Source organism: Streptopelia decaocto (genome assembly GCF_964273445.1).
Source record: "Streptopelia decaocto genome assembly, chromosome: 15".
NCBI classification, from domain to species: domain Eukaryota; kingdom Metazoa; phylum Chordata; class Aves; order Columbiformes; family Columbidae; genus Streptopelia; species Streptopelia decaocto.
The window spans coordinates 14,221,941-14,359,957 of record NC_138670.1 but is presented as its reverse complement, the minus strand read 5'-3'; the positions used below and the strand labels follow the sequence as shown (position 1 = coordinate 14,359,957).

General features: G+C 53.8%; 5 protein-coding genes and 1 long non-coding RNA gene across 17 annotated transcripts in view; 2 read left to right on the top strand and 4 right to left on the bottom strand.

Moving 5' to 3' along the window:
- Window positions 1-8,393, bottom strand: part of INPP5J (inositol polyphosphate-5-phosphatase J) — an 8,509-nt gene extending 116 nt beyond the window's left edge. Inside the window, exons 1-13 of one of the 5 annotated variants that reach the window (XM_082066454.1) lie at window positions 7,573-8,393; window positions 6,519-6,629; window positions 4,895-5,003; window positions 4,154-4,270; window positions 3,908-4,083; window positions 3,181-3,292; window positions 2,745-2,854; window positions 2,333-2,409; window positions 2,220-2,239; window positions 1,829-1,966; window positions 1,347-1,439; window positions 1,014-1,118; window positions 1-885 (exon numbers count right to left, since the gene is read on the bottom strand). The exon at window positions 1-885 is cut by the window's left edge and continues 116 nt beyond it. In XM_082066454.1, coding sequence (XP_081922580.1) covers window positions 265-885; window positions 1,014-1,118; window positions 1,347-1,439; window positions 1,829-1,966; window positions 2,220-2,239; window positions 2,333-2,409; window positions 2,745-2,854; window positions 3,181-3,292; window positions 3,908-4,083; window positions 4,154-4,270; window positions 4,895-5,003; window positions 6,519-6,629; window positions 7,573-8,324 — 2,541 coding nt within the window. In that variant the 5' untranslated portion in view covers window positions 8,325-8,393 and the 3' untranslated portion in view covers window positions 1-264. Of the gene's footprint in view, window positions 886-1,013; window positions 1,119-1,346; window positions 1,440-1,828; window positions 1,967-2,219; window positions 2,485-2,744; window positions 2,855-3,180; window positions 3,293-3,907; window positions 4,084-4,153; window positions 4,271-4,894; window positions 5,004-6,518; window positions 6,630-7,572 lie in introns of all 5 variants that reach the window. The other 4 variants (XM_082066451.1, XM_082066452.1, XM_082066453.1 and 1 more) reach the window with 4 other exon arrangements.
- A 3,864-nt stretch (window positions 8,394-12,257) lies between these two features.
- Window positions 12,258-14,065, top strand: SELENOM (selenoprotein M). The gene is made up of 5 exons (XM_082066023.1): window positions 12,258-12,398; window positions 12,472-12,507; window positions 12,595-12,629; window positions 13,194-13,272; window positions 13,365-14,065. Exons 1-5 carry the CDS (start codon window positions 12,297-12,299, stop codon window positions 13,575-13,577), a joined length of 465 nt encoding a protein of 154 aa, XP_081922149.1. The 5' UTR covers window positions 12,258-12,296; the 3' UTR covers window positions 13,578-14,065.
- A 680-nt stretch (window positions 14,066-14,745) lies between these two features.
- On the bottom strand, window positions 14,746-37,724 carry SMTN (smoothelin). Of its 5 annotated transcripts, XM_082066019.1 has the most exons (22): window positions 37,572-37,724; window positions 32,335-32,495; window positions 32,011-32,104; window positions 31,840-31,918; window positions 31,412-31,749; window positions 29,632-29,734; window positions 29,176-29,429; window positions 28,962-29,025; window positions 27,571-27,669; window positions 26,616-26,975; window positions 25,434-25,537; window positions 23,250-23,366; window positions 21,814-22,182; window positions 21,646-21,721; window positions 21,207-21,371; window positions 20,569-20,631; window positions 20,341-20,404; window positions 19,854-20,024; window positions 19,659-19,779; window positions 19,435-19,586; window positions 17,947-18,118; window positions 15,537-15,675 (listed from the first exon to the last, which is right to left on the bottom strand). In XM_082066019.1, the coding sequence occupies exons 1-21, from the start codon at window positions 37,620-37,622 to the stop codon at window positions 17,974-17,976; spliced, it is 3,150 nt and encodes a 1,049-aa protein (XP_081922145.1). In that variant the 5' UTR covers window positions 37,623-37,724; the 3' UTR covers window positions 15,537-15,675; window positions 17,947-17,973. The 5 variants fall into 5 exon arrangements, with proteins under 5 accessions (XP_081922144.1, XP_081922146.1, XP_081922147.1 ...); XM_082066018.1 differs by lacking the exon at window positions 17,947-18,118 and having other exon boundaries at window positions 14,746-15,675; XM_082066020.1 differs by lacking the exons at window positions 17,947-18,118; window positions 23,250-23,366 and having other exon boundaries at window positions 14,746-15,675.
- Window positions 37,725-55,549: 17,825 nt separating this feature from the next.
- LOC309446439 lies at window positions 55,550-56,822 on the bottom strand. The gene is made up of 2 exons (XR_014185457.1): window positions 56,743-56,822; window positions 55,550-56,299 (listed from the first exon to the last, which is right to left on the bottom strand). It is a non-coding gene; the product is annotated as an uncharacterized lncRNA (long non-coding RNA).
- Window positions 56,823-56,940: 118 nt separating this feature from the next.
- On the top strand, window positions 56,941-113,476 carry MORC2 (MORC family CW-type zinc finger 2). 4 transcript variants are annotated; one of them, XM_082065988.1, is made up of 26 exons: window positions 56,941-57,125; window positions 62,304-62,357; window positions 63,830-63,864; window positions 64,766-64,834; window positions 79,997-80,087; window positions 81,532-81,640; window positions 83,293-83,452; window positions 83,533-83,644; window positions 87,326-87,451; window positions 90,485-90,564; window positions 93,882-93,964; window positions 96,337-96,422; window positions 99,911-100,051; window positions 100,581-100,735; window positions 100,880-101,008; window positions 102,834-102,939; window positions 106,508-106,640; window positions 106,976-107,050; window positions 107,143-107,526; window positions 107,903-108,046; window positions 108,140-108,194; window positions 108,967-109,108; window positions 109,446-109,637; window positions 109,733-109,826; window positions 111,059-111,247; window positions 112,151-113,476. In XM_082065988.1, exons 1-26 carry the CDS (start codon window positions 57,058-57,060, stop codon window positions 112,217-112,219), a joined length of 3,081 nt encoding a protein of 1,026 aa, XP_081922114.1. In that variant the 5' UTR covers window positions 56,941-57,057; the 3' UTR covers window positions 112,220-113,476. The 4 variants fall into 4 exon arrangements, with proteins under 4 accessions (XP_081922114.1, XP_081922117.1, XP_081922115.1 ...); XM_082065991.1 differs by lacking the exons at window positions 109,733-109,826; window positions 112,151-113,476 and having other exon boundaries at window positions 111,059-111,239; XM_082065989.1 differs by lacking the exons at window positions 56,941-57,125; window positions 62,304-62,357; window positions 63,830-63,864; window positions 64,766-64,834 and having other exon boundaries at window positions 80,001-80,091; window positions 112,151-113,472.
- A 5,045-nt stretch (window positions 113,477-118,521) lies between these two features.
- On the bottom strand, window positions 118,522-119,574 carry LOC309446486 (apelin receptor A-like; the record flags this gene model as incomplete). Its single annotated transcript, XM_082066292.1, has 1 exon — window positions 118,522-119,574. One exon carries the CDS (start codon window positions 119,572-119,574, stop codon window positions 118,522-118,524), a length of 1,053 nt encoding a protein of 350 aa, XP_081922418.1.
- Window positions 119,575-138,017: the final 18,443 nt, after the last annotated feature.

Here is a 138,017-nt window from a genome sequence, read left to right as displayed (position 1 = left end):
CTCATCACCACTGCAGCCAGAGCCCTGGCCCCCTGTCCCACCTCAGGTGCAAGGCCAGCACTCCTCCCCGCCCTGTGCCACCTCCCGGCCCTACCAGGGCCAGTGCAGCAGCTCAGGCTAAAGGGAGCAGAGGAGGCCCCTTCCCACCAGGCACACAACAGGGTTGAGGAGTCACTGCAATAAATAAGAGTAGGGTGTCTCGGCAGGAGAGTGGCAGAAGCACAAACCAAGCGCACTAGGGGGAGGTGGGAGGGGGCCAGCGCATCAGCGGCCCATGGCACAGCTATGGCTGTCCAGCTCCTGGGGGCTGCTCCTCTCCTTTGGGGAGGTGCTACCACCCGGGGGGCTGGTGGGGCTCATCCTCTGGCGGGGGTAGCCCAGGTCCGTGCTCTCCCTCCGCTGGCCCATGGCCTGATCAACCATCTCCAGGCGGAGTGCGGGCAGCAGGCCCAGATTCCTGGGGTCAGCCCTGGCCAGGTGATTGTCAGCAGACGCGCGCCGGGGACCACCCTGCTCCCGCACAGTCTGGTAGAGGGAGCTGCCCTCTAGGCTGTTGGCTGCCCACCCTGACTCCTTGGCTTTGGCTCCACAGCGTCCCGATTCCTCCTGGGGCAGGTGGATGGTGGGGATGTCCCCAGGGAGGCCTCGGCGGCTCTGGGGTGAAGGGCTACGGCTCGTACCCCTGTCCCGACTCGATGGCCGCAGGATAAGGCCCTGGAACTTGGCCAGGCTGGGGCTTCGGCTCCGGTGCCGTTTCATCTTGCCTGGGCTGGGGCTACGGGATTTGGGGGCCAGCAGGACAAGTGTGCTGTCGTCCTCCTCTTCTGAGCTGCTGCCTGAGCTGTCCGTGGGGCTGCTGCCCTCCTCCAACCTGGGCAGGGAAATCTGCACCCCTGCATCAGCACTGCTGGCTGATCCTCACAGGGGGCTGGAGGCAACACAGCAGCTGGCCTCCTCCAGCCAACCACCCCTACGCCCATCCCCTCCCACCCTTGCCTCTCGGCCTTGCTGACCTGGAAGGGCTCAGTCACGCCAGCGATGCTGCTGGAGGTGTTGCTGTAGTACCCAAGGATGTACTCGCCCTTCCCCTTGGGCAGCGCCTCCTCTGAGAACATCACCTGCAGCCCAGAGACAGCTGATGGGCACCAGGGCTGGGCATGGGGGGCCCCCCCCTCCCACCTCCAGCCCAGAACAGCAGTCCCCAACACCAGCACAGCAGGCATGCTGAAGGCTCAGCACAGAGCAACGAGGTGCCCTCCTGCCCCATCAGGGGCACAAATGGGCCACTGTCCCCCCACAATGGGGCAGATGTACCCAGTGAGACAGCAGGGCTGGCCCCAGCTCACCTGTGCACACAGTTGCTTCTCCAGGAAGCGGTCTCCATCATCGCTCCTGGCCCAGACATAAGACATGTAGTCTTTAGGATGCCGAAAGCCCACCTGTGTGCATGTATATGGGAGAACACATGTGACACTTGCTCAACGCCTTCACCCACGCCTGGCCTTGGCTCTCCTCTCGCTCAGCCCCCTCTCCTTGCACAGAGGCACCAAGAGCTGCCTTGCACCCACCCAGCAGTGCCCTGGGCCCCCAGGCAGCACGGAGCTTTGGCTCCTGTGGGCCCCACAGAGCAGGAGGAAGAGGGAACCGCTAGATCTGAGCCTCCAGAAGAGGGGCCAAATCCTACCGCTGAGTGCCAGAGCCTCCCAGGGGAAGAGACAGCGCAGAGTTCAGGTCCATGCCATGCTGGTGGGGGTAGCTCGGAAGGAACCCCACAGTGCTGTGCAGTGCTCCCCACTCCCCACAGCCCCAGCAGCCCCCAAGCCCCTACCCGGTAGAGTCCTATCCAGTCCCAGGAGCTCCGGTGGAAGCCAGCAGCCATCTTGTACCTGACAACTGCTTGCTCAGGCCTGGTCCATTCGTCAGCCACATAAATCTCAACTGGGGGCTTGTCTGCCTTGGAAGCAAACTGTCAGAGACACATGAACATTGAGCAAGGTCATGCCAAAGAATGCTGCCCCTGCTGCCCAGGACAACAATCCAGGGCTGTTCCCTCACACATACACCAACAGCCGCCCCCACCCACAGTGGCAAGACAGCTGAGCTCGCCAAACAAAAATAAAACAAGCCCTGCACACCCCATCATTCACCACACACACTAGCTGGGCATCTCAATCCTGTAGCTCCTGCCTGTGTGCCCAGTGGCTTTGGACAGTGCTCACCTGCACTGCAAAGATGGCAGCTACTGGCTTGTGGTCACTGATGGTGTACTCCATGTGGCTGCAGTAGCAGAGCTGGCTCACCGACAGGACGCCCTGGCTGGGCCGGCACCCACCTGCACCAAGCCCGACACTGGGAGATTTAATCTTCCAGAGGATGCGGTCAGTCCAAGCAGGTTTTCGCTTCTTGGCACTGCAGGGCACAGAGGGGCATTCTCTTGCCTGGCAGGGTGCAGTGGGCTCCATCCCAAACTGCCTTCCCCTGGTACTACAGCAAGTGCAGGCAGGGGATGCGGCTCATCTCAGCACATAGCTCAGTGCGGCCGCAGGGACAGACCTGTGCTGGCACCAGCATGGCAGCTGTGTCCCAGCCTGCTGTCCCCAGCCCAGCCTGTGCCTGCCCCAGCATGGCTCCACCTGTCCATCCACACCAGCACCCGCCCTGGCTCTGAAGCCCACCACTCCTGCACGTCTCAGCTGTGCCACCTGATCCCCAGCCTAGCACACACTTGAGCTCCGCTCTCCTACCTGCTGTCGTATTTGTTGGTGCCCACATCAAACTTGAAGGTGGGTGGGAAGTTCAGGGGTCCCTCCTGAAAGCCGCTGAGGACAGGCCAGGTGCTCTTGGCAATGTTCAGCTGTGGAAAAGAGAACAGTCTGGGGAGCGCCCTCTGCAAGCCCCTAAGAGCCCTCCACCCCCAGCACACAGTCATCCCTGTCCCACACAGCTCTTGGGGTTTGTCCAATGCCATGCAAGCAGCAAGTCCATAGACCAAACACCCCCAGCTCTTCCTAGCACACTGATGTGCCCAGCTCCCACAAAGACCATCCTGGGACTGCGCTGCCCCTTCCCCACAGGGTCAGGAGAGCAAGAGCCTGCTGTGCCCCATGGGCAGCAAGGGGACATGCCCTGTCCTACAGCTGAATGCCACTGCAGGCCCTGCAGCATGCCCACCCCTCTCACCTGGTCTTTCTCCCAGAGCTGGCTCAGGATGTTGCTGTCAATGGCGTACTTCACAAAGCGGATATCAAGGCTCTCGATGCGGAAGTTGAGGTCCCCAAACCAGAACACGAGACTGTGGGTGGGAGGGAGGGTGGTGGGCTGGAAGGGCTGAGGCTACAGGACCCGGGCAGCACAGCAAGGGGAAAACATCCTCAGCCTGTGGGCAGCCTCAGCCTGCAGCACAGACACTTTTGGGAGCACCAGTGCAGGTCAGCTCTCAGCCAGCAGCTTGCCCAGTTGCCAGCCCAGACAGGATTTCTCAGTTAGGACCAAACATCGTTAACCAAATGGGCCTGACTTCCCTGGGCAGAAACTGAGGGTGGAAATTTCCACCAGGAAACATCTACCAGAGTGAGACCTCAGAGCCAAGACACTGGGACAGAGCCAGGCCTCCACCTCATCAGTTCCAAACTTCAACAGTGCCAGTGTGGCAAGGAGCTGCACTGAGCCTGGATGTGCCCCAGGGGAGACAAAGGACCTCTCTCAAAACCTACCCCACTGTGCTGGGTCCCCACTGGACCACAGGAAAATCCTGCAGCTCTGCAGACAGGCAAGATCTCATCTCCAAGCTGTGCTTGGAGGACAGATTCAAGGGACAGACACCAGACCCCATATGGAAGCATTCAAGGATGGGGGCTGGCACTAGAGCCCTGGCCCCGACTGGAGAGCAAAGTGGTAGGGTACGCACTCATGGTCCAGGATGCCGCTGGCCACACGCCCCTCAAACTGCTGCATGTGCAGTATGGTGGCAAAGTCCTCCTTGCGCTGCTCTGCCTTCTCCAGGTGTGCTGGCAGGTGGCAGTTCAGGAAGCAGACCATGTGGCCGAAGATGGAGAGACGAACGCTCACCCCACCCTTGTTGCCCTGCACCAAGAGGATCCCATGACTCCTCGGGAAGCCAGCCCCTCATCACCTCTCCCGGGGCCACACTCACCCAGTAGCCTCCCAGCCCTGTCCTCGTGCAGTCTGTCTCAATGTCCTGCAGGAAGGGGAGGTGGTAGTACTTGGCAAATACCAGTAGGATCACACCTTGCATCCGCACCGTGCTCACCTGGAATGGAAACGGGCTGAAGCAGGATGGTAGCCACAGCAGCACCCAGAGGGGCAGGGACAGCTTCGCCCACCTGCAGGTCACAGGGCAGCACCTCCATCCTCTGCATGCCCCTCACTTCGCAGATGACTAACAGCACATTTAGTTCAGAAATCTATGCACACCCTCCTGAACAGTGACAGCTGAGATAAGCCCAGCAATGTTCATATACACTGTGGGGCAAGTGCCCTGGGAAGCTGAACCTGTCCCGGGACCCATAGGCTGCTGCCAGAAGCACAGGCTTGTTCCTACATTCACCTCCTCGCCCTCATGCAATGCGACAGGCAACAAGAAGCATCCCTACAGCACAACAGGGGAAGCCTAAGGTGCAGGAAAGGGAGCAGGGTGGCACAAGCTACACAGCATGCTGGTGAGACACACCACTAGCCGCCAGGCTAGCCCCCAAAGCTGCTTGGATGGCAGCACGTTGTCCCTGCAGCAGCCTGTCCCTCCAGCTGGCTCCCCCACCAGACCTCCTCCCTCCCTCCATCCACCCCCGCAGTCCAACTCTCCTTCCCCGTGATCCACCTGCCTGGCAGGCACAGACGAGGGACCAGCTGCCCAGCTCCTGAGGGACATCCTTACCAGGATGAAGTGGAAGGGACTCAGCACATCCATGAAGAGCTCACTCCACTGATCCGTGAAGAGGGCATCCTTCAGGCGCTTGTTTATCTTAGAGTTCACCTCTTGCAGCCTGGAAGGAAAGGGACAGGTCCCTCAGGCACACCAGGATGGGGTCTGTGTCCCAGCTAGCGAGAGCTCCTTGGGAGAGGTGCCAAAGCACTGTGCTGAGGAGTGGGGCCAGGGTGGCAAGGGAAGTTCACGAGAGGAGCCTGGGTTTAGAGGACAAACCAGCCACATCCTTGCTCAGCAACACTGGGCCACGTGCTGGCAGAAGGCACAAGTGGCCCTGAACTCACGAGGCCTTGGCCCTTTTTAAAACAGGAGCAGTTCAGCTGTGCAGGGCTGGGCAGCAGCCTAAAGCCTCCCTCTGTGTGCAAGAAGGGCTTAGGGGACATTTCGGCTGCATTAATCTCTACAGAGAAGCCAAGTCTCACCAGTGCTTCAGCACAGGGTGTCCAGATGCATCCAAGCCACCAAGCTCAGAGCAGCAGCAAACAGAAGGTTAATAGTGCTCCTCCCAGCTCAGCAATTAGTGAAGAGAGGGGAGGGAAGGAGAACGTCTGCAGAGAACGGCAGAATCAGGAAATGCCTTGCCCAAAAATATCAAGTGCTTGGGGCACAAAGACACGGTCAGAGGAAGGACACAGCCAGGCAGAGATACCCTGGACATGGCAAGTAGCAGGACAACCTGCCCCAGCCAGGACACAGTCCCAGCAAGCTCCTTGCTGTCAGCTACCCACCCTTCCAGGCTCCAGCCTACCCCACGCAGCACCAGCCCACTGGTCTGCCACGCCAAGGGGACCAGGAGCCTGTCTCCAACACAGCATCACAGCTCCAGCAGCCTCAGCCTTACACCACTCCCTCCCTGGGGCCAGGAACACTGGGGAGTCCCTGGGAGCCACACCCAGCTCTTCCACCTCAACCCACAGGCAGAGGCTGCTTCTTGCTCCCTGTGCACAGGCAGCATGTCCCTTGTTCAAGCAGGAATCCACACACACCACAGCAAACCTCAAGGGACCAGTTTTCCCTTGGACTCCGGCAGAGCCTGCCTCACCAGCCACACCAATAAAGCCTTACCACACCAACAGGGAGCTGCCTTGCTAGCAGTTAAGTGCTGCCAGGGGCACAGAGCCAATCCAGCTGTGAGAGAACAGCAGATTTGTGCCCTTGAGGCCTGCATAGTATGGGCAAAAGCTGAGACGAGAAAAATGCTCCCAGAGGACTCTAAGAGGCGAGTTAAATGCCTCTACAGACCTGAGCCCAGGACCGCCAGAGCTCAGGGCAAGAAAAGCACGCGCCAAGGCCTGGTTTGAACAGCACAGCCAGCTACAGGCTCTGCGAGGGTCCAAGGCTACTCAGAATCCAAGGGTTTCAGTTCCTCTGAGCACTCCTGTTTTACTAGGAGCTGACTCTCCACCACCTTTTCTGATATTTTACCACTTCCGATGCACACCCCTCCCTGCTCACCATGCCCCAGGGAGGCTGAGGCTGCAGCTCTTCCATTCCCCACCCCCAGGGCTATGAGGATACCCCAAAAAGGGATGTGGTGGGGCAGGGGAGGGGGCTCTGCACCTCACCCTCTTACCCAATGGCAATCATGTCCGCATCATTTGTCTCGCCCGTGTTGAGGTGCAGCAGGGATGTCACATCATTTGGGGGCATGGCTGTGCCCACGTTCCAGGTGACCACTGTGATGCTTTGAAGGACAAAGGAAGAACAGGCTAACACAGACTCAGAGCTTTTCCCCATCACACCCCCTTCAGCCCGCAGCTCCCGCAAGGAAGCTCTGCCTGCAACAGAAACAGCCGCAGCTACAGCTTAGCCAGGGCACATATACCAGGTCCTTAGCTCCTGTTCAAGGGAGTCGGGTCCTTGCCTCTAAATTCCCCCGGGGTCTGCGCCTCAGCATGTTGCAAGCCCCACTGTAACCCAAACCCCAGTGAAGTTCTAGAAACCAGCACAAAGCCCTCGTTTTCATCACCGCTGACACAGGCAGGCTGGCACAGCAGGCAGCCTGAGAGACAGAGCGTCCCTGGAAAACTGCTTCCCCTCCCTTCCCCAGGAATCACAGATTCTTCAAGCTTCTAGGGAAAAGGACTCAGGTCTCAGAGCGCAGTCTGCCCCGGGCACAGCCAGCCCCAAAGGCCGGGCGCCGCATGTGACAGCAGAGCTGCCAGCCCCGCAGCAGTGTCCTTCACGAGTGCAGAGCCACCAGTCACAGCGCATTAATGCTGTTACGCAGCGTGCACCAGCACCCGCAGGCTCTTTTGGCAGCGCTAGCACAAGCCTCAGTCACAGGGGGCACGCTCCGACAGCAAGTCAGGGCAGCGCCACACCGTTTCCAGAGCTGAGACCGCAGGGGCAGGTGGCACCTGCTCCACAGCCAGTGTCTGACACGCCAGCCTGCACAGCACCCGCCGCCCTGAACGCCGCCTGTGCAGACAGCGGCACCGGGATCCTTCCCGCCAGCCCCCGTGAACCTGCTTCTCCAGAACCCCTCAGCCCATCTCCTTCAGCTGCACACCATCCACAATGGGAAGGAAGGGGCAACTCCAGACCCGAAGAGGCTTCGCCCAGAGCCTCCCGGGGCAGCCCCGGCCCGGCAGCGCTCCCCCCTCCCCGCCGCCGCCCCTGCTCACCGGAACGCGCCGTCCCGCGGGCCCCTGCCCGGCCAGCCGAGCGGCACGGCACAGGCGTCCCCGGTGCTCGGCAGGCCGAGGGACCTCCCGAAGAGGGGCAGCTCCTCCGGCTCCGGTTTGCTGGCCGCCGCGGGCTTGGACAGGCCGACCCGCCCGCCGGCCAGGAACTCGCTGGAGATGGCTCTGGGCAGCGCGGCGGCCCGCGGCGAGGAGCCCGCCCAGGCCGAGATGTGGTCGCTGGACTCGGCCTTGGGGAGCATCTCCCTCCGCTCGGCGGGAAGCGGCTTCCCGGGGGCGGCGGGCTCCAGGGGACCGAGCTCGGGGAACGCGGGCCGGCCCGAGGCCTGGGAGAGCCCGGCGGGGCTGGGGGGCAGCAGGGCCGGCAGCGGGAAGGCGTGGGGCCCGCCCGCGCCCTCAGGCTGTGCCCGGCCGACCTCCAGCGGCAGGGGCTGGGCAGCCCGGCCGGGTGTCCGCTCCTCGGGCCCGCCGCGCTGCGACCCCCCGGGCCGCGGGCAACCATAGGGGAAGGGGTCGCAGGCGGCGTCCGGCCGGGAGCTCCTGCGGGCGCCCGGGACGCCGCTGCCCGCAAGGAAAGGCGCCGTCGGGGCTCCGCCGTCGGGCTGAGGCCGGGCCGAGCCCCCGGAACCGAAGGGCACCAGCCGCGCAGGGGAGGCGGCGGGCGGGGGGCCGGCGCGGGGCCCCGAGGCGGCGGCCGAGCCCTGGTCCGCGCTGGCGCGCCGGGCCGGCTCCATGGGCGGCAGAGCCCCCGGCAGAGCCCCCGGCAGCGGCCCCGGCCCCGCCGCTCCCCGCACGGCCCCGCCCGCGCTCACCTTGCGGCGCCGCGCTCCCCGTGACGTCAGCGCCCCCGGCACCTGCGCGGAGCCTTAAAGGCGCAGGAGCGGCACGAGCGGCCGCCCCGGCCCGCGCGCACCTGCCGCCGCCCCGCCCCGCTCACGTGCCGGCGCGTGCCCCGCCTCCCCTTCCCCCCACTGCTCCCCCCGCCGGCGCGAAGAGCGGAGCGCGCGCCCGCCGCAGGTGGCAGCGCGCGGGGCCGCCTGCGCGCGCACGACTGTCCCCCGCGCGCGTGCGCGGCTGCTCGCGCCGTTTTACGGGCACGCGCGCACGCGGCGGCTGCATGAGGTGCCCACGTGCAGCAGGTTGTCTGCAGCTGCAGGCGTGGCTGCGCGCGGCCCTGCCGGTGTGCGCGTGTGCAGCTGCTGCTACACGCGGGCGCGACAGCACGCGGGGTGCGCTCCGGGTGTGCAGACACCCGCGTGTGCTGGAGGAGACGGGGGGAGGGCAGAGGTCCTGACGCCTCCTGCACCTCAGGCTGTGCAGCAAGACCGGCCGCCAGGAGCCCCAGAGCCCAGGGAAGGCTGGAGCGCAGCCTGGGAGAGGATCTTGGCAGGAGAGGGCTGGGTCCCTGAGCCTTCATGGGATGGACCTGCTCGTGCTGACCTGGCTCCCACCATCACGAGACCGCTCTCAGTAATCTCTGATCAGTCATGGCGTCCGGGAGAGGACTGGAGAAAAGCAAATGTCAGTCCTGTCTTCAGGAGGGACGTGAAGGAGAACCCAGGGACCTAGAAGCTGGTCAGCCTCCTCTCCATCCTTGGGAAGGTGATAGAGCAGCTGCTCCTCAGAACCATTGCCAGGCACAAGAAAGTCACTGGGAGGAGTCAGCATGGCTTCGCCAAGGGGACATTCTCCTTGCCCCACCTGAGCACCTTTGGTGATGAAGAGACTGACCTGGCAGATGAGAGAGAAGTGGACGTTGTCTGCCTGGACTTGGAGAAGGCCTTTGACACTATCTTCCATCAGATCCTCCTTGAGAAACTGTTGATGTATGGGGTGGATGAGCAAGTATTGAGGTGGATTGAAAACTGTCTGAATGGCTGGATCCAGAGGGTGGTGGTCAGTGGCACAAGGTCTAGCAGGATGCCAGTAACTAGCGATGTGCCCCAGGTGTCAATACTGGGTCCAGTCCTGTTTAACATCTTCAATACTCTCCTGTATGATGTGACAAAGTGTACCCCCAGCAAGTTTGCAGATGACACCAAACTAGGAGGAACAGCTGATAAAGCAGAGAGTCATGCAGAGGGACCCAGGCAGGCTGGATTAAAGGAGCTGGCAGGAACCTGGTGAAGTTCAACTGGGAGAAATGGAACAGCCCCAGGCATCAGGACAGGCTGGGGGCCACCAGATGAATGGTGTCCTGGGCTGCGTCATGAGTGTTGTCAGCAAGTCAAGGGATGTCAAGGAAGCACCTGTGAGGTCATGACGCGCGGAAACAACTTTACAACCTATAAAGTCATAAACCTTTACAACTCACAAAGTTATAAAGCAGGTATGTTTATTTTGACGTCGAGCGCAAGGGGGATCGTTCCACCATTCATGCGCAACTTCTAACAATAAGAAGTGTGTTTAAATACAGTAAGGTGTTACATATTCATAATGACCCCAGGAACGCCTATACATATTCATAACCTTTCCCGCTTCTTATTAAAATGAGTCCCAGGTAATCATTTCCATAGTCTCCTCCTTGACCCTCCCCTGTCACGCCTGCGCAGTGCCATCTGGTGGTCTTGAGGAGGGGTCTGTGGGGGTCTTTTGGATGAAGGCTCCTTCATCTTCGTCACACTGAACTTTTTACCTTTGGCTCATTATGTTGAATTGACTGGAACCCAAGCTGCCAAGCTGATTGAAACCAGACTGGTGCCCCCTTTTGCTGTAAATCTTTGTTATCTTGTCTCCTCAAGTTTACAGCCAGGTGCCTTAAGTTTACATCTAGGTGCTGTAAAACTTCTTATCTTGGCATTCGATGAAGTTCTGTTTTTTCTTAACAAAATTGGTTACATAAAGCTCTAAACTAGGCACCCTTAAAGTGTTAGTTAGTTCCCTCTATCAGTCACTGCTGGAGTGCTGTGTCCAGTGCTGGGCTTCCAAGAGCAAGGACATACTGGAGGGAGCCCAGTGAAGGGCCACAAAGGTGATGGACTGGAGCATCTTTCACAAGAGGAGAGGCTGGGAGAGCTGGGACTGTCCAGCCTGGAGCAGAGGTCAGGAGGATCTCATCAGTGTGTACAAGTATCTGAAGGGAAGTGCAGAGGACAGAGCCCGGCTCTTCCCAGAGGTGCCCAGTGGCAGGACCAGAGGCCACGGGCACAAACTGCACACAGGAGGGTCCCTCTGAACATCAGGAAACACTTTTTCCCTCTGAGGGTGACCGAGCCCTGGCACAGGTTGCCAGGGAGGTTATGGAATCTCTGTTCTTGGGGATACTCAGCACTCGACTGGACACAGTCACAGTCACAGGCTCTGAGAGGCCCTGCTTGAGCAGGGGGTTGGACCAGGTGGACCCCAAAGCTGCCTCCAGCCTCAACCAGACCAGGGGGACGTGTGTCTGTGCAGGTGTTTGTGTGCAGCCGCATGTGTGGCTGGTGTGTGTGTGGGAGTGCACGCTGTTTTGTGCATGCATAGCTGTGTGTGCATTCAGTTGCATGTGCATGTAGTTGGGGTGTGCAGCACGCATGTGTGTGTGCCTGCTGCTGGGTGTACGTGCAGTGTGTGCGTGCACTGTTACATGGGTGAGTATGTGCCGGTGTGAGTTTCTGCGCTGCTGTGTATGCTGATGTGTCTGGGTGTAGGCACGCTGTGAGCAGTCATGGAGGGGTTACTGTGCACCTCTGTTCGCTGCTGCTTGTGTCATCGCATCTGTGCACTGGTGTGTGGACTGCATATAGCTGCGTGTAGGTACAGCTCTGTGGAGGGGTTTTGATAGATAAAGATCTGTTGCTGAATTAGTCAGGCTCAAAGGAATCTCAAGGCCACTTCGAGAAGCTGAGAACAGAATCTGCTGTGAGAAAGAGGGGCGTTCCTCAATCAGCGGGGTCCTGGCGTGGTGTGAATCATCGGACGTATCATCAGTGAGACTCCAGCGCACGGACAGCCCACGATACTCATTTAGCAATTCCATGCTTGGAGCGTGGACGCGTGATTAGAATATAGTTACGTATATAAGGAGACTTGTTTCTGTAATAAATGGCTTAGCGTGATTCACATTGAATCGACTGGTTTTGCTAAGTCCTTGTTTCGCTCTAACACAGCTCTACATGCAGCTGTGCATGAGTGCCCGCAGCCGTATGTGCAGGAGGATGTGCGAGCGTGCACAGCTTGTGTGTGTGCAGCTGCGTGTGGTTGTGTGCACAGACACACCGTCTCCTGCATGTCACTGTCTGTGTGTGCAGTGTGTGTGTGTGTGTGTGTAGGGATGGTGTGTTTGCTGTATGGGGGTGGTTGCAGCCTGTGTGTGCACTCACAGTTTGTGATGGGCATGTGCAGTGTGCCCATGAGTGCGCGTTTGCAGTGTGCACATGCACGGTTGTGGTTTGGGTGTGTTTGTAGCGTGCGTATTTGTGGGGTGTGGGGGGGTGCACGTGTGTGTGCGGGGGGAGTGCGTGTGGTATGTGCGCTCGTAGTCTCTGTGTGTGTGGGGTGTCCATTGCGCAGGGTGTGCGCGGGGTGTTCACAGCGTGTTCACGGTGTGTCAGTGCCCGCTGTACACGCGGGCGGTGCGTGCGAGTGCACGCGCACTGTGCGCTCGCTCTGCGCGTGCACGGCGCGCTCGTGCTCGTGCTGCGGCGGCTCGTCGCGTGCGTGCGCGTGCCCGCGCCCGCCGGGGCGGGGCGCCCTGTGCGCGCGGGCCGTGACGTGGCAGCGGCGCGATGCTGCGGGCGCTGCTGCTGGCGGCGCTGGCGGCGGGCGGCCCGGGGCCCCCCCGGCCCCGCGGGGCCGAGCTGCGGGACCTGGCCCGGGGCAAGGTGGAGGTGAGCGCGGGGCGGGCGGGGGGTGCGGGACAGCGGGGGCGCCGCCGGGGTGACGAGGTGTGTTCTCCCGCAGACCTGCGGCGGGTGACGGCTGAACCGCTTGAGGGAGGTAAGTGCCGCCGGGCGGGGGCCGGGCGGGCAGGGGCCGGGGCTCCGCCGCCTCTGAGCAGCGCCGCGCCGCCCGCTCTGCCCGCAGGTGAAGGCCTTCGTCACCCAGGACATCCCCCTCTAGTACCCGCCGCCGCGGCAGCCCCGCTCGGTGTGTCCGCGCTCCGGGACAGAGCCCGCCGGAACGGGCGGGGGGAACGGGATGTGGCGTGGGAGCGAATGGGGTGGAGGATGGGATGGGATGGAGGATGGGATGGGAGCGGACAGGGTGGAGGCGGGATGGGGCAGGGATAGAGGATGGGATGGGAGAGAGCGGGACTGGGCAGGATGGGGTGGAGGACAGACAGGTTGCAATGGACAACAGGGTGAGACAGGTTGAGGGATAGGAGGGGATGGAGAATGGGCTGGAGGACATGATGGGATGGGCTGAGGGGTGGCATGGAGGGTGGTACAGGATGAGGGATGGGATGGGATGGAGGATGGGATTGGATGAGGGGTGGAGGACAGGATGGTTGAAGATGAGGTGGGATGGGACTGGGTGGGATGGAATGCAATGGAGAATGAGATGGGTTGAGATGGGGGACAGAATGGGATGGGAGGGGGGAAAGGGGATGTGACTGAGGACGGGGTAGGATGGGGGGTGCACGGGCCTGCCCAGTACTGTGTATTCCTTAACACACTGCCCAGCCATAACCTGGAGATGAAGCACCTGCCTGGTGCTGACCCCGAGCTTGTTCTCCTCAGCCACCGATACGGGGAGCTGGAGGTGAGCAGGCACTTGTGGCACCCGCCGCCACAGCAGGGACTCGGTGGTCGGTGCCCCACAGGCACCAGGCTGCAATTCCTATCTGTGTTCAGAGAATCCCCCTGAGTGACATGACCCGGGAGGAGATCAACCAGCTGGTGCAGGAACTGGGCTTCTACCGCAAGGAGACGCCTGATGCCCCTGTGCCTGAGGAGTTCCAGTTTGCCCCTGCCAGGCCTCTGCCCGCCCTGCTGCCCCGCCAAGCTCCCACTGCTGATGGCGAGACTCCCCCTGACCGTGATGAGGGAGAACACCCAGAGCTGTAGCGAGGGGCGTTGCGCTCGGGAGGAGGTCCTGCAGCCCCTCCCCAGCGCGTGGGGATGAGGGCATTACAGCAGCTGGGAACAGTGCTGCGGCGTGGTGAAGGTGCCCCTGCTGTTGCTCAGTGCTGTGTATTCTCTGCCCCAAGAATGCCCTGAGCAGCTCCAGCCTTGCGTAGGGGCCTTCTAGGCATTGTGGACATCCCAGGGGTCCTGTGTGCCTCTCGTTGCCTTCCCTCCCCTGCAGCCTGGCACCCCTGGCCAGTCAGGAGGAGCAGCGTTCTTCCTGCTCCCTCGCCGTGCCCCGAGGTTTCGCTGGCTCCCAGTGCTGTGCAGCAGTATCCTACCTGCGTGGGACAGGATGAAGCCCTCAGCAGAAAGCACCAGGTGCTGAGGGTAGATGTGCTAAGTCCTGAGGTGGGAGAGCTGTCCCTGGGCTTTACACCCCAGCAGGGTTCTCTCCTTTCAAGCCCCCAGTAAAGCTCTTGTATACAGTTGGCTGCAACGTGTTGTCTTTCCAGGGAGGGGTCAGTGGGGTGCATCCCGCACTGCTCTGTACTCGATGCCAGGAGGAGCTGGGTGCCCCAGAGCCACTTGCAGAGGTAGGAGGAGATGGCAGGGTCACAACCACTGCTAGCAAGCTGACAGACCATCCCACAGACAAACCATGCTGTTCCTGTGCCACCGCCTCTGCGGTGCAATGGACAGATGGATGAGGCACCACAGCTGCTCTCACGGGCTGCACAGGTATGGGTGTGACCCCGCAATGGGTCCTGCAGTGCTGAGCCAAAGCTCAATGGCTGCGCTGGCTCAAGGGGACATCTGGTCCTTGTCTGGGAAGGGAGCAGGGCACAGCTGCACTGCCTGCAGACCTGCCTGCACGCAGTCTTGGTGGCAGCGTGGGGTCTTCTCCCCATACCAGGCCTGGGGGTGTTGGGGGGCAGCAAACCAGCAGCCCGTGGTCAGGGTGGGATGCTGATGGTGCCCCTTGGCTCTGGGTGTTGTCCCTGAGCAAGAGGAGCAGCACGTGCCCCACATCTCCCCCCATGGCCAGGTGAGCAGTAGGCCTGCGGACAGGGCTGCCAGCGCTCTCCTGGGCACTGCAGCGTGTGCTGCACTGGTGGCACAAAGCAGCAATGTGGCTGGGGAGAAGGACCCAAGGCGAAGGCGTCACCCTATAGAATAAACCTTTATTGTCTGGCTGGTGTTGGTACATGTGTCAACGCGGGTGTAGAGATGGTGATGGAGGGGTGAGCGGCACCGAGCACATAGTGCCCTGAGCTGAGCTGGGGAGGAGAGCAGGGGCTGCCGTCCCAGCTCACTCCTGGGCCCCCTCGCTCCCCCGGGGCCCCTCGCCTCCCTGCCCACTCCCCAGCATGCGGGTGCTGCAGCCCCCTGGTGTGGAAGTGGCCCAGGGTGCACATACGCAGTGGGAAGCAGGGTGTCAGCACAGGGCCGTGGAGCCGGCCCCAGGGAGGCGGCACCAAGCAGGGCCTACAGTGGGCAGAGGGGCTTCCTCACAGGGGCCAAGGAGAGCCGCTGGCAGACACACTGCGACCTGGGCTGGGCTGCAAAACCCTGCTCGGCCCCTGACCCATGCCAGCCCTGGGCCTGAAGGCGCAGCTGTGCCCAGACCTCCCCAGGGACACAAAGGTGCTGCCCACAGGTCAAACAGCTCCTGGAGAACAAATAATTTAACACACTGGAGTGCGGGAGGCAGCCAAGCTGGGGAGCATCCCTGGCAGCACCTGCCTGGCCCTGCGTTGCCCTGCCCACAGGGTCAGCCCGCAGCCAGCCAGGGCAGAGGGAGCTCCAGCGAGGCAGAGGCGCGGGGTTGCCCTGGTGGCAGAGCCCCCAGCGCCAGTCCTGTGTCCCCCCCAGACCCTCCTGGGGCAAGCAGCCCACTGGCAGCCCTGAGGGCAGGGGGCAGCGGGGTGGTGGGCAGGGCAGGCTCTAGCACTGTTTCTGCTGCATGCGCAACTCGTGGCGACGCAGGTGGTTGTAGAGGGACTGCACGTAGGTGAAGACACACTTGGCATCTGGCTTCTTCCCCATGATCATCATGTCTTCCACCTCCACCAACGGCACGCAGTCCACCAGCGTCCTGCAGAGACGCAGACCTCAGCATGGCTCCGGGCCAGCTGCCCCACCCCAGGGGCTGGGATGGGGGACCCACGCTGCCCCAGGCCTGCTGGCACTGGGCACTGCTGCCCTCAGCTCCTGCCCACCCCTCAGTACCCACTGCAGTCCCCTTGGTGCTGGCAGCCACCCCCTGCAGAGGCTGTGCTGACCCTCCTCCTCCTCCAGCTGATGAGGGAGACCTGCCAGCCTGCCCACACGTCTGTGCTGTGGCCCTGCCCCAAACGCCAGCAACTGGACCAGCGAAAGGCAGAGGGGTCCTGGTCACTTGCTGCCCATCACTCCTGCTGCAAGCCCTGGCCCAGCTCTCCTGCCTCCCACCAGCTCTGCCAGCCCCGTTCCCACACTCATGGACTCGAGCTCAGGGCGCTGCCTGCCCCAGGCACAGCACCACGCGTGGGGTGGGCACTGCCCCCCTCCACCAGCCCAGTGCTGGCTGTGCCCACCACCTGCAGCCCCACTGCTCTGCTGGGGTCTGCGCAGGGCCCTGCTCGAGCAGCTGCCAACCTTGGGGGTCCTGGCAGGCCGCAGCTTCTGGGCTCTGCCGCTGCCCCTTTGGGAGGGCCCTACCCTCACCACCCACCCAGCTCTCTGGCCTGCAAGTGCCATCTCTCTCCCGCTCTGGGGCTCTCTAGGCAGCTGGGGAGGTTCCAGCACAGTTTGGGGAGTCACTGGAACGGCCAGGCAAGGCACAGAGGGGAGGCCACCTCTGTCCTTCTGCCTTTCTGTTGGAGGCTGGGGCTGCACAGAAGCAACCCTGCCATGGCTGCCCCGCCTCAGCCCTGCCCAGGTCCCTCCACCCCTGCCAGGCAGTGTGGTAGGTGCCAGGGCCCACCAGGGTACAGACAGGGCTGGAGCACCCTGGGCTGCTGCTGCTAACGGCTGATGTGGCCATGAGTGCCTGGGGGGACTGCGCCAGCACCTGGGGGCTGCTTGGCGTGAACTGGCAGCCCCTGCTGATGCCATGGCCAGCCTGGCTGCTCTAGTCCCAGGGCCACCCTCCAGCGGGGGCTGTCCCCCAATGACAGGGTGCACTGGGCAGCTCCGAGCACAGGGAGGATCTGAATCCCAAACTGCCACGCACCACTACAACACCCCCCACAAGCCATCACCCCCATCTTCCCAGACAGCAGTAACCCTGCTGCACACCTCAGCCCGCCAGCACAGCCCACTCCAGCCCCCGGGGCTGGCACCAACACAGCTGAGGACAGACCCCAGCTGGTGCCAGTGCCCTGGGACACAGCAGGGCCACCAAGAGCCACACAGCGCCTGGTCATGCACCCTGCCACCCCAGCTCTCCCACAGGGCTGCAGCTGTACTGGAGATGATGCAGCCATGGAGATGATGGGTTCCAAGCTGATGGCCTGGCCAGCACTGGCCCCATCCAGGGATGTGGTTGCCTGAGCTCAAGGCCCCCTGCTACTACCCGCCCGGGCTCAGGAGGTGATGGCAAAGGAACAGCAGCGCAAGGAGAGCGGTTCTGCCCTTATAAAGCCATTGTTTGGGTCCCGGTGTGCTGGTGCTATGCAGAGCCGGGGGGAGCGGGAGCTCCAGCGCCAGCTGGGATGCCCCTGAAGACAAGCACAAACACTGCAAGATGAGGCAGGACCCAAGCCTTGACTCACAGTTTCCAGGCTCCCTGCTCTTGCCCATATATGAGCAGGCAGCACCTCACGGGCCGGGCCGGGCACCATGGCCCCCGCCTGGCCCCGCAACAGCGGCTGCAGCCCCTCCCTGCCGGGGGCGGCAGCCACCACCAGCCCCAGGCCGGGGAGGAGGCAGCAAGTGTGAACAGTGATGCTGGGGCATCCCATGGGGGCTCACCCACACCCAGGCAGCACCGCTCGGGCTCACGCTGCTGTAGAGCACCCAGAGCAGCACCCCCAGCTGCTCACCCCTGGGTCAGGCTCAGCCAACAGGGGAGGAAAGAGCTGCGGCAGCTCCATTCCCTCTCGTGCCATCCCCGTGGCTGGAAAGCCAACAGCCCCCCAAGGGTGATAGAGTCCCCGCCTCCCCAGATCCCCATGGATGCTCTTCTGGAAGGCCAGAGGCCAGCTGGCCACCTCTACCCCTCTCCTGACCACAGTTTGGCCCCGCTGGCCAAAGCCACCAGCACTCGTCCCTCGCCCACCTGCTTCCCCCAGCCTCTTCCCCAGCCACGGCGGCCGCTCCCCGGCCCCTCAGCCAAGTGGCGGCAGTGGGGCACGGGAAGGTATTTGGAGGAGAAGGTTCTCACCATCGCTCCCAGGGGGGTGAAAATGGGCTACGACTTTTTGGTTTTTACCAGCCCCTTCTGGACCAGGCAGCGATAGAATTCCTGAATGTATGTGTACACACACTTCCAATCTGGCTCGCGCATCCGGACCATGTCCTCCACGTCCAGCAACTGCGGACAGTCCGCGTGCTTCCTGAGGGCAGGGAGAGAGAGGGGCAAGCCAGTGACCGCAGCCCAGTCGGGGAGGGGAGAAAGAGAGAAAACAAGAGACACGGATCAATGCAGTTCCCGTCCCACCCCCGGGCAGATGCTGCTCTGCTCTCGCATGCTCTGGGAGTGCGCGATGCAGGGACAGGAGGGCTCTGGGCACTGCCGCACCAAGGCCATTCAGTGAGATTTCAGGGGGCACAAGCAAGGGAGGGGGAGGACAGGTGAGCGGTGTGGAGAGGCGTGAGGTCCAGAGGGAAGGACAGACAGAGGCAGGGGAGGAGGAGTGAAGTGTTCTGGCACGCCGGGTGCTCAGGGAGCGGGTTCCAGAGCGGAGCGGCGCTCTATATAGCCTCTATATAGACCCGCCGGGAGGATGGGGGGGGCGAGCCCAGCCCTCCTGCCCAGCTCTGCTTGGAACTGCGCGGCACAGCCCTGGTGCAGGAAGCTCAGGAGGAGACGCTCACAAGAGCTGGAGGAGGAGGAAGGACGAGAGGCCACCTGGCTTCCAGGCTGGAGAGATTGATGGCTCTCTCAAGTCCACACACTGGTTCCCCAATTCAGGCAAAAAGTCCATTACCAGGAACGCCAAGAGCCAGGCACACGGCCCCCTTCTCACTCATCCGAACAGCACCACAGCACCCAGGAGCTCGGGGGAGCTCCCAGCTCACGCCACCGCCCCAGGCACCGGCTGGGATGGAACCTCCACCTGCCCGGCCCTGCCACTGGGCAGGGTGCTGGAGGGGAGGAGGAGCGGGTGGGAGAGAGACAGAAGGAAGGAGAGAGGGGCTGGCTGCCAGCCCTCCAGCTGGACACGCTCCCATCTCTCAGCACCCAGAAAAACCAGAAGCAAAAGGGGAAGGGAAGAGACTGGAGAAGCTGCGATGGTGTTTGAGCTCCAATGACCGTGAAAGGAGGCACTTGGCACGGGCAAGCCCTGCTTCCCAGGGGCTGTGGTCCCACACCTGGCACCCCAGAATGGTATGTACTGCCTGCAGCCAGGTGGGCTCGGGGGCTGCTGCCCTGCCTTTGGCTGCTCTGCCCCACACCCAGCAAGCCCAGACCTCTATGTCCACCCTCGCCACGCCAGACTGGGTCGTGCTGGCTTCTCGTGGCGCTGTCCACGCTGCCACTGCTTTCTCCCAGTGTCCAAACCTTGTTGCACAGCACAGGGGGAGCGACGCTGACGGGCGCTCACCCCCAGCGCCATCGCCCCTGCCTGTGTTCCCTCGCCCCAGGCAGCAAGCAGGAGAGCTGCCCTGAGCTACCCTAAGCCCATGGGATGTCAAGAGAACTACGTACTCTGCGGAGGAGAAGGCCACTTCAAAGTTGTGGCGGCGGTTCTGAGGTGTCAGTTGGCTGTAGTCAAATGCCTCGGGGAAGAAATTGTGGACCAAGGCACAGAAGGCCATACCATCACTCCAGCTGGACGAGAAGTTCTGGATGTCCACGTGCTGCAGGGGCAGGAGAGTTATCAAGGGGCAGAGAAACTGGCCCTGGGGACAGGGAGAGGAGGTGGCACCCACCTCGTAGCCTCGGGTCTTGGCTCTGCACCAGTCCAGCAACATCTGCTTGATGCTGTTGGCATTGGTCACACAGCTGGAGGAGCGCTGCACGGCGCTGCGTGCTGGCGCGGGGTTTGGCGAGCTGTGGCAGAAGACACGGGTGTTATCCAAGCGGTGCTCGCTGCGCCCGCGAGCCTGCCCCCGGCCCAGCCTCACCTCCCACCCTCCTTCTGCAGCTTCTCCATCATGGCCTTGCGAGCCTGCGAGGCCGATGTCTTGGGCAGGCTCTGAGCTTTCATCAGCTCCTTCTTTTTCTCAGCCTGACGCCGCTCCAGCGCAGCCAGGCTGCTCTGCCTGGAGGCACTCTCGTCTTCACGGTCAAAGATGCTGGGAGAGACAGAGACAGAGTTAAGGGGGCTGTGGGCAGCCAGGGAAGGGCACATGGTGGCCTCAGCCCGCTGTCAGCCCCGGAGCTCTGGAGACCTCTGTGTCCCTGCGGGGTGGCCTCAAGTGCAGGCATCTCCATGCCCATGGAGGGAGCGATGTGGACTGCTGGACAAAGTGAGTGTGCCCCAAGGACCGGGAGGAGGCTTTGGGGACATGCCTGCACAAGGACACTGCAAGCTGGGCAGAGAGAATTTGTGTAAGCAGGAGGCTGACAGGGACTGCTTGGGGCTGATCCCAGGAAGGCACCACCGCTTACCTGCCTGTCTTCTTGGAAGAGGAGCTGTAGGATGATTTTGTTTGAACAAATGTGCTATTGCCACCTGCAGAGAGAGAAAGAGAGAGGCCTTGGGCAGGAGCCAAGGGAAGCAGTGCCAGGCAGGTGGGGGGCTCTGCCCATGCCACAGGCAGGGCTGGCTCAGTGGCAGCAACGCCCTTGGGGATACACCAGAGGATGCTACGGGGAAAGCACAGTGAAAGCTCTTACTGTCTGATCTCTTCAGATAACTCGACTCCGTGGTTGTGGTACGGGAGGTCTTGGTGCCATCACCTGCAGGGGGCAAGGAAATGGGATCAGCTGGGGCCGGGGGCAGCAGCATCCACAGACACCTACTGCTGTCGAGCACCCTCGCATCCACATAGTGCGGCAAGAAGTCTCAGGTGGTAAAGGAGTGGCCAGGGCAAGCAGAGCGGGGACAGCACAGCAAAAATGCCAGTGCAAAGGAGCAAGGGAACCAGAGCATCCCTGACCCCTGCAGCAACTCTCAGCTTGAGCCACACAGGGACTAGAAGAGCAGAGGCACAGAGGACAGGAGACAGGCCCAAAGTGCAGACAAGGCCCCTGCCACCCCAATGGGATGGAGGATTGGGTAGGAAGTCACCAGAGCAGATTCCTTAAAGATCCCCAGGCAGGATCAGAGCAAGCCAGAGGAGATGCAGCAAAACAGCCCTGAACCACGGTCCTGCTCCCAGCGTGGTTAAGGCATACCCACAACAAGTGGTGAGAGTCGCAGAGAGAAGCTGCAGTGGCAGAGTGTCAGGAAAGCCATTCCACAGCCTCCTGAAGGGCCAGCACACCAGCTGTGCTGGCAAGCAAGCCCCACGACCCCCCAGCATAGCTCATACTAGACTGGATGAGACGCTCAGTCTTGGTGACGGTGCTGCGTGCCGAGCCATCGGCTGACTGGGTGCTCTGCGTGGTGGTGGTCTCGGTGGCATGGCCGGCCCTCCCTGCCATGGCCTGGCTCCTTGTCTCCTGCAGCCGCTGGTCCCGCTCCTTCTCCCGCTGGTCTGCAAAGACAGGTGGGAGCTGGTGTCAGCAGGGAGAGGCAGGAGCAGTGCACACAGTCCCTGCCACACCAGGTGTCCTGCCTGCTGCTGCCATCCACAACTGGCTCGTGGGGAGATCAATATCCTCAGCCTGGCACAGCCAGGGGTGCAGGAGACCCAGTGCGCCCTCCTGCTTCACCACAGCTGGATGGCCCCACTCTAGAGCCCTGTCTGCTCCACCTGCAACACCACAACCACAGCCCCAGCCACCACTGGGGCTGCCATCCCCAAGTACCTCGCTTGCGCTGGCGCAGCTCCCGCATGGCATTTCGGATCAGTCGCCGCTCCTCGAAGTCTGTTGTCCGATCCAGCTACAGGAGGAGGTGGAGGTGAGCATCACCCCCCTGCCACCAGCTTGGAGTCCCCTTGCCTTCCCCTGGTAGCCCAGCAGCAAAGGAGGTACCATCTTATCCAGAACATCCTCATCCTCAATCCTGTTCAGCTCCTCGATATTCAGCTTGCTCCTTCTCTCCAGCTCCCTCACTTGGACCTTTTCCATGCCGTTGGGCAGCTCCGGCTCTTGTCTCGGTGCCTGGGGCTGCTCCATCACCAGTCTCGGTGCCTGGGGCTGCTCCATCACCAGTCTCGGTGCCTGGGGCTGCTCCATCACCAGTCTCGGTGCCTGGGGCTGCTCCATCACCAGTCTCGGTGCCTGGGGCTGCTCCACCACCAGTCTCGACGTCTGGGGCTGCTCCACCACCAGTCTCGACGTCTGGGGCTGCTCCACCACCAGTCTCGACGTCTGGGGCTGCTCCACCACCTCTGGTTCCATCTACAAGGACACCACCACGTGACTGAACCCCTGCTGGCTCAGCCACCACCCCCATGCTGCTCGGGGTCCAAGCCCCACATCACCCTGACACTTGCCCAGTGTCATGGGCAGCAGGGACTCTGGAGAAGACATGCTACATGCGGTGTAAGAGCTCACAACCGGTGGGACGCCACAGGCATCCACAGTGACCAAGGCAGGAAGGGGAGAGCAACATCCCCCCTTGTGGCACCCACTGCCCCGAGAGGGCCCAGGAGTCTCTGACCTCCCCTCGGTCTGGCTGCTAAAACATTCCCCAATATTCCCCAGCCCCATCACATCGGGTGCCAGGGCCCTCCAGCGGGCAGGGGCTGCCTGGGTGCTCAGGCTGGGCAGTGCCCAGTGCCCAGCAGCAGGCAAAGTGCTGGCAAGGCCAGTGCACATGATTAGCAGCACACGGGATTTCCAGGGAATTAAGGGATTTAGCAGAGAGAAGAGCTTGTGCAGGAGATCAAGAGCGTCCCCCGCATCCCTGCTCAGGATCTAGGCCAGCTCAGTCCCCACCAGAGCAAAGCCAGGACGCCAAGTCCCTTTCAGCACGACCCTCCAGCAATGCGCGCAGGCAGCGGGCCAGGCCTGGAATAGGGCAGGGAGGCAGCAGAGGGGACGTGCTGGCGCAGGGCCAGAGCAGCCCCACTGCGCACCTGGCCCCAACCTGCGTCACGCTGCCCCGGCCCAGCACCGCACCCATGGCAAAGCCACCGGCGGGAGGTGACACGTGCGCCCTTGCCGCCACCTGTGCCTCCCCACTGCTGTGTGCGGGCGGGGGCAGGACAGCTGCCTGCAGCCTGCCGGCACGCCGGCAATGTGGAGCAGGCAGGCGCCATTTGTCCCCCGCAGCAGTGAGCCCAAATGGTAGCAGCTCCCGGTGACACTTTGTTGCCCACGCACCACAGCCATAGTCCCATATTGTGCCAGGGGCTTCACCTTGGCTCCAGACACCCCTGGGACTGCCGGGAGCCCCACGGGCTGGTGCCACCCTCCCGTCCCCCCGCCAGGCGCTGCCGTGGGGCAGGGCTGCCTGCACTCACACCACTGTTGCTCCTGGAGAGGTGCAAGGTCGATTGCTGCCGCATGCTGGAGAAAGCAGGCGGATGGGCCACAGGGCTGCTGGGCTCCTCGGTGCCCTCAAAGTGGGCGCAAGGGTCCTGTGCTTCCAGAAAGAGGGTGCTGATGTCCTCCCCAGGGGGCTCTGGCCCCAGCCACAGCGCCAGCAGGTCAAGGCGGCGGCCCAGGCGCGCCAGCTCTGCCCGCAGCTCCAGGTGCTCCTCCTCCAGTGCCCGCAGTGCCCGCGCCAGGGGCTGCACCTGCTGCAGCGCCTGCTCCAGCTGCCCCTCCACCACTCCCCGGAAAGCCCCCAGCTCCCGCCGCAGCTCCATCAGCTCGGCCGCCCCGGCCTGCGCCAGCCCCTCCAGGCTGACCCCCGGCATGGTGGCGGTGCCAGCGCGCGCTGCAGCGTCCGCGCTCAGCTGTCCTCTGCCCTTTATAGGGGCGTCGGGGACACCACCCCCGGCTGGAGGCCGGCCCGGCACAGCTCCGCGCCCACTGAGCTATTCTTGTCGCAGCGGCTGGGGGTCCCGCACGCGGGTGCCAAGGCAGGCGCTGGCACCTGGCAGCGTTTCCAGCCCCAAGACCAGGCGGCTCGGCGAGGGGCAGCCCCACCAAGCAGCCCCCATCGGGCTGCTGCCAGTGCCCTCGGTGCCTGTTTGGGGGTACTGTGGGGCAGTGTGGGTGGGGTAGAGCCTCCACGTGCGATCAGCCCCAGACCATCACCGTGCCAGCTGCCTCATGGCCGGGGACCACCCACGTGCCCTTTTGTCCGAATGCCATCCTGCCCCTGGCCAGCATCACCCACAACACAGCGACACCGCCAGCCCCAGGCTGGTGCTGGTCTGAGGGCCTCAGTCGCCATCCTCCCATACTGCCTGGTGAACGCACCGGGGGACCAGGTCCCGTGCAATGGGCACAGGCAGCACCCCATCAGTCAGAGGACACGCTGCAGTAGCCACTGTCCCCAGATCCCCACACCCCACCAGCCCCTCCGACTGAGCCCTACCTGGCAGGGCCGTCAGCACCGCTGCCACTGCCTCCTCCTCCCTGCCCGTGGGAGAACACCTGGAGGCAGCGTCTCCCGCCGGGCGGCTGATGGGTCCCAAGCCCCCCACCCCACCAGGCAGTGCCGCTAATACCTTAATGAGAGCTGACAGGCTGCTTGGGCCAAGCCTGCCCAAGCGCATTAGCACGGGGAAAGAACCCTCTGTGGGCAGCAGGACCTGCCAGCGAGTGCCCCAGCTGCTGAGGGCGGCCCTGCCAGGCTGCGGGCGCTGCCTGCTCCGTGCTGGCGAGGGCCAAGCAGAGAGCCTGAGCCAGCGGCGCCATGGCCACCAGCAGTGCCATGGCCACCAAAGGAGCAGTGCCTGCAGAGCTGGCTCAGCGAGCCCAGGGCCACGAGCAAGGCAGCGCTGCACTTGACATCCTGGCTCGTGTCAAGGCTGCGTGCGCCTTGCATTACCCTAGATGGCCAGGAGCAGATAAAAGCACTAAAGGGGCTGCACACATGGAGCTGCCTCCTGCACACACCAAGTCCCATTGCCTTCAGCACCCCGCTCACCCCCCAAAAAGAACAGGGGCAGGTTTTTTTCTTTTCCAGTCGAACCCAAGAATCCCTCCTGGGTCAGGCAGGCTGGGGCTGCCGCTCCACTGCTGGCTTGAGCCTGCAGAGCAGCAGGAAGCAGAACCCCAGCCCACAGCTCCAGGGTGGGTCACAGACCCTCAGGGCGCACCCCCGGGCAGGCTGCCCAGCGCCACAGCCAAGGGCTCTTTCCAGGACAGAAAACAGAGGAGTGGGTGGGGATGGATTTTTCCGTAAGCTGCTTCCACCATAAAAGTTAGTTAAAACAGAGAGAGAACCACAGAAGGTTCCCAGCCCACTTCCCTTCCACCTGCCCCAGATGTCTGCATACACAGCGGCACAGTCCAGAGGGTTCATGTGGTTGCGGGTTCATGTGCAGACACACAAAAAAACCCCAACAAAACACCACCAAAATAAACCCAAGAAAACCCCAAAACCAAAAACAAAAGCCAGAGCTTCTGGACTGTGCTGCCAGCACCAACCCACCCACCCTCGTCACTGCTCCCCACCCCAAACCCAGGAGCCCCAGACCATGCCCAAGCGGGGCACAGCCCCACAGCACCCAGCCTCTCTGGGCACTCACCTTGATGACATTGCTGCTGACGCTGCTGATGCTGCAGACGCCACTGCCGCTGCTGGGGATGGTGGTGATGCGGATGGGGGTGCTCCGCAGCCCCAGGGTCACCTCTGCAGGGGGAGCGGGAGGCATGCAGGATTTGTGCCAGCCCAGCAGGCTCAGCCCTGCACCTGGGGAGCGGCTCTGGCCTGACTGCTGCACGCATCCTGATCAGTGGTGGGCATCGAGCTCTGACACAGGGGAAGGGCTCTGGGGACAGCCAAGGGATGGGGAAGCCAGGCCCCCTTCAGCAGCCCGGCTCTACCCTCCTTCCCAAGGAAGGGCACTTTCCACAGCGCTCCAGCTGAGCCAAGACCTCCCAGTGTGAGGGACAGCCCCAGGAGCATCCTAAGTCAGGCATGTCTGCAGGCAGGGACAGATCAGACACCATGCAGCAACAGGAATGGGACAGAGCAAGACAGCACGGATTGCCCTGGACCAGGACGTCAGTGGGGTCAGAGCATGAATGTGGGGCAAAGAACTGTGCACGGTCATAGGGATGGGACAGGGGATGGACCCTGGGCAAGAATGTGGCAGGACACTGAGGATGGGCACAGGCTGTGGGGCCAGACAGTCTCCCAGTACTGAGATGCCCTGAGCAGGCTGAGTGTCCCTGCCGAAGGGTGATGGCTACCAGGCAAGCTCCTGCCCGCAGCTTCCGCTCTTCTGGCAGTGCTCACTCTCTGCTCTGGGCCGCCAGCACTCAAATGCCACTGCTGCTGCTAACACATCCCAGCAGCGTCTGCCTGGCTTATCGCTACCCACTTGGCCATCGCTGCCCACCTGCCTGCTGGTTTCCACCTGCTCCCTGGTGCCCACTGCCCTGTCAGTGCCCAGCTGCCCACCAACACCCACTTGCTCTGACTGCCCACATCACCTTGTCAGGAGCTCTGTCCCATGGTGTCCCTGCCAGCGCCCACCTGCCTCACGGTGCACACTGCCCCTGCAGCGCCCACTTTCCCAGCCCCACCTCCCTGAGCGATGCCCACTCACAACCATCACCCCTGCAGTGCCCAACTGTCACGCTGCCAATCTTCCCCACCCAGTCTCCTGACAGATGCCACCTGCCTGCACCACCCGTCTCCCTCATCCCATTCTCCCCATGGATGCCCCTGCCCACGTTGCCCACCTTACCCGCCTGGTGCCCACCTGCCCGCTGGCTGCCGGGGGCGGCCACGACGCGGGGCGTGAGGGGCTGCATGCGCCCATCCTTGATCTCGATGGTGAAGTAGGTCTTCATGCCGTCAAGGCCAGGGCTGGCAGCGGGGCGGGGGCCGGCGGGGACCGGGGCCGGGCGCTGCTCTGCGCCTCCGCCGCTGCCGCCCCGCGCGTTTTGAGCGGGCCCCGGCGGGGCCGCGTGGGGCCCCCGCTGCCATTGGCCGGGGCCGGCCCGCCCCCCCGCGCTGCCCGCCCCCGCCGCGCCGGGGGCCGGTCCCGGACCCGTCGGGGTGAAGCGCTGGGCGCGCTCCCGCACCGAGGATGCCCGCGGCGGCCCGGCGGGGCTCGGCTCTGCGGGGGACAGGCACGGTGTGGCCACCAGGGCTGCAGCGACCTACAGGTGTCCCCGCCATGCATGCTGCACCCCCCTGCCCGGCCCCGCACAATGCACGCAGCGCCCCGGGGTGCCCTCTACCGTGCCTCCTGTCCTCCCCACACCCCCCCCCCCCCCGCCCTGAGGTGCCACCACCATGCATGCTGTCCCCAGGGTGCCCACCACACATGCAACACCTCCGGCTGTGGTGGCACACGCGCTGCCCCAGTCCCCAGGCTGCCTGCAGCCCTTCAGAGTTTCTGCTCCCGCTTCTGCTGGGGCCTGGCTGCGCGTGCACGTGGGTGGGGAGGGATGGGTGCCGGGCAGGGATGGGCGCCGGCGAGGGATGGGCGCCGGCGAGGGATGGGCGCCGGCGAGGGATGGGCGCCGGCGAGGGATGGGCGCCGGCGAGGGATGGGCGCCGGCGAGGGATGGGCGCCGGGCAGGTGGGCAGCCAGCAGCCAGCCCCGCTCAGCCAGGGGCATCCTGCCACCACAGAGCTCAGCGCCTGCCCAGGCTCTGCCGGGGTCCGGGAAGCAGAGAGAGCGGAGGCAGCCACCGCTGGGACCTTACCCGTGCGGCCGGCTGGGCGCGGAGAGGAAGGTGCTTGCTCCCACCGGTGAGTGTTCAGGCGAGCCTGGGTCCCCGCTATATCCTGGGTGGGCACCGCCACTTGGGAAAGGACATGTCAGATATGCAAGGAACAGGACAAGGGGGGCAGAGGGTGAGTGTGGCATAGGGTGCTGTTGCCATCCCCACCCCCCTACAAGCACAGCACCCTGGGGTCCCCCTCCATGTCACCTCACACTCCCCAGAGCGTAGTGCCAAAATGCACCAGCACTCACAGACAGCTGGCTCTGCCCTGCAGTGCCAAAAGTACAGCGCAGAGGAGGGCAAAGCGGAGGTGGGGCACTAGTGCCACAGCAGGGGCAGCAAGTGGTACCTGGGGTCTGTGCCAAGAGATTGGGATCACCCCTGCACCTGCCAGGCCCTGGCATAGCAGAGCCAGCCCAGGATTGGCTCTGGAGAGGAGAGGGGGCTCAGTGGCTCAGCCCCCACCCATGGAGCAGACAGGCACCAAACAGGCAGCACTCTCGCCTGGGGCTGGAGTTGCTGGTGCCCAAATGGGGGGCTCAGCCTTTCTCCAGGACCCAGATTGGAGACCCCAGGTGAGGCAATGGGGTCAGGTCCCGCACACTTCCATCCACCCTGGGGCTGTGCCACGCTGCAGTCCACCACCCCCTAGCATCTCCCCAGGGCTTCTGCCTTCCCAGGAACCAGCAGCCCATGGGGCTTCTGGGAGGAAGGGGACCTCCACCTGCAAGAGCAGCCCCAAGTGGGAACCTTGACCCTGCGGGCAGTGAGCCTCTTTGTGTTTCCCCCCTCCTCCCTCCGTTTCCTCCCAGAGCAGCCGTGGGGACAGTTTTCTGGGAAGCAGGAAGAGGGCAGGTGCTGGCCCTGCCATCCCTCAAGGCTGCGGGGAGGACCCAGAGGGTGCTGGGCCCAGCCGGGCCAGCAGGCACAGCCCCGGGGGGTGGGCCGGGGCCAGCAGGCGGACGGCTCCCAGCCTTATTGGGACAAAGAATGCAAAAGGCCGGGGTTTGCTGCAGGCACCAATTCCCTTTCATGGCCCTGCTGCTGCCCAGCCTGGAGCTGGGGGATGGATAAACAGCCCGCAACACCTCATTCCCCCGGCACCCAGCTGGGGCAGACACTGCACGGCCAGGTGGCAAATGGCCACCAGCTGGAGATGGCCCCTGGCCTATCCACATCCTGCCCTCACATTTCTGCCCCAGCCTGTGTGGGCATAAGTCACATCCCCAAGACTGATGCCCTTCCCCGCACCACTGAGATGTGTGTGCCGCAGAGCAGGCGGGCAGTGGGGGACCCCTGGGACAGCTCTGCCCAGCTGGTGGGGGGGGGCCAACAGCCCCAGCACTCCCTCCCCACGGGGCTGCACTTACCCACGGGTGGCTCCCCATGCCTCCCAGCCGGCCCCAGCACCTGGCCACGCAACCCAACACCAAGCTGCAGGGAGGAAAGGGGGCAAATCAGTCAGCTGGGGGGGGCCACACCCTCCCCCCCCAAACCTTCACGCCAAAGTGCCTTCACCCATGGGATCACCAGCCGCTGTGAAGGAAGCAGCGATGGCCCCAGCCTGTGCCGCCAGTCCTGTACCTGACTGCTGGCACCGGGCTGGCACAGGTGGGGCTGCTCCACCCGGCGGCTTTGCCCCGCACCGGGCTCCTGGGTGCCGGCAGGGCTGCCCGGGCCCCCGTCCTTCCAGGCTGCCTGGTGCTGGCCTGTGGGCTGGGCAGCACCCAGGGAACACAGCTGGGCCCGCTCTGGCTCCTTGCCACCATCTTCAGGCTCCGGACTGGGCTCTGGGGGCAGCTGCAGCTCCGGGAGCACGAGGGTCCTGGAGACCACAGCTGTGGGAAAGAAGAGACGCTGTGCACGGGGGAAGCCTGCTCCCGTGGACCCACCAGGCGCCCAGCTCCCCTGTCCGCACCGCTGGGATATGCCGTGCTGCCCTCTCCATCCTCCCGCCCCTGCCCACAGCTGGCCCAGCACTGCTCCCGCTCCGGGCACACACCCGGACAGGGCTCTGCCACCAGCATGTGTGGGACTCACCCTGGGTGCTGGGTTTCTGGGGGTCTCCCGCCTCCTGGCTGCATAGCTCCTGCATTCCAGCCGAGACGTGTTCCTGCTTCACTGCATCATCTGGCTTGTGGGCCTGGGGAGAGCAGCGGGTGAGCACAGGGCCAGTGCCACTCCAGTCTCTGGCCAGGTCACCCTGCTCCATCACTGACACCTGGCCATGAACTTTCCGCAGGCCGTGGCCCCTTCCCATGCCACCTCGCCTACATGCTGCTGAGGATGGACAAGCTACCCCCTCCACAGAGGTCACTGCAGGAGTCTGGCAGGCGAACAAGGGTCCCCACACCTGCTGTCTCCAGCAGGCAGTGAGGGGGACGTCATGTCTGCTCCAGTGGGGGATCTAAACCTGGTGCTCCTGGCACTCCTCTGTGTGGGGCTGATACGCACCAGGGCATGGAGCAAGGAGCTGGCTGTTGGGACGCTCTGTGCCTCCTGCCACAAGTATACCAGCCTCGTCTAGCATGGATACCAGAAGGTGGGAAGAGAGGAGAACTCCTGCCCAGTGCCCTCTGTCCCCTTCTGCCCCCAGCCCCAGAGCTGCATGAGGCAGAGAGTACCCAGTTTGGCATCACTCCGTCCCTGCCCACAGCACTAGCAGTTTGGCAAAAGATGGGATGCTCTGGGACCGCAGGCAGGTGACAGGTGTGTCCCTGACACATGCCTGAGCAGGGCCAGGGTGTCTGGGTGTCACCAGCGATGGCACAGGGTGCAAGTCCTGGCTCTGCCAGTGCCTCCGGCAGCACTTGTGGGCTCCAGATGCGGAGGTGACTCCAGAGCAGGGGGAGGTGGAGGGGGTGCACAAGGGAAGCTGGACCCAAACGCAGGCACCACTGCAGCCATCTTTTAAGGGAAATGGTGTTGTGTTTGGAGTAATCAGCTGAACAGAGTGGGAGAGCCCTGCCAGCTGCTCGGGAGATGGCCCAGCATGGCCAGGGCTGGGAGCAGCGTGCCAGCACATCCAGATGGGGAAGACAGACAGTGCTGAAAGGTGGCACAGGGCCACAGCCCCAGGGCACACAGGCAGGAAAACTGGGCTGAACACAGGTGAACGTGGGTACTCGCACCTTCCTTCTCAGCTTCTCCCTTCCACATGCTCTGTCCCAAAGGGCAACCCCACATGTTGTCTGTACAGGGACTTCCTACTGTCACAAGAGCCGCAGTCCCCTGCAGGGTCACCGCCGCTGTGCAGGAAACCCAGGCTTGTCCTTGTTCCTTCCTGTCCTGCCCACTAGCTCATGCTTCCCTCAGCCATGGCTGGTGCGGACCAGCCTCGCTCCAAAGTGAGCCCCAGCTGCTCAGGGGCCAGCAGAAACAACCAGCAGGGGCCCAGGGGGTTCAGAGTTTCTGCCTGCGCAGGAGGACTGATGCACACAGCTGCCGCAGGCAGGATGAGCGGCTGTCGCCTCCAGAGAGCAGCATTCCTGCAGAACTGCTGCGGGGAGGGGGCACCAAGTGCACTGAGGGGCCTGCAGACCCCTCGCTCATAGCACTCGCACTCAGGCTGCATCCCCAGGGAGAAGCCCAGAAGCAGCCAGACCTGAGCCCCCAGCCCTTGCTCACCTCTGCTGGGGCCACACTGGCATAGCCCAGCTGCATCCCCCATGTCCCCAGCTCCACCTGCCCTGGTCCTCTTGGGTGGGCAAGCCCAGCATGCCTGGGGCTTTGCACATCAGGGAGGCAGGTACAGGAGCTAAAGGGAAGGGTGGGGAGGGCTTTAGTGGCCCTGTCCCCCAGCAGCGCCCTGCACACTCACCGCTGAGCCTCCGGGTTCCTCGGCAGGGGGTTGTTCTGCAGCTCCCCTGTAGCTGCTCTCCTCTGGCCCAGCCAGCGCTGACTGCTCCGCATCATCCTGCTGGCTGCTCTCCCCACTCCTGGCTGTGGCCAGGGGCTCAGCACTGCCCTCGCCACAGCTCTCCCTGCTCCCAGCTAGGGCTGTCAGCTCTGTATCGTCCCTCAGGCTGTTCTTCCTGCTCCTGGACAGGGCTGGCGTTTCAGCATCATCCCTCTGGCTGCTCTTCACATCCCCAGGCACAGCAGGGCGCTCACTGCCGTCCCTCTGGCTGCTCTGCACGTTCCCAGCCAGGGCTGCAGCTGGATGGGAGCAAAGGTGTTTAGGAAGGAGCTGCCCACATTCCAGACTCTCTGGGGTAGCTGTGCTGGGACGCAGGGACAGTGCCTCACCTTCAATCTCCTCAGCCCGCAGCTTGCGTATCGCAGCTCGGATCAGCTTGCGCTCCTCGTACTCACCCGCCGCCCGCAGCTGCAAGAGGGAAAGACCCAGGAGAGAAGAAGGGTCAACCTGGCACACAGTCAGTCCCAGACCACAGTCAGCTATGGCGCACGGTCACTCACCAGTTTTGTCAGCTCCTCCACGTCAGTGATGGCTTCGAGCTGCCGGGACAAGGCAGCCAGGGCCGCCTGCTGCTCCTCCTCCAGACGCCGGGACCTGTGTGGGGGTGAGAGTGGCCAGCCGGGAGCTGCCGTGGGTGCTCAGGACCAAAGTCCTCTCATGGGCAACAGCCCATTCAAGCAGCGGACCCCACCCGCATGCCAAGCCGCTTGGTGTGGGGCTGCTCCCACCCTCTGTGCAAGGTACAGTGGGGCCAGGCATCAAAGTTACCAACCCCTGGGGCAGAGGCGGGGGCGAGCAGGACCCCCACCGCACGCCAGACTCACCGCGGCCAGTTCTCCTTGTCGTCCTGCCGGTGGCTGCCGCGCTCGGGGCGGAAGCGCTTGGATGCCAGCGCCTCCTCGTCCCGCTCCAGCTCCTGCCGCTGCAGCTCCCTGATAGCCGAGCGGATGCGGCGCCGCTCAGCCAGGTCCAGCGTTGCCTCCAGCTGGGTGTGACAGGGTCGGACTCAGCACCAGCTCCGGCCGCTGTGGCCCCCAGCTCAGCCCTGGTGCCGCCCCGTGCTGGGCTGCCCACGCACCATACAATGGGGCCGTCTGTCCGGCGGGGCCCACGCACACAGTGCCTGCTGCCCGGCACCGCCTGGCCCCGCGGGGAGCGGGCATGGCCCCCCGAGGCAGGATTCCTGGACCAGCCATGGTGAGGTGGGGCAGCCACAGTGGCACTGAGATCTCCAGGCACGTGAGGAGCAAGGAGACAGGGGCAGCATGGCATGAATGCCCATCGATGGTCCATGCGGCCCCCAAAGGAGGGTTCCCTGCGGCCCTGCCCCATCACTCCATCAGCAGAGAGACGAGCCCGCCTGCCCGTGCCAGCCCTCCCGCAGCAGGGGGGGACAGCAGAGCCTGTTCTCCTGCCACCCCCACAGCAGGAGGTGCTGGTTGGAAGGGTCCCAGCACTCCCCCAGGGAGGGCCCCCCCGGCCCTCCCGCATGCCTCCCCCCTCTCACCCAGTGCTAGAGGATGGCTGGCAGCTCTCAGAGCCAAATCCATGAGCACGATCTGTCCTAAGTCAAAGTCCAACCCCCTGTGAGTGGGAAGCACAGCTATGTTCTTCCCACAGCCCCGCCACAAACATCTCATGGGTGCTCCTCAGCCCACCTGCCAGGGGCACCCAGCGTTGCTTCCCCTCTTCCAGACCAGGTCCACAGCCCTGCCACCAGCTCAAGTGCCTCAAGGGGGGGCAAGCATAGCATCCCCCACACTGAAGAGTGGCAGAAGGCAGCCGGATCTGCAGGGAGAGGCCAACCAGGGCAATGGTCCTCCCACTGTCCTGCTGTGGGACAGCGGGACTGACCCAGCGCTGGGAACCCAGGAGGCGATTTCCCATGGAGCTCGTTAAAAATAAACCCCGTGACCCACAGCAGCTGCTGTCAGCGTCAAGCACTGGCATGCTGGGAGCAGCTGCGGCTGCACCACGGGACAAGAGCATCAGTCCCCTCCCAGCCCCACAGGCCACCGCAGGGCCACCACCAGGCCACCCATCCAGGGTCTTCAGGTTCCACTGCAGCAGGAATCCAAGGTTGTTCCCTCAGCCATGCCCAGGCTGAGCAGTGCCAAGGGCTCTAAACCACCACCTGCAGAAACCCCTGTACAGAGCCTCCAGCAAAGCCATCACCCTTTGCTCTCCCTCCTTGGAGTTTGGGGACCAGAGCAGGATATTTCCATCCCAGTTGAGCTAGCAGGCACACGGCCACCACGTACCGCCCCAGTGGCAGCCAAAATCATGGTCCTCCAGCCCCTGCCAGCCTCAAGACCCCAACAGGAGCATTATCCTTCCCCAGCTGGGAAGACCCCAGTGTGATGCTTGGCAGCTGGGACCGCTGACCCCCAGGGAGGCTCCTCCGGGATAGCCCAGTGCTGGAGACACACGCAATATTTGGGGCAGCTGCTTGAAGCCAGGGTGCTCCCTCCTGTGCCGGCTGGCAGTGCCATCCCTCCCAACACATTGCAGCCACTTATTACATCCCGCAGCAGCACAGGAGCCTGCAGAGCCAGGGCCTGCCGCCGCCCCCCTTGGTGTCTTGTCTGGAGCTGCCACCTCCACTGGCACAAGGGCAGGGAAGGGGCCGGGAAGAACAGGGGGATGTCGGGGTGGAAATCAGCCCCTCCATCCACATGGGCCTCCCACTTCCCATCTGTGCTCGTCCTGCCTGCCCTGGGGCAGCCGCCGGGACGCTGCTGCGGGCACGGAGGGACGCTGGCTGCCCGGACAAAGGCACGGAGACAGGGCCTGTCCCTCTGCAGCTCCAGCAGAGACCGCGGCCACCCGAGCTGGCCAGGAAGCCCAGCTCCACCATGCACAGGGTGGGAGCGATGGAGCCTGGTCCAGCAGATGTCCTGTGGCAAGCACGGCTCTCCCCACAGCCACACAAAGGCCACGAGGACTGAAAAACACTCCTGTGCTGCACACTGGCAGGCCGAGGTCCCGGCCCTTCACTAAATAAGCTGCTGGTGGTGCAGCCCCGGCAGCTGGGTCAGAGCAAAGCAGGGGTGGCAGCAGCTGCAGAAGCTGGGAGTGCTGGGAAAGGGTGGACACGACAGGACACCAGCCCTGCGCACCCCAGAGTAGGGGTGGCACCCCCATGCTGCGTGAAACCCACCCGCCAGCTCCAGGGTCTGCTCTGCCCAGGAGGCTCCAGCTGGCACCTGACCTGCACCCGGGTCTTGGATGGCTTCTCCGTGTGGTACAAACAGCAGCAGGACAGGAGAAAGAGCTTTGTCCCAAGCCCACGTCAGCAGGGAGCCGGGATGAGGCAAGCGAGTGTCTTTAGAAGCTCCGTGGCCAGCGGCGACGGGGAGCGCGCCGGAAACCACAGCTGGAGCCAGCGGTGGGAAGGGGCCAAGGGGCCCGGCGCTGCCGGCACAGGCAGGCCCAGGGATCGGCACATGCCAGGGCCCCAACGGCCCTGCCCAGCCAGCAGCAAATTAATGGTTACGAGCAAACGCCCGCCTCGTACACACAAAGTGGCTTTGTGAAAAGGGTGCTGGCAAGGCACCCGTGGGCTGCTTTCCTGATGATGCCCAAGCACAGCAATGTTCAGAGCCCCAGCACGGCTGGCAGCTCCTCCAGGAGGGCTGTAATTAGCCCTGCATCCATCCGGCTCCCCAGAACAGCTGAGCACAGAGTCCTTGCGAGGCTGGAGCACGGCCACAGGGAAACTGCTCTGGGGACAGGAGTGAAGCACATCAAGCACCTCCTGTAGACACGAGCTTCACTGCCACCTTTGGAAGGAGCCACAGAGACAGCGGCTGCCTCCCAGGCAGAGGAAAGCAGGCAGGATGGCTGGGTGACAGGAAGGAGTATGGCTGGGACACAATGCTTCTCAGGGCCATTGAAGCCCTTCCCAAAGGCCACCAAGTGTAAGAAGGGGACCTCATGGCCATGACTTTCCTAGCTCAAGCCTGCTTGTTTCTGCCTGCAGGGAGATTTGCATCTTTCCTGTCTAATTAACCAAGGTGAGACCTGGAGGGGCCAGAAGAGGGGAGCATTGCCCAGCCCTGAGCCAGCTGACGACAGCCTGGAGCTCAGCATAGCTCCAAGCACTCAAATGACGGCCTGCTTCCAGACACCCAGCTAAGGGCCACCCTGCAGTGCCATCTACCCTGTTCCCTGCAGCTCCCTCCCTGAGCTTCTCCAAGCCCTTGTTCACCTTCATGCTGCACCACAGGTTCATCCCAACTGGCCTCCTGGGACTGCGGCAGGAACCGCATGGGTGCCTATGGGAAGGAGTTTGGCAGCAGAAGCTCCCGGGCAGCTCCCAGCCCAGCCAGCATAGCAGCGGTCCTGGCAAGGAGGCTGCAGGGACCTGCTCACATCCCCCAGACTCCTTCTTCCAGGACATCCAGGGACACCACAACACTGCTGTCACGGTCTCTCTGGGAGAAGGGAGGAGAAACAGCCCAGAGTTAAATGCTGGGGAGGGCAGAGGAGCAGGGAGGAAGCGGTGGGAGAGGCAGTTTTCCCTTATATGGGCTAATCCTCTTCCAGCTGAGCGGAGCCAAAACCTAACCAGAAAGAAAAATAATTCCTTCTCCGCGTCATGTCAGCTTGGAGCAGGCTTTCCCCGGCCTGCGCCACACAGGCACGGGGAGACTCAAGCCACAAGCAGGGTGCTGTGGGGATGCAAAGCCCCAGACGGTCAAAGATGAAGCCCCAGGGAGAAGCGGTGCTTGCCGCGCGGGTACGATCCACCTCTGCAGCCGGCTGGAGATCCAGCTGCACCACAAACTCGACACCCACCCCATCACCGCTCTATCTCAGCCCAGAGACCTCAGCTGGGACATGGCAGAGCCAGAGCACTGACAGGACAGGGGAAACCCAACCACTCATTCCCAGTCCTTCAGGGCTCCCCATTGGCCCTGATGTCACCCCACAGAGAGCGGTGGGCTCTCAGCCCACCAACAAAGGGCAAGTCTGCATGTTGTCACCCAGAGCAGGCTGAGGGTGCCACATCAGGAGGCTCTGGCAGGGTAACACAACCCCGATGTTGACCCCCTGCCCACAGCACGGCGCAGCTCCCGCTTCCCGCCGATGCCACAGCACCCCAACTCTTTCCTGTTCCCGCAGAAGCACCTTCCCGGCTGACTCAGCTTCCTGCCGTAACCATTCCCCAGCACCCGCCTGGGCCACCCCAGCAAACCCTCAGCCCTGAGCCTGCCGTGTCCCAGAGCTGGAGGGAAGGGCAGGGCTGCCCAAAGCTGTTCAGCACTTTGTAAGGCTTCCTGGCACAACAGCCCTGGCGGAGCAGGTCAGAGCCCAGCACACACAGTCCCACATTTGGGACACACAGGCACTTGTCCCCCACGAGCCCACCCAGCCCCGGCAGCTGTGAAGTCAGGGCTCAGCTCCAGCTCTGACTCCCGGGGGAAGAAACAGAGCAGGGAAGCAACTTGGATGTTGCTCCAGGAGCTGCCGCACAGGAGATGCCCAACCATGAGGGCACAGAGCCTGAGGAGCAGCCCCTGGCATCGCAAAAGCAGAGACCTGGGCCAGATAGCAGCCGGCACTGGGACAGCGGTGAGCCGGTAGCTGAGCCGGCAGCAGGAAAAGTCTCAGGCTGGAGCCACCAGCCAAGGAGATGGAGCAAATGGACAGACATTACAGGCTAAAAGAGGATGTGAGCAAAGGGCCAAGTGTAGCCAACGCGGGAGGGCCAGAGTCTGTGGAGCCACTGGGGCAGGAGAAGGGCTTGTACTAGAGCCCAGGCGTGCCCCGAGCTCCGGCCCAGGCCAGCTCGGGCCCCCCCCGGTGCTGCTGCCCGGGAGCCCCCAGGCACCGCAGCAGCTCCTCGCCAGCGTCCCCATTCGCCCCCAGCCTGATGTTCAGCGGCGGCTCCTCCACCCGCGGAGGCGCAGCCGGGCCCGTGCTCCTGGGACAGCCACCACCTCCCCTGCCCTGGCGGGGCGCAGGGAGCCGGGGCACCGCCAGCCATACACCGACCCGTGCCCCCGGGAGCCGCCACAACCGCCATGCCCCGGCCCTGCCCGCCGCGGGGACTCACCAGCTTCCGCAGCGCTCCCTCGTCCATGCCGACGAGGTTGTCCTGGGACATCCTGCCCGCCCGCCCCGCCGCTGCTGCCGGCCGAAGGCGCGGCGGCGGCCGAGACAACAAAGGACGGCCGAGGCGGCGCGACCCCGCACTCGGCTCCGGCCCGGCCCGCCCGCGCTCCCGCCCGCGCCGCCACCGCCCGCCGATTCCCGCCGCCCCGCCCCGCCGGCTCCGCCCACGCAGCGCCCGCCGCCGCCATTGGCTCTTCGCTCCGGACGGTCCGGCCCCGCCCCGCCTGGCCCCGCCCCGCTCGGCGCGGGGTCCCGGTCCCGGCCCGTGGGGCTGAGCGGAGCCGCCGCCGTGCCCCGGGCTCCCTCGGGCCTCACGCGGAGCGCAGGGGCGATGCCGCGGGTGTCCTGCCCGCGCGTTCCGTGCCGCGGCGGTCGGGCCTGGCCGGGCGGGGGATCGCACCCCCCGAGCGGTCCCGGCGCAGCCTTTCGCGACAGCTTTTAGCGACCCGCCAAATGCGAGCGCTGCCCGCAGAGCGGCCCCGCGACCCCCGCCCTGCCCGCGGGCGCGGAGGGTGGGGTGGCAGCGGGCGATCTCCTCCGGCGGTCAGCCCGCGGAGCCCGCTTGCTTCAGTACCTCCCGCACGGGGCCTGCGGGAGATCACACCGTGGGGGGCACCCTGCACACTCTGTGGGGCTCACGTTCGCCTCTTCCTGACACCTTCGCAAGATTCATTCCCAGGGCTCTGCCAGACGCCGCACCCCGCAAGGGCTTCCTGGGGACATGGCTGTGTTGCCTCACATATTCCCAAGCAGTTGCTCACACTCAGGAGCTGCTCATGGTGTCCTCAGCCCTTCCTGGCCCTACACCATCCCACAGCACTCTGGTTTGGCCCATACCTCTCTCAGTCGGTCTTCTGCTGCCCCAGGACAGGGTATAAATACTCCTCTACCACTCCCAGCAGGCCCCATCTCCCGGCCAGGGATGGGAGCAACAGGGGATACAGAGATTCAGAGGTATACATTCCTCCAGGCTCCCGTCTCATCCCAGAGGGCAGTGCCAGAAGGACATCCAAGCCCAGGTGTCAGGGTGGAAGGAGGATCCTGTGGAGACCCCAAGCTCCCCACCTGGGAGGCTGCAGCTCAGACTTGGTGGGGTTCAACCTTGTTTCTGGCAAAGGCCAGTAGACATGGCTGGAGAGCCTGGACAAGCCTGGCCAGCTCTGAGGTGCTGTGGGCTCTGCAGAGCAGGCAGCTGCCACCTGTTTCCAGCTCCTGTGAGAGGGGGAGAGGTGCTGCACCCCTGCCCTGTCCTACAGCTCAGAGACCAAAGGGCTTCCCCAGAGCAGGTCACTGAGATCCAGTTCACGGCTCGTCTGGGAGTTTCCAGCTCCCTGGGGATGGAGCAGGGCCGCAGCCTCCTCTGCCCCAGGGAAAGACCCACCACTGCAGCCAGAAATTGGGCTGTGCTGGAGGTGCCTAGAGAGTCCAGCAGGGTGGATCTCCAGCCGAGCTGCCATCCCAGAGCACTCAGCTCCCTGGCAGAGGGAGAACCCTGAGCATCATCCGGCGCTGCTGGAGCACAATGGCCCCTTCCCAAGCAGCCGTGCTAAAGACAACCCCTCTAGGCACTGTGTTGCCCAACAGGTTCTTCCAATCCCTCTGCCAGCCTCAGAAGCTGTGTGATCTTCACTTGCTGGATTAGCCCTGTGCTGTTAGGCTGCCACACATGCCACGCAGGGTTTTCCACTGCCCGCAGCTTTGCTCATTACACAGCCATTTGGGTGAGGTAGTACCTGGGGAGCAGGCACTGGGTGAACACCCCGCTGGGGAGCAGCTGTCCTCCCTTCAGGGTGTGTGGGGGCCCCCACTGGCAACCTTGAGCTGGTGGGGGTGCAACTGGTTTGTTCATGAGCCCCTCTGCCAGCAGCACTGGGGCAGTGGTGCTGAATACTGGTGCATGGCTGGCAGCACGGATGCTGGGCTTCCTGCACAGAGCACCCAGCCGCACACTGAGCTATGCTGGTAAAGCAGCCTTGGATGCACAGCTCTCAGCATGTGAAGCGGTAACTATCCTGACTCAGCTCCGCCAGGTCTGCACCTCTCCTGGTTTCATTCACCCAGGTAACGACCCAGCCACATCCTCACAGGCCCCCAGAAAGGGCCAGCACAGCGGGGACCGCAGCCCTGCTCTGCTCCACACAGCCTCCCGCAGGGGCTTCCCAGGGCTGCGGGGTGTGCGTGCATGCAGCTGAGCGCAGCCTCAGACAAGCAGGCCTCCTTTTTCCCGTGAGAGTGGAGTGAGGAGAGATTGATAAACCCCTTGGGGAGCATGGGGGCCCTGGCTCCAGGCCTGGCTGAGCAGAGTAGGGAGGGCAGTGTTGCCCAGCCTGTTGGCACTGGGCAGGTGAGGGTGTAATCTCACCTGCTTGCAGGAATGACAGGGCAGCTGTCATGAGCCAGCGCAGGCAGATTGCCCAGCAGATGCAACAAACCCATGCCAGGGAGCAGGGGCCTGAGCGGCACAGGGGGCTGGTCCCTGGGGGCTCCCTCAGCCAGGGGACACGTGCAGCAAGGGGGGGAGAGTCAGAAGTTCTTTGGGTTCCCTTTGTAGATGCAAAACATAATGTTAAATACCACTAATGGAATTTTATTGTGCCAGTATGTGTCTGGGACTGCCCTGGCCCAGGGGCCGGGGACACCTTCCTGACTCAAGTGTGGGATGCAGGTCAGGGTAGGAACACGGTTGTGGCGCCAGGAAAGGAGAATTCACGTCTCTTTTGGGCCTGTGGCCTTTTCCCAGGCTGTGACAGCAGAGAGGAGTACAGGGGCAGGCATTACCTTGCTGTCCTGCCAGTGTCACCCTGGCAGCACCGACACACGGGCAGCACAGGGCTGCACAGGCTGCCAGAACCCTGGCAGCAGGTAGAGGAAGGTCCCAGGACCCTTCTCTCCTCCTGCCTGCTTCAGCAAAACACAGGAGCTTTCCCGGCCTCGTCCCTCCTCCCCTGGGAACACCTGACACCCACAGACCTATGTCGCTCCCGTTCTCTCTACACCCAACACTTTGTGACCACTCCTGAGGTCAAAAATCAGCTGGACATGGCTGGCCCCATCTCCCAGAGCAAGCCAGGGAGGGGGGACCTGCCACCCCAGGGGGCTGCTTGGGCCAGGCACCCACCCCTGGCTGGCAGAAGTATCTGGCCATGCTCAGGGAGGAAGGGGAGGAGGAGGATAGCGCTTGGCTTCTCTGCACTGCACTGTTTGCCCATGGCAAGCACACGTGTAGCCTGACGCGGCCACTCCTCTGCATGCCAACACCAGGGCAGCTCCCATGGAGCACCGTGCTATTATAAACAGTGACATCACGCTGGCTGAGTTTCAGGGCTTCCAGACCCATTTCCCATGGCAGCCCATGGCAGGGGGCCCTGATGGTGCCCAGCTCCCAGGCAGGTGAGAAGCTCCTCCAAATGCCTGGGGCTGCAGGTGCAGCTGGATTATCTGCGCCTCCTCCTCTCCCTCCTGGGGATTGCACCCTTGGGTGTGAGGATGTGCCAGGATCTTCTCAGCCAGCAGGTCCCTGGCTACCACATCGCTGGGTTAGCACTGAGTCTGGCATGAAGACAGGCCAGAGCAGCCAGAGCGCTGTTCCCTCAGAGACACGGCAGGACAAGGGGTGGGTGAGGGACTGCCCCCAGCTCTCCCCCTGGGGCGCGGATGGGGGCTGGGCAGGGCAGGGTGAGTGGCCGGGGGAATGCACGGGAGGTGTCTGTGAAGTGATGAGACAAGCAGTGCAGCCGGAGGTGGGAGAGGGGAGAAGCACGGCAGCTCTGCTGCGGCCAGACCAGTCACAGGGACCATCTGGCTGCACAGAACTGGTGAACTGGCGCCATTTGCTTAGGACAGGTTGCTTGTGCCTCAGCACATGTCCCCATTTCTTAGCTGTGACTCATGTCCTGCTGGAAACCAGGGCAGGATCAGGTGTGACAGATTCCTCACATCCTGCTGCTGGGACAGGCACTGGGCAGACTGCTGCCTGCCCTGGGGATGCTGCACAACCCAGGAGGGGAAGGAGCTGTATGACAAAGTGGGTCCCACCTCTGGGCTGCCACACTGTCCGAGGAGGAGCAATGCTATTGTGGGCACTGAGGACTCCAGTTGTCACGCATATGGCTGGCACATATGGTAAGCAGCATGGAGAAAGCATGTACCGCTTCTCTATGAGCTAGAAGCAATTTGCCCCAAGTGTGGCTCTCCAGGCCTGGATCTCTGCTGTATCTCTCTATCTGCATACAAGGAACGGAACGGGCAGGTTTGTCCATCTGCATCCAGGATCTGGCCTGTCTGCTCACGCTGCCCATGGAGGTGCGAGCACCCTGGCCCAAGGCTGGACATGCATGGCAGGTGGCTGCAGCGTGCTGCAGCGTGAGGTCACGCTGACCATTGGTGCATGTCATATCTTGCTGTGCGAGGGGCCTGACTCCACACCGGTGCCACACTGCAAACAGGAGCAATTGCTGGCGAGTGCCCAGGGGGCTCAGCCTGCATGGGGCAGATGCTTGCACTCCTTGGCAGGAGCCTCCTGGAGAGGAAGGATCCTGTGCCACACACGCCTGCCCTGTGTCAGCCGGCACACGCTCTCTGCTTCCACCATGCCCACCACAATCCAGCTCATGTCCTGCTGCAGAGGCTGCAGCGCCAGGGCGCTGAGCTCCTGCCCTGCCATGGCCTTGGCTAGCAGGAGTTAAACCCCAGATGAGTGAGTCCATTGCCTGGATTTCTTTCCCTGCTCACCTTTGGCCCTTATCCTGTGCAGAGTCCCCCTGGGATCCCGTGAAGCAAGCACAGCCTGTTCTGCTCTCTGCCCTGCCAAAGGAGCCAGCAAAAGGCCTAGCTTTTTTAAGACTGTGTAGACCCCCCTGTCAGGGTGTCCTGCAGCAGCACGTCCACCATGGGAGCCTAGATCTGCTCCTGCTGCAGTGCCTCTGACACTGCCTGCTCCTCCCTGGGGACCTCTTGGCCATGAATTCACCTTCCTGTCCCCAGGAAGGAGAGAGAAACACCATCAGTCCCCAGTGCTGCAGGAGCCCAGCAGCCCAGGGATGGACCACGGCACCGCACAGCACCCTGCAGTGCAGGATGTGGCTGTAGGCTGGACACCATGTCTGCTGGGAGCAGAGGGAGCTCGGAGGCAGGGGCTGGAGCAGAGATGGCATCTGCTCTGGACATGGCCCCCAAAGCTGCAGCCTACTCCCTGGCAGTGGCCTGGGGGACTGGAGTGCTGGAGAATAGCCAGTAATTTGGGGTCAGCATCTCCAGTGCTGACAGGGCTGCCAGCCTGTGAGGAAGAGTGGGCACCTCCTCTCCCTGCTGTGAGTTGATCTTTCCAGATGGATCTGCCTATGGCAACATGTGCCCAGGCGGAGCATGTGGTCCCTGTCCTGGCCGCGGAGCTGCCACTGCTGGCTGCCCGCAGGGACTCTCTGTGGCCTTGTTCCCTGCAGCGCTGTCACCTGAGCTTGCTGTGGAGCTGCGACCCGGCACAGCCAGCGCCGCTGGGCTGCAAAGCTTCCCTCGCTAGCCTCCCCAGATCCCAAAGTGTCACTTGTCTGCCTTTCCTCCTTCCTCCAAGGGGTCGTAACCCTCCCAAAGTACAGGGGCACTGATCTCACCCACTGTGCTTTGCACCTAGAGTGGCTGTGAGAACCAGGGTCCACAGACACCGTAGCTCCTGCCCATCGCAAAAGCCCCAATGGCAGCTGGAAAGAAAGACCTCGGTGCTTTCAGACCAGAGGGAGGCTCCGGCTCAGCCTCAGCTCTGGGCGCTTGCATGAGGCCTTGGCTGTGTGTAACAGGGACGGAGGCTGCTTTGGTATTTCCATGGGCAGGACATTCCTAAGAGGTGACCCATCCCCCCAGCACCCACCCCCACTCCCGCCTTTCCAATTTCTTTGTCACACTGAATGAAGACAGTTATTTTTTCCCTTTTTGGGTCACCTCTAGAACCCATAAATCACAATGCTGAGATCTGCTGTGGCCAAGAAAGGAAGTGTTTGGAAAAAGGACAGGGGTTTAGGAAATATGCCACCCCTGGTAACTTACCCCTAAAACCCAGGCTCCAGGTGCCCCCAAACATGCCACTGCTTCCAGAGGCTTCCCAGAAGACCCCACAGCAGCCACCTGCACCTCTGAGGACCTTGTTAGGGTTTTTGGCCATGAGAATGCTGAGGGGGAGTCAAGGGATCAGTTTTTCAGACTGTCCTAAAAACTGGCTTTGTTCACAAGCTGTATGTTGAGAACAGGTTGACTCTTCTTGCAGGGATGGATTTGGGGAAGATCCTCAGGGTCACTGGGATGAGATGAGAGACACAAAAGCGGCACTACTGTGCCGCAAGCACAGCCAAACAGTCCTGGGCAGAGGCGGCCAAACCCCATGGACTCTCTGGGTCCTCTCCAGTCTCATGCCAAGGCAAACAGACTGCTGGTCCCAGAGCAGCTGAACTGCCTGTGTGGAAGAAGATGCAGCACCAAGACCAGTGCTACCCCGGTGGTCCTGCACAACCCACTCTGGCAGGCAGGCTGCAGGCAGCCCCAACCAGGGGCACAGCTTCTCCGGGACTGGGGAGCTGGGGACAAACCTGCTTCTGCGAACAGCCTGAGGGGCTGTGGGCAGGTGCGAAGCTCAGCAGGGCCCCTTATGCCTTGTCGCTCAGTGGCTGCTCCCTCGTGGGCACTTAGCAGCATGGGAACAGCATCACAGGCACCAGTGCTACATTGCTCCAAGAAATCTGGAAGCTGTAACTTAATGGAAAATCTGTAAGAGACCACTCCTCGTATTTGCTAATGAGCCAAATCGTGCTGACAAAAGGCAGTTGGGCGTGCTGCACCCAGTGCATCATATCCTGCCACTCAGTGCAAGGCTTGATTGGCTGTGTGTCACATCTCTGGGCTTCCCTCAGCCACACTCCAGGACTATCATGTCATAGAATCATTCCGATTGGAAGAGACCTTTGAGTCCAACCATTAACCCAACACTGTCACTAACCCATGTCCCTGAGAACCTCATCCACGTGTTTTTTAAACACCTCCAAGGATAGTGATTCCACCACTGCCCTGGGCAGCCTGTTCCAATGCCTGACAGCCCTTTCCAGGAAGAATTTTTTGCCTAATATCCAATCTGAACCTCCCCTGGCGCAACTTGAGGCCATTTCCTCTTGTCCTATCACTTGCTACTTGGGAGAAGAGACCAACACCCTCTATGCTCCAAGCTCCTTTCAGGCAGTTCAGAGATCAGAAGGTCTCCCCTCAGCTCCTGTTCTCCAGCTGAATCCCCCAGGTCCCTCAGCCGCTCCCATCACACTTGTGCTCCAGCCCCTCACCAGCTCCGTTCCCTTCTCTCAACTCACTCCAGCACCTCAAGGGCTTTCTGGGAGTGAGGGGCCCAAAACCGACCCCAGGATGTGAGGTGCAGCCTCTCAGTGCCCAGGATAGGGGACGGTCACTGCCCTGGGCCTGCTGGACACACTATTCCTGATACTAGCCAGGATGCTGTTGGCCTTTTGGCCACCTGGGCACACGCTGGCTCATGTTCAGCCACTGTCAATCAACATCCCCAGGTCCTTTTCCTCCAGGCACTTTCCACCCACTCTTCCCCAGCCTGGAGTGTTCATGGGGTTGTTGTGACCCAAGTGCAGGACCTGGCACTTGGCCTTGTTGAATCTCAGACAACTGGCCTCAGCCCATCGATCCAGTGGGTCCAGACCCCTCTGTAGAGCCCTCCTACCCTCCAACAGATCAACACTCCCACCCAACTTAGTGTTGTCTGCAAACATACTGAGCATGCACTCGATCCCCTCATACAGATTGTTGATAAAGAGATTAAACAGAACTGGCCTCAGTACTGAGCCCTGGGAACACCACTCGTGAGTCATCCTTACAAAGAGGATGAGCCTTGCTCTGCTGCTCTCTGGTGACAGGTCTGGTTGCTTCATAGCCTGTCTCAGTCAGGCTATTTTGTCTCATTCGCTATGTGAACTATTCCAAGACCAGGCTCTGAGTATGCATGTGCTCTTCTTCAGGGCTGCTCCTCCCCAGGACCATCCTTCCCCTCTCCTGCAGCTCAGTGCTGTGTCCTCTTGCACTACCCAGGACTTGTGGGCTCACTGTAAGGAGACATTTCTTGGCAATGCTGTACCTTCTCTGTGCAAAACATCAAATGTTTTCCTAGTTGTAATATATCTCACTAGTTACAGACTGTTCTTTTTCCTTTATTTTTACAGTTGTTCATAGACTTTTCTCTGATGCATGGCTGGCTTGACTACTAACATTGTTCTTCTGTTCCCCCCCTTGCTTTGCACAAGCTCTGATCTGAAAGCTGTAGGTTGGAGACCATCTGTGCAAGGAGCGCTAGTCTTATGCCAGGGTTGGCTTTGTTTCTTCTTGTCTGGTCTAGACAGCTTATATAAGGAAGAGTCGAACAGCTGCCTGGTCAGGAGTCCTCCCTGCCTAGCTGTGACTCTGCCAAGTATTGCACTGGACTCTTAATCCTTGTCGGTATGTCAAGTCTGCTGCAGGCAGATTGAGTTATGTTGCATTAAAATTCACTGTCCATACATAAAAAGATTGCTAGCACATAATTTGGCATTTCATATGTAGTCTCAAATTCACTTTGGAGACAGAAGATTAATTCATCCTCTGCAAAACCAGTAGGAACAGGCCCTCACGCTCCAGCAAACGCTCCCACCAGCATCCAGCGTTGCTCTGCTGGTTCCCTAGGATGTCCCTATGTCCTTTCCTCTTCTGGAGGTCATTCTTGTAAGTCCCAGCTTCAGTCACTAAACTGAGATTATCTGCAGCTCCAGCATGCATGGAGGTCACAAACCAGCACTGTGCTCCTTGTAACTCAAGTTACAGCTGACCACTGCATGCCAGTCCCACAGGAGATCCTGCGCTTCAGTAACAGCCAAGCTCCTTCTCCAGATACCCAGGCTGCAAACAACTCAGATACAGATGAGTACTTGAATTCTTCACTGTCACTGCACTGAGTGTGGCTGCACCCAGCTGCCCATACGCCGACAGCACCGCAGCCCCCTGCGCCAGTGCAGGGACAGGGGCTGCAGGGTGCATCATCCAGTGGCCCTCAGCCCGGCTGTGCTGCAGGGACAGGGGCTGCAGGGTGCATCATCCAGTGGCCCTCAGCCCGGCTGTGCTGCAGGGACTTGGACCCCATCCTGACTGGATGCCCTGGCCGTCCTGCTCTTGAGCTAAAATTTTCTGTGTCTCAGGGACTCTTCATGCTCTGCCCAGAAGGGTACTATTTCTCTGTCCTTTTCCACCATACCATGGGGACAGAAGAACAGCTGCCTCCTGTTCATGGTGCTCTACAGTTTCTTCGGCTTCCCACCTCTGCTGCCATCACCTTCCAAAATCCAGTACAGAGAGCCTTAGTGAGGGGAGAGACTGTTACCTGCAACAAAGACTACAATAGAACTCTTTCACAGAAGTTACTGCAGGTGACTTTGAAGTAATTTTAAAATTTATCTTCCATTCAAAGCAAAGGAGCGAGAAGGGTTTCTCTGGAGCTGGGCAGAGAAGCGATGAACCTCGTTGCAGGAACGCCAGCCTCCCCAGCATCAGATGCCTCACAGCACCCTCCAAGGCCACTGGACTTGTCCTAGGCATATTTCCAGTTCTACTTGTAAAAGCCTCTGGGAACTTTAAGTTCACAGTTTTGAACGCTGCAGTTTGCTCTCTCTTGAGGAGTTTTGATATCTTGACATCCCCCCAGACACCTCTCGAACACCAGCTATGTTTCACAACAAAACACACAGTATAACCCTGTTAGAAATATGTGACTGACAGCTATCGCCTGCCACTACACAATTTCTTCCCTCTGCTCACTAGTACAATTGTACATGCAGAAACCTTACAATAACCTTTCACAAAAAATCTGACATTTCTCACAAGTTATGCCCACCTTTGGAGGTCCCTTGTGCTGTGTCTGGTCCCTCAGAGAGGCTGCTCTGTCAGCCACCCAAAATGTGCCCCATTTCTGTCCCAGCTCCAGCAGCTGCGATGTAGAACACAAAAACCAGCTGTCACATTCTCCTGATCCACTCACAGTATTTACCTTTTGTTTTTACACACATACATGCTTTTGCCATCCTGCAAATCAGCGGGTTGTTACCAGCTTCTTTCTATTCTCCCAGTATCAGTTAATATGTTTCCTGTCTTCAGGTACATATGGCAAAATGAACCTAGCAGAATGATGAAGAACATCGGCAACATTCACTGAGGTGACACAATGGATAAAAGCCTCCAGCTGATGTCTTATGCTACCAAAGCACATCACAATTCTTATGATGCTCATGCTATGGACATTCCTACCTACCCCATGTAAATACAGTGGGTACTTCCACCCCAGTCACTTAGGAGGCACCACAGAACAAATACTGCCCCATACTTTGGGTCCTGCTGGAAGCAAAACAAGTAGGCAGCTAGTCCCACCAACTACCACATGCAATTCAGAACACCATCACTCCAGGTCCCCACAACAACCATGCACCATGCTTAGCCTGGTGGCCCTGTGATACACATGACCTCTCAGTGGCAACAGGGACCTCCAGCAGATCCAAAACTTGTTAGCTACAGCTTAACAACAGGCTAGGGTGGTGGAATCTCAGCTGAATGTACTTCACCTTGCTAGGCAGAGGTTGCACCAACATGCTGCATACTGTTGCTCCTATTCCTGAATCTTCTGGCTGCCAGTTCCTGCATCTTTCTCTTTGTTTGAGGAAAGTGCTTGCTCAAAAGATTTCCAGCTCCTATCAGTTATTTACACTCATGTAAGCAAGCTGTTCTTCACTTGTCTGCATGCCCGGGACCCGGTGCCTGCTTGTTCCAACAACCGCAGCCTGACAGCCTGACCTCAGCTCTGCCACAGGCTCGGGAGAGGGGAAAGCAGGGCCAGCCCCTCGTGCTCTGACGGAAGTTCTGCAAAGGTGGAGCCCTCTCTACCTGGTGGATCTCCGGACCACGACACCAGCACACAGCAGAGCCCTGGCTGTAAGGCAGGACACTTCTCCACAGCAGAAACTGTGCGGTGTGCCTGAAACTCTTCTAGCACTATAAACCTGTGACTTCTTTGCCAAACCAGAGAGCAGGCAAGCCCTTCCACAGGATGTTCTGCTTTGGAGAGCCTCAAGAAGGAGCTTGCAGGGACAAGCCCCAGGTGTGGCACACAGTCCATGCTGCCTGTTCCCATCAATCCGGGGGCTCCTCGTGTTTCATGAACTCTGCGCTCGCATGGCCTCTCTTGCAAGGGCACCTCATCTCGTTCCTGGCAAGTGTCCCTTTCCCTGCACAGCTGGTGTGAAGTGGGGTGCAGGTGGGACAAGGAGACTTGGCTTTTGTCCCCTAGTTTTCCCATACTCTTCTCATGTGCACTCTTCACATCTTCCTTGTTCTCAGTGCAAAAGTCTGTCAGATGAAAAGCTATTTTTCAGGATTAACCAAAGATAAACTGTCTTTTCTCCCCCTTGCTATGACAGTGGTTGGATTAAGACCTTAGTCACATGTAAACAGATGGCAGAATGGAGGGAAGCCCTCATCGTGCTCAGAGTTCGAACTGTGTAATCACCAAAGAATCAAACCTCTGCAAGCTGGGGAAGGAAGTACTGTCTTAGAGCAAAATATTTAGATTCTGCGGAATATTGGCCAATTACAATATTTTTCTTAAAATAAAACACTTATAAGAACACTGAAATAAATATTTGAGAACACAATATACCAAAGTCCTGAGTCATTTCTGATGCAAAAGTCTTCCCTCATTTTTCAGGCAGCTTCCCCATGTAGGGTTTGGAGTCTGGATGGCTTCTGGCAGCACTGAGGTGCACTGACAGCTCCGGTGGAACACGCCCTTGCTGCCTGGAAACGGGGCTCCTCCTGGCAGGGTCACCTCCCAGTTTGAACCAAAGGCCTGAGTTTGCCATGGAGTCTGTGGTGGGGTCTGTGAAGAGACGTTCTGCCTTGAATCCAACAAGGCACTGCCAGCAGCAGCTTGGGGAAGGGCCTGCGGGCAGCTCTCCCCAGCAGGTGGAAGGAGGGGACTCTTTGGGACGTTCCTCCTTCCTCCAGTCCTTTTGTTATGGAGGACTCTGCAGATGGATGTGGACACAAAAGCGATTCCTTAGGTCTCTTCCGACATTCAGATGAACTGAGATGCTAATTCGAGCCATGCTTACTGCAGACATCATCAGGGAACCTGTTCAGTGGTGATGGGGGCCGCATCCCATCCCTCTGGCTGCAGAAGCAAGACAAATCCACCCATACAGCCACAGCACATTTACTGTCCCTGCTCCTGACTGCATCTGATCCTACCTGAAGAGCCCTGACCACACGGAATCACAGAGTGGTTTGGGCTGGAATAGACCTTAAAGATCATCTAGTTCCAACCCCTCTGCCATGGGCAGGGACATCTTCCACTAGACCAGGTTGCTCAAAGCCCCATCCAGCCTGGCCTTGAACACTTCGAGGGACGGGGCATCCACAGCTACTCTGGGCAACCTGTCCCTGTGCCTTACCGCCCTCATGGGGAAGAATTTATTCCTTATATCTAATCTAAATCTCCCCTCTTTCAGTTTAAAGCCATTACCCCTTGTCGTATCACCATGTGAACATTTTAAAAGTCCCCCTCCAGCCTTTTTGTAGGTGCCCTTCAGGCACTGGAAGGCTGCTGTAAGGTCTCCCTGGAGCCTTGTCGTCTCCAGGTTGAACACCCCAACTCTCTCTCAGCCTGTCCTCACAGGAGAGCTTTTCCTCCATCTGATCATCTTCGTGGCCTCCTCTCTACTTGCTCCAACAGGTCTGTGTTCCTCTTATATTGAGGATCACAATGCTTGGAGGCAGCACTGTAGGTGCGGTCCCACCAGAGCAGAGGGGCAGAATCGCCTCCCTTGACCTGCTGGTCACGCTGCTTTTGATGAGGCCCAGGATGCAGTTGGCTTTCTGGGCTGCAAGCGCACATTGCTGGGTCATGTCAAGCTTTGCTTTGCCCTCTGTTTTGCCCCCATTTCCCCCTGCCATATGAAAAACCCACCACAGTTCTTTCCCCCTCCATCTCTGCTGCAGGCTCAAGTTTTGCCAATTTTGCACCCTTGTTCAGTAATGCTTGGTGAGTGATGCCAGTCAGGCAGCACTGCCCTTAAGCACCTACCATCCAGGGCAGGTGTGACGCTACTTCTCAGCCCTTTGGATGCTTCTTGCTGTTTCCTTAACCCTGGATGAGGGCTGGTTCCCCTTTAGCCTCTCCACTCTCTGCAATGCCTGGCAGTCACCCCTTCATTTAACTTCAGGCCAGGGCCGGCCATCTGACTCCAACTTCGCACTACTGTCATTAATGCTGCAGTTTTCCTATGTTTCAACTGCCACCACAGCTGCTGCAGCATCCAAGCTGACTTCCAGGGCAGGCTGGAGAGAGTGTCTTTTCACTGGCTTTCACACACCCACTGTCCCACATGCCTGTAGGAAACGTGCCACTACCACACTCTTGGGAGCTTACAGATACATTGCTCCTCCTTATCACATCAGGTTAGGTGCGGAGGGGAGAGAGAAACAGCTTAGGAGAGGCACACAGGCCAAGCCACCTTTACAGAGCAAACGTCTTCGTCTTTTTAAAATATTTTGGCTTATGTGAGAGAAGAACATGTACTATCCAGATCATTAACACAGGTTAAAGCCTGACCCCATAAAGAAGGGGAGCTCAGGATGTATTGAACAAGCGTGGTGACATCTCCACGCATCCTCCAAACTAGACACTGATGGGATTACAGAATTGCTGAGGACTGGTCAAACCATCACATGAGATGATCCAACTGTGCTGATAAAACCTTTCCTGAGTCGCTTTCTCTTAATGAAAATAACCATGTTTGGATGAAAGAACACAGCAACAACGGATAAGTTCACAGTGAAGTTTCTGAAAAAAATGTCATCGTCCCACAGCTTAGTTTTTTTGTTTGCCTCCTGAAGCCTCCAGGCTTCCTGACAGCCCCTGCACAGGCTCAGGACAGTCTCTGGAGCTGTGTACTGACACAGAGCTGACTGACAGCTTTTCACTATGGTCTGCTGCAACAGTACATTTGTTTCTCACACCACCTCTTGACTTCATGTTTGCAATTCTCAGACTAACCAACTTCCGGCAAACTGTCACAGGCCAGAAAAGATGCTCCATGTCTGTAAAGCTCCCCTCATTCTCTCCCACCAAGGCAGCGAAGCCTGTCTTTGATGTCACCTTCACACAAGCAGAAGGGCAGTCCAGGGTTCTGGTGTACCTTGTGCCTGTCTACATCTAAACTTAGGGGAGATGAATGCCTTTGGAGAAGATGTTTAACACATGGTAGCATTCACAGCACACAAAGAGCAGTTATTTATTATTGGTCATCACTGAGAGATGTTTTGATGGGAAGAACCTGTAGAGCCTTGCTCCCTCTCTAGCACTCTTCAAGTGTGTTCTGTACCAGATGTGGTCCTACGGCTGTTCATCTCTTCATTCATACCATAGCTCAAACTACTCGGTTGCTGCTTCTAAGAGGCACCCACACATGACATTTCCCTAAACTTTTCACTAGAAGATCATGTTTTTGTTTGCTTGCAAATTTGCCAACTGAAATTACTTGAGCTGCCCATGCTAGGCACATTCACCAGGCTGGCTTAAAAAGACTCTCTGAACTGAACAAGACCCCACAGGTAACATAGTTCACACATTTAAAATACTAAGACAGAGAAAACTATTTGCTCATGGAAAAAAAAAAAAAAAAAAAATCTCCTAGTTAGTCACCTTGTCAAGAAGTCTGCACACCTTCTCGTGTTGGCAGAGGTGACCAAAACCGTCATGCAATCACAGCTTTAAAAGAAGGAAGCCTTGAGGCTTGGGTCCTTTTCAGCATCCCTGTGGAAAACCATCCAGCCTAGACCAAACTGTAAATATCTGATAAATGTCATTTCATGCCATTTGTAACTTTTCCAAGTTTGTCAGCTAAATTCTTTTAAGATGACACCATCGCTCCTCTTCTACTGGCTTCTTGTGGGCTCTTCTGCACGTCATTCTCATAACGACACAGAGTATTCTCTGTCTTAGGCCCAAGGTGGTGAAGTAATGCCACACTGACATTTACATTTTTTTCATGTCTGTCAATTCCATGCTTTGCTTAAGTCATGAGCCAAAGCTGGACTCAGGACAGGGGGAGCCTGACTGGTAGTGGAGGATCCAAACCATCCACCACTCTGCTGACAAATTCCTGATTCTCACGTCAAGATGTCTCCCTGCTCTCATCTCTTCTTACCCTTTCCACTCTCCTGCAAACTCATTTACTAAGTAATTTCTGACAGCCAGTGTCTCATTGTGAATGGTACTAGCCAAAATAATGAATTTAAATCCATGGTGTGACATTCCCTGCAGACAAAGAAGCAAGAGGCTGACACTTGGCCCTACAGAAAAGGTCTCTGAACCTTCATGCCAATGCCTGCCATACACATTTAGGTACTTGTATCTGAACATCTTGGTCTGACTGTCTTTTTAGGATTGCCTCACTGACTGCTCATTAAACGACTGTTCCAGAGAAAGGCAGGATTTAGGTCTCCCAACAGAGGAGAAAAAAATACGTTCGTGAAGAGAGATCCCACTTCATGACTTCTTTGAGTTTAGTCAGCAAATTGCTCTGCTACTTGACATGGATGATGGAGACGCTGGACAGACGTGACTATGAACACAAGCTCAGGTCACACAAGACAGAACTCCTTACTAGGAAAAACTAGGCAGAAAACACTACATTCTTCTAAATTCTTGACTTCATGGCTTGTATTCTTGTACTGTATTGAGTCAACCCTGAGATTCAACTCATGCCCAAGAAAAGGCATAATGTTTTGATGAATAATGCAGCTCTTCTGTGCGTTAGAAAGGCACGCTCCATTCAAAGAAAAACTGTTTTGAGAGAGATCCCACTTAAGTTACTGGGACCTGTAACTGCACCCAAACTTCTTAAAAGAAGTATCTCAAAACTGAATGTTCATTAGAAAAAGAGCACAGACCTAGAACTTCAGCAACTTCTGTCACAACATACACAGAGGACCTCGTACCCAGAGGCAGTGTTGGATGTTATGTTTTCTTTTCCAGAATAAGGAAGGATAAAGAAAGGACTGCTAAGTCCCCAAGGATTACTGGTGACATTCACAGATTTATTTTCCACCTCCCATCATGATTATTTCGCTCTGACAGTAAAAACATTTTATACAACGCAAAGGTTTACATTTCTTCATGTGCATAAACACAGAATAAAACCACTAGCAGTTAACTCAGGAAACATCACAGGAGTGTGGAAAAGACACTTCCTACAGTCGTGGCACTTGCTCTAGTGCAGAACATAGTACTTACCACCATGGTGACTCACCCATTAAGTAGTGGCTTTGAAATCTAGTTTCTTAAAAATTAAGGGAAACAAAGAATAGCTGTTGATTCAAGGCCCACACAGGTGTTAGGAGCAGTTATCTCTGATTTTCAGAACAGAAGACACATATACACTGTTCAACCACCTCAGGCTATGGCCAGTGGAAAGAGGCTTAGTTAAATGTGATGCCAGAATAAGGAGCCAGCAAATGCTGGAGTGCATGGGAACTCTCACTCCACAACCTAGAAACACAAAATTTGACCAGTGTGGAATCAAATGACTAGTTTCACAAGGGGATTTGGGGATCATTTCAGAATAAGAAACTCAGCCACAGGATAAAGAAGAGCAGTACAGTTTGCCTCAAGCTCCACACGTACATGCTGGATAAACCAGCAATACACAATTAATCAGGAAAGTTACATGCACCAGGACAAACTGCTGCTTTCTGCTGCAACAACAGCCCTTAAGGGTGAGCGGGTGGTGCCTACGACACTTCAGAAGCCAGACATGTTCTGCCTGTTCACATAAGAGGGCTGCAGAGCCCCTGGTGCTGAACAGCACCTCAGGAAATGGTGCAGATGGGAAAAAAGGGGGAGTTGCTTGTCATGATCAGTATAACAGGGAGATCTAGAACTGTTTAAACAAAGTTTGGAGAGAGAGTTTCCAAGCGTTTCCAAACACTTGCCCAAAAGAGCATAAATGTGAATGTGCAAGACTTCCATCCCAAAAGCACCAAGGAACTCAGCAGTTTGCAGCAGCAGTGTACAAGGAAAGAGAGCGTACAATCCCCCCATCCACCGGCAGCTTCCCACCGACGAATGGCTCTGCTGTGGCCAAGGTAGAGCTGTGGTGTGATCCAGACGCTGTTTTGAAAAAGGTCAATTCATTTCATTACTCCTTGGAGTAAGATCGGGCAGCTCAGGGGGCCAGTGAACAATGACATAATCCTTTCAAGACTTGGGCAAGAGACATCAAAGAGCAAGAGTCAGAAACATGTCTGAAACCTACTTCAGAATGGCCACGGAAAGTGTAAGAATTAAATTTTCATTTCACTTTTGTCAAAGAAAATGAAAAAGTTGTGGAATTCAACACCACCAAACGGTGGAATGGCAAAGAGTAATTTCTTGCCTGTGACCAGCCAAATAAAATAGAACTGCAATGTCTTCTCCCAAGGGCCAGGTGGAAAGGACTGGCATCCATCCAGTCAGTCCCAGGGGCAGCTCAGGTCTCACAGGAGCAACAGGAAGGTGTCCAACTGCTCTGCTCCGGAGCACTGTAGTACTCTGTTGATGCTGTCAACCTCTCCCGTGTCAGGAAAGGAACACTGGACATAAGATGATGAGACAAAGTTCCTGTTAGGAAAAGAGGGGATACCCGGAGTACCAAAGAGGGCAAGGCTGATGAGACACACAGGCTCACGTTCCTTAGGGAGATGTATAAGTGTAGTTACTTTGCCTTTACACTGATGGGACTTATATTGCTTTTGAACATCTGCTTCTGATATTGACTACAATATGATGAAATAAAAGCTGAGCACAATAGATGATGCTACAATCTTTAAAAGACTCAGCAGATACATTATCTTATGTCACAAACTTAATGACACCTAAACACAGTAGTTTTCCTAATTCCATCATGCAGCTTTGACGTTCTGCTGTGCACAGCTTTCCAGAGACGAGACCTAAAAGAATCACTGCACACACACACGCAGTGACTTTTTGGTAACCGCACAGGTACACACAGAGCAATCCCCATCAGCTGGAATGACGTGACTTGCTGGCTTGAAGGAATCTTTAGAGCTGAGCACGTTGAACTGAAGACGGGCAGAACCAAGTGCTGTGCTGGGAAGTGCTCACGTCAAAGCTGCAGACTGGTCAGCTCTGGCTTGTGAAGCACTGGGGACCCATTTAACACAAACACACAGACCAGAAGGTATCGCAAACAAAATGGGAGGCGAGCAACTCAAATATGAAGCTTGGATTTTAGCCATTCTCCAGTTGTGACTAACAGACTTTGCACTGCATAGCTCGGATACACATCACTTGCTGCACAGGCTGAATTCCTTCAGATTTTGCATCTTTAATTCAGATTCCTATAATCCAGGACACAAGAGACAGCCATTCTGTTTCAAAGTCCACTTCAGAAGGATAAGTCATTGTTTTTCCACTGGGCAACTTATGTGTTCAGCAAAGTATTTCTGGTCTTCAGGATTCCGGAGCTCAGGCTGTTGTTCAGAGCGGGACAAGGTGTGTGCAGCACACACGGACAGCCGGCTTTGCTCAGTCCCTCTGGACTTCAAGATGAATCGGAGCCACAGGATTGAAGCAAGAATATTTATGAATTGTTGTGCTAATATATTTTCATAAGTATGGGCACGTTCAGCCCCGCTGCTGCAGACAGCGGCGGCCGTGTGCCCGCAGGCCGGTGCCGCTGGCTGGCGGGCTGTCACGGCGGCGCCTCCGCGTCCCCCTGCGTCCCCCGCCGGCGCGGCGGCCCCGCGGCTCCTCCCGCTCCGTCCTGACGCCCGAGACGAACCGCGGGCGCCCCCGCCGGCCCCGCCCGCCGCAGCCGCCCCCCGCCCCCAGTGCCCCCGCCCCCCCCGCTTCCCCGGACGCTGCTCGCGCCCCCGCGGCGGCTCCCGTGGCGCTGGCGCGTGCGGCTCCCGGCGGAGGCCGCGGGGGGGGGCCGGGGGTCTCGCGGTGGCGCTGACGCGGGGCCCGCGCGCGCCGCACTCACCCGCTGCTGCCGCCGAGCGCGCCCGTCACGCGCCGCAGAGGCCGCAGCGGCGCGCGCCATGGCTGCCCCGTCACGTGCCGCAGCCCGCCCAATGGGCGGTGGGCGGTTTGGCCCCGCCCGGCCGGGCGGGGGCGACGGCGGCGACCGAGCGCAACTGCGATCGCGGGGAGACAAAGCGGGGCGGGGGGCGCCCGGCGGCGGCAGCGGGACCGGCGGGGGCGCCGTGCGCGGCGCCGGCCGCTGGGCGGGGGGGCTTCGAGGCGCGCGGGCCCGCCGGCGGACGCGGAGCGCGGCTCGGGCCCGGCCGCCGCCGCCATGGCCTTGGCCAATTACAGCAGCCTGAACCGGGCCCAGCTCACCTTCGAGTACCTGCACACCAACTCGTGAGTACCGGGCGGGCCGCGGCGGGGCGGCTCCTCGTGCCCGCGGCCACGCCGGCGTGGCGGGCAGCGCTGCCCCCGGCGGAGGCAGCCGGCGAGCCCCGGGCGCCTCGTGCGCCGCTCCGGCGGCCGGACCCGCCCGGGCGGGGCTGCGCTCACGGGATAACGGTGCGTGCGGAGCGGCGGCCGGGGGTCCCGGAGCGGGCAGCCGAGCGCTCCGGCCGCGGCGCTCTGCAGCAGCGCGGGTGCGCGTTGCCATCCGTCCGTGGCATCTGGTTTCATCTGTGCCTGAGTGTTTTATGCAGGAATATTTCAAGCAGGAATATGGCGTTCTTCTGATCAGCTTTTTGAAGCTGCTGTGCCTTTTGCCTGTTAATGGTGAATCCCCCAAAATAAAATATCCTGAGAAGAGACGAAGTTCTTTAAAATGGCTGACTTCTGAGTGCGTGTCTAGAAAACGGGAAGCGCCGCCAGGAAATGGTGCTCAGCATCGGAGACCTGCCTGCTGCACGTGAGCCTTGGAGTGCCAGTTCAGAAGAGCTTAAAGAAAGACTTGTTCTTGCTGAGCTGCCCTGGACGAACAATGTGAGCCACACTTGGCATTTCATCATGTTGATCAGCTGGTCACTGGTGTTAGATTGTCTTCTAACATTTTGTGGAAGAGTTCACTCTTACTGTTACCATCAATAGAAGAAGAAGAAATAAAGTGCAGGCTTACCTTTTCACTTTCTGTTTGCACTGTCTGAAGTTGAGCTTAGAGCAAAGGACCAGAGTGGTCTGCAGCAAAGACTTCCGAGGCATAGAAATATGGGCAACTTAATTTCAAAGTAGATCCAACTGCTTTTGTTGGTAACACAAGATACATCTGCAAGAGCAACTAGGAAGAATCTCACATATGCCAAGAGCATTATGATCCATTTCTTTTCAGGATCAGGAAAGTGATGGGTTTTGCGCAGGAGAAGAAACAACCTGGTATCACCTTTGGGTCCATGTCCTGTGGCTTCGCTCTGGGGATTGGCTGGAAGCAGTTGCATGTGGAGTGAAGAGTCTGGCACCTGAAGACCATGGACAAATACTGAGCCATCTTCCTGGTGCTGTCACTGTTTTGTGAAATTCTCATATCCAGCTGCAGAAAACAAACATCATGGATTAGAAGACCCCACGGCAGAGCTCTGTCAGCAGCTTCTGTTTGCCTGCACAACACCAGAACTCCAACAGTCTTCAGAAGAAGATAATGTCTGTGCTGCAGAAGAGGCTGATGTGTTGTTACTGCCCTGAAGTATCAAATGTTAAAGCTGCTTCATGTTGCCACTGTACTTTCTGTTCTGCTTATGCTGCTGGTTCACTTTTGTGTGCTATGTGTCTGCAATGCGTAACTGCATTACAAATTTGTTAGGAGGAGATGGAAGCTAATGCGTATGAATAAGCCCAAGCTTTTCATCCATCATGAGTGAAGAGCCTTTTGAGATTATGGGGATCAGTGCATAAGCCAAATGCTTTCCTAAGAATGGGAATGGAAACAATGGAAGTCATTTTTTAAAGGAAAAAACACAACAAAACCAAACAAAACTCATGACAAATAAAAAACCCTCCTGCTCCCCAAGAAAAAAATTGAGGGAAAAAACCCAAAACCAAAGCAAGACCAGCACAGGGCTTTTGATAATGGAGACTCTTGTCTTTTGGACTATTCTCTCTTGCTGAGGAAAACCACACCATCTCAGATAAATTTAATTTCATTGCTAAAAGATGTTCTCTTGGAGGTAGAAGTTCTTCAAACTGCAGTTAACAATCAGCCATCTAACTGTTGAGGCACAGAAGGAAACCATTGCTTTTTTTTTTTTCTCTAAGATGTTTTCTAGGAAAAGTTTTAGTATGTCTAACGCAGAGTATTCAGTCTGAAGTGCTTTACAGAAGCCAGATTTTCTGGTCCCTGAACTTGAGGACTTGCAGCAGATCTTTTCAATAGCTTCTTAATGCTTCCATGTCTGATGGCAAGTTTCACAGCATGTACCTGAATCACTTCAGTTGCCATACTTTTTAAATAAAAGTACTGCTGTGCTTTTCCAAGCTTTCCAAGTGCTTTTCCTGATGAATAGTTGACTGGGGACAGACATTTTAGTAGGGCCTGTAGCAATAGAACAAGGAGAGGGGCCAGAGGAGCCACAGGAATGATCTGAGGCTGGAACAGCTCTGCTGGGAGGACAGGCTGAGAGAGCTGGGCTGTTCAGCTGGAGAAGAGAAGGTCCGGGGAGACCTTAGTGTGGCTTTTCTGGACTTAAAAGTGGCTTGTAAGACAGGTGGGCACAGCCCATTACCGTAGGACAAGGGGTGATGGTTTTAAACTAAAGGAGGGAGATTCAGGCTGGACAAGAGGAAGGAATTGTTGGCCCTGAGGGTGGTGAGAGCCTGGCCCAGGTTGGCCAGAGAGCTGGTGGCTGAACCATCCCTGGAGACATCCCAGGCCAGGCTGGACGGGGCTCTGAGCACCCTGAGCTGGTGAAGATGTCCCTGTCATGGCAGGGGGGGCACTGGGGGAGCTGGGAAGGTCCCTTCAATACAAACCATCTGTGATTCTATGTGAAAGTTCCTCTAGATCCTAGAATGAAAATCACTGTGCATAAACTTGTGAAGATTACCTGTGTATTGTTTTTGTTACTTCCCAGAGCTACCTGCCCCTTCGCATTGGTTTTCTTTCAAAATTAAATTCTGCTACTTTAGGATACTTCCAAAGCTGTTCATTGAGGTGATCACAAAACCACTCCTGAGCCCACGCAACTTGTTTTTGCATATTTTGAGCAAAATTGAAGGAGTTTGTTAAAACGTGAACAGCTAAAATTGTCTTCTAATGGAAGGATTTAGCTTGGGATTGAACTTGAGCTTTTTCTGTAACTAGAATTGTCTTGTTAAAAACAGCTGGAGTGGAAGAAGTTCACTCAAGTAGCAAGACTTCAAAATGACTTGAAGAATACTAGTAATAACAGACCAACGACATCTCTTCACTCCCCAAGCTCCCTTTTCTTCTTGTGCATGTTTTCTGTTCTGGCATGAAATGGAGTACTGAGTGCTCTCAGTACTCTCAGTACTGAGCGGATAGCTCTTATTCCTGACACAGATGCCAAACTTAAACACTTTCCCAGATGTGGCCTCCTTCAGAACAAAAATAAAGTCTTATGTCTTTCGTTAGCAATTATGTACTTGTCTGACTATGCAGGATCAGGAGTCCAGCTGGGTTCAGACAGGGGTGATCTCTAAGAACTGCTCACAAAATAAGCTTTTCTTCCCTTGAGATGTTACTCCAAATGGTTGTTTGCAGAGGTGTTTGAAATCAGTCATGTTCTACAGAGTCATCTGACTTGACCTTTTGTAACCCACATTTTGGTAAATTGGCAGTAATGGCCTTCTGTGTTCCGTTCCTCATCAAGCCTGCACTCCTGCGTGGAGCTGTCTGGGATGAGCGTTGGAGGTTGTGGGGAGGTCCAAGCCAGCTTGTTTCTGCCAGTATAAGTTGTCACTGAGCCTTCAGGTTCTGGTAACACTTCCAGTAATAGTTGCGCTTCAGGTGCTCTGACTGATGTAGGTTACTGAACCCCTGACAATGCCCGTTATGTGCAAGCTCTGACTCCATTTCACCAACAGCTTGCTGCATGTTTTTTAAATGCGTGTTGCACATAAAACAATACCAAGATTTTTCTGGGACGTGGTGGGAAATTGTCACCGGTTGATAATGGTGGATATTAAGTATTTCAGGCACTTTTGACTGCAAGGCAAGACCATGGTGTTTGTTAATGCTGAGTTGATTCAATCAGGCCAAAGCACTTCATGTGACTTTAATGACATAATGACAAGATAATTCTAAGTGTTGAGCTTAATATGCTGCATGTGAGATATTTATAGTGTATATGAATTTTTGTTAGTGATAAATAGCTGGAGTGGATTTCACTTTCTTGTAGCAAGGTTTCACTTTGGTTGTGTCAGCACAAGAGATTCCAGTTCTGATAGAGGTTCTAGTTGAGTATGGTGTCAGGCTGTGTGGAAATTGTGTTTTCTCTTGTCTCTCCTATCATCTACAGCTACATTTTCAGCTATTTTGTGCCAACTTCTTTCTTTGGAAGTCCCTGTATATATTGATTTCCATCTTTTCATTAGTTTGAAGCATTCTTTAAATTGTAGAATAAAATCTGCTAATGAAGCATAGCTGCTAGTGCTAAGGCATGCATTTGCTTATGGGTTTTTCCTGATATGGGTAACTTCCTAAATAAACTTCTGGGATGTTGATTTGTGGAGCTGAATCTGTGCACAGGAAATCCTGCTCAAAGGGAAGAATACTGAGTTTGAGCTTCTGTGGACGCTTTCTGATTGGGAAGATTGTCTTCAAAAGACCATTCCCTTCTGTCTCTTGCCTCTGCATGGGCAAGTGGGAGCTTGCAGAGATGGGGATCTCCATTCTTGTGGTTCTAGTGGTAACTCTGAAAGCTGATTTTTCCTCTGATTTGAGCTGCTTTGGTGGGTTAGATGTCATGACATTGAAGATGGATATGAAAGTTCATTTTGTGAATATTAGTGTCATGGACAGCTGTGGAAAATACCAGTGTATCTGTTCTTCAAAAGCTGAAAAGATGAATTAGTATCACCTTCTGTTTGCTTACCTGTTGGTGTGGTACAGGGCTGGCAGAAGACCGTCTTTCCCTGCATTAGGAAGAGTTGCAGCTGTTGCCCCAGAATCTGGAAGCTTCTTCCTGTCAGACATAACAAAGTGAATATGTGCATGGAGGAGATGGATCTTAATGCATAATCCTCATCTGCCCATGGTTTACATACAGGCAGTGTTTAGCTGCCATGAAAAGACCTGGCATTGTGGTGAAAAAATAAGGATTCCTATTAATTGTTGACTCGTTTATAGCCTGGTTCATTAGGTCGATAGTTTTCTCTGTTGTGTCCATGCAATGTATTTTAGACCATAGTGACCAGCCGTCTGTTGGATCAGCCTCTCCCTGCGGCAGCCTGGCTGTCTGCCTCTGTAAAACAGGAAAATGCACGTTTCTAATTTGCTGCCAGCGGCAGATGATGGTATTGTAGATATACAACTGGATTTGTTTGAAATGTGGTTGAGATTCTCGTTTATTTAAAGATCTATCTTTTTAAGTGTCAGTGTAACCCTGTTGGTTCTGTGTTTTGTTGCAGAACTACCCATGAGTTCTTGTTTGGTGCCCTTGCTGAACTTGTAGATAATGCCAGGTATGTACCTGAGACTGCTGGATGCCCAAGGTAAATTCAGTTAAGATTTACTTAGCCTGTATATTCAGCTTGAGCAATTTTCACTTCTAGTAGACTTTCCAAAAAATACAAAATAGAAGACTTCACTGTAGTTTAGTATTAGTATTTCCCTTGCTCCTCTTATACCAACACATCTAACTTCTTAAAAAAAGAAAAAAAAGTTATTCCTGAAAAGGTAAGTTTGAATGAATCATAGAACAACTCAGATTGGAGAGGAAATAGTTAGAACACACAAGGTAGATTTAACGTTGAGAGAAATGGGTAAAATAATAATTATTACAGCTGGAACTCTTAAGATACTTAGATAATCCTTGACTCTTAGTATCAAGCATGGTGATAGGATGAAAATAGAAGCTGGATGTTGAAAAATAGAGCAAGAACAGTTAGAGGAATTGTGACACTTGAGACTTGGTATTTGGAAATTGCAGGTTTTAGGCCACGTTCCTCATGTTTGCACTTGGGAATCTGGGCTATAGCTGCATCTCAAGCCTTGCATTCATGCCTCTTGAGCTTCACAAACCATTCTGATGTGGAAATATTTTGAGATAGTTTTCTATCCAGCGTGAATTATCACAGTATGCAGATTGTAATTTAAGGAGCTGAAACCGGTAGATTTCTGTGTAGGAGAAATTCTCTGTAGGGAATCAGCTGTGTGTGTGCACACTGCCCCCCTTTTCACTTTTGCTACAACATAGTTCAATGTAGCATCTTTGAGATAATCTCTTGGTTCCTCCTCTGGCAAAAAGAGAGGTTGGCTGCCTGGGCAGGAGGCAGCTGTACCTGGCTGGAGTTGCAAAGACAAGACAAAGTGACTTCAGTGTTTAGGAAGTGGAATTTTATTACAGCATTACAACCGCATTCTTCTGATCAGCCAATCAAGGGTATGTGATGGGTCTACATGAAAAAAAATGGTTTTAAGAAGAGGGCGGTAGTGCTGCTTTTCCAAATACAGAGGAGGATGCACAGTAGATGAAAGGCCTTACTTAAATGATCCTTTAATGACACAGTTTCCTATGACAACCATGAATGTTTTTGGATGGAGTTTTATATGGAGTTACTAAACTTTTCATAGGTAGCTTGACAGAAAAAAAGTAGCTGTTGTTTGTTTCATATAGGAGGGAGCTCGGAAGCGTGTGCTTATTTGATTCCCGCTCCTCCTCTCCTTAGCATGACTTTTGTTAGCCATCCAGTGGTGTTCACTGTAACTAGTTTTAGTTGTGTGGCAGCAGTGTCTTGTGCTGGAGTTTGGGTTCAAGTAGGCAAAAAGTGTAATAGAACAATGTGTCTTTTAACTTGTTGGTGCTGACTGTGGGGCCTTTGTGGACTTCGATCCGAGCAGCTGGTTCATTTTGGAACTTATTACATGTGCCTGGATTTTTAGCTTAATTTCTGTTTGACATTTGAATACTGATTGTGGTTTTATTGCTTTGTAGAGATGCAGATGCCACAAGAATAGACATTTATACTGGTAAGTCACTCCTGCTGCTTCCTTGCATGTCAGCAGTTAAGTCAGTAGTTAACTTGGATTTAGGCTGCAAACGTGTGTTGTGCCTGATAGAATAAGAGTGAGGGTGTTTATGCCCATTATTGTGTCCGGTTTTGCGCCCCTCACCACAAGAAAAAGCCAGGGAGGTGCTGGAGCGTGTCCAAAGAAGAAGAACAAAACTGGTGGAGGGTTTAGAGAGCAAGTCTTACGAGAGCAGCTGAGGTTGTAGTGAGATGGGTGTCAGTCTCTTCTCCCAAGTAACAAGTGATAGGATGAGAAGAAATGGCCCCAGGTGGTGCCAGGGGAGGTTTTAATTGTATATTAGGAAAAATTTCTTCACCAAAAGGGCTGTCAAGTGTTGGAACAGGCTGCCCAGGGAAGTGGTTGAGTAGCCGTCCTGGAGGTGTTTAAGAAGACATGTAGATGTGATGCTTCGGGACATGGCCGAGTGGTGGACTCGGCAGTGTTAGGTTAATGGTTGGACTCGGTGATCTTCAGGATCTTTTCCAACTTAAATAATTCTACGATTCTACTCTTTGTCCTATACCTCAGTGTCTGTTATATTTCTAAAAGTAGTCCCTTTACAAAAATCTCAGGCAAGCTCTTAGATCAGCCTTCAGCTGAGGTTGGGTATAGTGAGTAGCTGTTTATACCGGATGCTTAAGAAACCTGTTTTTACAATATACTCTTGTAGAATATATTTAAATAGAGTTTAAAGTGCAGGAGAAGTTCTTAGTAATTCTGTAACAAAAAAAATACAGCTTTGCCGTATTGGGGTTGTGAAGTCCTGTTTATTGGGGTATTTCTGTTGTGAGCGCTCCTTCCATTTTATGGAACTTTTAACTTTTGCTTGTGGGAGTACTGAATAACTCTTCTCTTGTAGAGCCACGGGAAGACCTACGAGGTGGATTCATGCTGTGTTTTTTGGATGATGGAACAGGAATGGATTCAAGTAAGTGACAGGAAGTTACACTTGCATTTTCAAGCTGAAGTTTCGTGTTATGGCTTAAGCTGAATGAACAGTTTGGTTCTGTTGAAAAGGGCATGTTCCCTGCCTGGATATGTGTTCCCGCCTCTGCATGGGCTCTTTTGCATTGTGTCATATATCAAACCGTTCAACTTTTCAGTTGCAAAAAACTAATCTGACCAAAAGAAAATTGGTCTGCTGCATTACAGAGTTGAGTCAGCATGGCCTGTGTTTTTCCAGCACATCAAAGCTGGCCTTGGGGCTGGAGGGAGAACAACGCAGCCAGAAGGGTTATGAGCACAAGCTTTGATGGGCATAACTCTTCTCCTCGGTAGAGGCTGCCAAACTGTTGGTGTATCTCAGCTCTAACAAGAAAGTGTGCCATGGCAGAAATGGAAAGCTTAGCTTTGAAAGTATTTTGCCTCTGTTTCATCATTGGCATTGTGACTGAGATTAGGAAAGGCGATAGGAAATCTTACGAGTATGAGAAGAATGTAACAAAGGCCCTTCTGCCTTGTCATACGAGTTGATGTAAATCTGTGTTGAGTCTAGCAGGAGAAAAGCCTTCTTGCTTTGCTTTAACATCAGAGAACACCACTGTCAACCCACACCACCTTCTTTGTGTCTTGAAGATGGTGAAATCCTCCTGTGAGGAGCTTTGCACTGAGCAGAAAGTTGGGCTAAATTGGAAGGTTTTGGAGAAGGTGGGGGAATTTGGTAAATGAGCATTGACAAACATTTTTGTTCTGATCCCTCAGTACTTTAAGATCCTCTTGTGATATGTAGCATTTAGTTTTGTTTATGAATGCTTATAAAATACATTGATGTCTTTGATACTCAGATTTGTGACCTGCATGAAGGAATTAGTTTGAACTCTAGGTACCTTCTGTGTATTATGTGTAATACAGTTAAGGATGCTAAAAAGGTCTTCTGAGAGTACTTTTTCTCTTGCAAATGGAATTGAAGGAAGCAATTAAGCCCCATCCATAAAACAAGTTCAGAGGCTTTAACTATAGCCTTCTCACAAGCTTTTGGACCAGGGAGAAATACAACCTTTTCTGCTTTTCTTGAAAACTACATGTTTGTCTCTACATAGAGAGTAGAAGGTGAGGAATGTCTGCAGAGTCTAATAGCAGCTTTTACACTGTTGCTGCTCCCGTATTTCTGATTTTGTGACAAAGTGGGATTTAAGTATTAGCTAAGTATTAAGTTGTTTTCTTTGACCAATCTTTTTGCTAAATCTTAAAGGATTTTATCTTGACCTTGGTAGTGTGAGATACTCTGTAGAGGAGTTTGGCAGATACTGGGAATTGTAGTGGTATTTCTCATACATCATATGCAGCAAATACCATATAATTGATGTCCTTTGACTGTCTTCATGCTTGCATCCAAGTGCGGTTCCTTTTGTGTCTGAAAAAAAAGCTTTTATTTGATTGTAAATAGGCCGTGAAGATATCTTTGCCTCTTTCCAGGGCATTGCATTTCAGAATGTAAAATTGATATGTAACTTTGTTTAGTGTTTTCAAAAAAGCCCTTCTTAATTTTCAGTGATCTGAGATGTACTGTTTTGATGCAGAGTCTAGCTCTAGTGATGACATCTTCATGGCTTCAATGCTGGGTGGTCATAGTAAACTTGATATGCATTTGAAAGTCACTTGACCGAGGGCAGCCAGGTAGAAACTGAATTTGCTGCTCTGCGTGCCTGTCAACATGGACAAAAGTGTCTGGGGAGAGTCTGTTATTCTAACTCCCTATGTGGGCCTCTCTCTGTTTCTGTCCCTGGGTATAGGGCTCAGAGTTTTAATTTCTCATAATGCAGGATCTAGCAGTTTTAAAGACATCTTGAAGACCTCTGAAAGCTGATTTTAGGAGATGTCAGCAGAAGACCTTTTACTGGACTTTTCTCCGTTTTTGTTTTGAAAGTAGCGTCAACATCTATACAGAGCTTCCTTCAACAGGAATCATAGGGTTTGGGAGTGGGTTTTTTTCCGCATTATAATTTTAATTAAGGTTTGTTAAGAATAATAGTTAAAAAGAATAGCTACATGACTTGCCACACTAGCATGTGGGCTTCCTGAGTACATTGAAAGGAGCTTAGAAGGCTGGATGAACCATTGTCTGGAAGGATGAGTGTCGAGGGTTAAGATTGCGGGGTGACAATAAAACCCTGGCAGATGTATTGTTAACCCCCTCTCCCCCCCACTTCCCCCTTTTTGCCCCTCCCTCTCCCCCCTTCCCACTCAGGACAGGCGATCGGGAGGGAAAGAAGGACAGAGAGAAGAGAGTTGGAAAAATTAAAGATGTTTTACTAATGCTACTAATAAGAATAGAGAAAATAATACAAAATATACAAAACCAATCTTGAAAGTCTCAGCAACTGCAGAGCTGGCCACCAAAGTCCAGGATTAGACTCTGCAACCAAGCGGAGCTGGATTCAGTCTCTCACTAGGCCTCAGTTCTCAGGGACGACCAGCCAGATCCTCTCCTAAGGTCGGCCATAAGCAGAAGGGAAAAAGGGGACGAGATCCTCGTGATCTCCCACTTTTATATGAAGTATTCACGTGAATGGAATGTTATACACAGTTGGTCAGTTTCTTGGTCACTTGTTTCTCGTCGCCCCTCTCGCGAGATGTCCATCCATGCTTATCAATATGTTTGCATTCCATTGCTAAGTTTACCAAAACATGGGTCTGGTTCTCCAGGAAAATGCAGTTAATATGAAGGCTTTAGCTGACAGGCAAAATTCACTGAAAGAGAAACTTGTTTTTAGCAAAACCAGGACATTCCACCCCTTATAATATGCCATTCACTGAATACTTAAACCTTATCAATACAATCTATCAACACAATCCAATTAATCATTACTACTATATATATATATACACATATGTACATATATACACAGGAGTACTTAATTAGTGGACCATCCTTTAAGAAGTTCATTAAGTTCATTTTGTCACAACAGTCTCCCAGGGCAGGAAAAATGGTACAAGTGCATCTCATGACCACTGTTTGTGGGTTAAAGACATCAACTTCGAGGAATTTGTCAGGCGCCACTCGAAGAAGCTAGCTCTGGTTTCATCATCACTGTCTTGATCTGGAAGACACTTATTAAATACTGTTAGTATGGCAATTCACATCATGCAGTTCAGTACTGAATATTTTCACCTAAACTCAAATCCCCTTGAGGCACACACCGAACTTCTCCATCCTTAAGCATCACCCACCAGGTGCTGCCAGGTCCCTGGGCAAAAACAATCCCACGAATGGGCTTGCCTTTGCCTGAGGCAGGAGTAACCCAGACTGCCTTTCCTAACATACTTTTCATGTGTACTACAGGGACTTTATCTCCTTCTACAGTCCGAAGAATTTCTGATTGGGCAGGCCCGGCTCGATTGGTTGATCCCCTGGTGTTGACCAACCAAGTGGCTTTTGCTAAATGTGAATCCCAGTTTTTAAAGGTTCCACCACCAAGTGCCTTTAGTGTAGTTTTTAGCAAACCATTGTACCTTTCAATTTTCCCAGAGGCTGGTGCATGATATGGAATATGATATACCCACTCAATGCCATGTTCTTTGGCCCAATTGTCTATAAGACTGTTTTTGAAATGAGTACCATTGTCTGATTCAATTCTTTCTGGCGTACCGTGTCGCCAAAGGACTTGCTTTTCAAGGCCCAAGATAGTATTTCGGGCTGTAGCATGAGGTACGGCATATGTTTCCAACCATCCAGTGGTTGCTTCCACCATTGTAAGTACATAACGCTTACCTTGACGTGTTTGTGGAAGTGTAATATAATCAATCTGCCAAGCTTCTCCATACTTATACTTTAACCATCGCCCCCCATACCATACAGGCTTTAACCGTTTCGCTTGTTTGATTTCGGCGCAAGTCTCGCATTCATGAATAACCTGTGAAATAGTGTCCATAGTTAAATCCACCCCTCGATCGCGAGCCCATTTATATGTTGCATCTCTACCTTGATGCCCTGAAGCATCATGGGCCCACCGAGCTAGGAAAAGTTCACCTTTATGTTGCCAGTCCAAGTCCACCTCAGCTACTTTAATCTTAGCAGCTTGATCTGCTTGTTGGTTGTTTAGATGTTCCTCGGTGGCTCGACTTTTAGGCACATGAGCATCTACATGACGAACTTTCACAGGCAGGCTCTCTAGCCGAGCAGCAATGTCTTGCCACAGTGTGGCAGCCCAAATGGGTTTACCTCTACGCTGCCAGTTGCTTTTCTTCCATTGCTGTAGCCACCCCCACAAGGCATTTGCTACCATCCATGAGTCAGTATAGAGATAAAGTATTGGCCACTTCTCTCGTTCAGCAATGTCCAAAGCCAGCTGGATGGCTTTCACTTCTGCAAACTGACTCGATTCACCTTGTCCTTCAGTGGCTTCTGTAACTTGTCGTGTGGGACTCCACACAGCAGCTTTCCACCTTCGATGTTTTCCTACAAGACGACAGGATCCATCTGTGAACAGTGACTACTGCTTATCAGTCTCTGAAAGAGTATTATACGGTGGTGCTTCTTCAGCACGTTTTACTTCCTCCTCATCTGGAGACATGCCAAAGTCTTTGTTTTCTGGCCAGTCTGTAATCACTTCTAAGATGCCTGGGCGATTGGGACTTCCAATTCGAGCTCGTTGCGTGATCAATGCAATCCATTTACTCCACGTAACTTCGGTTGCATGATGTGGAGAGGGAACCGTCCCTTTGAACATCCAGCTCAGCACCGGCAGTCGAGGTGCTAGGAGGAGCTGTGCTTCAGTACCGATCACTTCTGAAGCAGCTCGAACTCCTTCATATGCTGCTAGTATCTCTTTTTCAGTTGGAGTATAGTTGGCCTCAGATCCTTTGTATCCTCGACTCCAAAAACCTAACGGTCGACCTCGGGTTTCTCCTGGTGCTTTCTGCCAGAGGCTCCAGGTAAGTCCATTATCTCCGGCTGCGGTGTAAAGCACGTTTTTAACATCTAGTCCAGTCCGAACTGGTCCAAGGGCCACCGCATGAGTTATCTCACGCTTAATTTGTTCAAAGGCTTGTCGTTGTTCAGGGCCCCACTCAAATTGGTTCTTTTTACGAGTCACTCGATAGAGAGGGCTCACAATGTGGCTGTAGTCAGGGATATGCATTCTCCAAAAACCTACAACGCCCAAGAAAGTCTGTGTCTCCTTTTTATTAGTAGGTGGAGACATTGCAGCAATTTTGTTGGTCACATCCATTGGGATCTGACGACGGCCATCTTGCCATTTTATTCCTAAAAACTGGATCTCTCGTGCAGGTCCCTTGACCTTGCTTCGTTTTATGGCAAAACCAGCATCCAAAAGAATCTGAATTATTCTCTCACCTTTCTCGAAGACTTCTTTCGCTGTGTCGCCCCATACGATGATGTCATCAATATATTGCAAGTGTTCTGGAGCTTTACCTTGCTCCAGCGTGGTCTGGATCAGTCCATGGCAGATGGTAGGACTGTGTTTCCACCCCTGGGGCAAGCGATTCCACGTGTACTGGATACCTCTCCAGGTGAAAGCAAACTGCGGCCTGCACTCTGCTGCTACAGGAATAGAGAAAAATGCATTAGCAATGTCAATTGTAGCATACCACTTAGCTGCCTTTGACTCCAGTTCAAATTGCAGTTCTAGCATGTCAGGCACAGCAGCACTCAGTGGTGGTGTAACTTCATTCAGGCCACGATAGTCTACAGTTAGTCTCCACTCGTCACTAGACTTACGCACTGGCCAGATTGGGCTGTTAAAAGGTGAGCGAGTCTTACTGATCACACCCTGGCTTTCCAATTGACGGATCAACTTCTGGATAGGAATCAAAGAGTCTCGATTGGTGCGATATTGCCGGCGATGCACCGTCGTGGTAGCAATTGGCACCTGCTGATCGTCAACCATCAGCAGTCCTACAACAGAAGGATCATCTGAAAGACCAGGCAAATCAGACAGCTGTTCAATTTTCTCAGCATCCACAGCTGCTATACCAAATGCCCACCTATACCCTTTTGGGTCCTTAAAATACCCTCTCTTGAGGTAGTCTATGCCAAGGATGCACGGAGCATCTGGACCAGTCACAATAGGATGCTTTTGCCAGTTTTTTCCAGTTAGGCTCATTTCAGCCTCTACAACAGTCAGTTCCTGGGATCCCCCAGTCACTCCAACAATATTGATGGATTGCGTTCCTTTATAATTAGAAGGAATTATTGTGCACTGAGCACCAGTGTCCACTAAAGCTTTGTACTCCTGGGGGTGTGTTGTACCAGGCCATCGTATTTGTACAGTCCAATAAACTCTATTATCCCTTTCCTCCACCTGGTTGGAGGCAGGGCACCTCTAATTTCTGTTTTGCACAGTCTCTGGATGTGAATTAGAGGTTCCTTCAAGAGCATCAGAATCTCTTCTGCTCCTTTTGTAAACTGGAGCAGCCACCTTCCTAGGAGTTTTTCCTTTGATCTCACGTACTCGTTCCTGAAGTTCTGAGGTAGGTCTTCCATGCCACTTATTCATGTTTTCTCCCTGCTCATGTAGGAAGAACCACAGTGAACCTCTTTTTGTGGGCTGCCTCTGTCCTCTCTCTCGAGACTGGAAACGCCTTTTCCTAACAGCTGAGACATAGGTTTGTGCAGGTCGTGAATGGTATGTGTCTTCTCTGAGTTCTTTGATTTCTTGCAACAGCTTTTCAAACCGGTCATCAGATTTTTCACACAGTTTCTCTACAGCAGAGACACAAGCCCGTAGAGAACCAGCAAGGCTGTCCTCAAAGTTCCGGAGCTGCTCAATCACTTCAGTAATATCTTGTATACCTCGTGATGACCAGACCATTCCTGCCAATGACTTAGCATATGCCGGTGGTGCACTTTGTACAAATCTGCGCCACAGAGGTCGTGTACAATTGATTCTATCTGGGTCTGTCCCCTCTTGGCTGTTTGGTTCAAAATAGATGATCTCTCGCACAGCTAATTCTCTCAGGAACTGAATACCTCTCTCCATAGTATTCCAGTTCCCTAACTTGGATATACAATCTTCCTTGTAGGGAAATCTTACTTTCATAGCTGCCAGGAGTCGGGCCCAGAGAGTAGTGGCATTAGACTCTCTTGAAATTGCCCTATCAATGGTGGAATCTCTTGACAGAGATCCCAGCTGCCTGGCTTCACCACCTTCCAATTCAATTGTTCCTGCCCCATTGTCCCAGCATCGGAGCAGCCAGGTTAAAATATTCTCGCCTTCACGACGACTAAAGTCTTTTCGCAGATCTCTCAGCTCACCTGGAGAAAAGGACCGAGTGATGGTCACTTCATCTCCTCCCTGTCCTGATGATGATGGCCCTTGGGTTGATGTTGGCCCTGTGCCATCATCTGCTGCACGGGTAGTCTTTCTAGTGACTTTCTTACAACCGGCAACTGATGCTGATATGGGTTTACCATCATTTGATTCACTTCCAGAGTCTGAATGACTGTCACAGTGGTTACTGTGGTTACAGCAGCAACAGTGCCCAGTGTGTGAAGAAAGGGGGGCTGCCTTAGCCTGTGAGGCTGGAGAAGTAACGTTATCAGCAATGTCCTTGGGCTGCGTAGGAGCCGTACCTTCAGCCTGCGAAGCCGCGGTTGGCGGGGGGGCAGTGGCAGCAGCTGCAGCCTTTGCTGCTTTGCTCTTTCTCGAGCGGCCAGGAGAGCTTTTTGCTAAAGCTTCCGAAGACGCATCGCAAATCTCAGGACAACAAAGAGACGCAAACCTCCTGTTGAACGCCATTTCTCTTAACAGAAGCACAAACTGACACACATTCAGCAAACCAGATAACACCATCACAGTTCTATCAAAACTCCAAGGATATTCAAAATTCTCTAAAACATTTGCGAACTCTCCTAGCGAAAAAACGAAAGTATTGTTAGTCAGCCTTTCTAAAGATTCGCTTGACCAATTAGCAAACACAGAGCCGTTCTGCTCTTTAATCTCTCCTGGAGGCTTTTCAAGGTAAAGCAGAAGCGAGTAGAAATTAATTAGCGGCTGCAGTATAATGAAATAAACCAGTGACAAACCACACAGTATCATCATGATCATTGTCCAGTTCCTTGTTGTTATATAATGAATACTTCGATTTAAAAAGAAAGCCCAACACAGATATGGAATCAATGAGCACAATGTAGAAAACAACTGATACAACTTATGCCATAACATCTTTAAATCAATGTAATTCACTTTGCCTTAATACCACTAAATAATGTCCGAAGCAAACAGACGCGCGAGTATCACAACTCTATGAGATGGCACCGTGCCAAGAAAACTGAAAGGTACGTTAGAGCAGTAGAAAAGCCAAAAATCTTCAAATTTACCCCTTTCTCATGCCCCACGTTGGGCGCCAAATTATCTGTCGAGGGTTAAGATTGCGGGGTGACAATAAAACCCTGGCAGATGTATTGTTAACCCCCTCTCCCCCCCACTTCCCCCTTTTTGCCCCTCCCTCTCCCCCCTTCCCACTCAGGACAGGCGATCGGGAGGGAAAGAAGGACAGAGAGAAGAGAGTTGGAAAAATTAAAGATGTTTTACTAATGCTACTAATAAGAATAGAGAAAATAATACAAAATATACAAAACCAATCTTGAAAGTCTCAGCAACTGCAGAGCTGGCCACCAAAGTCCAGGATTAGACTCTGCAACCAAGCGGAGCTGGATTCAGTCTCTCACTAGGCCTCAGTTCTCAGGGACGACCAGCCAGATCCTCTCCTAAGGTCGGCCATAAGCAGAAGGGAAAAAGGGGACGAGATCCTCGTGATCTCCCACTTTTATATGAAGTATTCACGTGAATGGAATGTTATACACAGTTGGTCAGTTTCTTGGTCACTTGTTTCTCGTCGCCCCTCTCGCGAGATGTCCATCCATGCTTATCAATATGTTTGCATTCCATTGCTAAGTTTACCAAAACATGGGTCTGGTTCTCCAGGAAAATGCAGTTAATATGAAGGCTTTAGCTGACAGGCAAAATTCACTGAAAGAGAAACTTGTTTTTAGCAAAACCAGGACAATGAGTAAAATAAACCCAGGTATATCTGGGGGCATTCAACAGAGGCAAGAGCTGAACTGCTCAAGTGAACTGTTCCATGGACACATTCTCTGTGTTACTCTGTCCTGTTGTTGTTCAGTCTCATTGGTCTTGTTCTGTGTTGGACACTTCTAGATTTGCCTGGCAAGATCTGAAAACAGAGAAGGGTATAGCGAGGCAATAAACCAAATTTGAGTGCTCTGTCTTGATAGATCCTGATTGTCAAGCAAAATGCCAGCTCCTCAACTGAAGTTAGTGGAAGGTGCAAGCGATTAGCATTTCTACAAACTAGGTATGTTTCTCAAGTGACGCTGTGGTGGTTTAACCCCAGCCGGCAACTAAGCACCATGCAGCCAATTGTTTGCTCTCCCCCAGTGGGTTGAGGGAGAGAATCAGAAGCGTAGAAGTGAGAACACCCATGAGTTGAGATAAAGGGGTTTAATAAGTAAAGCAAAAGCCGTGCACATAAGGAAAGCAAAACAAGGGATTAATTCACTAATTGCCGTCTGCAAGCAGGTGTTCAACCAGCTCCAGGAAAACTGGGCTCCATCATGTCTAACAGTTACTTGCGAAGACAAACACTGTAACTCTGAATGTCCCGCCCTTCATTCTTCTACCCCCAAAATACATACTGAGCATGACATCACATGATGTGGAACATCCCTTGGGCTGGTCTCACCAGCTGTCCTGGGTGTTCCCTCGCAGTGTCTCGTGCATCTTCAGCCTCCTGGATGAAAAGTCTTTGACTTGGTGTAAACATTGCTCAGCTACAACCAAAAAACATCAGTGCATGATCAACGTTCTTCTGGTACTAAATGCAAAACACAGCACTATACCAGCTATTGGGAAGAAAATTAACTCCATCCCAGCTGAAACCAGGACACACTCCTACTGCAATTGCATTATGAACTTGCTGCATTGGCTCTGTTAATGATCACACTGAATTGTGTGGTGTGAAGATCAAATATGTTTGTACTCAAGCTGCTCAACCTCCTCTCGGGCAGTTCAGAGATCAGAAGGTCTCCCCGCAGCTCCTGTTCTCCAGCTGAACCCCCCAGGTTGCTCAGATGCTCCCATCACACTTGTGCTCCAGCCCCTCACCAGCTCCGTTCCCTTCTCTCAACTCACTCCAGCACCTCAAGGCCTTTCTTGGCCTGAGGGGCCCAGAACTGCCCCCAGGATTCGAGGTTTGGCCTCCCCAGGTCCCAGCACAGGGACGGTCACTGCCCTGGGCCTGCTGGCCACACCAGTGCTGGTACCAGCCAGGATCCTGTGGCCTCTTGGCCACCTGGGCGCACACTGGCTCATGTTCAGCCACTGTCACTAACACCCCCAGGGCCCGTTCCAGCCGCTCTTCCCCAGCCTGCAGTGTTCATGGGGTTGTTGTGACCCAAGTGCAGGACCCAGCACTTGGCCTTGTTGAACCTCAGACAATTGGCCTCAGCCCATTGATCCAGTCAGTCCAGATCCCTCTGTATGGCCATCCCACCCCCCAGCAGATCAACACTCCCACCCAATTTGGTGTCATCTGCAAACTTACTAAGGGTGCACTCAGTCCCCTCATCCAGATCATTGATAAAGAGATGAAACAGAACTGGCCCCAATACTGAGCCTTGGGACACCAGTCATGACCGGCCGCCAACTGGATTTAGCTCCATTCACCATGATTCTTTGGGCCTGGCCCTCCAGCCAGTTTTTATCCAGCAAAGACCCTGTGTCTGTATCTCTTGAATTGAGGAGACCAGAACTGGACACGGTATTCCACACGCAGCCTGACAAGCACTGAGTAGAGTGGGATGTTCACATCTCATTGTCTGTAGTATTGCCTCTGTGGACACAGCCCAGGATCCCATTTGACTTTGTTGCTGCAGTGGTGCACTCCTGTTCCACTTCTTGTCCACCAGGTCCCTTTCAGCAGAACTGCTCCCCAGATCCCAGCCTGTATTGGGCTCTTTGGTTGTTTCATCTCAGGTGCAGGACCTTGCCCTTCCCTGGAACTTCGTACAGTTCTTGCTTGCCCACTCTTCCAGCCCATCCAGGTCTCCCTCTAAGATGTCTCTCCCTTCTCATATGTCCAGTTCACAACCATCAGCAAACTTGGTGAGGGTGCTTTCGTTGCTGTCATCCAGATCCCTTATGAAGATGCTGAACAGTGTGGGGCACAGCATCAATCCCTGAGGGACCCTGCTTGTGACAGGCTCCCAGCCAGAGTGAAAACCATTGATGATCACCCTTTGAGCATGACCTGTGAGCCAGTTCCCTCTCCATCTTGCAGGTGATCCGGCTGGTCTGTGTCTTGCCAGTGTGTCTGGGAGCAGGCTGTGGGAAACAGCGTTCAGTGCTTTGCTGAAGCCCAGCTAAACAACATCCACTGCTACACATGCGGACAGAAAGTGCTGCCTTGATGTAGAAGGTGACCGGGTCAGTCAGGCATGACTTACCTTTGGTAAATCCATGCTGGCTTATCCCAATCACCTGTTTCATTTGGCTTGGTGTAGTTTTTAAGGGGATCTGTTTCATTCCTTTCACAGTAAATACATCAGTTCTTGCTTCTTGTTGCCATTTAGTGCTGGGCCAGCAGCTAAACAGCAAAACACCTTTCCTTCTCTGGAGGGAAGGGAAAGAGGACAAAAGACTTGTAGGTTGAAATAGAAACAGATTTAATATTAAATAGAAAATGATACAAAACAAATACGTAGCCGCTAGGATGTGTGCTCCCAGCAATATACTCCTGAAGGTGGACACTGTGAGCTCAGTGAGTCCAGTAAAGGTGCAGAGAGCAACAGCAGGACACAGGGAGGGTGATGGAGCCAGCCCCTGGCAGCAGGAGCAGGGACCCCAGGGGTGGTGGCCATTGAGGAAAGAGCCGTTCCCAGCAACTTGCTACTTAAATATGGAATGTGATGTTCGTGGTGTAGAATACTTCTGTTGGTCAACTTGAGTCAGCTGTCCTGGACCTGCTCCTCCTTGTGTTGTACTTCTACTTACTTGCAAAACATGAGAAACTGAGGGGCGACTGTGGCTTCCCCATCAATAAGCATCAACATCAGTAAGCTCTTGTGTTCTTTCGTGCTTAGTGCTGAACACCAAACACCGGAGAGTTACTGAAAGAAGACATCAACTGCATCCCAGGATGCTATCTTACTAATCTCAAACTACATTCAAAACAGAGGATCATGCCAACTATCAACAAGAAAATAAACTAACCTTATGGAAAATTACCTCAGTTCAGCTAAACCAGCACACTCCTTAAACTGTATTTTTGAAGTTTGGAAGCTCAAAAGTGCTTTTGTTTTACTGGATGCAGTTAATGAAGTGCTAATGTCTTGGTTACTTTATTAGATCATGTATTTTTAAAATACTGTTCGTCATTCCTCATAATGATGAGGAATGAAGTTTAAATGTAACTGGGATTCTAGCACTTAAAGTGTGTGTACATGGTTTTGTGTGTAGGCAGTGACACTCAGGGGACAACCCTCGGGGGGCTGGTCTGTGCATTTCTCCAGGGAAAATATCTCTAACCTTGCAGCACGTTGACATTTCCTCTCAAGTTAACATGTTTTTGAAATAAATCACAGGAACTTGTATCAAACTGATTATCACTAATGACTAGCTGTGTTGAGCCATTTCTCTCAGGTGGCTGGGTGTCTGTGTTTGTTAGGGTGATAAAAGACTTTAGAGTGTCTCCCCTGTTCCCCTGTCCCAGGGAAAGCTTGACTGGAAGTAAACTTGCTTTAGGCTGATTTCCCCAGGTAGTGAATTAGATACTTTGGCTCTGGGAGATTTTTTGAGGATGCTGCCAAGTGAACTGCAAGTACTCTACCTGATGCAAATGTATCAGATGAATTTACGGAGAAGGAGAACTTTCTGTGCTCAGATTGGGACCTTCTTTAATATATTCTCAACAGGAGAGCCTGGAAGCAAGTGAGGACTGTCCTCAAACGGCGGAGCCTGGTCTGGCTTCGGTGGTTGCCCTGTGACCCCTGCGGGGAGCAGGCACTGCCTGTGCTGTGACTCCCGTCTGGCCCTCAGGAGGATGCTCTGGTGCTGGCCTGGAGGACCAGCGGTCGGGACCCGAACAGCTCAGTCCCTCGGTTCTTCATCCCAGGTGTCTCATATTTCTTATTTGGAAACTTTTTATATGTGCCCTTGATTCCTTTTCTTGGGCTGTGAAGATCACTCTGCCATCCTGAGTGAATTCCTTTGGATTGTTTTTTCGCTCGTCTCTTTGGAACAGATCACATCACCCCCTTCTTGTTGCCAGGGAGGTGGTTTGGTTTGGTTTGATTTTGTTTTGAATCCAGTGATTCTGAGACACGACAAAATGGAAACAGTGTGACTAAAATAGCCTTAAGTGAAACTCCCTCCAGAGCCTTAACTCAAAAAAGCTGGAAAATAATTCATTTGTACCTTAACTCTTGAGAGGAAGTAAAGATTAAATCTCTCGCAGAGATAGCAAGCCTGGAGCAGAGGGATGTTCTCTTGCTCCAGAGTCGTCCCCTCTGCTCAGCATCATCTTCATTCTTCTGCCCAAAAAGAAGGAGCTTTGTAGGGTGCTTTTGTACATCCAGCATTGAGTAATAAACCATATGGTCACCTTTTCTGAGAGAGGAAATGCTTTGGACAATTGCTCTTTTCCCTTTTTAGGCTTCTCAAATTTTTTTTTAAATAGTTGTTGATGCAGCTTTCTATGTAGTAAAAGGGTTCCAGTAGCCTTGTCTTCTGAGAACATCCCCTGTCCTGTTTCCTGGCCAGGCTTTGAAACTACCACAGTAATATAATAATAATATAATCATCGTTAGTATCCTTACCCAAATTTCTGAATACAAGATAACGTAACATTTTCTCTGTTTGGCTGGAAAATACTGTAGTAGGCTGAAGGAAAGGAAGAGGTACTGTCATCCAGTCAGAAACTGGGTTTGAAATAACTGGACCTTTGTTATGAACATACTGGATTGAGGCAGCAAGGTGCTTGCACAGTTGTTCCTCTGTATTTTCACCCTGTAATTTGGGGCTTTAAATCTAAATGTTGTTTCAATGGAAACTGGCATTCTGACACCCAGCTCGGTTGGTCTTGTGTTAGACCAGCAGTGTTAGTACTAAACTCACTGTAGAAACTCGCTGTCAGCACTAGTGGACCTGGGCAAGTCTCCTGTGAGCTTGAATGCAGCTTGTCCGCAGCTCAGCCCCCGTGCTCCCCTGCAGCTTGTGTACACATCTGAGGGCTGTCATTGTTGTCAGCCTTCCTGTTAAGGCACTTCGTGTTCCTTGTCTCTGGAACTGCATTTCATTTCTCCCAGTAAACTCTATGGTGAAGTGATTGTTATCTCTTGGGGGAAGGGAGAGGAATTGTTCTGTCCTATGGATGATGTTAAAAGGCTTTATCCTTTGAACAATAGAACCCCTTGAACTAAAAATGACAGACCCTGTCAACTGCAAAGCCATCACATCCTTTCATTTTGTCCCGCGCTAATAAGATACTCTGTTAATTGCTGCAGTACTTGCTAGTACTGCCTTTTCACCCACAGCTGTGCTGCTGCCAGCGCTGCAGGAATCTGCTGTGAAAATTAGCTGTTGTCTTACTAGTGCATTAATTAATCATAGCATTCGGTTCAATGCCATGAAGAAAAACCCGATGTTTAGCATGAACTCAAGACGTTTTCTAGTTTTCTACAGCACTGACTTGCCTGCTGCCACGTGGGTTTGTTCTGTGTCCCACAGAACTGCCACGTCCCGGGGCAGCGTTTGGTCCATGTTGGTAACTGTGGTGGACACAGCAGATCATCTGTGGACATTTTTTGATAAAGAGAAATGTCTTTGTGCAGTTTGGATGGTGCACTGGGCTAGCCTGAAACTCCAAACTCTTGTCAGTGTAACAGCATCACTGCAAAGCTTTTGATAATGTAAATGCCATTAGGCAATATATATGTTAGAGAGCTCTGTGACAGAGCTTCAGGATGAGACTTTGGCTTGGGCTTCTGGCCTCTTCTGTGTTGTAGTCCTTCTGTGCTGCTTATGGTGGTGAATAAGTTTGTCTAAAAGATGTATGTGTGTGTCTGTATATTACAATAAACATTCTTTTTGTTCCCTGTCTCTTGTTCCAGATGAAGCTGCCAGTGTTACTCAGTTCGGTAAATCAGCCAAGCGATCACCTGAGTCAACTCAAATTGGCCAGTATGGGAACGGCTTGAAATCGTAGGTATAACAGAACCAGCCTCCGAGACTGTGGAGGTTAGAGCTGAGATATTGAATGTATTTTTTGCTCCAAAGTTCTTATATTTTTCTTCTTTTAGATGAAATCTAAATAAAGATACCATGGTTTGGTAGGCAGGAACTCTTGGAACATCTGCTGTAGTTCTTCAGTGGCAGCATGTCCAAAGCTGATGACAGTGTTTTACTGTAATGTTTGTGCGATGCAGAGGATGCAGTTCAGAGCTGGGGGGAAAAAATGTTAGAGCAGGAAACAAAACCTTAATATGCCTGTAAGAGACAGATGGTAAAATTGGAGCAAAATAGTGCTGCAGGCTCTCATTAGGAAGGTTGTCTTGTGCAAGTCAGATGGACTTATACCTTTTATTTTTCTCTTAAACAACTGCATGGAGAAGAAGGGGAATGATGGAAGGAATGAGGGAAGGAGAGGGATTAAGTGTGAAGGAAATCTTGCTGGTTGGAGGAGATTTGCTAAGAAAGAGAAAGTGTTTGCTGTAGCGAAGTGCTGTATTTGGGAAAGTTAAAGGGCTTTTATGGCTTACTCAGATCAGCTCTTCTGCTTGATGCGGTTTTATGCGGCTTGCTGCTGGAATCTGTGGGACTCTGTAAATATCTATGGAGAAAGGAAAAAAGGGGATGTAGGGGATCTTGAGATACTATTGATCCAGCTGCAGTGCAGGACAGATCCCAGAGGACACATCGCTGTCCTGTTCTTAACCTTGAGCAAGAGACATACTGTATTACAGCTGAGAAATGCAGAATGAAGCCTAAACATGCGAAAGGCGAGCCTTGGTGTTGCATTAAGCCAATCTAAAGAGAAGTGAACTGGCAGAACACTAATCCTTGTTTTAATACTATGTTAATTTTTTTGTTAACTTTTTTTGGACAAGTTTGGTAATAGGGTAAAAGAAGATGGGGAAGGCACTGTTGGGTATAGGAGAGTGGGGAGGAAGATGGGACTGTCCCTTTTCGTGACAACTACCTGCTAAGTTGCATTAGCCGAAGTGTCACTGAGTCCTTAAGGTTAGACATTAGGAAATAAATTGTCTGTCTCCAAGAAACTTGTCTGCTCCAGTTCATTTTGTGTACAGTGGAATGAAGCGTGCATTCGCTTTCTCACATTTCTGCTCATCGATTTGAAGGTTATTGTCACATCTCACCTTAGTCTACATAGCATGAGTCTGGAAAGCTGTGCTGTACCTCTGCTCCTTTTAATTGTGACTGGTGTTAAATGCTTTGAAACGTTAAAAAATGTCCAGATTGAGAAACCTTTTGAAAGGAATGAGATGTTGCTGTTGAAGCCCATGTGCCGTACCAAGTGTTGGCATCTCATAGTTAAACATAATGGGAAGAAAACTCTGTAATGTGTTCTGCTTTTGAAAAATTGTTGGGCATCAGGTCTAACATGCAGACTGAAATCTGTCTCCAGGGGTTCCATGCGGATTGGGAAGGATTTCATCCTGTTCACAAAGAAAGACAACACCATGACCTGCCTCCTGTTGTCACGGACGTTCCACGAGGAAGAGGGCATCGATGAGGTTCGTGTGTCCTTTGTTGTAATGAACTAACGCAGCGCATAGTGTCTCGTCTGAATGTCCCCAGCTGTCACAGCGGAGTCTGTGGCCGTGTTGGTTGCCACACTGGTTGGTTGAACACAAGCCCTCTGGGGAGAGGCTGAGGGAGCTGGGCTTGTTTAGTCTGGAGAAGAGGAGGCTTAGAGCTGAGCTCAGCACTCTCTAGAACTACCTGAAGGGCAGTTCTAGCCAGGTGGGGATTGGGCTCTTCTCCCAGGCATCAGCAATAGGACAAGGGGCCATGGGCTTCAACTCTGCCAGGGGAAATTGAGGCTGGATATTAGAAAGCAATTCTGTGCAGAGAGAGTGGTCAGGCATTGGAATGGCTGCCCAGGGAGGTGCTGGACTCACCGGCCCTGGAGGTTTGTAAACTGAGACTGGACATGGCACTTAGTGCCATGATCTAGTCAATGGACTGGAGTTGGACCAAGGGTTGGACTGGATGATCTCTGAGGGCTTTTCCAACCCAGTCCATTCTGTGATTCTGTGATCAGTGAGTGGTTTTCTCGTGGTGATAAACTTGTAGGGATTCTGCAAAGTTATCACAGGTTTTTTCCCTATGGTTTTAATTCAGTTTGAGTTTGGAGTTTGAAGGGCTGCTTTTTGTTTGAAGTTTCTTATGCCCAGACTTCTTGCATTTTCCTTTTCCCACAAAATTTGAGTTTGAGATATATTTAAATTTATTGCTTTGGTTTGATTTTCTGTAGAGAACTGAAGGCATGATTGAAGTTGCTACTTGCAGGTCATAAACTCGAGACATGTCTCTTCCTTCAGATTTTTTTTCAGTAAAAAATCAGTGTGGTTCTGCCTATTGAAAACATGTGTATCTTAATATATAATTCAGGCATTATTGTTCTGTATTCAGACTCTTAACATGGAAGTATTTTTGTGCTCAAGCACAAGTATTTTCCAGGCAAGGCCAATAAAGAAAAGCGTTAAATTTGCACTGGGATGATATCTAAGAAAGCGTTTTCCATTGTGGTGGGGAGGGAGCTCTGCGGTGTTTGCTGGCGGGCAGCTGATGGCTGAAGCAGGTTGGGAACAGTGATGTAGTTCCCACAGCGGCTCTGGAGCCAGAAATGTTGGCTTGACATCAATTCTAAAGTGAGGATGGGATTCGGTGCCCTCGATAGGCAGCTGCAGTCCATAATTCAGTCTGTGTTTTTGTTCCAAACAACAGAAAACACCAATAACCTTGCTAGAATCCCATAAAAATAATAAAGAGTGAGAGGATAAACATGAGTGAAGGATATTTGAGTTGAAGAGAGAAGTTAAGCACAGAGGCTGACATTCTTAAAGAAGCAAAGTTTGGATTTTTTTTTAGTATTATGAAAGTTATAGGAGGAGAGGAAAAGAAACAATGAGTATGTGAGCAACCATGCAGGTTACTTGGGAATGGTTCAGTGTACGACTAGATGACATAGGAGCGCAGCTCAGAGGCTACAAAGAGAGGTCCTCAAGCATCTGACAGGTGTGCAAACCACCGCAAAGCGAGGAAGGACTCTTGCCGTGACTTACGGGGCTGTTGGAAGGGTACGTTGCTCCCCTGTGATGCGCAGAAGGGGCTGACTGGAATGGGTGAACCTGAGTTGCTCTTGGTACGATGTGATTTGCAGGTTATCGTTCCCCTGCCCACCTGGAAAGCACAGAGCTGGGAGCCCGTGACTGACAACATGGAGAAGTTTGCTATTGAGACAGAGCTAATTTACAAGTATTCCCCTTTCAAATCGGAACAGGAAGTGATGGAGCAGTTCAATAAGATCCGTGGTGAGAAAGGTACGTATGGATGGTGCTGGTCATGGGCAAGGTGTTTGGGGTTTGGCTGGGATTCACCCGCTCAATTGTTATTTGCTCAGGCACCCTGGTGATCATCTTTAACCTCAAACTAATGGATAATGGAGAACCAGAACTGGATGTGACTTCTGACCCTCGAGACATTCAGATGGCAGAAACACCCCCAGAGGGAACGTAAGTTTGAATGGTATTACAGGCCCTTGGGCTCTGATCAAATTATGTGTTGGTTTTGGCTGTAGACTCTGTGTGTGTGTGTTTTTAAAAGGCTTCTCTTTTCTCTGGAGAATTCAGAAGATCTTTAGTTTGTTCTTTAGAAGTTTGAAGTGCATGTAAATGGCCCACGGGCATTATTGTTGTGTGTCGGGTGTGGGTGTGGATGCCTGTGTCGGCTTGTCTCAGCTTGATCAAAGCAGCAAACTCGCTGCCCTTCTTTAGGCACCTTAAAACAAAGGAGCCCTAAGCTGTGGGTTTTATTTTCCACGCTCATCAAAGATATGTTCATCAGAATGAGAGCTGGTTGTGAGTCTCGCTGCTCTCAAACTGGTGTTCAGTTTAGCGATTAACTGACGAGGTGCAGAGCAGAGCAGCCTCTGAGCGGATGGTGCAGACAGCGTGTGTCCCCAGGCCGTTCTGGGAGCAGGGCCAGCTCCTGGACATCCTGCGGAGGAGGGAGGGGATGTGCTCATGTCCCGGGGGAGTAACTTGGGGTTCTGCTCACTGCAGAACAATGTTTAGATTTCTTAAAGAGAAGCACGACTTAAAAGAGTTCGGTGGTGGGTTCACTCTATGATTTACTGCATGGGGGAAATACACCAAGCTGAATGCTGCTGACCTTCTCTGCAGGTGCCTGTACCTGTTCACAAAGCAAACTTCCAGGCGTCTTTCCTCCCTGATAACTGTTCACTCTGGAGTCTGTGTCCTGGAGCTCCGGAGACAAACTCAGGCCAGGCCTGTGTCCATTGCAGCGCAAACGGTCAGGATTCCTCTGTCCCTGATAACTGTTTGCTCCAGTCTGTGTTTTAGACCTCCAGAGGCAAACTTTCAGGCGAGGCCTTATGACCATATGCAGAGCAGACTTTCAGGAGACAATATTCTTAGGAAATAAAGAATTTAATGGAGCAGAGTAGCAGAAGAGCTGGCTCAAGCTGGTGGCTGCGCAGAGGTCCCCCAAGCATAGAAAGCTACAAACTTATATATTTACAGACCATTCACACCGTGATTCAGTCCAATAGCAACATTTCACCACTAGGTCCTTTTGCTCCCCATTGGATGCTTTTTCCCTGACTCCTTGTGGGCCTTTGTTTTGTTCAGCTGTAGACATTGTTTTTTGTCCATAGCCTTGCAGGTGCTGTCTTAGTCTGAATAAATGCTTTCTTCTCAGCAAAGTGCAAAACAGGTCCCGTTTTGCAGTTATCTGTAATGTCTCCGTGTTAGCCCTGGGTCGTTGTTTTCCCACTCGGTTCCGTTTTTCCCAGCAAAACGCAAATTAGACTTTATCTTGCAAGGGTTCAGTGTAGTCTGCAGTTGCCCTTGGTAAATATGAGCAGGACTTCACAGCTTAAAATTTTAGCAAATCTAGCCTACCAAGTAACATGAATCAAAGAGTATATTAAAAATCATACAACCTTATATCTCTAAATAATTCATTACATTTTGTCTGCATCTACTTAAACTAAATGATTAGTATTGAACTTGAATCCTGCTCATCCACTGACCTGTGAGTAGTAAAACCATTGCCGTACACCTCAGGTATTTAGCAGGGAGAGCTCAAAGTGGCTCATCCAGGCTGTCGTATTTATAGAATGAAGTGGTTGACTCGTAGTCAAATTGCAGACAGTAAGAAAAGTGCGTATGAGACTTGTGCGCTCACAAGTTCCTGGCGTTCAGCTGCTGTTCTGCTTCCCTGTGGGTCTCCTGGAAGGAGTTCTTGGCCTGGTTACATCTCAGGCCCTTCCCTCCTCTGGAGCCTGGACCAAACCGCTCTGGTTTGGCTGGTGGGGTCGAGTGCACCTGCCACAGCTCACGGGGAGGAGCAGACAGTGCTCAGGGAGAGCTGAGTGTTTGCTCAGCTTATCCAGGGGGGATTCTGACATGAGCCCTTGGGAAACTTTGTTCATTTGTAGTCTGAAAAGGAAAAACTGAGCTGCAGTGAGCCGAATGCTTGATTGAGTCGCAGAGCTCCTTGGACACACCTGGCAAGCTTTACCGTTTTTATGAAATTACATGCTTCTTCCCTGAGGTTCTTGAATTTCCTCTAAAAATACAGCTTTAAACACTGTAAACCTATTTATTTCTGTATGTATTAGCTTGCTGTTACTGAGTACGCAGGTGCAGAAAACGATTTGGGAGCCTCCAGGGATGTAATATGCTTCTCGGTTTGTTTGATACCCGCTGGTGAGCTTTCGTGATTACCTCTGATCACCGGAAGAGCTTCTTCCTCCTGCCCTAGTGGTGCCTTTTCTGTGTGCGACCGGTGCAGTTTCTGTTGAGCAGGCTCCTGGCTAACGGAGGGGTCAGAGCACACACTAGTGAGTGGGGCATGCGCTTGGTGTTAAATGGTCCAGTTTATAGGTTTGAGCTTTGTTTATCCAGCTGTATTCAGAACATCCTTTTCAATTTACAGTAATATGTGCATCAGTGTTTTGTAACAGTATTTAAAATGTACAGCTCAATAGAAAATCTCTGCAGAAGATGTGGGTAGAAAAAAAATTAAAAGAAAACCCTTACTGAATGTAGCTGCACGGCAATTAAAATAGGAAAGCCTTTTCCCCAGCTTTCTTGCTGGAGGTTGTCTCTGCAGTGTGTTTGGAAGTAGACAGCTCTGAGCTGGGATCACAGAATCACAGAATCGACTGGGTTGGAAAAGCCCTCAGAGATCATCCAGTCCAACCCTTGGTCCAACTCCAGCCCATTGACTAGATCATGGCACTAAGTGCCATGGCCAATCTCAGTTTAAAACCCTCCAGGGCCGGTGAGTCCAGCACCTCCCTGGGCAGCCATTCCAATCCTGACCACTCTCTCTGCACAGAATTGCTTTCTAATCTCCAGCCTCAATTTCCCCTGGCAGAGTTGAAGCCCATGGCCCCTTGTCCTATTGCTGACTGCCTGGGAGAAGAGACCAATCCCCACCTGGCTAGAACTGCCCTTCAGGTAGTTCTAGAGAGTGCTGAGCTCAGCTCTAAGCCTCCTCTTCTCCAGACTAAACAAGCCCAGCTCCCTCAGCCTCTCCCCATAGGGCTTGTGTTCAAGTCCTGGACCCGCTGGACCCGCTCCAGCACTTCAATCTCTTTCCTGACCTGAGGGGCCCAGAACTGAACACAATACTTCAGGTGTGGCCTCCCCAATGCAGAGTACAGCTGAAGGATCACTGCCCTTGTCCTGCTGACCACGCTGGTTTGGATACAGATGCTGACAGCTATAGCTGCACGAGGTGTGAATCTTGCCATAGGTGCTTCAGATCCACCGGGCAGCACAGAGCAGTGCAGGAGGTCACCGGCTCTGCCGGTCACTTGGCTCCCAGGGAGCAGTTTCTTGAGCAGTGAGAATCTTATGAGTTTTGTCCATGGAGAAACTTGTTTCTTTGGTTTGAATAGAGGAGGAGGCTCTGTGACAATAGTATGTCATGACCCTTCTTAATTGGAAGGCAGTGAAGGGGAAAAAACTGTGAAGGAAAGAGAAAACTGGAAGAGACTCCAAGATGATCACTGTGAATAAAGAGACACTGGTTACGCAGGGCATGAACCGATGGAGTCATCTCTGGGCTACAGGGACCGATGTGGGACAATGTCTGCTGGTCCGGAAGGGAACGCTGAGCAAACCGCTCGGTCTGTGCGAGCATCCATCCCTCTCTTGCAGAAAGCCAGAGCGCCGCTCCTTCCGCGCCTATGCTGCCGTGCTGTATATTGATCCCAGGATGAGGATCTTCATCAACGGACACAAAGTACAAACCAAGCGACTTTCCTGCTGCCTGTACAAGCCAAGGTAAGTGTTGGACCCAAAGTCTGCAGATGTGTGGGACCTTTTTGAGTTTCTTTACAGAAAAGGGTTAGCATTTTTCTCTCTGGGTGTATCCTGCAAAAATACATGTTAAAGCCACAGAAACAGATCATAAGAGAATGGGATATAGCACTGACATAAGGAAAAAAGAGGTACATAGTGGAAAATCTAACGCCTTTGAAAAATCACATGAGTAATTCGTGCAATTTGGCTTCCTGTCAGAGCAAACAAAGAAATGAAGATACTGGTTGTTCAAAATACCATATCCATACAAATTTGTTTAGTACCTTTTTTTTTTAAGTAGGACTAAGAAATACATGTGGTGCGTGTTAGACTTACTACTGAAAATAAGGCAGACTGAGCACATCAGAACAGTTGCTTCGAAATTAACTTTTATGTGTAGCTGATCTAGTTTTCAGTAGAGCTTGGGAAATACTTATCCCTATCTTCCTTTTAAATTCCCTTAAACAAAACAGCTGAAAGTGAGCTGAGGTGTGCAGCCAGTTGGCTTAACAGAGACTGGACAAGGTTATAAGGATGGGAGGGGAAAGGAAAACATGTATTCATTTGAGGCAGTAGTGTTCTTCTGTCCCAGGGAGCACACAGGCTGCGTTCCAGATACCTGAACATGATTTGTCTTAGTAAAATAGTAGTAATTTTATAGAGTATTTGCAGATTGTTTTACTATAACATTTTGGATTGCAGTAGCGTTTCAATAGTGTGGTCTCACTACCAAGCCATTGGGCACTTTGCCTGCAGTCGATGTCACGCCACTGATCGCTGCCTGCAGGGCCTGGCCAGTTCTCAGCTTACAGCTGCTCTGTCCGTCAGGCTCATATTTCCTCAGCTTCTTACATGAAAATGTGGGAAGTAGTATCAGAAACTTGGAAAAAGTCAAGGGAGATTACACCTACTACTTTGCCCTTGTTGATCAAGCCAAAGTCGTTCCATTGTAGGAGGCAGTCAGTAGGTACAGCCTGACACTGTAAATAAGTCCTGATTTGCTGGGTAGAGGTTCTCTGAACTTCTGTCTGTGTTTTACCTACATGTGCTGCTTCCTCTTGTGCCACAGCCCAACGAAAGTACCATGCAGAGCAAGCGGAGGAGGAGGGTATAGGTTTTTCTCTCATCAGAGGTCAGCTTCTAGTGAGACTCAGGCTGCCACTGCTAGCGCATGGCGCTCGCATTTTGATGATAATATAACGTGGACCAGGTCACCTCAGATGTTCATCTGCTTCAGTATCTTCCTTTTCAAGTGGTTGGTAGTTGATGCCTGGGAATAATTTTGTCCTAACCTGCAGGACTGTAACTGCTCAGCAATGGTAATTCATGACCAAGGAGTGATCTGACATGGAGGGCGAGAAGACCCAACTGCAAACGGGTTACACTGGCTGATGAGATGAGAAATGCTGTGCCATGGTCTCATAAGAGTGGTGCAATGCCAAGTGCTCAGGACCAGTTGTAGCAAATGGAGCTGGTGCTGGGGGATGAACCCTGCGCTGGGCTAAGGTGCCCCACGCTGACGCTCACCGGGTTAGTGCTGGGGCAGGTGTATCTAACAAATCTGCTTGTGCCGCATCTTTGCAGACTTCTTGTAGATCTGCTTATGATGGCAGGCCAACAAAAGTTCCCTAACACTGTAAAGATACTTACATTTAAAAACCCCCACTCCTGCAGCAGAGTAGTAAAGACTGTGCAAACAAGGCCTTCCTGCAGAGCACAGTGTAGGTGTTCCTGGACTTGGGGCAATTATTGTAGCCTTACCGAGTGTTACTGGAGTGTGTCCAGGCTGCTTCCTTCTGCTCTCAGACTCCTGATGCCTGGTTTGGGCTCTAGAAGCTGCGTGGCCATTGAGACAAGGCATGGAAACCTTCCCTGTGGGTTCTGAGAGCCAGCACAGCCCTTGGGGTGGGTGTCCACGCTTGTGGAAACTCAGCGTTTCACCTTCAGACACCTTAGCAGAGCTTAGTCTGCCCTGGGTGGCTCTTTCATGAGAGAAAACTAGTACATCAGTCCATCGTGAGAGTGAAGTTACTTTGCTTTTACAGCTACGGGTGATTTTTTTTCCTGTTTTCTCCCTGAACCTGCTGAGAAGGTTGCTTATACCCTTGATTTTCCCTTTAGAGTTGGGTTCAGAGCTCATGCATCCCCAGTCAGTCACTGGGCTTTGAGTGCTCTGCAGGTTAGTGCTGCTCCCCCTGCACTTGCACAGGGACCCCGATTTGTATGGGGGCATCCAGGGGAGGTGTACCCCCGTGGTGAGGTGTCTGTAGAGGACAGTTGGTCTGGCAGCGATGCTCAGCTCTGTTTTTTGCAGGGCCTCAGTAGCCCAGGCCAGGTAACTGTGCAATTTTCCCAGTCAGCAAAGGGGCAGGTAAGGGGCAGCGAAGGGTCTCCTGTCTGACAGCCCAAGCAGACAGCGTGCTGTGTTTGGTACGTGCTCAAGGGCTCTTTGCTCATCTTTGGGGAAGTGTCATGATGCCTGAGCCTAAACAGGTGTTAGTTTTAATCATATCCTCCTGCTAAAGGCCAGTGAACTACTGTAATAGAATGCCATTCATCTGTCAGTATGGAAGCACCTCTGCCCATCCATATAAGAAAGTCTGTTATAAACAGAGCCCGTGTGGAGATGGGCACTGTCAGACTGCACCTGTGCTCAGCCATTTGCAGCAGAAAGGAAGGGTCGTTTATCTGTAATGGGAGGGTTTTGAGAAGCTTTCCATATATATTCTCTCCTCCGTTTTGCTTCCTCTAAGCCTTTGGATTTCCTACAAGAATATTTCACCCTTACCAGCTACTGCAGAAGAGGGTATTGTGGTTGCAGCTACTACTGAAGTATCTCTGACTTAAAACTGCCTCAAAAAATGCTGAATTCCTGATACGTAAACCTTCATGTCCATTTATTGAGTCTGTTGAGAAGAGCAGAGTAACATGTGGAGACCTTGTTCTCTCATACAGTGATGAAATCTTGGTTTGACCGCACTGCTGTTTCTGATTAATTAGTTTTGGTCATCACAGGATGTACAAATATACTTCAAACCGTTTCAAGACCCGTGCAGAGCAGGAGGTGAAGAAAGCAGAGCACATGGCGAGGATCGGTGAGTCTGCGGGGTACGCATGCATCCTGATTTGCTGTAGCGAAGGAAAGGACTTAAAGAGGCTGCCTTGCTGGATGTGACCTGAAATTGCTTGCTTCTGTGATTATTATAGTTGCTCAGGAAATTAATTATCACAGCGACTACAGATGACCCACACTTACTTCCATATGATAGAGGGAACATAGATCGTTCCCTAAGAGCACTTCTCTGGGGATACACGTACAGAATCACCCCTGGGGTCACAGCTGCAGCCTGGCTAAGCTGCCGCCCTGTTACCCACAGTTCTGCTCTCACGTTTACGTGTCATTGGCTTTTGGTTCTGTTCTCTTTCTGCTCCTTCCCTGTTGAGGCAGTTGTTCAAAAAATAGATTTTTATTCTGTCACTTGATGTGAAGTGATTGACCTGGATGTACAAGGCCCCTTGAGGACATACCTTTTGTCCATCTAGTCTTCCCTTCCTATTAAGTCCTGTAGTCCTCAGGAGAAACCAAATTTGGCATTGTTGGATATTCAGCAAATAGAAATTACATAAGCATACAAATATAGCATATAACTTCATTAAATTTGCACAGATTTAACATACTAGGTGGTCTCCCTAACCCCTGATGGGGAAATGCCATAGTGAAGGAGGAATCTTGGAAGCTGTAGAACATGTTGACCTGTATCTTCTGGTTGGTTTCATAGGTCACCTTCATGAGTCAATCAGAGCATCCTTGGGCCAGAGCTGCCCCGGGCAGCGTGTGTGTGCGGGTCAGGTACCGCGTGCTGGTGCCGCGTTCAGCCTGTGCATGGTCCTGAAGGGCACCATGATTTCGACCCTGCCCAAAGCAAACCTGCAAAATGAAATGGTGTAAATTGCTGTGTTCCACATTCCTCCTTCATGAAGTACAACCTAACAAGATACTTGAAACTATGAACTTGAAGCAGATTTTATGTTGTGCCTCAGTCCTCATAGATGAATTTATTTTTAGATTGAGTCCTGTAGCCACAGCAGGTGTTCAGCACACACTTGCATTGCCTTCAAGAAGGTGCAAATAGCATGATTTAGAGAGGCTTCTTTCTTGCAGCAGTTGATGAGGTCTTAATGATGTTTAAAAGGTGAGCTTTTGTGTCTTGACACTGAAGACCGCTGCCATTCAGTGTCCCAAGGCTAAGAACAGATACCATTGGTGTGGAAACATAAACTGATTTAATCACCAGAGCTAGCCCACTGCCTCTGGTGGGGAAGTGCCTGCTGAGCAAAGGACTTTGAACATGATGCTGAAAACTCACGGCAACCCTCAGACTGTTTTCTGCAAGATTTGATCACACGAAGCCTCCAGGACTAAAACATTAACCTCAGCTTCAACAGCACAGATCTCCTTTCTTTGCTTCTAGGAAAATGAATTTAATCTGTAACAACCAAGTTATCTTGTTCTGCTGTTGACAGAGAAGATTAATTTCTTGTCATCTCCAGCATACGTTTTCTCTTCAGGATGCACAGCACCCTTAGGAGGGATCTCCAGCAGTCGTTGTGGTTGATGTGCAGTTTTCTCTTTCCAAAGCAGGGCTGTGTGGTGGGAGGTGGCGGGTCTCAGCTGAGCAGTCCCAGGATGCCGTGGCTGCCTCCCAGGGATGTGTTTGTTGGAATCCATCAGACTGTAGAACTCTGCTGAGGGATTGACTGATGAGTCTCTGGAAGTAGCTAATGGGCTTGCCGAACCAAAACTTTTGATAGCTGAAAAATAGCTGGAGGGATGGGGGGGCGGGAAACAAACAGCAAACCAACAAAAACTAAACCAAAACAAACAAACCAGAAAAAAGACTCTGGCCATTTGCATTCCCATACCTGCACAGAAAAATGTGCGTTTCCATAAGTAACGCTGACCGTGGCCTGGAGGACAGTGGACACCAGTTGTCAAACATTGGCTACAGCATCTGCGTTCCTTTTCTCTGGCAACTGAGCGCCTTTTTGGAGAGGTGCTTGGTAATCTCCAGGAGCTAATTGCTATCCTGTCAGCTTCTTGCTTACTTCATCCTCTGTAAATTCTAGGCAAGGTCACTCTTCCACTGTTGCATTTCCTTGCTTTGGGTGTCTTGCAGCTGCAGTCTCTCCATTTTGGGAGGGCAGGGGTTGCGATGGTCACAGGCTCTGCCTTGCTGTGAGCACCAGCTGGACCCCCACATTATGTCTGCGCCTGGCAGCACGTACCACTCTGCAACCTGTGCTTCATCGTTTCTTCTAGTCATCTTGCATGTAAACATTTCCATTCATGCTTTATTTGTACCAGTTTATTTCTGTTAGGAATCTCTCCAGCTCACCCAGGCTGCCGTGTCGCTGCGTCCTCTCTCAGAAATTGCCAGGTGAGCGCCGCAGCCGTAGCACGCGCGCCCAGGCGGTGCTTGCAAGTGGCAGCTGCAGCTCCAACTCGCCCTGCTCAAGCAGAGTGTCACTGGCCAGTCCACGTTTACCCCTGGAGCTCACGGTCTGCGGGACAGAGGAAGGTTACTCAATCAACTAATTCTTGTACAGCTGTGAGCAGAACAGGCTTCTAACCTGAAAGGGAACAGGAGAGGATTGTAGCCAATGCACTTTTGGATGGAGAGCATGCAGATGCAAGGTGCATGGTGCTAATTTATCAAAGCACCTTGTGTCTCTATTTTAGGAAGGGGTCTCCTCACTGAAAATGAAATTTATTGGATGAATCTTAAGCAATACAAGGACAATGTGTACCTATTGCCAGGCAATCTTGTTGGTAGTCTGGGAGAAAAGCGAAAGGGAAACTTCTTTTAAGTGATCAGGTGTAGTGGTAGCTTTTCGGAACACTGTATCCAATTTTGTGTGTAGCACAGATTTTTCTTTTTCCAGGTAAAATTTAGCAATTATCAAAGATAGAAGCATTTCTGAGAATAGCCCTTTTCCTTTGTCTCTGCAAGTAAATTATGTCTTTGTAACCCCTTTTCATGTCTGAACTCAGTCTTTGTTTTGTGAGAGCCCCTCTCTGCCTTTATACTTCTGGGCAGAGCAGGCAGGGCCGCTTGTGTCCGTATTCTTTCCAGCTCCTCTCTGACTTCCTCATGGATCCTTCCTTTAAACAAGCTTTTGCAGTTTAGCCCTGCTGTTATGCTGATGTTGATTGTGAGCCCTGAGCAAGTTTGAGATGGCATGTTGGTGGTGCCCTCTCATATATAAGGTTTTATTTTGTAATTTATGTTACCTTTGTACTGTTGCACGTCTCAGTCCAGCAAAGGCTGCTTGGAAATTGATGTCCTCAGATGGACGCCTTACGATACTCTGTACTGAATGGTTGGCATTGTTCTTTTCCCTTGTCTTTCAGCGGATGAGAAGGCTCGTGAGGCAGAGAGTAAAGCCCGTGCCCTTGAGCTGCGCCTGGGTGGGGATCTCACGCGGGAGTCCAGGGTGAGTGAGCCCTGCACTTCGGCAGCGCATCTCGCTTTGGGCACCGGGGTTCAGAGAGCCAGCTGTGAGCAGCGCCGGCTGTGAGCAGCGCCAGTTAGAGCAGTGCCGGCTGTGAGCAGTACCGGTTAGAGCAGTGCTGGCTGTGAGCAGTGCCGGTTAGAGCAGTGCCGGCTGTGAGCAGTGCCGGCTGTGAGCAGTGCCGGCTGTGAGCAGCGCCGGTTAGCGCAGTGCCAGCTGTGAGCAGTGCCGGCTGTGAGCAGTGCCAGTTAGAGCAGTGCTGGCTGTGAGCAGTGCCAGTTAGAGCAGTGCTGGCTGTGAGCAGTGCCGGCTGTGAGCAGTGCCAGTTAGAGCAGTGCTGGCTGTGAGCAGTGCCAGTTAGAGCAGTGCTGGCTGTGAGCAGTGCCGGCTGTGAGCAGTACCGGTTAGAGCAGTACCAGCTGTGAGCAGTGCCGGCTGTGAGCAGTGCCAGTTAGAGCAGTGCTGGCTGTGAGCAGCGCCGGCTGTGAGCAGTGCCAGTTAGAGCAGTGCCGGCTGTGAGCAGTGCCAGTTAGAGCAGTGCTGGCTGTGAGCAGCGCCGGCTGTGAGCAGCGCCGGCTGTGAGCAGTGCCAGTTAGAGCAGTGCTGGCTGTGAGCAGTGCTGGCTGTGAGCAGCGCCGGTTAGCGCAGTGCCAGTTAGAGCAGTGCTGGCTGTGAGCAGTACCGGTTTGAGCAGTGCTGGCTGTGAGCAGTGCCGGTTAGAGCAGCGCCGGCTGTGAGCAGCGCCGGCTGTGAGCAGTGCCAGTTAGAGCAGCGCCGGCTATGAGCAGCGCCGGCTGTGAGCAGTGCCGGCTGTGAGCAGTACCGGTTTGAGCAGTGCTGGCTGTGAGCAGTGCCGGCTGTGAGCAGTGCCGGCTGTGAGCAGTACCGGTTAGAGCAGTGCCGGCTGTGAGCAGTGCCAGTTAGAGCAGTGCCAGCTGTGAGCAGTACCGGTTAGAGCAGTGCCAGCTATGAGCAATGCTGACTGAGCAGTGCCGGCTGTGAGCAGTGCCGGCTGTGAGCAGTGCCAGTTAGAGCAGTGCCGGCTGTGAGCAGTACCGGTTAGAGCAGTGCCAGCTATGAGCAATGCTGACTGAGCAGTGCCGGCTGTGAGCAGTGCCGGCTGTGAGCAGTGCTGACTGAGCAGCGCTGGCTGTGAGCAGTACCGATTTGAGCAGTTCTGGCTGTGAGCAGTGCCGGCTGTGAGCAGTGCCGGCTGTGAGCAGTGCCAGCTGTGAGCAGTGCCGGCTGTGAGCAGTGCCGGCTGTGAGCAGTGCCGGCTGTGAGCGGTGCCGGCTGTGAGCAGTGCCGGCTGTGAGCGGTGCCGGCTGTGAGCGGTGCCGGCTGTGAGCGGTGCCGGCTGTGAGCAGCGCCGGCTGTGAGCAGCGCCGGCTGTGAGCAGCGCCGGCTGTGAGCAGTGCCAGCTGTGAGCGGTGCCGGCTGTGAGCGGTGCCGGCTGTGAGCGGTGCCGGCTGTGAGCAGTGCCAGCTGTGAGCGGTGCCGGCTGTGAGCGGTGCCGGCTGTGAGCGGTGCCGGCTGTGAGCAGCACTGGCAGATCCCCGTGTCCGTGCCCGGGCTGTGGGTCGAGCAGGCGTTGCTGTCGGTCGCGGTGTGTTACCAGCAGCGCTCAGGCTGTTCTGTGGTCTCATCACCACTGGACGTGCTTCACCACCCACGTGTGGTTTCCAGAGTGGTACACGTACTGGTGTTCTCCTGCCCACAACCTCCAGTCTCTATGGGCTGGGAGGGCAACCCCCAGCCCCTGGGCGCTTTGTTTGATGTTGGCCTCCGCAGAAGAGGCCAGGGGCATGTGTGGTATTTGAACAGAAGTCAGACAGGGTGCTTTTTGGCTGTTTCCCCTTCCTGTTTGTGCAGTTGGCTATGAAGCACTTGCGCAGGGGCTGTTGGAGATGGGCTGTTTGCCTGTTCCCAGCGTGGCTGTGGCTCTTGTCAGGGACAAGGCTGAGACCCAGCCTGGGACTGCGGGTACACCAGGTGGGTCAGCCAGGGGCACCTGCTTAAAATCTCTGTATTTCCTATTGGCATCTACTGGAAGCAACAGTATCCGAGTACCCTGGCTCCTTCCTGGTGTCTCCATTACCCTCTGGTTTCGGTTACCTTAGGTGTTAAGTTACATTTAGCCATTTTCTTGCAAGCAACTGCGTAGCTGGTTAAACAAGCCAGCAGCCAGCACTGCCCTAAACACAAAGGTGTGCAGATTGTCATGCTCCACTGTTCATGAATTCTTTGCATTTATAACAATTCTGAGATCTTCTTGAAGGGGGGAAAAATAATACAAGTGAGTTAATTTCATGGATTTCACAGCAGCAGTTTTACTGTGCAATGCCTGTTTGCAGGCGATGCTGCGTCAAGTGCAAAACTCTGCAATAACCATGCGCCGGGAGGCTGATGTCAAGAAAAGGATCAAGGATGCAAAGCAGCGGTGAGTGCAAGGTGGTTCGGAGCTCTGGTTTTCCCAGGCTGGTCGCTCCACGTGCTCAGCTGTCTCTCCTACTTTGCTTGTGTGGTGGAGGGAGCAGTTCAGCTCAAAGCTTAAATATCTGTGGGCATCCCGCATGGGCTGTTAAACTGAGGGGACTGAGTTTGCTGTTCTGTTTGCTTCTGATGTTCCTCTTTTACTTGCTGAAAGACATCTTTGGATTTGGCATGTTTTCTGTAGATCTTTACCTGATTTTCATGTCAGCTTTTTTCAGTGTTCTGCTTTTTCACCTGAAGGTAAGATTCAGGGAGGCGAACAAATGTTAGTAAGTTCCAGTGAAATGGCCATTAGAGTTGTAGGGATGTTTTCTAAAAGCTTTTTGAGTTCTGCTATAGTCAGTGCTATTAAATCCCAAGGCATTGTTCTAACTTAGTTCTGGTTGCAATTAAATTCACTGTTCATGTACTCACAGGAATATTTTGCTCTCTACAGTTTTCTTGCAAATTTTTCATATGCATTTCACAAATGAAGTTGTAATCAAAACCAAATGCTCTTGAAACAAATTCTGAGCCTGAGAAAGTTGGGGATTTGTATATACCGAGTCTCTGTTCCCACCTGGTTCTTTTGCATGCTACTTTACATGGCTGCAGGTCAGAACGATCCCAGACTTGTTGCCAGAGATAGATCTAATGTATCTTATGATGCTAAAAATGAATAAATAAATACAGCTCTAATCTGAAAGTGCCAGGAGCTGTGATCTGAGGAATGCAGAAACTCTTGGGAGAAGCTCTCATTTTCAGCTTCCATGTACTTTTCCATGTACAGCTTCTTTTAATTCACAGAATCACAGAATCCCATAACGTCAGGGGTTGGAAGGGACCTGGAAAGCTCATCCAGTGCAATCCCCCCATGGAGCAGGAACACCCAGATGAGGTTCCACAGGAAGGTGTCAGGCGGGTTGGAATGTCTGCACAGAAGGAGACTCCACAACCTCCCTGGGCAGCCTGGGCCAGGCTCTGCCACCCTCACCAGGAAGAAGTTTCTTCTCAAATTTAAGTGGAACCTTCTGTGTTCCAGTTTGAACCCATTACCCCTTGTCCTACTGTTGGTTGTCACCGAGAAGAGCCTGGCTCCATCCTCCTGACACTCCCCCTTTATATATCTGTAAACATTTATGAGGTCACCTCTCAGTCTCCTCTTCTCCAAGCTAAAGAGACCCATTCTTGGTTTTGACGACAGTGCACAAAGTAAAATTTTGTGAATGCTCTTCTGGCCTTCCTGCCAATGGGCAAAATATTTTTTCCTTGTAAAAAGCTGAACAGTGAACAAAGAACTTGAATAATACAGGTTTGTTTGAAAATAGCTTCTCTATGCCTGTTGTGGTCTCGGCTGGGGTGGAGTTAATTTTCTTCCCAATAGCTGGTATAGTGCTGTGTTTTGGATTTAGTACATATAGAATGTTGATCATGCACTGATGTTTTCTGGTTGTTGCTGAGCAATGTTCACATCAAGTCAAAGACTTTTCATCCAGGAGGCTGGAGATGCACGAGACACTGCGAGGGGACACCCAGGACAGCTGGTCAAGGGATGTTCCACAGCATATGGCATCATGCTCAGTATATAAACCAGATATATAAAGCAGATCGCTGCTCAGGGACGGGCTGGGCAACCGTCAGTGGCTTTGCGGGTGTGAAGTTTTCTGGGTCTCCTGAGAGGTTAGGGGAGAATAAGGCTAAATTTATTAAAGGGAGGAATATTAGCATGAAGCCGAAGATATCTTTTAGAGAGAAGTAAGGGTGGAATGGGATTTTGTCACAGTCTGCTGAGATGCTTAGGGGGTTGTTTGAGCCCGATTGTTGGAGGAACGTAAGATGGATAATGGTGAGGCCTGCAATTATAAAAGGGAGGAGGAAAGCAGTTGCATTGTGCATCACTTGTTTTTTGCTCTCCTTTTAAATTGTCTTTATCTCAACCCACACATATTTTTTCTGATCCTTTTCCCCATCCCGCCGGGCAGGGGTGAGCGAGCGGCTGTGTGGCGCTTGGTTGCCGGCTGGGGTTAAGCCGCAACAATCCTTTTTGATGCCCAAAATGGGGCACAGTGGGTTGAGATAAAGACAGATCTGACCAGACTGTGTTAAAACAAATTGTTTATAAGCATTCATTACATTACGTTAATAGTCACTGGCCACAATGTTGGTTTCTTGGCTCTCAAAATTGTCGCACTTGTTCCCAGAGCTGTGTTATATGTTCCCTCTTGCTCTGTTTATCATCTCTGGGAGCTGTGTATGGTTATTGTTCTGTACTTCATAATACTGGCTTATGATATGGTATGATAAAATTACTGGCCATGAGGTCAATCTGGTATTTATACTTGGCATTGCCATCATCTCTGTACTTCAAGAGCCATCTATTGGACACTATTAATAATTGCACATTTTACCTTTTCTCCTTGGAGAGGCAATCCATGGGGGAGGCACCTTCCTTCAGCTTCCCCTTCTCTTCCAGGGTAATTATAATACCTCTTGAAAATGCTGGATATCCTTGGGAAGTTCAAACTAGCATGTTCCGATTACTGTTCCTCCTGAATATATTTCTGGTCCTGTAGTTGTTTAAGGTTAAACAACTATTTAAGAATCTCACCTAGAGATCTGCCCCAAGGCTGGATGAGTGGCAAGGTATATGGGGTAGTACAGGCAAGTGCACAGGACAGTGGTCATGTCCAATGTCGTGGAACTTTACCCCAAACAAGTGCAGAATCCTGAAAAAACAGTAAAATATTTGTAAAAAGCATGCTGTCAGCCTGGTAATGCCAGAGAGACACAGAGTGCTGCAGTGTGCGGGGCCTGGCCCACGGAGCCCTGAGCAGCGCTGCAGGACCCTCTGTGGGGAGAGGGCATCTCTGGATCAGAACGGACTCTCATGGTTTAATCCCAGCCGACAAGCAAGCACCACACAGCCAGTGGGATGAAAAAAATCAGTGTGTTGAGACAATAAAGGCAGTTTAATAGGATAGTGCAGGAAGAGAGAGTAATAATAATAACAACAATAATAATAAAAGAATACAGAAAACAAGTGGTGCACAACGCGGTTGCTCACCACCCACTGCCTGTGGCCCAGCCCGCCCCTGAGCAGCGATCTGCCCCCAGCCTGCTCCCCCAGTTTATATACTGAGTATGACGCCATATAGTGTGGGTCTGAAATAAAAAACCAGAATCCATTCCTGAAGGAGAGAACATATCCAAATGAATAATTAAATTATCTGAGCAGATACTGTCCAGCCTAAATCGGTGTCTGTGTTATAAAGCTTTTGTATTTTGTTCATGTTTAGTTGTAATGGACATTCCACAAATGCTTCATGTTTTCAGAAATAGTAGACTACAGGACAGGTGTTGGTAAACCCATAATGCTCAAAGGTGCTGGATTTCCAGCAAATAATGACAGTAGTTTTATTTTCAACAGCTCGGAAGCTCTCTTTCATTCTCTTACAGGGCTCTCAAGGAACCCAAAGAACTGAATTTTATCTTTGGTGTCAATATCGAGCAGCGCGAATTGGATGGCATGTTCATTTATAACTGCAGTCGGCTGATCAAGATGTACGAGAAGGTGGGCCCGCAGCTGGAGGGTGGCATGTGAGTTCCTGGAGATTTTTCAGTGATCTTTTTGATTAAGCCTGGCATGTTCCTACATATAACTTAGGCTGTGCGATAAGCTTGTTCTGCTTTCATCATTCTTCATGAGCATGAGGTTTACTCATATTGTCAACCTTTAGTTTGGATTCTTTGGCCAGTTATTTTTAATATTGCCCAGTATTTCTGTGGTTCCTTCACAGAATGTTCTCTACACAGATGTTGGTCATACTTGCAGCAGTATGAGGCTTTTGTGCTTGATGTTGCTGTTTGGCGCTGATGAATACTGGCAGCAATACCACCTCATTCCAGGGCCAGGGAGAATTGTTCCTGAAAGCCATTACAAATATTTGAGCCCACCTTACTTTTTGCATGCTGGTTGGAGTCCTATTTAGAAAGCTGTTAAATTAAAACCAGCACTACTGCAGGAATGGGTGGATCAGTGAGTGTGTGTAACCTGCTATTTTCAATATTGTTTTTCTGAATGACCTGGTAGTTTAATGATGTTTGTGACTTTGTGTCCCTCTTCCAGGGCTTGTGGTGGAGTGGTAGGTGTGGTGGATGTGCCTTATTTGGTTCTGGAGCCAACCCATAATAAACAAGACTTCGCTGATGCTAAAGAGTATCGACACTTGCTGAAGGCCATGGGGGAGCATTTGGCTCAGTACTGGAAGGATGTTGGTATAGGTAATGAAGCTTCACAATTACCGGGGGCTGGAAGGGGAAACATTGGTAGCTGGATGGCAGCTGAGGGGGAGGGAAACAAAGATTGCAGGTGGTGATTTTTGTGGTAAAGGCTCCATACTGAGTGGAGGCTTGTTTATTTTCTAGCACAGAGAGGTATCATCAAGTTCTGGGATGAATTTGGTTATTTGTCAGCAAACTGGAACCAACCTCCATCTAGCGAACTGCGCTACAAACGCCGGAGAGCCATGGAGATCCCCACCACGATTCAGTGCGGTGCGTCCGACCAGGCTGGTCCTCCCTGGGGAAGGGCAGGGACTCCAGGCTGCAGTTGGGGCACAGCTGGATGGGTAGGACATTTGAGATGAGCTTCGCTATCACTATCCCCATCTAGGGCTTGTCTCCTTCTATGAGTTGCCTTTGTCTGCACTTGATGGCACACTTAGACATCTTGATGTGAGGTTCTTTTCCTGCACAGTTTACTAACCTCTTCAGGTGCCCTTACAGAACAAGGCAGGTGTGGCTGGTCGCACTGTTGAGAATGGGCTTAGAAATCTCACATGAACTGGAACTGGCCAAAGCCACAAATCCCAACACTAGGATAAGATTTGAAACTTCCCTGTAGGCAATGGAAAGTGGACAAGTAAATTGTATTCTGATGCACTGACCTGATAACTGGTACTAGGTGTGAGCACAGAAGGGGACAAGTTCAACAAGAGTAAGTGTAGGGTCTGACACCTGGGGAGGAACAGCCCCAGGCACCAGTACAGGTTGGGGGTTGGCCTGCTGGAAAGCAGCTCTGCAGAGAAGGACCTGGGAGTTCTGCTCAACAACAGGTTGACCAGGAGTCAACAATGTGCCCATGTGGCCAAGAAGGCCAACGGTACCTGGGGGGCATAAGGAAGAGTGTGACCAGCAGGTCAGGGAGGTTGTTCCTCCCCTTCTGCCCTGGGGAGGCCCCATCTGGAGTCTGTGTCCAGTTCTGGGCTCCCCAGTTTAAGAAGGATAAGGGATTACTGGAGGGAGTCCAGTGAGGGGCTACAAAGATGCTGAGGGGTCTGGAGCATCTTTGTGATGAGGAGACACTGAGAGAGCTGGGGCTGTTGAGCTGGAGAAGAGAAGGTGGGAGGGGATCTTACCAGTGCTGAAAAATATTTCCAGGATGGGTGTCTAAGAGGATGGACCAGACTCTGTTCAGTGGTGCCCAACAATAGGATGAAGGTCAGTGGGCACAGACTGAAACACAGGAGGCTCCATGTGAACATGAGCAGAAACTTGTTTGCTGGGAGGTGCCAGAGCCTGGCCCAGGCTGCCCAGAGCGGGTGTGGAGTCTCCTTCTCTGAGACATTCAAACCGCCTGGACCCACCTGTGTGATCTGCTCTGTGACCCTGCGTGAGCAGGGCTGGGCTGGGGATCTGCAGAGTCCCTTCAGCCTCAACTATTCTGTGATTCTGTGAACCGTTTACTGTTGAATTTCACATTTAATCTGAGTTCTGTTCTGTAAACCTCTAAAAACCTCTGGCTAAATGCTTACTGGGGTAAGGGAGATCCCAACACAACCACTTTGTCTCTTAGTAGAGGGACACCAAATTCCTTTGACCTCATTGGAAGCCAGATCTGTCTTCCTGGTTTATCTAAAATTTAATAGGTTATCTTTTTTATTAATTTTTTTTTTTTTTTTAGTGAATAAATCTCTGACTTGTTTTGTGTTGACATCAGTGAGACACAGCCTGACTTCTGAGATGAGCAGTGATTTCAGGACCAGCTGTTCAGTTTGGTGTGTATGTGCTGTCATTGCAGCAGTGCGTGTGAGGTCCTCTAGTATCAGTTGATGCCAGGCTTCACCAGATTCTTGTTACGGATGCCTTGTACAAGATTTGAGGTCTTCTTCCAAGCATTTTGTGAGCATGAAGCAAGAACTGACTCAGTATATCCTGTTGCTGTCTCACATTTTTTTGGCCACTAGTCTTATTGTCCTTGGATGAACTTCGGAAATCGGTGTGGTCCTTGGGCATTAAATGGGCTTGAGAAGTGCTATGGAAAAAAAATGATTCTGTGACTCAAGCTGGATATTTCTGACTGCAAAGTGTTTTCTAACAGATGTATGTCTGAAATGGCGGACTCTCCCATTCCAGCTGAGTTCAGTGGAGAAGAATTACCCTGATAGCTGGGTGTGCTCTATGAACCCTGATCCTGAACAAGACAGGTAAGAATCAGTTAATATAAAGACTTTTCTGCAGTGTGCCTTATTTGCAAATGGGTTTGTTGTTTTGATTTTTTTCTGGTCATCTGTTTGTTGAGAATGATCTGAGCGATAGGCAGTAATTCCATACCTTTAAGCTGTGCTCACAGTCTGTGAAAAAGTAGTGATGACATATATTTGGAGCAGACACATTAGTGGGCATTGTGCAGTGCATAAATTGTAGAGTGTGTTGTCAGTGATGATACCAAACTGCGAGGAGCAGCTGATGCACCAGAGAGTTGTGCATCCATCCAGGGGACCTGGGCAGGCTGGAGAAATGGGCCCACAGGAACCTCATGGGTTCAACCAGGAGAAGCGCAGAGTCCTGCCCCTGGAGGGTGGCCAGGCCCTGGCACAGGTTGCCCAGGGAGGTTGTGGAACCTCTGTCCTTGGAGATACTCCAGGACGTGTTCCTAGCAACCTGAGTGGACCTGCCAGAGCAGGGCATGAGACCAGATGAACCCTCCAGAGGTTCCTCCACCAGTGATTTGGTGAAGAAGAAAACCTTTATGGTTTCTCTGCACTGCCACTGGAAATATGATTGTAGCCTTAGTTTATGCATGTTAATTTTAATGTAGACCGCAATTGAAGAGTAGTCATAGGTGCAGTCTGGGAGCGATATGTGTTCAGTGAGGTCTTTGCAGTTGTCTTTATTGCTACTGTAGCTCCAACCCATTAGACAACACAAACTGCAGCAACACCTGAGTTGCATTGAGCCTGAGAATGACATTTTGCACACTTGAGGGAGCAACACATCGATTCATTTACCACCAGAATGGTTCACAGTTATAAAATTTAGGTAGAATCTAGCCAACTGCTGGGGGGTGGGAAGGCCATACAGAGGGATCTGGACCAGCTGGATCGATGGGCTGAGGCCAGTTTTCTGAGGTTCAACAAGGCCAAGTGCCGGGTCCTGCACTTGGGTCACAACAACCCCATGAACGCTGCAGGCTGGGGAAGAGCGGCTGGAACGGGCCCTGGGGGTGTTGGTGACAGCGGCTGAACATGAGCCAGTGTGCGCCCAGGTGGCCAAGAGGCCACCAGCATCCTGGCTTGTGTCAGGAATAGTGTGGCCAGCAGGACTAGAGGAGTGATTGTGCCACCGTGCTGGGCACTGGGGAGGCCAAACCTTGAATCCTGGCGTTGGTTTTGGGCCCCTCATCATCAGAAGGACATTGAAATACTAGAGAGAGCGCAGAGGAGGAGACGAGGCTGGTGAGGGGCTGGAGCACAAGTGTGATGGGAGCGGCTGAGGGACCTGGGGGGTTCAGCTGGAGAACAGGAGCTGAGGGGAGACCTTCTGATCTCTGAACTGCCCGAGAGGAGCTTGGAGCCGGGGGGGTCGGGCTCTGCTCCCCAGGAACAAGCGCCAGGAGCAGAGGAAATGGCCTCAAGTTGCGCCAGGGGAGGTTGAGGTTGGATGTGGGGAACAATTTCTTCCCCAAAGGGCTGTGGGGCATTGGAACAGGCTGCCCAGGGCAGTGCTGGAGTCACCATCCCTGGAGGGGTTTGAAAGACAGGTGGATGAGGTTCTCAGGGACAGGGGTTAGTGCTAGAGTTGGGTTATGGTTGGACTCGATGATCCTGAGGGTCTCTTCCAGCTGAAATGATTCTATGATTTATTTGGATGAAGAAAACAATTGCTCTAGGCTGCTGCTTCTCTTTGGAGAGAGACACTGCTAGAAGCTCATTCTTGTCTGTGTTGTATAATGAGGGAAGCTGCTCAGCTGTAATTCAGGTGCCTTTGGCTCAGTGCTAAAGACAAGGGGAATGAATCTGGGCGGTAACTTTTAATTGGAATAAAAATTCTAACATCTGTGGCTGAAAAGGCTACAAAGAAGTGTTGATATTTGGAAAGTAATGATTTTCTGGCTTCTTCCTTTTGGTACCCATCATTGGAAGAGTACTGACACTAACTTCCCTGTCGCTCCCTGTATTTGTGCCCTGGTACAGAGCGATGCAGAGTGTGGTTGTGCCCAGATGTCCTCTGGCTAAGCTGCTGGGGCAGAGCGGAGGCTGCCACGCCTGCAGTTTCCCAGCTGCAAGCAGCAGCGCGGCTGGGAGTGTGTTGCTGGTGGACACAAACACAGACAGAGCACGTGTGTGTGCACGGCTGGATGTGCAGATCAGCACAAGTGGACGTGTGTGGCACTCACAAGCTGCACCAGCAGCCTCATCCTGTTCCCCCTCGGCTGGTCAGGATGAAGGGCCACTAGTGGAAATGCATCTGTATCTGGCCCTTGGATCCCATCCCTCTGGTTACTTGCACTGCGATAGGTGACCCCAAGGCGGGTGGTACAAACCTCCCCACGTGGACACAGACAACACACACACACTACAGACCTCCCAGTGTCTCACCTGGGGCACACTGTCCATCCCACAGTGGATCTGGATCCTTGCTCTTGCCAGGTGCCTCCTGCCTAGAGGCGCCCACATCTCTGCCTGCACCCCTGTACCCTTCTCCAGCCACCGGGCAGGACTCCTCGGTCCCCCCAGTAGCCAGAGTCTCACAGACTAGGGCATATCCCATCTGTTGACGGGTTCAGGATCAGAGAGCTTGATAAAATCATCTCTCATCAGCCTCTTGGAGCTCTGTATGATCTACAGTGAGAACAATGTTCTCCATTTATCTGTAAGACACACCTGTTGAAGTTTTTAGTGGGTTGGCCACAAGGCAGTGCAGGACTCAGCTGGATCTCTTGCCTTGTGCAAGAGTTGTCTTGGTACTGCGGATTCCTGTCTCACGTCACCCCTGCATGACTTTGCCCTGAAGGGGCTGATCCTGGTGTGTCTGTCCAGGCCTCAGTTCTGTGGCAGATGAGCCTGGGAGCCCCTCAGTCCCCTCTCCTTGCCCTGGCAGTGCTGCCGATGGCCGGCTGCTCAGCCAGAACTTTGCAGGTGATGCCAGTCCACTTTCCTGTATTTCCTACCTGTGTTTTCCTCTTCTCAAAGACTACTCCAGGATTCTGCACCTGAGAGGACCTGAGTGAGTGGAGTACTCACCACTGTTTTGTAGGCCACAAGCTGAACAGGATGGAAAAAGCAAATAGTTAAGGGATATTGCAAATGAAAACTTAGTGGCATTGGGCAGCAAGGTGAATTGCATCTTCTGCTAGAAGGCTCATGTGAATCACCCTTGTCTTAATCTCAGGCTACTGGTAGTAAGCTTTCCTTTCTAAATTGAAGGCTGTGATAAGAGGAATTGATATGAAAACATAAGTTGATAGGAAGAAAAATTTCTGTAAAAGTCCAGAGTACAGAAACAGTATAGAAAACCAGGTGCAGCTGTCCCTAAACTCTGTTTAGCTCCTGGCCATAAATGTCTTGTCTTTTTAACAACTGTGCTCTTGATCCTTAAATTGTTGATATGTTTCCCAAGAAGAAAACCAGTTGTTTTGAGATTGTGGCTACTGTGGAAAAGAAAGTGGGTTTAGCACTGCATTTGGGATGGGTTGCGGGGACAGTGCTGTGTGTGAGGCAGTGCAGGTTCTGCTCTTGTTCCTGAGATTGTCTCGCATTCCCTTCCTACTAGATGTGAAGCTGCAGAGCAGAAGCAGAAGGTACCATTGGGAACTCTGAAGAAAGACCTGAAATCACAGGAGGAAAAGCAGAAACAACTCACAGAGAAAATCCGCCAGCAGCAAGAAAAGCTGGAAGCTCTGCAGGTGAATCTGGAGGTTTCAGGGCCCTCCTAGTGTGAATGGCTGATGCCGAGTTGTGTCTGTCTCAGCCTGTAATGCCACCTGTGCTCCCTCATGGGACAGGGGTTGCTTCAATAGCAGAAAACAAGCATCTCAGCTTGCATTTTGTTTTCTGCTAGGAAAGTAAGAGTGATTGCTGGTGTTCAGATGAAGGGATGTCTCTTGAAGGACACAGAACACACCTGCTTATAATTGTTGATTTTTAACTGGAAAACTGTTTACTGGGCTGGGTTCAGACAGGCTCTGACAGCTTTTAAAGATGGCCTTTCTGATTTTTTTTTTAATTTTTCTTTTAATAGAAAACCACTCCAATTCGATCTCAAGCTGACTTAAAGAAACTTCCTCTGGAAGTGACCGCACGGCCTGCAGGGGAGGTAATTGGGATACCCGGTGTGCTATCCTTGTCTACCCTGAAAAGCAATGCCTGACACTTCCATCCTTTCTCTCTGTACCCTCATGTTTTCAGAACACCCAGTCCCAGACCCGACCTCAGCGCCCACGATCTCCTCCTTTACCTGATGTCATCAAGAACGCTCCCAGCAGGCCACCAGCACCTACTTCTCTTCCCAAGTCCATCAGTCAGCCTGCGAAGTCATCTTCAGCTCTGCCAAATAACAGCACTTCCAAAGCGGCCAGCGCGGCCCCCCAGGAGGAGCCCAGCACTTCCAGGACACCCCAGCACACTGTGACTGCTGGAAAGTCTAACAGCACTTCAAAAACTCTTGCCAAACCAAGTACAAAACTACCCTCTGCTGCCCTGCAGAGCCCCAAAAGCTCACGTGAGGCACCCAATCCAAAAGCCGTCAAAGTGCCAGCACTAAAGAAATCTGCCACTGTCAAATGCCCGCAGGTGAGACTTGATGGGATGAAAACTGTCAGCTCTTTCCCTGCTGTTCTGCATGACCTGTCCCGCTCTGTCTCCTGGAGTTTGCATTGTGGTCCTTGTGCAGGACAACCTAACTTTTACTTTACTCTTGAGTTAGGGAGCCATCCTACAGCCCTCGTGAAGACTTGTTTCATCTCTTTCCTGTTAGACCAGGCTGTTTCCACAGAAAAAAAAAAGAATGTGGAGTGGCAGAGTGAACGTTTGCATGATCATGGGAAAAGCTAATTAACTATCAAATTAAATACTGGATGCTGAGCATTTTTGTTTTAACTTGGCTGGAAGAAGGTTTTGGCCGGTATCATGCTGGAATTAACAGCTAGAGCTTGTTTGCTTCCTGCAGGCCTCCAGCACTCGGAAGAGGACCTCGAACAGCATAGAGGATGGGTCTGAGGAGGAGGGGGAGCACAAGAAGGAAAAGACAAAACGGGGCAAATTTCTGGCAGTGAAAGACGAAAAGAAGGATTCCAGTGAGGTGGTGGTAGAGGTGAGAGTACGTTGATTTCCCCAGCAGAAGGTGTTTGTCGGGTGTTTATAGTCTTGTTGGAAGGCAGCTAATCTGAGCACTCTCTGCTCACAGCTCACAGACAGCGCTGGAGAAGAAGAACTGGCAGAACTGAAGAATGCTCAGAAAGGTGAGAAATGAACCCTTGAACTAATGCTGGTATCTGAACACAGGGGAAAAGAACTGTGGCAAAACTAGACTCACTGGTTAAATGTGTGGTTTCATTAATGAGCTTTTTAAAATAAGAACTAGCGGAAATTTGGGTTCCAAACCCTGAGGTGACTCTAACTCTCGTGAAACATTTTGGCCAGGAACCCTTTGATTAGACAAGAGGTAATTGTGGCGTGGGAAGATCCGTAATCTGAGGGCTGCATCACGTTTGTGGGTAAGATGCTTGGCCACATGGTGTAGACCGATGTGCTCACCCGTCCTGACCGAATGGATCATGGAGCTGCGTTAGCTGGGAAATGCTGAGGACTGTATCTAGTCCTGCTGTGAGGGGAGAGGGCCCGAGAGACCCCCAGGAAAGATGATATCCAGGGTGGTGTTGCACCTTCTGCCAGAGCAGGGTATTTCTTGAGCTTCTTGCCAAGGAGCTGTCTGCAAAGTGTCCCACTAGGAACATGTGACAAATTGTCCTAGGGGCCAACATGAGTCTGGAAAGCCCATGTCAGACAGGAGTGAAGGAGGAACCTGTCTGAAAATGCCATATAATTTCCTTGCATCTTAACGTTTGTAAGTAGGAGTTGTACTGTGTGACAGGAGTGTTTTTATGGTTTATGTACCATTTGGAGGAATTGTCACAGGTTTAGGTTTGCTCCCTGCTGAGGGTGGTGATCTTCTCTAGAGCTCGTGTAGAACGTGCTCTTCAGCAAACATCTTTACTGTCCTCGTCCTTGCAGATAAAGGGCTGCACGTGGAAGTGCGTGTGAACAAGGAGTGGTTCACAGGCCGTGTCACAGCTGTGGAAATGGGCAAGCATGCAGTGCGCTGGAAGGTGAAGTTCGATTATGTTCCCACAGACACCACACCAAGGGATCGCTGGTAACTATCTCTAGCTACTGGATTTTGGAGGCTTGTTTTGCTTTCAGGAGCAAGATCACATTTTACTTCCATAGATGCTGAAGACAAATACCTTACTGTCATGTCAGGGGGTGTGCGTGCTCAAGATTGTCCAGCTGCTTCGTAAGGAATGAGCATGACAGACTCCAGACAGTCTGCCCATCACTTTGAGGCGATGTTCCTGTGGAGGCAGCTGTTGTATAACCTGGAGGTCTCAGAGTGACAACTGGGTACAGGTTCTGACGAAACTGTTAACAGTGTTTCAGGTATGGCCAATGTAGAAAAAGATATCTGATGTTCCCTTAATATTTTCTTTCAGGGTAGAGAAGGGCAGCGAGGATGTGAGGTTGATGAAGCCTCCCTCTCCTGAGTACCAGGCTCCAGATACGCAGCAGGAAGAGGAGGTGGTTGTGGCTGAACCTTCTACCTCAGACTGTGTCAGAATTGAGCCAGACACCACTGGCCCCAGCAGCAGCCAAGAAACAGTAGACTTGCTAGTCCAGATCCTTCGGTGGGTTCACTGCAGTTCTTGTGAGCTGCTGCAGTCTGATTGCTTTAATCTTTTAAGCTCCCAATTCTGGCTTTGTGTTTTTCTTTGCTGCGTAGAAATTGTTTGCGGTACTTCTTACCTCCGAATTTTCCTGTCTCCAAGAATGAGCTGAGTTCCATGAGCTCGGAAGGGTTGTTGGCGTTTCCCTTGGTGAGTTCAGTATTTCTAGACAAGTTTGGTTTTTTTTCCCCACACACGTTCCATTCTTACGGCAAGTGTGCATCTTGTTGAGGCAAGATTGCACTCTTCAAAAGCTTATTTGGATCCTTAGCAGACTAATGTAGCTGAGAAAAAGAATGAGAGCCTCAGGAAAATGCCTTAGGTCTTTTGCATTACCACACATCTGTGTGGGAATGCTGTTGGCTGCTACTATCTTAATGTCCTGTCCATTGTTGTTCTGCTTTTATATAAGAGAGGCCAGGTCAGAGGTTTGTAGAAATAGGATGTAGGCATACCTATTCATTTTGCCCCCAGCCTTATTAATCTAACTTTTGCGGAAGCAATCTTAAAAATGGGAGAGAACACAGAAGCCCCTCCCTCGCACTTCTCCAGGTGCACAGGCTGATGGCCGCTGGGTCGGCTCTGCGTTTGCTGGAGCCTCTTGTTGTTTGAGCAAGAAACAGCTGGGGCTGGACCAGCACCAAGAGCTGTGTGCTGGTACGGGGGGGTCCAGTGCAGGCTGAAGTGTGGAGAAATGGTACTGGCTTCTCTGACTTCTCTCTTCTTTGACACGCCACAAAGGGAGACCTTTTCAGAAGGCATCTGTAGGTGACAAAAGCCACCTACAGATGACAAAATGACAAAAGCCACTGCTTATATGGTAGTCTTCAAGAGGCCCAGTTCCCTCACTCGCAATGTGTATAGTTGCAGTATCTCTTGTCTCTTATTCTTTTCTCTCTGTTAATTCAGGTGTCTGCTTGACTTACTTGTTCTGCTGCTTCTGCAGGACTCATTGGTCTTGTCTGGAGTTCCTGCAAGTGTAAATGTTCCTACCTCACAGGAACAAGCTGTGCTGTCTGGGTGGTCTGTGCTAAGGAAACTCACTGCGTACAGAAACTGTCAGATCTTTCTACAGCATAACTGTGGTTTTAGGCTTTTTAAAACATGCTGCATCTTCAATCTGAATTCAGGCAGCTTTTGTTGTGGTTCGGGCCTTTGAGGAATGTGAAAACCCGTGTGAATTTTTTGTGCTGCCTGCAGTAGGCAGATCAGAAATGTGCACGTGAGCGTGGTGAGGACTGCAGCAGGCGCGTGCGGGCCTGGTGCTGCTCGCTCGCACACCGCCAGTCGCCGGGCTGTTCTACAGGCTGCAAGTGCTGGGCTTTTCTTGACACTCGGTGCTGCTTCTTAACATGGCGTCTGTTGTGTCTTGTCTTCTACAGAAAGAATATTTCAGACAGTATGAGGTAGGTCTGCAGAACCTGTGCAACTCCTATCAGACACGTGCCGACGCCCGGGCCAAAGCCTGCGAAGAAAACCTGCGCAACTCAGAGAGGAAGCTGAAGGAAACAGAGGAGAAACTGCAGAAGCTGAGGACTAACATCGTGGCCCTTCTGCAGAAAGTACAGGAGGTGGGTGAGGAAGGGGTGTGAAACCAGAGCTGCCCCATGAGTAGCCGCCTTCCCCAGACACAGCCCATTCCAGGCACTTCAGGTATCAGTCCAGCATTTAACTGGGCTTCAGCTCTTCCTGGGTTGGGTGTAACTGGGGCTCAGACCGCGCGAAGCAGCTGAGCGCACGGCTGCGTCGCTGCCCACCTTTCGGGATCCGGGCCTGGGGAGTCCTGATGAGCGTTAGTTTTCACAGATGGGTTTTTCATGGCATGTACATCGTGCACAGCTTCTGTTTGTCTCCTGCTTTCTGCTCTGAAACATGGGGCTGCAGGACGATTTCCCTGGGCATAGGCAGTGTTCTGCGGGGCGGTTCTTGGGCAGAAAGGTGGTGCTGGATTCTGAGCCCTACATAGAGAAGTGCAAATCTTTAAACAAATAATGCTTAATATAAAATATATGGTGAAATCTACTTATTATACTATTAAATATTAAATTAAAATAGCAAATATATATTTAAATAAAAGCTTTAAATAAATAAACTCTAAATAAAAAGCTACTTTAAAATAAAATTAAGACCACCCAGTGGAAAAACTACTGAAAGCAGGTGGAAGCAGCTGCTCCCTATTAGGAAAATATGTGTTAAAGCTAAAAAAAAAACCCTCCTAACTGGGCCCTGAACAGCATAGTAAACCTATAGCTTGAGTGCATTGTCTGAGCAGCAAGTGCTGACTGGTTTCCAGGCGTTGTCCGTCAGGCTGACATGGAAAGCTGACGGTGCTCTCAGTGCAGCTGTCAGCAGCTGGCGAGAGAAGGCTGAGCAGAACCGCGTTGCAGAGGACGCCGTGCTGCTCTGGGGTGGTGTTCTTACGCTGTTTTTCAAGATTCCCTTTTCACTGGTATTTCTTGTGCCTTTGTTTTCAGGACATTGATATTAATACAGATGATGAACTGGATGCATATATCGAGGACTTGATCACAAAAGGAGATTGAGCAGCCCCAGTACAAGTCCTAGAGAAGCGCAGAGGAGCTCGTTGCTGCGATGGGAGTTGTGGATTCCTGCAGTGGAGGACTGTGGCAGCGGATGAGGAGAGAGCGGTTTTAGGCAGTACTTATATTGTGTTGGTGTACAACTTGTTATTGTGACTTTACATGAAAAAGACATTTGTGCTGTTGGCAGGAAAATTTGTAACATTGTAATTCTCTGAATCACTTCCTTTTCTTTATAAATATTTATTTTTAAAAGAAAAAGGAACTGTGCCTGATGTGATGGGAGGGTTGCTGTGCGTTTTTAGTGAGGTAAAAGTGTGAGTACCCTTTTTGCATCTGGGATATATTCATATGCTAGACCTGGAAGACCAGAACATCCTGCCTTAGCAGGTTGTCTCAAGTAAGAACCTGGCAGCAACTTAAAAATAAGCCTTGAGTTGTGGTAGAGGAGGTCAGGACTTTGACCTGGAAGATACTGAAGATCCTTGGGCTAGAGAAGGCCAAGTCAAGAAACTGAGCTACACAGAGGAGATTAAAACACAGTCCTTGTGTGAGCATGAGTAGAGGGGACATAGTTGTGGTTCTGAGCGGGCTGTGGGCAGGGGATTGGCAATTGCCAGTGCAGTGAGGTTCCCAAATACAAGGTCTCTGTGAGCAGATGGAAGTGTCACCATGCTGACAGTCAGAGGCTGAGGATCCTTTCAGAAGAGGATGACGTCCTCGGCTGCTCGCAGTGGGTTGTGGTCATCAGCAGGAGAAAGCTGGAGTTAAAAGTATTTTCTAGCAGTCACTTTATTGCACTTTTGCTGCTGTTTCTTTGAGACATAATTTCAAGGGCAGAAGAACTCCTCGACCAGCTGAAAATAAAGTGACCTTCTGTTCTGTTGTTGCTCCCTCAGGCTGGTGTTGCTTTGATCAACTTGCTGTTCCAGGTAACTTTACTAGATGCCGGAATTTGGAGCGTGTGGAGCCCGGCGCCGCCCTGGGCCAGCAGCGAGGCCCGTCCCCGTCCTCCCGCTGGGGCTGCACCGCGGCTCCTGGCGCACTTGTGCCCGCGCTGACTCGGTTTGAGTTCACTGCCTGGACAGCTGCTCAGGTCTCCTAGGACAATGTGTCCATGACCTCAGTGCCCAGAAACCTGAAATTGCCTACAGTGTAAAGAAACACAGCGTGACCAAGAGGTGACCTTCAGGAACAGCAGACGGAATGGACCATTTGGATTCTTTTGACAGCTGAATGTGTAATAGGTGTTTTGCAAAAAAATTTCCAAATTAAACGTCTGTTGCACAGAAAATCTTGAACACTAATGGTTGATAGTCCTGGAGAGCTCCCAAGTTGTACATGCCACAGGAAAGAGGGAAGACTTTGCTTATTACGTGGATTCCAGGTCCTTGTAACAGCACACAGTGAGGATGACTCCTTTCCTCCAGCATCTGGGCCCAGACATCCTGGCGTAAATAAAGGAGCCTCTCCAGACACCCTCCTGGGCAGAGGGGCAGCGTTCCTGGAGTGCCGGAGCAACCTCCACCAGGGTTCTCACTTCCTCACGTGTGTTGGAGGTTCTGTTAGTTGTGGTGGCACACTGGTGCTTCAGGTGAAAACGATCCTTCTGTAGAAGCTGAGTTTTATATTAAGTTTTAACCCGAGCTGGCAATATAACCATGGCAGCTGCTCACTCATCCCCTCTCACACCCCCCTAACGGGAGAGAATCGAAAGGGAAGGGAGAAACTTGGATTGAGATAAATGCAATTTAATGAAATAACAAAATACTAATATAGTGCTAGTAAATATGTATATAAAATAGTAATAAAAGATACTCAAGGCAATTCCTCACAAACACGCTGAGCAGCCAGTCCCAGGAAACAGCACCTGGTCCTAATAGCTGATCCCAGAGAGAGAGAAGAGAGGAAAAAGGCAGAAAAGCCCAGTGGCCTCTGCAGGATGGCAAAAGGCCGAGCTAAACGTCCCGCACCAACCTCCCCCAGCCTGATTGCAAGAGCGAGCAAGAGAAAGTGGAGGAAGACAGCGGAAGAGCCCAGCTCTTAAATCTGCAGCATGACGCCAATGGGCTGGAACACTCTCACTGCTCAGTCTGGGTGTCAGTCCAGCTCTGTCCGTCCATCTCCCTCGATACCTCACACCTGTGGGCAGAGCTCAGAGTGTCCTTGGCTCTCAGACCAGAGCAATTAAAACATTAACTCTGCACTGGGGTGTTCTCTCTTGTTCTCAAACTATATCCAAATAATGACTGTGCTAGCTATGGAAAACAAAGGTTTCTAACTGCATGAAGAAAATTAACCCATTTTCAGTCAAACCAGCACAAGGTGAAAGAAGAAATCTTTGTCCTTTCCGGGTGGCCAGCAGAAGTTCTAACAAACCAGATTTCATAAAAATACAGGTCGGCGCTGCTGCTGCTTGCAGGCTTTTGTTCACAACAGCTGGAGCGCACCAGGGTGGGACAAACAGCTCTTACATATTTCTTGAGCTTCCTGACACATCTTTGAAGGGTCATGTATTGCTGCTGTTCCTTAAGTGGAGGCTTAAAACTCCACATCACTGGTGTCTGTTCCAGGCTTTGATTTTGTGACAACAGGATCAACGTTGCCTTTGTTTTGCAAGTCATTCCTGCAGCTGGGCTTTGGGGTGCCGCTTGCTTTCAGCTGCCTTACAGGGCTGTTCTCTCTCCAGCAGTGGGGCACTCAGTCTGTTCTGTTGCTGCCTTACCCAAAGGCACAGTGACCTCCTCTGCCAAGAAAGTCTTTCTGGTCTCCGGACCCCAGTGTATCTTGTTCTCCTCGGGAGAGTACCAGTTATCTTGAAATCCCTCTTAGCAGCATCTGAATTTGTTTGTGGTCTCAGAGTCCTGGACAGACACAACTGAACGTGACCAGTGCACACGGAGGGGGATGAGACCAGACAGGGAACTCCTGGGTGACCTCGCTGTTCCCCTTCTCATCAGCAGAGCTGCGGGAGCACAGGAGGCCGTCCTGTAAGCCCGCACTGGAGGGAAGGCTCCAAGGCTCTCCAGCACCCTTTGGGTAGCTTGGAAGACTCAGCACCTGTGACACAGTGGAATGAGAGACCAGGTTCATGGAGACCTCTGAGAGCCCAAGCTGCGTGTCCTGTGGTTTCAGTGTGTGTGGAAAGCAGGTGCTTTGGGCCACTCCAGCCCTCACATGGCTCCCTCTTCTCCCTGGGCTGCCACTCCGAAGAGAGCAGGCGTTGGGCTGGGGATGCTAAAGCCCTTCTGAGGCTGCTGCTGTTACTTGAACACACTGAGCAAAGTATCTGAGCAGTGCGGCACGTGTTGGAGCACAGTGCTGCAGAGCCCATCGCTCGCTGGGCTGCAGGAGACTGACTCCTGGTGTCATGGGCAGCTGGAATTAAAAAAAGCAGAAGCCTTGGCTCAGCCTGGAAGAGGGGAGGGTGGGTACCAGTCCGGGGTGTCTGCATGGTGCACCAAGCCCACAGCCCCTGTTTTCCCTGTGGCCGCCCGCAGAAGCAGCGCTGATGCTGTGCTGCAGTGTGCAGGGCTGCCCTGCCCGGGCTGCTGCCCACGGGAGCCCGTGCTGTGTGCGCAGGTGATGGGGTGGCTCTGCAAACAGCTGCTAACGAGCCAGGCTGGGGCCGGTGCCACCACACTGGCTCCTGCTGCCTGCATCCCTGTCTCAGCTCAGAGGACGTGCCTTTGGTTTTGTTCAACAAGGAAGGCACAGGCAGCTGTGGTGCTGCAGGTTTGGTGGCCTTGTGCCCTCCTTGCCCAATGTGACTCTGGCACCAGGGCCAGTCCCCTTCTCCCTCCCTTGGAGCACACTCGGCCAGGCTCAGCTGCCAGGCGTGGGCTGCATGGCAGGACCTCTTGAGCAAGGGCACTGCCACCTGCTCATCAAGTGCCTCTTTGTCTGTGCAGGAGCTGCCAGCGCCTGGGAACACAGGACATGTGTGGAAGCATCAGCCCCTGTGCTGCCCTATCTCCAGGGAAACACACCCCAGCGGGAGAGGCATCCCGGGCCCTGCCAGGGCACCCCCACCCTGCCTTTGTTGGCTCCGCTGTGTTTCTTTGGAAGACAAGGGGATAAAGTCTTCCTTTTCCTGCCAGCCGCCAGCTCCTGCTGCAGCTGCCTGGAAGCATCTCCCCTTGCCCTGAAAGGGTCAGCTGCCGTCTCCCCGGAGCCGTGAAGGCAGGCACTGAGCGCTGGAGCCAGCCCTGGGCCAAGGTGCGGCGGCGGTGGGGCTGAGCCCACAGTGAGGCCCTTGTCAGAGCAGCGGGAGCTGCTGGCAGCTCCTTGTCCTGGGCCCCAGAGGCAGCTGGGTGTCCCCTGCCCAGCCCAGCTGCTCCAGCCTGGGAGCGCGGAACCGCCAGGGCCCGGCGGTGACGCTGGTGCTGCTTTGCCCCCAGTGCAGCGCTGTGGGTGCCAGGGTGCGGGGGCTGGCTCTGAGCCACTGACGTTTCCACATGCCCTTCTCTTGCCTCTGCCCCTCCTGAGCCCCCAGCTCTGCCTGTCTGGCACAAGCCACTGGGGGCGGCTGGAGAAGGCTTGGTTGATTTTTTTTTAAATCCTCATCTGCCCTGTGCAGCACCTGTGTGACCACAGGAGGTTTTCACATCCCCTTTGCCCCCCCCATCAGCCCATCTCCTTCCTGGAGTTTCCCGTGAGCGGTCTGGAGCCATGTCCACAGCTGCCCCGGCCAGTGTCCCAAGTGTTCTAGTTCTAACATTTCACGGGGAAAGAGAAGTCCCCAGCCCCATAGAAGCAAGGCTTGGGCAGGGGCAGGCACTGCCTGAAGGAGGCATGGGCAGGATTCGGGTTTTTTAACATGCCGTTGGTTAGCTAGAGCTGTCCAGCCGAGCTGAAGGGGAATGAGCAACAGGAGGCTACAGTTGAGCTTGTCCCAGCTCGGTGCTGGTGCCCTGGCATGGGCATGGAGGGATGACAGCTTTCCCCAGGGACGCCCCAGGAGCGCAGCAGCAGGGACTCCTCACCAGGCAGTCGGTGCTTACAGCCCATGTTACACTGCCCTGATGTCCTGTCCACACATCCCATGACCAGTGGGCATGAGGACCTCCTACCTACATCTGTGCTGCCCGACGCTCCTCTGTCCCCCTGCGTACACAGCCCCGAGAGGGACAGCCTGTCACTCTGTGCCACCGCACAGGTCTCGCTTGTCTGGGCTCGGCAGGCTGTGCTTGCAGAGGTATGTGTGGCTGCCAAGACAAGATAGCAAAAACCCGGCAGGATTTGCAGAGCCAGGGGAGGAAGAAAGCACATCCACCCGTATGTGCAGCATTGCCAAGTGGGGCATCCGCTCAGCTCAGGCCCAGCTTTCTCCAGTGCAACTTCCCCGGTGGGGCAGCATCCCCACCACAAGGCTTGGCTGGCCCTGTCCCAGCTCCCGCAGCGGCACCTTCAGCAGCTGCACCTCGGAGTAGCTCAGCCCTCGGGGATGGTGATTAGACTGCACGAATGGGTGTCCCGTTGCCAGCTGGAAAGGGGTAATGTGTCCATGGCATTTCAGAAATGAGATAACCATCTCAGCCCAAGGTAGGACAGGCTCGTGCTCACAGCAGCACGGGATGAGTAACTTTTCTATCCAGTGCAACATTTTGAAGGCCCTGTGCTGCCTGCCTGGTGTCAGCTCAGTGGGCAGATACCCAGGTGTCACCCCTCGGATAGGGAAAGGGTTTTCCTAGAGGACACCTCCAGCACCAGGTTGTCCATGAGGAAAGGCTGGCTCACCTGAGCTCAAGGAAAACACGCCCAGCTCCCGCCATGCTGGGCCCAGCAGACTGAAGGGCCCCTCTGGGACATCCATGCCCAGAGGACGGCAGCACCTCCACGTCCTTACCCGGCTGTCCTGGACAGCCCTCCAGAAGCTTCTGTCTGCCAGGGCAGGAGCTGAGCAGCCTCCAGACACGGCCGTGCACAGGTTGGACGGGCCCTGAACACAAGCAGGGCCGAGAGGATGCTGCCTGGACAACCGTGAGACCGGTGGCTTAGAAAGGTGACAGCGGCCGTGCCAGAGCCCCCTCGCCGCGGGGAGCTGCCGGCGCAGGAGAGACACGTCCCCGGGCGGCGGGGAAGGTGGGACCGGACCGGGGCCGGCGGCACAGGGGCTGCCCCCGGGCTGGCAAACCGGGGGCCCCGGCCAGAGCCCCGCGGGGCGCAGCGCCAGGTGACCCGGGATGGCGGGTGCGGGGCCCCGAGCCCCCCGGTCTCCGCCCTCCCTGGCGCGCCGAGCGGAGCCGGAGGAAGAAGGCAGCGGGCTCCGGCGGCGAAAGGGCGTTTATTGGGGCGCGGCGGGGCTACAGCTTGGTGCCGGCCGAGCCCAGCTCGGAGCGCTGCGTGGGGCCGCTGAGCGTGGAGGCGGCGGCGGGCGGGCGGCGCGGACCCAGCAGCAGGCGGCAGCGGGCGCGGAAGCGGCCGTCGAGAAAGGCGTAGAGCAGCGGGTTGAGGCAGCTGTTGAGGTAGGCGAGGCAGGTGGCGTAGGGGTGCAGGCGGGCGATGAGCCCCAGCAGCGCGCAGGGCAGCTCCAGCAGCCCGGCGGCCGCCAGCGCGAAGAGGCTCTTGAGCAGGTGGAAGGGCAGCCAGCAGCCGGCGAACGCGGCCACCAGCACCGCGATCAGCCGCAGCAGCCGCCGCCGCGCCGCCGCCTCGGCGCGCCCCGGGCGCAGGTGGCGGCGGACGGCGGCGGCCACGCAGCAGTAGCACACGGCCATGAGCAGCAGCGGCGCGGCGAAGCCCAGCGCCGTGGCGCCCAGGCTGAGCGCCGCCGCCCGCCCCGCGCCCCCCGCCGCCAGCTCGCACAGCGTCCGGTTCCGCGGCCCCCGCCGCGCCTCCCGCAGCAGCAGCGCCGGCAGCGCCGCCGCCGCCGCCGCCGCCCAGAGCGCGGCCAGCGGGCCCAGCCCGGCGGGGCGCCGGCGGGGGGCGACGCGGGGCGGCGGGGCGGCGGCGCGGCAGCGCTCGGCGCTGAGGCCGCCCAGGCAGAAGGCGGAGGCGAACATGCTGAGCAGCACCAGGAAACTGCTGAGCTTGCAGAGCGCCGCGCCGAAGGGCCAGTGGAAGCGCAGCGCCGTGTAGGCGGCCCAGAGCGGCAGCGTGGCCACGAAGGCCAGGTCGGCCAGCGCCAGGTTCCCGATGTAGGCGTCGGCGGAGCGGCGCCGGGCCCGCGGGCCGCGCCACACCGTCAGCAGCACCAGCCCGTTGCCCGACAGCCCCAGGGCGAAGACCAGCAGGTAGAGCAGCGGCAGCAGCGAGAACGACGCCTCCCAGTCCGCCTGCCACTCGCACGCCTCCCACGTCGCATTGCCCGCCACCTCCTCCCCGTAGTAGTACTCGTCCACCTCCGCGTACTCCATCGCGGCCGCCCCCCCGGCGCCCGCCCGCGCCGCTATAAGGGAGCCATGGGCTCCACCGCCACCCCTGCCCCGGGGCGGCCCCGGGACCGACGCTCCGCCCCGGCGCAGCATCCTCCTCCCCGACGCCCCGTCGGGTGCTGCCGGCAGCCCCCTGCCCGCTCACCCCGCCCCAGCCGCCCCCCCGCAGGCGGCTCGGCGGGCTGCCAGCATCCCGCACCGGGATGCGCGGGAGCGGGGCGGCGGCGGGAGCGGTTCGCTGCTCGCAGCCCCAACGCTGCCAGCGGGAACGGAGGGTGACGGGTGAGGAGCGACAGCAGGCGGGCGAGGCATTTTGGTATAAAATTCTCGGTGCCTCCTGCATTGTCTCCTGACGGGGTGCGGTGCCCATGCATCCCAGGTCCACATCTCCGCAGCCCCCAAAGGCAGGTGCACCCCCGGCGCAGTGCCAGAGCTGAAGGCCTGAGCGGAGCGCCAGGCATCGTGCAGGATGAGCAGGCGAGGAGGGGAGCGCAAAAGCTGCAAAAGCCTCCCAGTGAGCACGGCAGGGAAGCAGAGCAGCACTCAGCATGGGGAGCCTGTGGGGTCCCTGCTCCAGGCATGTCACCACTCTGTCCTGGCACCAGGTGCTCCTTGGTGTTGCCATGCTGGAGCACAGCCTTGGCCGAATGGGACTTCGAGGTCTGGTGGAAGGAGGTGAAGCAAGCCTCAGAGCATCCTGGCCCTGTTAAGTGCCACCCTCCACATCCCCACCAGCACCTCATGCCTTCCTCCAGCAGCTCCTTCCAGCACCAAACCTGCTGTTCCCTCCCTGTTCGAGCACAGAGGAATGGAGGAGAGGCAGTGGTGTGTCCTTCCCATTGCTTTCAGCAGACACCTGCACTGTTTTCTCAAAGGCAGAAACAAGTTTGTTCTGTTCTGGCCAGTGTTTTGTAAGAGCCTTCAGGTCCTTGGTCCCATTGGACCTGGTGATAAGGAGTAGGCAGCTGCCTCCTGGAAAACCATCTCTATGTGCTGAGCATAGGAGAGTGAACCTGTGCTGGAGCAGGGGAAGGAGCTCTTTGCACCGCTCGGTTCAGGCAAGGGGAAGGAGCTGATGCTGCAGCTGAGAATGTGGATTTCCTTTTGAAATCACAGCTGGAGCACCCCCTGATTTGTAGCATTCAGTAGCAGCAGGGCCCCTTGTCAAGTGTTCACACGTTCCTCAGTGAGACTGCACCCACAAAGTACCCTCACTCTCCCCTTCCCCATCCACAGCGAGGGTGGGGAACAGGCAGGACTGTCAGGAGCCCGGAGCCAGCAGCATCTGCAAGGTCTCCGGAAGCAAGTTCTCTCTCCCCTGGGCTGGTTTTCTACAGATCACGGTCTCTGGATTTCAAAGAAATTTTATTTTCTTTCTTTTCCTCCTCTCAGACACACCATAAATACATCCTTGTTCGGGGAGAGCCGTACAGAAGCCTTCCCCTGTGTGGGTCCGAGGTGGCGGGTGGCCAGCTGCAGTGCTGCCAGGAGCAGCGGGGGAGTGCTGGGCTGCACTGGGCTGCTTCCTCCCAGCAGAGGTTTTCCCCTGCTGGGAAGGGAGTTGTTCTGTCCCCCGGGGCAGTGAGAAAACGGAGCCCTGGACTGTGGTCAGTAAGCACCTTGGAGCCAGGCAAGAGGAGCTCCCTGTGCAGCAGGGACATTTCTGGGTCTTCCTCATGCTCTGTGCAGTGTGCCCGACACTGCAGAGCCTTTCCTCAGCTGCCACGCTGTGCCAGGCTGGGGGTCACGAGTGCTGTGGGGTGAGCAGGAAGGGTGTCCCACACCTGCTGCAGCTTGTGGGCAGGCAGTGGTGTCTGCGCTGCAGGCAGTGAGGATGTGTTGGTACCACCAAGGACATCCTGGGGCTGTGCTGCACATGCTCACAGGAGGGCTCCCCAGGTGCTTGTGGCTGTGGGGTGATCAGGTGGACGGTAGGAAAAGATGGAGATATCTTGGGTCACCACCTGGAGCTGTGACAGCTGCAGGGGAGGTGGTGCTTCAATGAGGTGAAGAGTTTTGCACCGCCCCAGCCCCACTGCCCAAGGCAGGGTTGTGTGGTTTTCAGGCCCTAGCCCCTGTCCCCCGCTCCAGCTGGAGTGCAGGCGAGGTCCCTGATGGGGCTTGAGGTGTCTCATAGAGCCAGGATTGGGCAGGAGGGACTTGTCTTGCCTGGAGGGGGTGGTCCCAGCTCTCCTGCTGTAGCTGGGAGCTGTTTTTCCAAGCCAGCGCCCTGCCCTGAGGAGCTGCCGGAGCTCTTGGCTGAGGGCTTTGTGTCCCCTTGCACTGGTTGTGGCTGAACTGAAGGCACCACCTTAACCAGGAGTGGCTTTTTCCTGCTTGAAGAATGATGGATGATCCCCGTCTCTGCCAGGTGACCCACACAGTGAGTGGGTGGCATCCTCTGCTTGCTCCCATGGCCATGCACCATCCTCTCGGGAGGCCTGAGATTGCACTTGGGGAAACAGAGCTCTGCCATGGGGCTGTCCCATGCCATGGCTCCATCCCACGCCATGGCTCCATCCCTACAAGGTTTCTGGGGAGGATTCAGGCTCTGCCATTGGCCCCAGTGGGCTCCACCAGCCTGAGCACCCTCGTGTCCTTCCCCTGGCTGAGCACCCAGCTGGTGTCTCCCCAGCAGAGTTGCTGCACAGGTGGCAGTTCAGTGGGTTTCGGTGCAAACTCCAAGCTGGAGAGAAGAGACTCCAAGTTCATCTACACAATCATCTTGTGCCTAAACCTCTCCCACACACTGGTGTCCCTCCTCGCACCAATGCCACCCTTGTGATGGTACCCCAGAATGGCCATGCCCAGCCAGGTTCCATGCACAGCCTGGCTGCGGTGGTGGGACCCTGGCAGGGATGGGCGGCTGCACCCGTCCTCCTGCCCCATCTCCATCCTCCTGCCCCATCTCCATCCTCCTGCCCCATCTCCATCCTCCTGTTCCATCTCCATCCTCCTGTTCCATCTCCATCCTCCTGCCCCATCTCCATCCTTCTGCCCCATCTCCATCCTCCTGCCCCATCTCCATCCTCCTGCTCCATCTCCATCCTCCTGCCCCATCTCCATCCTCCTACTCCATCTCCATCCTCCTGCTCCATCTCCATCCCCCTGCCCCATCTCCATCCTCCTGCCCCATCTCCATCCTCCTGCTCCATCTCCATCCTCCTGCCCCATCTCCATCCTCCTGCTCCATCTCCATCCTCCTGCCCCATCTCCATCCTCCTGCTCCATCTCCATCCTCCTGCCCCATCTCCATCCTCCTGCCCCATCTCCATCCTGCCCCATCTCCATCCTCCTGTTCCAGCTCCATCCTTCTGCCCCATCTCCATCCTCCTGCTCCATCTCCATCCTCCTGCCCCATCTCCATCCTCCTGCCCCAGCTCCATCCTCCTGTTCCAGCTCCATCCTCCTGCCCCATCTCCATCCTCCTGCCCCATCTCCATCCTCCTGCCCCATCTCCATCCTCCTGCTCCATCTCCATCCTCCTGTTCCATCTCCATCCTCCTGCCCCATCTCCATCCTCCTGCCCCATCTCCATCCTCCTGCCCCATCTCCATCCTCCTGTTCCAGCTCCATCCCTCTGCCCACAGCCCCTTTACTACAAACTGCAGCAAAACAGCCACTCATGAAAACAAACATGCATACATACACACACACATCTATACTATAAAATAAATACATAAATATATAGTACAAGGCAATATGAATTTTCCCCTATGAAAGCAAATATCCCTACAGCACAAGAGGAAAGCAAAGAGACGTACTCGACAAGCTCTTCCAGGAATCCCCGCAGGGCATCAAGTGCAGCGGCAGGACGTGCTGCCTGTGCTGCAGGCTCACATTTCTGAGCTGAGACCCATGTTTTGACTAAGAGGGATTTATCACCTGAAGATGTTCTTCCACCTTGCAGTTCTCTCTGCCTCATCTATGGGCACCACTGTGCTCGCTCTGCTGCTGTGCTCAGAATGCTCTTTGGGGTTTTAAGGCAGCAATCTAATGAGGGTTTTGAAAGTGGAATGCAGCATTTTAAGGATTAAAAAAACTCTTTGGCTTTTGATGAAATGCAGAGCAATCAGTTTAATGACGGAGAAGTGAAGAGATTAAACAATTGTCATTTTTTTTAGCTGGGTTATTATGGGAGTTATTGAGAAACACTTGAGAGACAATGTGGTCATTTGTCATAGCCAGCATGGGTTCATGGGAGGAAAGTCCTGCTTAACCAATTCCATTTTCTTTAATGACAAGGTCACCCACCTAGTTGACCCAGGGAAGCCAGTGGATGTGGCGGCTTCGGATCTTAGCAAAGCTTTTGATACTGTCTCTCACAGTATCCTTGTGGCCAAATGTGCAGTGCACAGCTGGACAAATCCATGAGCAATGAGCTGGTGGGGGAGGCTCCCAGGGGTTACAGTGGCCAGTCACAGTGGGTTTCCCAAGAGATCAGTGCTCTTTAGTGCTTTTATAAATGAACTGGATGCAGGAATTGAGTATACATTCCGTATGTTTGCTGATTATACTAAACTAAGAGGAGCTGTGGACTCCCTCGAGGAGGAGATCTGGATAGACTAGAGAGCTGGGCGATCACCAACCGTGTGAAATTTAACAAGAGCAGGTGCTGGATTCTCCACCCGGGACAGGGCAATCCCGGCTCTAGAACTGGCCTCAGCCCAACCACCCGGGCCCTGCAGATCCCTTTGCTGAGCAGCAGGAGCCTCCCTGGGCTGTGCGGTGGCTCAGCTGAGTCAGCTGGGCAGGGCAGATGCAGCCGCTCACCAGTGTGGCCCCGCACAGCCCGGGGTGCCAGCCTCCCGCTGACAAAGCGTCCTGTGCACCAGCAGAGCCCTGAGCGCCACCTCCACTTCGACTGCACTATTAGAGCAGGAACCACAATTGATCAGTCTTACAGAACAGAGCAGCCACAGACTGCTTGTTCCTTAGGGGACAGACTGTTTGTTCCGCGGCTCTGGAGATGTTGAAGGACTTGGTTGTTTCAGTCTCACAGGTAACACTAAACCTGCAGAAGTCCAACTGAGACATTTCAAAGCTTTGGTACAAAACGTAAGACAGGGCCCAAATGGAAGAGAAAGGTGGAACTGACTGTCAAATCTATTTCCTTTTCTTGCCCCAATATTGACACAATCTATTAGTTTGCTATTAATGATCACAGAATCATAAAGTTTTACTTATTGTGGGATACTTAAGGAAAACAGTCCAGAAAAGAAAAAATGGTTTGAGAAAATGAAAAACATCATCGTCTGTTGGTTGTTCTGGGCGAAACACCGCGGCCTCCCAGGTCCCTATGGTGTAAAAATGACTTAATGTTCACCCAGAGTGGAGTAAGACCTGGGACTCTGTTGGTCCCCTTCTTGGTCCCCCTCCGAGCCCACTGCTGGGGGAGGTTCAGGGTGGATGCTTGGGTCCCCTCCTGGGATCTGTCCCACACCCTGGGTACCATATGTGAACATGTGAGGGTCTCAAGCACCTGCTGTTCTATCCTTGACACAGAGATAACGTTGTGTTAACCTGTAACACTAGATAGATACTTGGTGTCTTGTGTTTGATCGTTGCTGTTGTTTGTTGCTTTTAGTGATTCTTAATAATTACTTGCACTAGTTTGACAAATGCATACACCCAGAGACATTTACTTCTTTAATCCCAGTGTGAAAAATGCAGTTGTGATTCGTGCTAAGATGTTTAATATTTACAGGTATAACTAAATGAGGCACGGACTCTGAACTTGGGAAAGGGAAAGGTGGTTAAGTTCTATGTAAAAAGTTATGAAACTTGTTTAGGAAGTTATATTGATAGAGTGAACTAACATTTTAAGGGTTAAGCAACTATATAATAAGGGCCTACTAACAAGCTAACATTTTAAACCACATAATTAATATCTAGTTTAGAGCTGTATGTAACTAATTGTGGTAAAAAAGCAGGACTTCATTAAATGCCGAGATAAGAAGTTTTACAGCACCAGCTGCAACCTTGAGGAGACAAGATACCCAAGATTTACAGCAAAAAGGGGGCGCCAGTCTGGCTCATTAGGAGGAACTGGCTGGAACCCAAGCTACCAAACCGACTGAAACCAAAGGTACAAAGTCCACTGTGACGAAGCTGAAGGAGCTTCATCCAAAGACCCCTAAAGACCCCTCCTCAAATTCACCAAGTGACATTGCGCAGGCGCAACAGGGGAGGGGCAAGGAGGGGAATATGTAAATGGTTATCTGAGACTCATTTTAATAAAAAGCGGGAAAGGTCATGAATATGTATAGGCGTTTGTGGGGTCATTATGAATGTGTAATACCATACTGTATTTAAGCACACTTCTTATTGTTAAAAGGGTGCGTGTTGGGCGGAGTGAATCCCCCGCGCACCCAGCGCTGTTTTGCTTATGCTCTAATGAACACGTGTTTAAGGAATACAAGGAATTGGATTAAATGTTGTTTATCCATAGAAAAAGCGTCAGTTATTTATTTCACCAGGCATACGTGCCGGCAGGGGTTTGTGGCATTGGTGGCATCTGTAGCACAGCAGAAAGGTTCAGAGGAGGAAGCCCCCGGGGCCGTGTGTCTTAGGAGATGCGAGGGACCCCCTCTCCGCGCTGCGAGGGACCCCCGCCGGCCAGGGAGCCCTTCGGGTCTGGCCCTCGGCCGAGGAGGGCGGCAGGAGGGCGCTGGGCTTCTTGTGCCTGGGGAAGGAGTGGCGGAGGGGGATGCGCTGCCGTCCCGCAGCGCCTGGAGGGGCTGCGACCCCCTCCTCCGGGGCAGCTCCCCAGGGCGCTGTGCCTGCCGCCGCCGTCACCCCTGCGAGGGCAGCGCAGTCGCAGTGTCCGGGGCAGACACAGGGCGCCTCCCGCGCCCCCCGCCAGGCTGCACCGCCCAACGGGGTCGGCACAGGGCAGAACCGGCCCCAGCCCAGCCCGGGGCTCTCCCGATGCTTCCCGGGCACCCCCGCTCCCTGCCAGGACAACGGGCACCCGAGGGGCGCCGAGCGGCTGCCCCAGGACGGCCGGGGCAGCAGGGCCGGGACCTTGGGGCACCGCAGGGGGAGCGCTCCGCAGCTGCGACCCCATTCGGGTCGGGCCCTCTGCCCTCCCCTCCTCTGCCTCCCCCTGCCCTCGCTCGGCCCCACCGCCCCGACTGGGGAGAGCTGAGCGGAGCCGAGCTGAACCGAATAGAGACAAGCGGGGCCGAGCGGAAGCGAACAGCGCCGAGCGGGGCCGAGCCGAGCTGAGCGGAGCCGAGCTGAACCGAATAGAGACGAGCGGCGTCGAGCGGAACCGAACAAAGACGAGCAGGGCCGAGCCGAAACGAGCAGAGCCGAGCCGAACCGAACAAAGACGAGCGGGGCCGAGCCGAAACGAGCAGAGCCGAGCTGAACCGAATAGAGACGAGCGGGGCCGAGCCGAGCTGAGCGGAGCCGAGCTGAACCGAACAAAGACGAGCGGGGTCGAGCCGAAACAAGCAGAGCCGAGCCGAACCGAACAAAGACGAGCGAGGTCGAGCGGAGCAGTGATTGAGGGTCCTGCCTGCCGCAGACCGGTGTTTAGATCAGTTAAAGCAAAGTGCGACTTAACAAAGTTAGATGGCAAGGTTCACTCTGTCACCCCATGGGGGAAGTAATGCCTAGCAGAACCGGGTGAGAGTTTTTTGGTAGCGATTTCTATGGGGACAGGAGATGTGAAAGGGCAGAGGGAGTCCCCCGTCCCGAGGGTCAGAATGGAACCCCTTGCTTTCTAAACTCCGTCTCAGAGAGGAGTCGGTGCGGCTGGATCCAAACTTAGCCCCAGACTTGTTAAACGGTTCATGTCTAAGAGACATAGAGTGTACAGGAAAACAGGTAAGGGATTGTAATATATGTAAAAAATAATGGCCAAAGGGTGCACACCCTGTTCTTTATGTCACTTGGCTGGGAATTCAAAGTTTTGTCATTCTGCATCTCAGCCCACTCACCACCCTCAGGAGCCTGGTGCCAGGTCACTCCGAAGTATGGATCCCAGGTCTCTCAAAACAAAATCTCAGGCATCAGAGTTTACAGAACTAAATAACATAAAGGATCAGTACAACAGCAGGGTCGGCTTGAGCTGATGCCTTTGCAGATGTCCCAGCCCAGCATAGAAATCCTTGGGTTTTTATACCCTCACAGACCATTTACCTGCCCCTCACACCATGATTCAGTCCAACAGCAATATTTGGGGTCTTCTTGTTCTCACTGAATCCTTTCAGTGACCTCAGACGGCCTTTGTTTTGTTCAGCTGCAGATATTGTTTGCATTCCTTGGTGCCAGCCTTGAAGGTGTTGTTTTGTCTGAATGAATCCTATTTGTTCAGCAAAGTGCAAAACAGGGCTTATCTCACAGGGGTCTATAATGGTCTGCAGCTGTTTTTGTTTTCAAGTTTGGGGAAAATGAGCAGAGTTTTACAACATACAGCTTAAGATTTCAGCAAATTTGGCTTGCTAAATAATGTCAAGCAGACAGTATATTAAAATCATGTCTTTATAGTGCTAAGTGTTTCATTCTATTTAATAATGATTGGTATGAAACTTAAATTGGGCTCCACCAGTGATCTATGAGATCAGCACCATACAGCCACACCAGCTGAGCAGAGACAACTCGCAGTTGCTCACCCAGGCTGTCATATTTATGGAATGAAGTGGTAGGCTCATAATCAAATTGCAGATGGTGGGAACGGTCTGCACGAGACTCCCTGCACCCACAACTTATCGGGGTTCCCTGGGCCGTTTTGCTTCCTCGGGGGTTTCCTAACAGGAGTTCTGGGCCCGGCTGCAGCTCGGGTTTTCCCTCCTGTGGAGCCTGAACCAAACCCCTGCTGGTTCGGCTGGGGGGGTTGTCGAGTGCACCCGCGACTGAGGAGCCGAGCCCCGACCAGCCGGGCAAGGCCGAGCCGAGCCGAGCCGAGCCGAACCGAGCCGAGCCGAGCCGAGCCGAGCCGAGCCGAGCCGAACCGAGCCGAGCCGAGCCGAGCCGAGCCGAACCGAGCCGAGCCGAGCCGAGCCGAACCTGGACGGGCACCGGGCGTTGCCGGAGCAACAGCCGTCGGTTGGAGCGCGGTGTTCCAACAGCAGCGTCTGCCGCCGGGGGAGCCGCTCCGGCGCCGGCCCGGCTCGCAGAGCAGCCGCAGGTCCCGGCCTGGGGGCCGCGCCACCCCACACCCCTCACCCCACACCTGTACGAAGCAGCCGGGGAGCAGCAGCGCCGGGAGCGCCGGCAGGGGCCGTTTGTGCGGCGGTTGGTGTGGAAGTGCCTCAACACCCACCCGGCTCCAGAGGTGAGTTCTGCCCGCTCAGAAGGAGCTGGGCTCTGGTGTCTGCCTGGCAGAAAGACACATCCTCTGCACTCGCCAGAGTGGCTGTGGCAGCCCCGACAGAGCTCCCAGGCATCTGTGCCAGATGCTTTCTCTGGGAGCGGGCAGCCGTGGTGAGAACAGCTGTGCCAAGGGTGAGCCATGGAACAGCTGCTGGGGCAAGCCAAAGGTTCAGGAGTATCAGGCAGCCTGGGAGAGGCTGGTGGGACCATGCTCTGCCCTCCCTGAGGCAGAGACAGGAACAGCCACCGGGAAAAACTCAGGGCCAAGGGGACCCTGTATCCTCCCCCTGCCAGGCTGAAGGCAGTAGCATAAAGGAAAGGAGCAAAGGGAGACATTTCCATGCTCAAGACAGCAGCCGAGCCCCTTCCTTGCCCACCTTGCCTGCCCAAGTCCCTCTACAACAGGTATCACAGTATCACAGTATGTTTGGGATTGGAAGGGACCTCAAAAGATCATCTAGTCCAATCCCCCTGCTGGAGCAGGAACGCCCAGGTGAGGTCGCACAGGAACATGTCCCGGCGGGTTTGAATGTCTCCAGAGAAGGAGACTCCACAACCCCCCTGGGCAGCCTGTTCCAGTGCTCTGGCACCCTCACTGAGAAGAAGTTTTTTCTCAAATTTAAGTGGAACCTCTTGTGTTCCAGCTTGATCCCATTACCCCTTGTCCTATCATTGTTTGCCACCGAGAAGAGCCTGGCTCCATCCTCGTGGCACTCACCCTTTAGATATTTATAAACATTAATAAGGTCACCCCTCAGTCTCCTCCAAACTAAAGAGCCCCAGCTCCCTCAGCCTTTCTTCATAAGGGAGATGCTCCACTCCCTTCACCATCTTTGTTGCCCTACGCTGGACCCTCTCCAGCAGTTCCCTGTCCTGCTGGAACTGAGGGGCCCAGAACTGGACACAATATTCCAGATGTGGTCTCACCAGGGCAGAGTAGAGGGGAAGGAGGACCTCTCTCGATCTACTAACCACCCCCCTTCTAATACACCCCAGGATGCCATTGGCCTTCCTGGCCACAAGGGCCCAGTGCTGGCTCATGGTCATCCTGTTGTCCACCAGGACCCCCAGGTCCCTTTCCCCTACACTGCTCTCTAATATGTAATTTCCCAACCTATACTGGAACCTGGGGTTGTTCCTGCCCAGGCCAGGCAATGGATGATGTGGATGATGGTTGCCAACCTCACAAAGGCCTACCCCTGTGACACAAGCACCTCCATGAGGAAGAAAAGTTGTAGGTGACTCCCTCCTGAGGGGAACAGAGGGTCCAATATGCTGGACAGACCCTACTCTTAGGGAAGTCTGCTGCCTCCCTGGGGCCTGGGATAAGGAGCTCACCAGGAAATGTCCTAGCCTAGTATGGCCTCAGACCATTACTGGTCTTCTATGTAGATGGCAATGATGCTACAATGTGTAGTACAAGGGCTGATCAACAGAGACCTCAGGGCCTTGAGTTGGATGGTGGGGGAGTCTGAACCACAGGTTATTTTTTGTCTATCTTTCCAGTTGCGGGCAACAGAGCTCAAAAGAGGTCAAAAGACTCTGGGGGATGCCTGGGAGGAGCCTTGTGTAGACCCTGGAGGAGAGAGACTCCTCCAGAAGAGAAAATTATCTGGGAGATAATTTGGGAGATAATTTCTCTTCCTCGGGAGAATCTGGAGCTGCTAACCAGGCTGTTTGATTTATATATGAGGAGATCACGGAAATTGGGAAGATGCCAGGGAGGAGTCTCAGGTGGACTGAGGAACAGAGAGCTTCTTCCAAAAGAGAAAAATCATCCCAGGAATCTTCCTTGGAGCAGACTGGAGCTGCTGCCTGGGGTCTCCTGTCCCTAAAGCAGAGGTCAAAAGGCTCCAGGAGATACCTGGGTGGAATCTCAGGTGCATCCCAGAGGACAGAGCTTCCTCCAGAGGAGAAAAAACACCTGTGGCAGCTTATTTGGAGGAGTCTGAAGCTGCCACCTGGGATGTCAGGTGTCTAAAGCAGAGGTCAAACACTTTGGGCCATGACTGGGGGGAGTGTCAAGTCCATCCTGGAGTAGAGAGCTTTCTCCAAAAGAGAAACATCATCTCGGGTAGCTTACTAGGCTGCATCTGAGGATGCCACCAGGGGTGTCAGGTCCATAAAGCAGAGGTCAAAAGACTCTGGGAGATGCTTTGGAGAAGGCTCAGGGGGATACCTTGGGAGAGAGCTTCCTCCAAAAGAGAAAAAATGTCTCAACTACTTGTCTTGGAGTACTCTGGAGCTACTACCGAGGACCTCAAGGCTCGAAAACAGTGGTCAGATGGGTCATGGACATATCTGGGTTGAAAATTGGGTGCACCCTGGAGGACAGAGCTTCCTCCAAAGGAGAAAAAAACATCTCAAGCAGCTTTCTCAGTGGAGTCTTGGTCTGCTACTCTGCAGCTCGGGTCACAGAGCAGAGGTCCAAAGACTCTGGGAGAAGGGCAGAAGGAGTCTCCCATGCATTCCAGTAGGAGCGTGTTCCCTCAAAGAGAAAAGACATCTTCTGTCTGGGGCTGCTATGTGGGATCTCCAGTCCTTAAAGCAAAGGTCAAAAGACTGTGAGACATGACTGTGAAGAGTCTTGGGTGGATCTCAGAGAAGAGAGCTTTACAGAAATCATTACAATCCTCTTGGTAGCTTCCTTGGAGGAGCTGGGTCTGCTCCCTGGGATCCTAGGTCTCTAAAGACTCTGGGTGATGCCTGGGAGGAGTTTCAGGTGGATTCTGCAACTGAGAGATTCTTCCAACACAGAAAAATCATCATGGGTAGCTTCCTTGGAGGAGTCTGAGTTGCTTCCTGGGACCTCTGGACATTAAAATTGAAATCAAAGGACTCCAGGAGGATCCTGGGAGGAGTCTTGTGTGGATCCTGGAGGAGAGAACTTGCAGCGAACGAGAACAACAATCTCGGGTCGCTTCCTTAGAGGAGTCTGGGGTTGCTACTTGGGATCCCTTGTCCCCAGTGCAGAGGTGAAGAGTCTCTGGGAGATGCTTGGGAAGAGTCTTGGGTGGATCCCAGAGCACAGAGCTTCCTCTAAAGGAGGAAAAAGCAGCTACGCTACCATCAAAATAAAATTGGTACTTCTACCCAGGATCTTCATTCCTTAAAAGAGAGGTTTGAAGACTGTGGGAAATGCCTGGGAAGAGTCTCGTATGTGTTACAGAGTGAAGAGTACCCTAGAATGGGGAAAAAAAGTCTCGGGTATCTTCCCTGGAGGAGTCTGGGGATGCTACCTGGGATCTCATGTACCTAAAGCAGAGGTCAAAAGGCCCTGGGTGATGCCTGGGAGGAGTCTCAGGTGGATCCTAAGGCGAGAGCATCCTTTGAAAGAGAAATAAACCTCTTGGGTAGCTGCTTTGGAGGAATCTGGGCTGCTACCTGGGATCTCAGGTCATTAGAAGAAGAATTTGAAAGACTCTAGCAGGGGACTGGGAGGTATCTGGGGTGGATCCTGGAGGAGAGAACTTCCTCTCAAGGAGATAAAATATGTCAGGTATCTTCCCTGGAGGAGTCCGGGGCTGCTACCTGGGATCTCCAGTCATCATAAGAATTTGAAGGACTCTGGGATACACCTGGGAGGAGTCTTGGGTGGATCCCCGAGGAGAGAACTTGTAGTGAAAGAGGAAAGTCATCTCGGGTCGCTTCCTTAGAGGAGTCTGGGGCTGCTACCCGGGATCTTCACTCCCTAAAACAGAGGTGAGAAGACTGTGGGAAATGCCTGGGAAAAGTCTCGTATGTATTACAGAGTGAAGAATACCCTAGAAACGGGGAAAAAAACCTTGGGTATCTTCCCTGGAGGAGTCTGGGGCTGAACCCGGGATCTCAGGTACCTAAAGCAGAGGTCAAAAGGCCCTGGGTGAGGCCTGGGAGGAGTCTCAGGTGGATCCTTATGCGAGAGCATCCTTTGAAAGAGAAATAAACCTCTTGGGTAGCTGCTTTGGAGGAATCTGGGGCTGCTACCTGGGATCTGCAGTCATCATAAGAAGAATTTGAAAGCCTCTGGGATACACCTGGGAGTAGTCTTCGGTGGATCCCCGAGGAGAGAACTTGTGGTGAAAGAAGAAAATCATCTCGGGTTGTTTCCTCAGAGGAATCTAGGGCTGCTACCCGGGATCTTAATTCCCTAAAACAGAGGTGAGAAGACTGTGGGAAATGCATGGGAAGAGTCTCGTATGTGTTACAGTGTGAAGAGTAACCTAGAAACGGGAAAAAAATCTTGGGTATCTTCCCCGGAGGAGTCTGGGGCTGCTACCCGGGATCTCAGGTACCTAAAGCAGAGGTCGAAAGGCCCTGGGTGAGTCCTGGAAGGAGTCTCAGGTGGATCCTTATACGAGAGCATCCTTTGAAAGAGAAATAAACCTCTTGGGTAGCTGCTTTGGAGGAATCTGGGGCTGCTACCTGGGATCTCTGGTCATTAGACGAAGAATTCAAAAGACTCTACCAGGGGACTGGGAGGTATCTGGGGTGGATCCTGGAGGAGAGATCTTCCTCTCAAGGAGATAAAATATCTCAGGTACCTTCCCTGGAGGAATCTGGGGCTGCTACCTGGGATCTCCAGTCATCATAAGAAGAATTTGAAGGACTCTGGGATACACCTGGGAGGAGTCTTGGGTGGATCCCCGAGGAGAGAACTTGTAGTGAAAGAGGAAAGTCATCTTGGGTCGCTTCCTTAGAGGAGTCTGGGGCTGCTCCCTGGGATCTCAGGTACCTAAAACAGAGGTCAAAAGGCCCTGTGTGTTACCTGGGAGGAGTCTCAGGTGGTTCCTAAGGCGAGAGCATCCTTTGAAAGAGAAATAAACCTCTTGGGTAGCTGCTTTGGAGGAATCCGGGGCTGCTACCTGGGATCACAGGTCCATAAAGAAGACGTCAAAAAGCCCTGGGTGATGCCTGGGAGGAGTCTCAGGTGGATCGTGCAACTGAGAGCTTCTTCCAAAAGGGAAACATCATCTTGGGTATCTTCCCTGGAGGAGTCTGGGGATGCTACCCGGGATCTCAGGTACCTAAAGCAGAGGTCAAAAGGCCCTGGGTGAGGCCTGGGAGGAGTCTCAGGTGGATCCTTATGCGAGAGCATCCTTTGAAAGAGAAATAAACCTTATGGGTAGCTGCTTTGGAGGTATCTGGGGCTGCTACCTGGGATCTCCAGTCATCATAAGAAGAATTTGAAAGCCTCTGGGATACACCTGGGAGGAGTCTTGGGTGGATCCCGGAGTAGAGAACTTTTGGTGAAGAGGAAAATCATCTCGGGTTGTTTCCTCAGAGGAGTCTGGGGCTGCTACCCGGGATCTTAATTCCCTAAAACAGAGGTGAGAAGACAGTGGGAAATGCATGGGAAGAGTCTCGTATGTGTTACAAAGTGAAGAGTACCCTAGAAACGGGAAAAAAACCTTGGGTATCTTCCTTGGAGGAGTCTTGGGCTGAACCCAGAATCTCAGGTACCTAAAGCAGAGGTCAAAAGGCCCTGGGTGATGCCTGGGAGGAGTCTCAGGTGGATCGTGGACCTGAGAGCTTCTTCCAAAAGGGAAACATCATCTCAGGTATCTTCCCTGGAGGAGTCTGGGGCTGCTACCCGGGATCTCAGGTACCTAAAGCAGAGGTCAAAAGACTCTGGGATACACCTGGGAGGAGTCTCATGTGCATCCTGGAGGAGAGAACTTGCAGCAAATGAGAACAACAATCACGGGTTGCTTCCTTAGAGGAGCCTGGGGTTGCTACCCGGGATCTCAGGTACCTAAAGCAGAGGTCAAAAGGCCCTGGGTGATGCCTGGGAGGAGTCTCAGGTGGATCCTTATGCGAGAGCATCCTTTGAAAGAGAAATAAACCTCTTGGGTAGCTGCTTTGGAGGAATCTGGGGCTGCTACCTGGGATCTGCAGTCATCATAAGAAGAATTTGAAAGCCTCTGGGATACACCTGGGAGGAGTCTCAGGTGGATCCCCGAGGAGAGAACTTGTGGTGAAAGAGGAAAATCATCTGGGGTTGTTTCCTTAGAGGAGTGTAGGGCTGCTACCCGGGATCTTAATTCCCTAAAACAGAGGTGAGAAGACTGTGGGAAATGCATGGGAAGAGTCTCGTATGTGTTACAGAGTGAAGAGTAACCTAGAAACGGGAAAAAAATCTCGGGTATCTTCCTTGGAGGAGTCTGGGGCTGTTACCCAGGATCTCAGGTACCTAAAGCAGAGGTCAAATGACTCTCGGATACACCTGGGAGGAGTCTCATGTGCATCCTGGAGAAGAGAACTTGCAGCGAACGAGAACAACAATCACGGGTCGCTTCCTTAAAGGAGTCTGGGGTTGCTACCCGGGATCTCAGGTACCTAAAGCAGAGGTCAAAAGGCCCTGGGTGAGGCCTGGGAGGCGTCTCAGGTGGATCTTTATGCGAGAGCATCCTTTGAAAGAATAATAAACCTCTTGGGTAGCTGCTTTGGAGGAATCTGGGGCTGCTACCTGGGATCTCCAGTCATCATAAGTAGAATTTGAAAGTCTCTGGGATACACCTGGGAGGAGTCTTGGGTGGATCCAGGAGTAGAGAACTTGTGGTGAAAGAAGAACATTATCTCAGGTCGCTTCCTTAGAGGAGTCTGGGGCTGCTACCCGGGATCTTAATTCCCTAACACAGAGGTGAGAAGACTGTGGGAAATGCATGGGAAGAGTCTCGTATGTGTTACAGAGTGAAGACTACCCTAGAAACGGGAAAAAAGTCTCGGGTATCTTCCTTGGAGGAGTCTGGGGCTGCAACCCGGGATCTCAGGTACCTAAAGCAGAGGTCAAAAGACTGTGGGATACCCTGGGAGGAGTCTCATGTGCATCTGGAAGAGACAACTTGCAGCGAACGAGAAGAACAATCTCGTGTCGCTTCCTTAGTGGAGTCTGGGGTTACTACCCGGGATCTCCGGTACCTAAAGCAGAGGTCAAATGGCCCTGGGTTATGCCTGGGAGGAGTCTCAGGTGGTTCCTAAGATTAGAGCATCCTTTGAAAGGGAAATAAACCTCTTGGGTAGATGCTTCGGAGGAATCTGGGGCTGGTACCTGGGATCTCAGGTCCATAAAGAAGACGTCAAAAAGCCCTGGGTGATGCCTGGGAGGAGTCTCAGGTGGATCCTAAGGCGAGAGCATCCTTTGAAAGAGAAATAAACCTGTTGGGTAGCTGCTTTGGAGGAATCTGGGGCTGCTACCTGGGATCTCTGGTCATTAGAAGAAGAATTCAAAGGACCGTAGCAGGGGACTGGGAGGTATCTGGGGTGGATCCAGGAGTAGAGAACTTGTGGTGAAAGAAGAACATTATCTCAGGTCGCTTCCTTAGAGGAGTCTGGGGCTGCTACCCGGGATCTTAATTCCCTAACACAGAGGTGAGAAGACTGTGGGAAATGCCTGGGAAGAGTCTCGTATGTGTTAGAGAGTGAAGAGTACCCTAGAAATGGGGAAAAAAAGATCTTGGGTATCTTCCTTGGAGGAGTCTGGGGCTGCTACCCGGGAACTCAGGTACCTAAAGCAGAGGTCAAAAGGCCCTGGGTGGTGCCTGGGAGGAGTCTCAGGTGGATCCTAACGCGAGAGTATCCTTTGAAAGAGAAATAAACCTCTTGGGTAGCTGCTTTGGAGGAATCTTGGGCTGCTACCTGGGACCAGAGGTCCATAAAGAAGACGTCAAAAATCCCTGGGTGATGCCTGGGAGGAGTCTCAGGTGGATCGTGCAACTGAGAGCTTTATCCAAAAGGGAAACATCATCATGGGTATCTTCCCTGGAGGAGTCTGGAGATGCTACCCGGGATCTCAGGTACCTAAAGCAGAGGTCAAAAGGCCCTGGGTGAGGCCTGGGAGGAGCCTAAGGTGAATCCTTATGCGATAGCATCCTTTGACAGAGAAATAAACCTCTTGGGTAGCTGCTTTGGAGGAGTCTGGGGCTGCTACCTGGGATCTGCAGGCATCATAAGAAGAATTTGAAAGCCTCTGGGATACACCTGGGAGTAGTCTTGGGTGGATCCCGGAATAGAGAACTTGTGGTGACAGTGGAAAATCACCTCCGGTTGTTTCCTCAGAGATGTCTGGGGCTGCTACCCGGGATCTTCACTCCCTAGAACAGAGGTGAGAAGACTGTGGGAAATGCATGGGAAGTGTCTCGTATGTGTTACAGAGTGAAGAATACCCTAGAAACGGGAAAAAAGTCTCGGGTATCTTCCTTGGAGGAGTCTGGGGCTGCTACCCGGGATCTCAGGTACCTAAAGCAGAGGTCAAAAGGCCCTCAGTGATTCCTGGGAGGAGTCTCAGGTGGATCGTCGACCTGAGAGCTTCTTCCAAAAGGGAAACATCATCTTGGGCATCTTCCCTGGAGGAGTCTGGGGCTGCTACCCGGGAACTCAGGTACCTAAAATAGAGGTCAAAAGGCCCTGGGTGATGCCTGGGAGGAGTCTCAGGTGGATCCTAAGGCGAGAGCATCCTTTGAAAGAGAAATAAACCTCTTAGGTAGCTGCTTTGGAGGAATCTGGGGCTGCTACCTGGGATCTCAGGTCATTAGAAGAAAAATTTGAAAGACTCTAGCAGGGGACTGGGAGGTATCTGGGGTGGATCCTGGAGGAGAGAACTTCCTCTCAAGGAGATAAAATATCTCAGGTACCTTCCCTGGAGGAGTCTGGGGCTGCTACCTGGGATCTCCAGTCATCATAAGAAGAATTTGAAGGACTCTGAAATACACCTGGGAGGAGTCTTGGGTGGATACCCGCGGAGACAACTTGTAGTGAAAGAGGAAAGTCATCTCGGATCGCTTACCTGGAGGAGTCTGGCGCTGCTACCTGGGATCTCAGGTACCTAAAACAGAGGTAAAGACCCTGGGTGATGCCTGGGAGGAGTCTCAGGTGGTTCCTAAGACGAGAGCATCCTTTGAAAGAGAAATAAACCTCTGGGGTGGCTGCTTTGAAGGAGTCTGGGGCTCCTACCTGGGATCACAGGTCCATAAAGCAGAGGTCAAAAGGGCCTGGGTGATGCCTGCGAGGAGTCTCAGGTGCATCGTGCAACTGAGAGCTTCTTCCAAAAGGGAAACATCATCTTAGGTATCTTCCCTGGAGGAGTCTGGGGATGCTACCCGGGATTTCAGGTACCTAAAGCA

Bases quoted from the DNA above. Each gene is read 5' to 3' on its own strand.
- MORC2 (XM_082065988.1), top strand. From the start codon at position 57,058: ATGGCCTTGGCCAATTACAGCAGCCTGAACCGGGCCCAGCTCACCTTC. The intron at 93,965-96,336 runs GTGAGTGAGCCC...GCCTGTTTGCAG, and splicing joins ATCTCACGCGGGAGTCCAGG to GCGATGCTGCGTCAAGTGCA. The intron at 102,940-106,507 runs GTAAGAATCAGT...CCTTCCTACTAG, and splicing joins CCTGATCCTGAACAAGACAG to ATGTGAAGCTGCAGAGCAGA.
- SMTN (XM_082066018.1), bottom strand. From the start codon at position 37,622: ATGTCCCAGGACAACCTCGTCGGCATGGACGAGGGAGCGCTGCGGAAG. The intron at 23,367-25,433 runs GTGAGTGCCCAG...CTGGAAGCACAG, and splicing joins TCAGCAGCAATGTCATCAAG to GACCCTTGCGCCCACTTTGA. The intron at 20,405-20,568 runs GTAAGAGCTTTC...CTCTCTCTGCAG, and splicing joins TTATCTGAAGAGATCAGACA to GTGGCAATAGCACATTTGTT.